Below are 139,669 nucleotides of genomic sequence, written 5' to 3'. Positions count from 1 at the left end.
GAAGGTGTCTCTCAATATCTCCTTTGCCTAGGAGAGAAGATGGTGTCTGGGTTGCTGTCTCTCTCCCGCTCCTTCTCCCTCTCCTTCTGACTGTTGGGGGACAGCGGCTCCTCTACACGCTTGTCACTCTTAAACAGGTCCCGCCCCGTCCGCAGGATCTGCTCCTCCATTCGCCGGTGGCGCTTCATGTCGGACAGAACCTTGTCCAGACGCGCCTCACGCTTCACAGAAGAGCGGGCTGAGGAGCCTGGGGGAAAACAGACCCAGGGTCAGAGGATGGAGAGGGGTCACTTTAGGTGTTAGGTTACAGGGGGGTAAGTTAGCAATGGTTAGTTAAGTTTAGGATAGAGTTAGAGAGGGGTCACTTTAGGTGTTAGGTTACAGGGGGTTAAGTTAGCGATGGTTACAGTTAAGTTTAGGATACTGTTGGAGAGGGGTCACTTTAGGTGTTGGGTTGGAGGGGGTTAAGTTTAGTATAAGGTAACATTCAGTCTAAGGTTAAAGACGGTAGGGTTAGTATTATGTTACGAGTTTGTTAACTTAAAGTACAAGGTTCGAGATGGTTATGTTTATTATGTTCGAGATGGTTAGGTTCAGTTAAGGTAGAGAAGTTTATGTTCATGCATAAGGATGGAGTTGTTCATGTTTAGGTTGGATATGGCCAGGTTCGAGACGGTTAAGTTAGCAGGTTACCTGGCGTTCTGCGTCGGTTGATGAAGGAGCTTTTCGGAGTGGCTTGCGTCTTCTCCTCGTCAAAGTCAAACTCAGTCGGAGACACAACCCTGGCGGGAGAAGGGTTACGGTTAGAACCCGTCGACAAGCAGCAGAACGAGCGCCCTGATCTCCTGTCTGTTAGGGCTAGGGTTATCACTCACTTGCTCTCTCCGCCAGCCAGCTCGCTCTCGTTGACGTCGTCGTCCTCATCGTCGTCTCTCTCGGGAGAGGGGGTGCGCTCCGGCGTGGGGGGCCGGCGAGGGAGGGGCTCGAAGCTCAGCTCCAGTGCCTCCCCCTTCGCCAGGATCTCGTACAGACGCTTGATCTCGGCAGGCGGGGGCATCCACGTGCGGGGCTGCTCCAACTCCTCGTCACTGTACGGGACCTCCCACTCTTCCTCCTCCTCCTCCTCATCCTCCGCCTCCCCAGTCTTCTCGCCTCCATCCGACCCCAGGAGGGAGTCTCCTCGCTGGGACTCCTGCCCCTCTCCTCCGCCCTCCTCCCCTCCTGGAACAACACCAACAAGCACACGTTGGAACAACAGCTCAGCCTAAAAGAGATGTGCAAAAGCCCTGTCACGGACCAATTAAGTATTATCTTAACACATAGACTTTTGGTCGACATATTAGGTTAGGGTCACAGGGGCTTTATTTTTAAAAGTAAGCACAGGAAAACTTGACCTGTATAGTAAGTAGGCAGGAGGATAGCTTGCGGTTCGTAAGGTGTTCGACTCACAGTCGATGTACCCTGGACATGATGCCCGAGCCCCTAACTGCTCCTTTAATTGCATGGGTCTGTATTCACTGTAAATATCTTTGGATAAAAAAAAGCAACCTGGGCGTCCGCCAAATAGTCATAGTAATTGCACCCTATTTGATACACTCTGTGGTTACACCCGATGGAGAAAAAAAAAGTGCATCAAAGAAACATCACTACAACGGACAAAAGTGATCGTTTATCTAACGACCAAACGCACCATTATTTGTCTTCTCATCCGGTGAAGTGGTTTCTTCAACAGTTGCTTCTACCATCTTGACGTCATTAATACCAAGGTCCCCGCTTTTCTCCTCCTTCTCTCCTGCGGTCTTGTCGCCAACCGCCAGCGCCTCGATGCCCTCCCGCAGCGAGGGCTCCATCGCCTCGGCTTGCATCCCGTCAGCAGCCGCAGTTTATCCTATCTGCCCCGCAGAATGGTAGTTAGTTACACGTTGGGGACACAAATGAAATGACTTGGGGGTTCCGACCGCATAATACTCTAATGGAGAAGGGGTTGGGGTGTTGCAACTATGGGTATAGTTAACTTTATTCACAGTGTTTATATCCCCTTAGTTCGTTTTTAACATCAAGGCCGAAAAGGATAACTTTAAAGTATTTAACCTATATGTTTTTTTAGGACTAATAAAGAGTTACTGCCTAATTTCTAAGGTTAATGATTATTATGGCTGGAGAATGTGAACGTCTAATTTACCTATTGCATACCAGTTAAGTCGCAGATGTCCCGATAGACGATATTTCCAAAGAATAAAAGCATCAGTTCACCTCATGGGGATAAATCCTGGATATTATAATGACAAATGAGGCGGTTAAACTAGAAAAAGCGTTCGGGTCCTATGCCTAAGGACAGGTAAACATAGCGCCATTTTGAACCGAACCTACTGACTTTGAGCGACCGCGCAGTGCCACTAACAGCCGTCAATGTGGATGCGCCTAAACCACAACACTTGGGCTGGTCCGTATGTCATATAGATCTGCTACAAGCGCAGCACTCAAATAGACACGGGCGGAGAAGGATTCTGTTTTTTCAACACGGCTATGCATCTCATTAATTGTCAATTTGATTTAATGAAAAATGCATTATACGTTCAAACGTTTTTAATCATGTCGAAATATGAATATATATATGAATACTAGTCGTGATTATGACGCGTTGATAAAATGCGACGCGTCGCGCGGGAGGGATTAAGCGGCTCCTGATTGGTCAGTTGGGCTTTCCGGTTTGCAGTCCTCGCATTTCAAAATTGTTTGGAGAGTATTCGAATCGCCATTGTTGCGTTCAAAACATTTTATTATTGAAACCGACCGGGAACGCAGTGTTTATTGAACAAACATCATCGAACGTGAACGTACCCAAGGTAATACTGGATAATATATAATAAAAAATGATACTTGACGCTATTAATGAACTGCGGTGTTATCTTATCGTAGGCGTTGCATACTGTTACTCGCTACGTGGTTCGGTAGAAGTTAAGATTGATAGATCGATATAGTTACTGGCTTAAAGTGTTAAAACGCAACTCATTGGCTTGTTTATGGAGTACGATATAGACGGCTATTGCTGAATGAATAGCACGACTTAAAACCGATCTCCAACGACTCGTATGATGTTTAGCAGCGTCCATCTTTTTTGTTTGCAGCCAAGATATGGCGCAACGTGTCCCTACAGCGGACACTGGGGCCAAGAAGACGTCCCGTGTGCGGGTGGCCGTCCGTCTGCGGCCCTACATGGAGAAGGAGGACGACAAGGCCGAAGGTCCATGTGTCCGCGGGCTGGACTCCCAGAACCTGGAGATAATCAACTGGAGGAACGCCACGGAGACAGTAAAATACCAGTGAGTCTTCAGAAGTCCTCACTGTGTATTCCGTAGCATTGTATGTTGTGTGTTCCGACCACTTGTAATTCACTTTAGAGTGGCTGTCTGCTAAATCGAAACTTTGTGTTTGATTCAGTTTTGACGCCTTCCACGATGAGCAGACGACCCAGCAAGGTGTGTTCCTCGCCTCCGTGAAGCCCATCCTACCACACATTCTGACTGGACAGAACGCCAGCGTGTTGGCCTACGGGCCAACAGGAGCAGGTAGGACATTTAACAGTATTGTTTGCCCAAAGGTCCACTGTTTTACCACCCGATGTGAGGTAGAGTAGCCTCTATATGAGTAGTCATTATACAAGGTGTGTTTTTCCCCCGATATGTGATGGATGGATCTACTCCGTGATGCATACAATCGCCAAATATTGCTCACCGATCATAGAGTTGATGGGTTGTTACCTTTTTTTTTTTTGATGAAAGGGCTTGCTAAGGCTTTGTCGGCATCACAATGTTAGTTATACAACGATAAAAATATTTGCCGTTGCATTAATGTTGAGACTAAAATAGGTTTGTTGGCCAAAATGTAGAGCCCGCGCCAATCATCCAACATCAAAACTGCAAGGCAAATGTATAGCTGTGGTACTGGTGTTATTAAAGACGGCTCAATACAAGTTTAGTTTGTAAGTCGTTTTTCTTCAATTGGAAGGATATTGAACAGATATCCACGCTTTAAAGAGCCCGGTACGTGTCCGGTGTGCAGTGATATATACCTGCGGAGGAGACCGGGTTTTCAAGGAAAGCTTTCAGGCAGAGTCACAGCTCTATAGAGTGATTGTTGGGTCAATATTTCTGCCCAAGAGACAAATTACAAAGTTCCCTGCCCTAAACAATAGCATTACTATAATGCCATTAAACCATAGACCACACAAGTTTCAGAATGTTTAGTGTGGAGGTAGGTATCCCACTATCGCCAACAGTGAAACAGGTCAATGAACACAGATTTACATAATGCAGGTCGAACTGACCTTTAATTTGTGTACGTCATTGGAAACTATTGGTGACTTTGCATCTCTGTATAGAGGGAAAAAACTAAAAGCACCCTCAAAACGACTACTTCCTAGGTTTAAATTTGGACACATTCAATTCAATTGGAGTTTTTACTGGGTAGTCATCAATAATGACTAATTAGCATCATACCTGGTTGTAAAGTAAGGGCCCTTTTTAATGACTCATTTACTCAGCAGCAATTAAGGTCTGACTCGTGTTTTTGTCCACAGGTAAGACGCACACCATGCTGGGCAGCCGTGAGCAACCCGGGGTCATCCCCCGCGCTGTGAAGGAGGTCTTCAACCTGGTCCGCACCCAGGAGGAGGCGCAGGACGGCTGGGGCTGCAGTTTGACCATGTCCTACCTGGAGATCTACAACGAGAAGGTACAACTGTGGTCTTAGAACTGCAACTAGATGGTGGTATTGTGTTCCGCTTGCGACGGCATAATAAACATGTTGTGGTCTCTGTTTAGGATTTTGTAGCTGGTGTTGAAATCAACCTTGGCTCTCTGCAACAATTAACGGCTGCTGCAATTCCTGCTAGGGGCTTAGATTCAAATAAATTGGCAACTAACTAGCATCTGCCTCAGGACAGTAGTTGATGGTCTCCTGCAGATGGTCCTCTTGCCGACTCTTCTCCTCCTCAGGTTCTGGACCTGCTGTCCCCGAGCACCCAGGACCTGCCCATCAGGGAAGACAAGGACCGCAACATCCTGATCCCGGGGCTGACGCAGACCCCGCTCGCCTCCTTCGCAGACTTTGACCAACACTTTGTCCCCGCCAGTCTGAACCGGACCACCGCCTCCACAAAGCTGAATCAGCGATCCAGTCGCAGCCATGCCATTCTGCTCATCAAGGTGCGCTCTCCTGTACTTCTAGGGTCTTACCCGTAGAGGACCATCATATACGGGCTCTTCTGGGCTCTGACCCGAAGAGAATTGTCCTATATATGCAATCTGTCAGTTGCTAGTTTGTTTGTGTGTAGCTAGCGTGTTGGGTTCTGTGAAGGCATCTTAAACAGGTTGTGGTCTTTGTTCAGTAGACCAGGATTTGGTAGCTGTGCCGAAATCAACTCTTTCTCTATAACACACTCACTGGCTGCTGCAAGGCTTGCTGGGATATCAGAGATAGAAATAACATCATTTAATTTGACAGAAATTTCAGTGTAATTATAGTTATGGTCTACCTCCTATTATCAGGCCCCTATTTAACCACCAGGGGACGTTGATTACCCATAACAGGCTTTCAAAATTGTCAGTGTCAATACATCTGCCATATGATGGCAAGATCGGCCTACCCAGTCGTTATGACCAACTGATCGTTATACAGCATGCCATTAGGTTTATATTTAGAAAGGACTAATCGTCACCAGCTGGTATAATGGGGGTCCTTTAAGACCACAGAACCCCAGTAGACATGAACTCAGCCCCCACGGGTGGCCTCCTCCCATGGTCTTCATCGGGGTCCCATGGTCTTCATCGGGGTCCCTGGAGCGGCAGCAGCTCAGGAGGTAGAGCGCGTTGGCCTCGACGGACGGGGACCACGTCAACCCCTTGGGGTGGACACAAGGAGGGTCCACAAGGACGTAAGGGGTGCGTAACCCCCTTGCGTTGCGTGAACGTGGGGCTGAATCAGCTCCTAGCTGCCCCAGACGAGCTGGTTGTTCGCCGTGCGTCGTTGACTCCGCTGTCGGTGTGAATGTGTGCATGAACGGCTGAATGTTTGGCGATAATGAAAAGCGCTTTTGAATAAAGCCACGTGTAAATGCAGTCTGTCTGACGTTTGTTTCCCCTCCTCCCGGCGGCCAGGTGGTGCGGACGCAGCGCGCCCCGCCCCACCGGCAGCAGACGGGGAAGCTGTACCTGGTGGACCTGGCGGGCTCGGAGGACAACCGGCGCACGGGGAACCAGGGCCTGCGGCTGAAGGAGAGCGGCGCCATCAACCTGTCCCTCTTCACCCTCAGCAAGGTGGTGGACTCCCTGAACGGCGGCACGGGCGGCCGCGTGCCGTACCGCGACAGCAAGCTGACGCGCCTGCTGCAGGACTCGCTCGGAGGCTCCTCCCACTCCGTCATGATCACCAACATCGCCCCGGAGTACAGCTACTACTTCGATACGTTCAGCGCACTGAACTTTGCCGCCAAGTCCAAACTCATCGTCAACAAGCCCTTCGTCCGCGAGACGCTCACGGTCCCCGTCCCACAGGGTGAGGCGATAGCTCGTCGCTGGCTGGGCTCATATCCGCCCACGTTGGGCTCATGGCCGGTCATGTTCATAGCTGCCAAGGTTGCTGGTCATGTTCATAGCTGCCAACGTCGCTGGTCATGTTTATAGCTGCAAATGTTATCGGCTCTAACATAGCCGCTTCAGGCTAGTCTGATTTATATCAGATAATGTTGTTGCTCATACCTAGTGAGGTTTACAGCAGCCTACTACTTGCAGCTAGTACACTTTATATAGTGGTCGGCCCTGACTCCGTCAGAAGGCAGAGTACAGAGGGTTGACTCGCTCTTCTTTCTACGCCAGTCAAACGACCCCGGGAGGAGGCTGAGGGGGACCAGCTGAGGAAGAAACACAAAGACGGCCGCAAACCAAGCACAGCCTCTCCTCCGGCCCCACCCCCCAGGTCTGACACCCTCCTCCGTCTACTCTACTCTCTGTAGGCATGCTAGTCCCCGATGCCCTAAACCCCACCTTCTTCTTAATGACATGTGTCCCTGTGTTAACTATACGTTACTTGAGATAAGTTATCTGCTAGTTTAGTAAAGTCAGTGTGTATGTATTATGCGTTAACTGTTTCTGTGTGAAGGCATTTTAAACGGGTTGTGGTCTGTGTTCAGTAGAACAGGATTTGGTAGCTGTGCCGAAATAAACTCTGCAGCACTCACTGGCTGCTTCGAGGCCTGCCGGTAGAATAGACAGAAACAGAGACGGCTTCGTCTAGATGCACAGGTGGCTTATCCCGTTTTCTATTGCTCTGCTTAACAGACCAGATAAGCTCCTACGGGTTGCTATGGTTTCCATAGCAACATGTTGCTTGCATGCCATTTCCATTTGTTTAAAAAAAGAGTTTAATCGATATCTACTGACGGCTGGTTTTTAGTTGAACAGGGATATGTTTTGTTCTATCTGCTTGTATGTTGACACTCGTCTTCTTTCTTTATGTCACTCGCTCTCCCGTCTCCTCCTTTCCACCGTGTCCCTCCTCCTCACCTCTGTCTGTCTGTCTGTCTGTCCAGCAGTACCTCAGCACCCTCTGTGCTGGACAGACTGGTAGCCCTGGAGAAGCTGATGATGGGCTGTCAGGAGAAGGACAAGCAGACCATGAAGCAGTCACGCAAAGAGATCGAGGTACACTGACTCACACGTAGGGCTGCTGTGATTCGTTGACTCCCATCGATGACTGTCACAGAATGTGTCAACGTTAATATTTGTTATCAATACGTTATTTTTCTGAAAGAAATGGTCTGCTCTTAGTTATTTCAAAATACATTTTGACTGCAATAGACGGCTGCCAAAAAGGTGGCTTGTAAAGGTTTCTCGATACCCTAAACACAAAATGAACACAAAATCCGAACATCTGTTTAACATCTGAAGGACATGAAATGTGTAGTTTACATTGCACGATTCATCAATAGATAAATTGTTAGTGGTAGCCATCATCTGAAGGCATCTTAAACAGGTTGTGGTCTCTGTTCAGTAGACCAGGATTTGGTAGCTGTGCCGAAATCAACTCTTTCTCTATAACACACTCACTGGCTGCTGCAAGGCCTGCTGGGAGATTAGAGACAGAAACATGTGTTCCTTCTCTGCTGGGGTGTGAGAACAGTTTCTCACCCCAAGATTGAGAACCATGTCAGCATGTTTCAGTTTGTTATATCTTTGTAATATCTCACAAGAAACTCTTATGTAACAAACTTGCTGGCAGATGGATTAAAGTCTGTCCTTTTCCTGTCCACTCTTCCTGTTATCCTTTTTTTCCTTTTTGTGTCTCCCTCCCTTCTGCCTTTGTCTGTTTCAATGTCCCTCTCCCCCTGCCCTCTATGTATGTCTACCTCTCTTTCCCCTTCTGTGTTTCTACCTCTCTCTCCAGGAGTTGAAGGAGAGGCAAAAGGAGTTTGAGAGCAAGTCTCGCCTCAACTGCCCGTCTGGCAGCGGTTTGTCTTGGGAGACCTCATCGTCCAATCAAGACTCTTTGTTCAGGAACAACCTGCCTCCTCTGCAGCGGAAGCTCGCCTCGGGCAACACTGCCAAGCCCAAGAAACAGCAGGCTGTGGTTCTACCTCTCCAGGGTCAGTCTGGCGCCGCACTCTATTTACATATTCATGTTGTCATTTATTGGGGTCGGCTTCGCTCAGGAGGTACTTAAAACCCGAAGGTTGCTAGTTTGAGCCAAGACTCTTCCTAAGGGGTCCCCAAGTAAAAACATTCAGCAGACGATTGTATTCAAAGAGACTTGAGGTTCATCTACTTGAGATGCACCCTTTTTGAGCGCAGTGGGCGTCTTGTGTGTAACTAGGGCAGGCGCTGTGTTCTCCAGTGAGCCAAAATCAAAACCACCCACTGCTTAAATTATTCTTTTCGACTGTGCTGCCAATCGGTCGGTCAGCGAGTTACGTCAGGTCAAAGTTTAATTAAGGTCCACATCTAAGAGATCCCTTCAGGGCAACCTACGCTTGGTTTCGTCCATGTCTTCTCCCCCCTAAACACAGATTTTGCTGTCGGAAACTCAAGTAGCTTTCGCGAGGTGTCCTAACATGTCTTAACAGTTGAGATCAGAATATACGATCGTTATTGAGGCAGAAAAAGCTTTTGTGCTTCCAAAACATAGTTTTAAAATAGGGGTCAGAACTTTAAGGCCAGTCATGTTGACTGGGTGTTATTGCAGAACCATCGTCATAGGAAACCAGCGAAACGGCACCTCCCGTGGTCGGACCGGGTACTGCGGTACTCTGCCGTGGTTTGTAATGGTGACTTTGCTCGGAGTTGGGAGAAGCTGCGGTGGTGGTCATCCACCTGTCAGCCACCTCTAGAGGGACGTGCAAGCTGAGGCGTGGGCTGTCCGGCGTGCCCTCTAGAAGGGCTGAGCCAGTGGATTCTCTATCGACCATGAAGGCCGGGATCGGATGACCCTGAGGCTGGGTTTCTTTTTACCCAACCTCAGCATCCCTCTGTCAGGCAGTAGGACATCCACACACACCCCCCCTGATGGAGCCCAAAGCCTGGGCCGTCTCTGCTCTCTGATTGGCCCCCTCGAATGGCGGGAGGGGGGTGGGGCAGTTGTTTAAGTGGTGTGAAGTGACCTTTGAAATCCAGGATGTAACCTTGCTTTTGTTTTGGAGATTGATGTGTATTGTGACCCACTGGCTCGGGGTCTGGGCCCTAAAGCCGTGCATCAGCACTCTGCTCCCTGCGACTACACCGCTCCTCCTCATGCCCATGCACCATCACTCTGTATCCTACACCACCGCAACCACCAGCCTGTGTCCTACACCACCGCAACCCTGTATCCCACACCTCCATCCTGCTTAATCTATTAAAAATATGGTCTTTTTGGTTACCTAACTTGATGATTCCCTCCTCCACTGCATCTATTCCTCCTCTCCTCCCCTCCCTCATCCTCTCAAATCCTTCTCCTCCCTCAATCCTTCTCCTCCCACCGTCCTCCTCTCCCCCTCTCCACCTCTCCTCCCTCCATCCTCTCCCTCCCTCCCTCTCCCCCTCTCCTCCCTCCCTCCCTCTCTCCTCCCTCCTCTCCCCCTCTCCTCCCTCCCTCCTCTCCCCCTCTCCTCCCTCCCTCCTCTCCCCCTCTCCTCCAGTTACCCAGCTGCAGCCTCTCAAGCAGGTGTTGGTGGTGAAGACGTCGTCTGTCTGCATGAAGAAGAAACGGCAGCAGTTGGACCAGGATGAGGTCAGTAAAGGAGGAGTAGGAGGTTCCAGCGACCCAGTCAGCCTCTCCTGACTCACAGCCCGGTCCCAGACCGCTGAGCTCAGTCTGGACGGACAGCCGGCAAACTCGCCTTGAGTACCGTGATGAGTAACTGTGTTTAAACGACCCGCTGATTCAGCGTGGGGATGAAACGGGCCCCGGTGCGCTTACATAAGCCCTACTGCCGCCTCGGCCTGGTACCACACAACCAGAGCTTTTGGGGCGTGGGACCCCATAAGTGGGGGGGAACCCAAGCAGCTGCTTCCAAAACTCTTTTGACCGCCTGGCGAGCTCAGTAGCGCGCTGGAACCACTCATTAAGCAGGGCGTCCGCGCATCCAAAAGTCTTATGCCGCGTTTGCACTGCAGGGTGCGGTACGGTTCGGTTCGCCTCAGTCCGGTAGGGAGGGGGAGGTATAGCCCAGCTCAGTTCCGAGGTTGCGTTTCCACCGCCGACAGTACCCTTTAAGGTAGGCCGGATGTCGATCGCCGCGGAAGCTACGTAAACATTGTGACATCATGGCAGCGCGACACAGTGTAGCCATTTGACCAGAAACCAGCTGGAAGACCTTCTCGTTCCTCACTGCTCCATCAAGCTCCCTCTGCACGTCTTTCTCCCCAAGAATGCAGAGGAATGTCTCCACCTCCTTGTTTGCCCAAGCAAGCGTTTTACACGACATGTTCATTGTAAAGAATAATACCTCGAGGCTGCTGTTTGTTTGTTTTTATCCCCACGTCGCCCAGAATTGACGATTCTGTCGACCAATCAACGGAGGCACCCTTTCAGGCGTCTCAGTACCCCAACGGGGGAGTACTGAAGACGAGGGCAAAACGAGTACTGCTCAGTCCGAGTCACGCCCACTTTTGGCGGTGGAAAAGTAATCCGTAACGCAGCTTTGCGAACCGTACCGCACCCTGCAGTGGAAACGCGGCATTCTAAATTGAAGGCCTTAAAAAGTCTTAAATTCGTTACAAATGTCATATGCTGGTCTTAAATTTGTCGGGCAGGACTATTTTTTTTTACTTTTTTTCTCGTGGGACTTTTCAGGAAGGACATGTAGAGAGGCTTCTTTCTTGCTAGCTGCATATATAAACGATTATCTGTGTGCTTGCTAGCTAATCTGCGACAATGCGGAGGTGCAAATTCAAGGACCGTTGGCTGGAAGACGTCAGTTTCCGAAGTTGGCTCGCGTCTGTAGCCAACCCCCACCATTGCGTGTTTTAGGTCTTAAATTTCATTCAAGGTGGTATTAAAAGGTCTTAAATTCGACCTGCTGAAACCTGCCGATACCCTGTTAAGCATAAGCGTTTTATCGACCTTCCGCTAAACATTTTGAACTTCTTCAATTGTCTTAATTAAAAGGTGGCCGTCAGGGGGCGCCCCGGTGGCCCCCCCTGGTAGTGCGCGTACCCTACAGTGCTCCACCCTGATCACAGCGGGCCGGGTTCGAGTCCCGCCCGGGGTCCTTCGCCCCATGTCCTCCCCTCTGTCTCCCAGCCCCGCCTCTCTATCGCGCTTTATAATAAAGGATGAAATGCATAAACAATTTTTAAAGGTGCATCGTTGGATTTATATTAACACAAGGTTTGGAAAAACTGCGATGAATGGACGTGGTCGTCCGTATCAAACGTTGTTTGGGTTCCAGGAGCCGAAGGGGAAGGAGAACATGGCTCCGTCGGGCTGGGAGTCCCACCTGGACCGCTCCCTGGTGGAGCAGTCCAAGCAGAAGATCCTGACGCTCCTCAACACCGGCTCCCACAAAGACCTGAAGGGCCTGCAGCTCATCGGGGACAAGAAGGCCAAGCTCATCCTCGGCTGGAGAGAGATCTACGGCAGCTTCACCAAGGTAGGCTCCGCTCCCCAGGCCACCTGTTACACCAACAGCTGTGAGTGTGATTGGCTGTCACAAGCCGTTTTGAAAATCTGCCTCTTCTGACATCACAAGTGGGCGTGTCCTCCTAGATGTGTGCTGGATAGATCTGTACCGGCCTGCCCAGCGGACTGTAGCAAACGTCGCTCGTCTTTTCGTCATACATCTAGGTGGACATGCCCACTTGTGATGTCAGAAGAAGCCGATTTTCAACACGGCTTGTAACGGCTAATCACACTCGCAACTGGTGGCATCCTATGTCCCCTTTAAACGTCCCTCACCTGGTGGGTCTATCTGGGGTATAAATACGTCGTGTGTCCACAGTTGGAGGACCTGATCCAGATAGAAGGCATCACAGAGAAGAGGTTTTCCTCCTTCATGAAGGTGAACTGCTAACGCTGTAGTGTTGATTGTACTTCCAAACTGTTTATTGTTTGTGATGCTATTCCTAGCATCATGGTAAGCTAACTGGTCTTTCCTCTCGTTGCAGGCAAACCTCCTGAGTTCCATTGGGTTATGACCTCTTCGGCGTCTGAATTGAAATGTTTTTGTACAGTTTAGTAATGTATACTTGTATCTTGCACCTCTTTTGGTGTTTTTTTTTAATGTTTTTGTTTCTTATAATGTTTTACTGTGATAATTGCCTGGTGGTAATTTATCTTTTAATAAACCTTGTATTCACATTAACTTGTACTTATTAGGAGGTAATATACCAGTCTATGTTAAATGGTCAGTTTCTAAAACCGTTTGGATGACCGGGTTACATGAGGTTAATTAACCAGTCTGGAGGACCAGGTTGTAAGAGGTGATGAAACCAGTCCTGCCAAGTTATAAGAGGGTAAATAACGAGGACTAGATAACCAGGTTATAAGAGGTTAATTAACCAGTCTGTGACCATGGGTTATATTAAAGGTTATTAAACCACTCTGTCGGACCAGGTTATTTTGGGTAATTAAACCAGTCTTGGTGACCATGGGTTATTATTGAAGGTTAAAAACCAGTCTGACCAGGTTATCATTAAAGGTTATCAAACCCTTCTGGATGAGGGAGAACCAGGGGTCCTACCCAAGCTGGCCTCATTGCCGAGCCATTGCAATAGTAGGCGGGGACCTCTGTGACTCGCTGGCTTTGCACCAACACCCTCCACCTGGTGAATAACAGCCGGACGCTCGGGTCGCTTCCACTGGATTCATCAGTCGTTCTCCGAACGGCGCACCGAGCCTCGAGGCGCGCACCACGTCTGACTTCCACACACAGACTCCTCCGGGTCTGGAGACGACACGGGACACGCTGTAGTGGACATGCAGAGTGGCTCTTTGGGACGTTGATGGGTTCCCGTGTTTTTTTCCTGGGATGACTACGGTGCCGAGGAGGAGACGGGCATGTTTTGAGTGGAACAAGACGCACCACATTTAGAAGGTCAGTTCACCGTTCTTTTGTTCCGTTGGTGAGAAAGAAAACCTCCAGCTCGTGCATCCTTGAAAATATCAAAGCAGTAGGTGTGGGAAAAACACCAGTGCCGTTGGTTTTTTTTGTTTGTCATTTCCAGTCGACATCTCGCATCATTATAATTCATGTCGCCTTTATTCACCGATTCCGACCCCCCCTCCACACACACACGCACACACACACACACACACACACACATTCCCTGTTATGGTTGCTGTTTGACTTCTTCCATTGGGTCCATATGATGTAGCCTACAGCGGATCGTGTGTCGTGGGTTCTGCAGGGGCATAGCGCGCCTCGTTATGTGCACACCTGCACGGCTATTTACCCACCAGCCGCGCTCCTATTGTTGGGATCCTGGGACGCCTGCTCGGCCTTTTGTTTGGGAGAAACCATCCTAGTTTTATTATTCCCACTCTGTTCGCCCTTGAGGCATTCTGGGTGCTGATCTCCTCAGAGCAGGCCCGTAAGCAAGGGAATTAAGGGTCTTGGCTCTTGGGGGGGGCTTTCTGATCGTGTGGACGACTACAGGCACGTCCCTCACCCTACCTCTGTCCTTGCCTAGGCGAACCGGGCACTGCTCGTTACCAACTGCTACGTGGCCGCTTTCAGTGGGGGAACACATCACAGAGGCGCCCGGAACACGAGCATCGTCCCTGCGGGGTCGTCACAGTATGTCCGTCGACACAAGCCCCCCAGCCCCGCCGCCACCGAGCGCATGGCCGGGCGAGGAGGAGCCGTCGGCGTTAGACGCGCGCGGCTGTCTGGCGGCGGGAGCGATGGTGGCTGTGCCCTGCGACGCGACCGACACGGAGGAGTCGCTCGCGGAGGAAGATGCCAAACCCGAGCCCCCCCGCAGTGCGTCCGCCGGAGAGCTGGTCATAGTCATCAACGACAAGCTGGAGAACCGTATGTAGTGTGTGTGTGTGTGTGTGTGTGTGTGTGTGTGTGTGTGTGTGTGTGTGTGTGTGTGTGTGCGAGAGAGAGACTGTGTGCGAGAGAGAGACTGTGTGCGAGAGAGAGACTATGAGAGAGTGTGTGTGTGAGAGAGATAGAGCATGTTTGTGTGAGTGAAAGCAAACGTTTGTATGCAAGAGACAATGTGTGTGTGTTTGTGTGTGAGAGAGAAAGAGATGGAGCTTTTGTGTGTCAGTGTGTGAGTGAAATAAAAACATGTGTGTGAGAGAGAAAGCGTGTCTGGTTGTGTGTGTTGGAGAGAGGGCGTTTGTGTGCGTATGTGAGAGAGATCACGTGTGTGTGTGTGTGTGTGTGTGTGTTCGAGAGAGGGCGTTTTGTGTATGTGAGAGATCACGTGTGTCTGAGTGTGTGTATGTGAGAGAGAGTATGTGTGTGTGTCGTTAAGAAGTTGAGCATCTCACTGTGTTTGTCGTGTCGCTACACGCTGTTCACCCCGGTGATCACAGGAGATGCGGAGACAGCCCATCTGCTGCGTTCACTGACAGCAAATCATCTCTGTAGGCTGCATGTCTTGACCTTGCTTTTATGCTTTTCTTCAAACGGAGGAAAGCATTGTATACATGCATACAATGCATACGAGTCTAGAGTGTGAATGCTTTAAAGTTATAATCCAGTAGGTACGGTCTGTGCCGGAGTATTATTGGTACGTTCTGTACACAGGGCAGTGCTACATCCGTTTGTTCTGAGCTGGGGGGCAGTTGGCCGGTCAGCATTAACGATCGGTTTTAATCAGTGCGTAGACAGCTGGGTCAAACACGGACTGATGCTGTGGTTCACAGGATTCATCCTGCAAGATGAGGTGCTAAAGATGTTTGAGTTTAGGTGTTCGAGATGTTTAAATTGAGGTGTTAGACTATAGATGGTGATGTTTAGGTCTAAGAGATGGTTACGCTTAGGTATAAGGCTAGAGAAGGTTAAGTTAAGCTATTAGAAAAGAGATGGTTGCGTTTATTAGGTAAGGGTTGGTTCAGTTTAGGAGTTGGATTAGAGATGGTTATGTTTCGGTGTTACAGATGGTTAAGTTTAGGTATTAGGTTGGAGATGATGAGGTTAAGGATGGGTTAGTTTAGGTAAGTAAGAGATTGTTAAGTTAACGTATTATTTGACAGATGGTTAGGTTAAAGAACGCTTAGTTTAGGTATTATGTTAGGGATGGTTAAGTTTAGGTGTTAATTTAGAAATCATTAAGTTTGGTAGGTAAGAGATGGTTAAGTTAATTAGGTAGGACATGGTTATGTTTATAAGGTTAGAGATGGGTAGGTTAGGTGTTTGGTATGAGATGGTTAAGTTAATGAGGTTATAGATGCGTAGGTTAGGTGTTTGGTAAGAGATGGTTAAGTCTTTCAGGTAGGACATGGTTGTGTTTAGGTGTCAGAGGGCTAGGCTAGGTGTCAGAGAGGGGTAGGCTAGGTGTTAGAGAGGGGTAGGCTAGGTGTCAGAGAGGGGTAGGCTAGGTGTCAGCGAGGGGTAGGCTAGGTGTCAGCGAGGGGTAGGCTAGGTGTCAGCGAGGGGTAGGCTAGGTGTCAGAGAGGGCTAGGCTAGGTGTTAGAGAGGGCTAGGCTAGGTGTCAGAGAGGGGTAGGCTAGGTGTTAGCGAGGGGTAGGCTAGGTGTCAGCGAGGGGTAGGCTAGGTGTTGGAGAGGGCTAGGCTAGGTGTCAGAGAGGGCTCGGCTAGGTGTCAGCGAGGGGTAGGCTAGGTGTCAGCGAGGGGTAGGCTAGGTGTTAGAGAGGGGTAGGCTAGGTGTTAGAGAGGGGTGGGCTAGGTGTCAGCGAGGGGTAGGCTAGGTGTTAGAGAGGGGTAGGCTAGGTGTTAGAGAGGGGTAGGCTAGGTGTTAGAGAGGGGTAGGCTAGGTGTCAGCGAGGGGTAGGCTAGGTGTTAGAGAGGGGTAGGCTAGGTGTTAGAGAGGGGTAGGCTAGGTGTTAGAGAGGGGTAGGCTAGGTGTGAGAGGGCTAGGCTAGGTGTCAGAGAGGGGTAGGCTAGGTGTCAGAGAGGGGTAGGCTAGGTGTTAGAGAGGGCTAGGCTAGGTGTTAGGTAATAAATGAGTAATGCGACAAAAGGTGTTAGGGGTCAGGCTCCGCCCCCTCTCAGGCCCCTCCCTGCCCCTCCGTGTGTCTCAGGTGAGGCGGGGTCTCCGGTGGTCTCCTCGCCCCCCCGCCGGCAGCACTCCATCTCCTACTCCCACCACCCCCACCACGCCAAGACGCGCAAGGGCAGCCGGGCCAGCTCCGTCGGCTACACCGCCTTCTCCCCGCGGCCCTCGCTCTCCCGCCACTCCAGCATCGCCGTGGCCCCGCCCATCGACAGGTCAAAGGTCAAGGACTACATGCTGCTCAGCGTGCTGGCCTGCTTCTGCCCCGTCTGGCCCATCAACATCGTGGGCTTCGTCTACTCCATCATGGTGGGTCTGGGGATGATGATGATGTCACTTCCTGTTGGCGCACGGACTGGGGTTCCCCACCGTGTCGATCGGGATGGTGTGTGTGTGTGTGTATGTGTTTAGAGCCAGTCTAACTGTGTGTGTGTGTGTAGAGCCAGTCTAAATCTGTGTGTGTGTGTCTAGAGCCAGTCTAACCGTGTGTGTGTGTGTGTGTGTGTGTGTGTGTGTGTGTGTGTGTGTGTGTGTGTGTGTGTGTGTGCGTGTGCGCGCGCGCTCTCCAGTCCCGGAACAGCCTGGAGCAGGGTAACCTGGACGGTGCGGTGCGTTTGGGCCGCGTGGCCAAGCTGCTGTCGGTGGTCTCCCTGGTGGGCGGGACCCTCATCATCATCGCCTGCATCGTCAACCTGGCCAGTGAGTGGTGGAGTCAGCCCAACACGCCTTCTGATTGGCTGAGCTTTTGGATTGGCTTAAGGAGTTTCTTAAAGGGGGCATCCTCGTACCTCGTAGTCCGCAGTAGTCCTTAGACCCAAGATGAGCGGAAAATAGGGTCCAGGTGGAAAGATCCAGTTTTCCATTATGAAGCTTGCTAAAGGTGACATATTATACCACCAGGTGCGAATGTGATTAGCCGTTACAAGCGTTTTTAGAAAATGTGTAGCTTCTGACATCACAGTGGGCGTGTCCACCTAGATGTATGACGGATAGATGAGCAACGTTTGCTACAGTCCACTGGGCAGGCTGGTAGACTGATCTATCCAGCACACATCTAGGTGCACACGCCCACCTGATATGTCAGGAGCTGCACACTCACACCTGGTGGTATAATCTGTCGCCTTTAAAGGCGACATATTATACCACCCGGTGTGAGTGTGATTAGCCGTTACAAGCCGTTTTGAAAATGTGCCTCTTCTAACTGATTCTCAAAACGGCTTCTAGTGGCAATTGACCCTCACACCTGGTGGTGTAATACGTCACCTTTAACACCGATGCTGGGACTCCTAGCCTCAATGGCGCTTGATGCAGCCTTTGTCCCCAGGCACCTCCTCATTGTAATGTAATACGTTTAAATGTTCTGCGTCGAATGCCAACTTCTGGTGTCACACCCCCAGAGCACTCTGTTGATCGCTCTCCTTCTCTTCTCTCCAGTCAACGTGAAAACCTGAAGGTGGTTCCCCCCCACAGCCAGACCTGGCCCCCCCACCCGCTCCGCACCTCGCTCCACCCTTAAACCCTCCACCACCACCACCCACAGCCAGGCCCAGCACCCGCCGCCCCCCGCCCCCTCGAGGAGACCTGCTGCTGGGGTGTGGCCGGAGAGGAGCTCCCTGGAGGGGTCACAGAAGGCACACACACACACACACACACACTCGCTCACACACACACACAGGAACAAACACACCATGTGACTTCTGGAGCTGGGTTGGGTGGTCTGGACCCGTCACACCTTTGATGTCCTTCTGTCGGTATCACTGCGCCTTGTGAACCCCTGTTAGACGGAGAATCCCCAGAACCTTGAGAGCACCTCCGCCTCCACCTCCACCTCCACCTCCGCCTCCACCTCCACCTCCGCCTCCACCTCCTCAGCAGCCAGAGGAGCACCGTCACAGAGGCAGAGCCAACAACCAGACACCATTTCCACTTCAGTCTCTGGGGGTTTGAGAGGGAGAGGCACGGCCATCCATTTTGTTCTTCGGGCAGGGGGGGGGGGGGGGGGGGGGGGGCTGACAAGGGGCGGGGGTGATGACGAAGAGAGGGCGGACGGAGGGAAAAAAGGCTTATGACAGATGAGGAGCAAGGGAGGATTTAAAACTGTCCTCACATCAAAGAGACCAAATGTGCCAAGAGCGACTTTTTATTGTCCAGTTTTGGCTCGGGCTCAGAGTAAGCGCTGAAGCGGTCAGAGTGTCCAGAGAAATGTAAATGGAGAGATGTTTCACTGGGAGAACGGTATAAGAAACCCCCTCTACAAGCTGTCACCACGGGCTACGGTCATACCAGTCTGCCATACTGCTTGCGTAGCTGTTAATATAACGTTTTGTACAATATGATTGGAAACCCAAATGGGTCTTAAACCTTAGAACTCATTTGGGTTAAACAGTGGTGGAACACGGACACTAGAATCACCAGCGTATTGACGGGCGATGTTTGATTTGCATTCCAATTTGATTAACAAATGTTTAGTTCACCTGTGGTTGAAATGCTTCTCTCTATTTCCTGAATGAGTCCTGCTCCATCAGCAACACCTGGCTACACCTACACCTGGCTACACCTCCACCAGGAGACGCAACTATACAGACGACCTTCCCATGATGCACTGCTTTCCCAAGATTCTAACCGACACCAAACCCTTAATGTAACATAACTAAGATACCTCAACGTAACCCATCTACAACTTCATGCCTACACTTAACCATATTTAACCGAATGCCTGAACATAACCATCTGTAACCAACACTTAAACTTAACCATCTCCAACCTATAATCCAATCCTAACTATCCCTTGATAAGTTACTAACATAACCCTTTTGAATGCGCCATGGGACATGTTTATTATGCTCACGCCGTCTGTATAGTTGCACCAGTCGGTCAGCCAATCAGAAGGGGAGGAGTCGTGACATAACCGTGGATCATGCGGTTGTGGTCACTGTGAGTGGGTGGAGGTCTGAGCCTGAAACAGCGATTCCATCAGAACCCTTTTCTATCTTTCTATCTGGATTCTATTGTAATCTCTCTTGTAACCCGCAGACGATCAACGAATATTAATCTGGTTGGTTTAGAAGTTATGCGTTAGATAATGTGATTATTCTTACAACGGCTAAGCTCTATTATATACTCGATATTGGTATAATATGAATATTCTTTGTGGTTGTTGGCATGTTGTGGATTCTCTTGATGAAGCATCACATTCAAATCCAAAGATAATCTGAGTTCTATCAAACTGTTGTATACTTGTTAATATCACATTCTTAATAAACACACCTTGCATGAACGCGTCTTCTTACTGTTGAAAATAAATTGGTTTCCCTTCTTCCTCTAATCTCTTACCCTCCACCTCCTCTCTTCTCTTTCTGTATTGTACGTCAATTATTCTGATGTATAATGACTATACATGTATTTGTAGGCTAACAATACCGGTATGCCCTTTGGCCCGCTAAATGTCGTCCGGAGGATAATTAAATGAGAAAAGTCTGATTGATGGTATTTCACCTCATCTGTGAGAGATGAGAAACCTTTTACTCGGCGCTGCCCTCTGCTGGCAGAAGTAGATATTGCATAAACATATAGCCAATGTCATGACATTGTTTTCCTGTTTACATAATCAGCAGTATTAATTTAGTTGATTTGCTGTGATGACGCAGATTATCCAGATGTCATCATTAATCCCAAGGGAAATGGTTTAACAGGCTGAAACTCGGGTTGCTCATTTGCATTTCCCCTAATTAAAAGAGACCTTGAAATTAATAAATCCGTATTAGTTATTACAACTGAAGGAGCTAAGCGTACAAGACGCCATATTTGCCATTTCAGCACCAAATGATAGTTCCTCATAGTAGTCTTGCACTTTTATAAAATTCCTTCGAGCCGGAGTTGAACCAGCGACCTAAGGATTTCAGACTCTTTCCACTACAGTCCTCCGCTCTACCAACTGAGCTATCGAAGGCATGATGTTAACAAGTAATTGAGAGATAGATTTTCTTTGATATGGTATTTGCCATTTCTTTCCCCATTGATAATCCTTTAAATCCGTGACCACTTATCCGTGACCACGGATTTAGAAGAAATGGCAAATATGGTGTCAGAGAAAGTTAGTTAATAATAATAATGTAGTTGCCAAAATATTTACGAGAAATTCTCTAAATTACCTTCTACGTCCATGCCTTCGATAGCTCAGTTGGTAGAGCGGAGGACTGTAGTGGAAAAAGTCTGACATCCTTAGGTCGCTGGTTCAACTCCGGCTCGAAGGAATTTTATAGAATTGCAAAACTACTATGAGGAATTATCATTCGGGGAAGTAATGGGAAAATGGCAACTGAAGAATATATAATATAAACACGCTGTAACGCCCCACCTTCTATATCTCACTCAAATCATGCGCTATTTCAGTAACGTAACCACGTATGTAATCATACGACTCTCGCACAGGCCCCGGTTAGAACCGTGCAGCGCTCTGAAATCTGAACCGTGACCGAACGCAGAGGGAGCAGAGAACCCACCAAAGCCGGGGCCGCGGTCACACCGGAGTGACTGCGGTCACGCTATCAACATTAAGGGGAAGCGCGGTCACGCCAGCCAAACATAAGGGGTAACACTGTCGTTTTTTATCCAAAAAAACATAAGGGGTAACACTGTCGTTTTTTATCGGCCGTCATCAAAAAAAACATAAGGGGTAACACTGTCGTTTTTTATCGGCCGTCATCAAAATAAACATAAGGGGTAACACTGTCGTTTTTTATCAAAAAAAACATAAGGGGTAACACTGTCGTTTTTTATCGGCCGTCATCAAAAAAAACATAAGGGGTAACACTGTCGTTTTTTATCGGCCGTCATCAAAAAAAACATAAGGGGTAACACTGTCGTTTTTTGTCGGCCGTCATCAAAAAAAACATAAGGGGTAACACTGTCGTTTTTTATCGGCCGTCATCAAAAAAAACATAAGGGGTAACACTGTCGTTTTTTATCAAAAAAAACATAAGGGGTAACACTGTCGTTTTTTGTCGGCCGTCATCAAAAAAAACATAAGGGGTAACACTGTCGTTTTTTGTCGGCCGTCATCAAAAAAAACATAAGGGGTAACACTGTCGTTTTTTATCGGCCGTCATCAAAAAAAACATAAGGGGTAACACTGTCGTTTTTTATCAAAAAAAACATAAGGGGTAACACTGTCGTTTTTTATCGGCCGTCATAAAAAAAAACATAAGGGGCAACACTGTCGTTTTTTATCAAAAAAAACATAAGGGGTAACACTGTAGTTTTTTATCAAAAAAAACATAAGGGGTAACAATGTCGTTTTTTATCGGCCGTCATCAAAAAAAACATAAGGGGTAACACTGTCGTTTTTTATCAAAAGAAATATAAGGGGTAACACTGTCGTTTTTTATCGGCCGTCATAAAAAAAAACATAAGGGGTAACACTGTCGTTTTTTATCAAAAAAAACATAAGGGGTAACACTGTCGTTTTTTATCGGCCGTCATCGAAAAAAACATAAGGGGTAACACTGTCGTTTTTTATCAAAAAAAACATAAGGGGTAACACTGTCGTTTTTTATCGGCCGTCATCAAAAAAAAAATAAGGGGTAACACTGTTGTTTTTTATCAAAAAAAACATAAGGGGTAACACTGTCGTTTTTTATCGGCCGTCATCAAAAAAAAACATAAGGGGTAACACTGTCGTTTTTTATCAAAAAAAACATAAGGGGTAACACTGTCGTTTTTTATCGGCCGTCATCAAAAAAAACATAAGGGGTAACACTGTCGTTTTTTATCGGCCGTCATCAAAAAAAACATAAGGGGTAACACTGTCGTTTTTTATCAAAAAAAACATAAGGGGTAACACTGTCGTTTTTTATCGGCCGTCATCAAAAAAAACATAAGGGGTAACACTGTCGTTTTTTATCGGCCGTCATCAAAAAAAACATAAGGGGTAACACTGTCGTTTTTTATCGGCCGTCATCAAAAAAAACATAAGGGGTAACACTGTCGTTTTTTATCAAAAAAAACATAAGGGGTAACACTGTCGTTTTTTATCGGCCGTCATCAAAAAAAACATAAGGGGTAACACTGTCGTTTTTTATCGGCCGTCATCAAAAAAAACATAAGGGGTAACACTGTCGTTTTTTATCGGCCGTCATCAAAAAAACATAAGGGGTAACACTGTCGTTTTTTATCAAAAAAAACATAAGGGGTAACACTGTCGTTTTTTGTCGGCCGTCATCAAAAAAAACATAAGGGGTAACACTGTCGTTTTTTATCGGCCGTCATCAAAAAAAACATAAGGGGTAACACTGTCTTTTTTTATCAAAAAAACATAAGGGGTAACACTGTCGTTTTTTATCGGCCGTCATCAAAAAAACGTAAGGGGTAACACTGTCGTTTTTTATCGGCCGTCATCAAAAAAAACATAAGGGGTAACACTGTCGTTTTTTATCAAAAAAAACATAAGGGGTAACACTGTCGTTTTTTATCGGCCGTCATAAAAAAAAACATAAGGGGCAACACTGTCGTTTTTTATCAAAAAAAACATAAGGGGTAACACTGTCGTTTTTTCTCAAAAAAAACATAAGGGGTAACACTGTCGTTTTTTATCAAAAAAAACATAAGGGGTAACACTGTCGTTTTTTATCGGCCGTCATCAAAAAAAACATAAGGGGTAACACTGTCGTTTTTTATCAAAAGAAATATAAGGGGTAACACTGTCGTTTTTTATCGGCCGTCATAAAAAAAAACATAAGGGGTAACACTGTCGTTTTTTATATAAAAAAACATAAGGGGTGACACTGTCGTTTTTTATCGGCCGTCATCAAAAAAAAAATAAGGGGTAACACTGTTGTTTTTTATCAAAAAAAACATAAGGGGTAACACTGTCGTTTTTTATCGGCCGTCATAAAAAAAAACATAAGGGGTAACACTGTCGTTTTTTATCGGCCGTCATCAAAAAAAACATAAGGGGTAACACTGTCGTTTTTTATCAAAAAAAACATACGGGGTAACACTGCCGTTTTTTATCGGCCGTCATCAAAAAAAACATAAGGGGTAACACTGTCGTTTTTTATCGGCCGTCATCCAAAAAAACATAAGGGGTAACACTGTCGTTTTTTATCAAAAAAAACATAAGGGGTAACACTGTCGTTTTTTATCGGCCGTCATCAAAAAAAACATAAGGGGTAACACTGTCGTTTTTTATCAAAAAAAACATAAGGGGTAACACTGTCGTTTTTTGTCGGCCGTCATCAAAAAAAACATAAGGGGTAACACTGTCGTTTTTTATCAAAAAAAACATAAGGGGTAACACTGTCGTTTTTTATCGGCCGTCATAAAAAAAAACATAAGGGGTAACACTGTCGTTTTTTATCGGCCGTCATAAAAAAAAACATAAGGGGTAACACTGTCGTTTTTTATCGGCCGTCATCAAAAAAAACATAAGGGGTAACACTGTCGTTTTTTATCAAAAAAAACATAAGGGGTAACACTGTCGTTTTTTATCGGCCGTCATCAAAAAAAACATAAGGGGTAACACTGTCGTTTTTTATCGGCCGTCATAAAAAAAAACATAAGGGGTAACACTGTCGTTTTTTATCGGCCGTCATCAAAAAAAACATAAGGGGTAACACTGTCTGTATTTTTTGGTCGTCCCGAAAAAAAACATAAGGGGTAACACTGTCGGTATTTTTTGGTCGTCCCGAAAAAAAACATAAGGGGTAACACTGTCGTTTTTTATCAAAAAAAACATAAGGGGTGACACTGTCGTTTTTTATCGGCCGTCATCAAAAAAAAAATAAGGGGTAACACTGTTGTTTTTTATCAAAAAAACATAAGGGGTAACACTGTCGTTTTTTATCGGCCGTCATCAAAAAAAACATAAGGGGTAACACTGTCGTTTTTTATCGGCCGTCATAAAAAAAAACATAAGGGGTAACACTGTCTTTTTTTATCGGCCGTCATCAAAAAAAACATAAGGGGTAACACTGTCGTTTTTTATCAAAAAAAACATAAGGGGTAACACTGTCGTTTTTTGTCGGCCGTCATAAAAAAAAACATAAGGGGTAACACTGTCGTTTTTTATCAAAAAAAACATAAGGGGTAACACTGTCGTTTTTTATCAAAAAAAACATAAGGGGTAACACTGTCGTTTTTTATCGGCCGTCATCAAAAAAAACATAAGGGGTAACACTGTCGTTTTTTATCCAAAAAAACATAAGGGGTAACACTGTCGTTTTTTATCGGCCGTCATCAAAAAAAACATAAGGGGTAACACTGTCGTTTTTTATCCAAAAAAACATAAGGGGTAACACTGTCGTTTTTTATCGGCCGTCATCAAAAAAAACATAAGGGGTAACACTGTCGTTTTTTATCGGCCGTCATCAAAAAAAACATAAGGGGTAACACTGTCGTTTTTTATCAAAAAAAACATAAGGGGTAACACTGTCGTTTTTTATCGGCCGTCATCAAAAAAAACATAAGGGGTAACACTGTCGTTTTTTATCGGCCGTCATAAAAAAAAACATAAGGGGTAACACTGTCGTTTTTTATCGGCCGTCATCAAAAAAAACATAAGGGGTAACACTGTCGTTTTTTATCAAAAAAAACATAAGGGGTAACACTGTCGTTTTTTATCGGCCGTCATCAAAAAAAACATAAGGGGTAACACTGTCGTTTTTTGTCGGCCGTCATCAAAAAAAACATAAGGGGTAACACTGTCGTTTTTTATCGGCCGTCATCAAAAAAAACATAAGGGGTAACACTGTCGTTTTTTATCAAAAAAAACATAAGGGGTGACACTGTCGTTATTTATCGGCCGTCATCAAAAAAAACATAAGGGGTAACACTGTCGTTTTTTATCGGCCGTCATCAAAAAAAACATAAGGGGTAACACTGTCGTTTTTTATCAAAAAAAACATAAGGGGTAACACTGTCGTTTTTTATCGGCCGTCATCAAAAAAAACATAAGGGGTAACACTGTCGTTTTTTATCGGCCGTCATAAAAAAAAACATAAGGGGTAACACTGTCGTTTTTTATCGGCCGTCATCAAAAAAAACATAAGGGGTAACACTGTCGTTTTTTATCAAAAAAAACATAAGGGGTAACACTGTCGTTTTTTATCGGCCATCATCAAAAAAAAAATAAGATGTGACACTGTCGTTTATTATCGGCCGTCATAAAAAAAAACATAAGGGGTAACACTGTCGTTTTTTATCGGTCGTCATCAAAAAAACATAAGGGGTAACACTGTCGTTTTTTATCAAAAAAAACATAAGGGGTAACACTGTCGTTTTTATCGGCCGTCATCAAAAAAACATAAGGGGTAACACTGTCGTTTTTTATCGGCCGTCATCAAAAAAAACATAAGGGGTAACACTGTCGTTTTTTATCGGCCGTCATCAAAAAAAACATAAGGGGTAACACTGTCGTTTTTTATCAAAAAAAACATAAGGGGTAACACTGTCGTTTTTTATCGGCCGTCATCAAAAAAACATAAGGGGTAACACTGTCGTTTTTTATCAGCCGTCATCAAAAAAAACATAAGGGGTAACACAGTAGTTTTTTATAAAAAAAAACATAAGGGGTAACACTGTCGTTTTTTATCGGCCGTCATCAAAAAAAACATAAGGGGTAACACTGTCGTTTTTTATCAAAAAAAACATAAGGGGTAACACTGTCGTTTTTTGTCGGCCGTCATCAAAAAAAACATAAGGGGTAACACTGTCGTTTTTTATCGGCCGTCATCAAAAAAAACATAAGGGGTAACACTGTCTTTTTTTATCAAAAAAAACATAAGGGGTAACACTGTCGTTTTTTATCGGCCGTCATCAAAAAAAACGTAAGGGGTAACACTGTCGTTTTTTATCGGCCGTCATAAAAAAAAACATAAGGGGTAACACTGTCGTTTTTTATCGGCCGTCATAAAAAAAAACATAAGGGGCAACACTGTCGTTTTTTATCAAAAAAAACATAAGGGGTAACACTGTCGTTTTTTCTCAAAAAAAACATAAGGGGTAACACTGTCGTTTTTTATCAAAAAAAACATAAGGGGTAACACTGTCGTTTTTTATCGGCCGTCATCAAAAAAAACATAAGGGGTAACACTGTCGTTTTTTATCAAAAGAAATATAAGGGGTAACACTGTCGTTTTTTATCGGCCGTCATAAAAAAAAACATAAGGGGTAACACTGTCGTTTTTTATCAAAAAAAACATAAGGGGTAACACTGTCGTTTTTTATCGGCCGTCATCAAAAAAAACATAAGGGGTAACACTGTCGTTTTTTATCAAAAAAAACATAAGGGGTAACACTGTCGTTTTTTATCGGCCGTCATCAAAAAAAACATAAGGGGTAACACTGTCGTTTTTTATCGGCCGTCATAAAAAAAAACATAAGGGGTAACACTGTCGTTTTTTATCGGCCGTCATCAAAAAAAACATAAGGGGTAACACTGTCGTTTTTTATCAAAAAAAACATACGGGGTAACACTGCCGTTTTTTATCGGCCGTCATCAAAAAAAACATAAGGGGTAACACTGTCGTTTTTTATCAAAAAAAACATAAGGGGTAACACTGTCGTTTTTTATCGGCCGTCATCAAAAAAAACATAAGGGGTAACACTGTCGTTTTTTATCAAAAAAAACATAAGGGGTAACACTGTCGTTTTTTATCGGCCGTCATCAAAAAAAACATAAGGGGTAACACTGTCGTTTTTTATCAAAAAAAACATAAGGGGTAACACTGTCGTTTTTTATCGGCCGTCATCAAAAAAAACATAAGGGGTAACACTGTCGTTTTTTATCCAAAAAAACATAAGGGGTAACACTGTCGTTTTTTATCGGCCGTCATCAAAAAAACATAAGGGGTAACACTGTCGTTTTTTATCGGCCGTCATCAAAAAAAACATAAGGGGTAACACTGTCGTTTTTTATCAAAAAAAGCATAAGGGGTAACACTGTCGTTTTTTATCGGCCGTCATCAAAAAAAACATAAGGGGCAACACTGTCGTTTTTTATCAAAAAAAACATAAGGGGTAACACTGTCGTTTTTTGTCGGCCGTCATCAAAAAAAACATAAGGGGTAACACTGTCGTTTTTTATCGGCCGTCATCAAAAAAAACATAAGGGGTAACACTGTCTTTTTTTATCAAAAAAAACATAAGGGGTAACACTGTCGTTTTTTATCGGCCGTCATCAAAAAAAACGTAAGGGGTAACACTGTCGTTTTTTATCGGCCGTCATCAAAAAAAACATAAGGGGTAACACTGTCGTTTTTTATCAAAAAAAACATAAGGGGTAACACTGTCGTTTTTTATCGGCCGTCATAAAAAAAAACATAAGGGGCAACACTGTCGTTTTTTATCAAAAAAAACATAAGGGGTAACACTGTCGTTTTTTATCAAAAAAAACATAAGGGGTAACACTGTCGTTTTTTATCAAAAAAAACATAAAGGGTAACACTGTCGTTTTTTATCGGCCGTCATCAAAAAAAACATAAGGGGTAACACTGTCGTTTTTTATCAAAAGAAATATAAGGGGTAACACTGTCGTTTTTTATCGGCCGTCATAAAAAAAAACATAAGGGGTAACACTGTCGTTTTTTATCAAAAAAACATAAGGGGTAACACTGTCGTTTTTTATCGGCCGTCATCAAAAAAAACATAAGGGGTAACACTGTCGTTTTTTATCAAAAAAAACATAAGGGGTGACACTGTCGTTTTTTATCGGCCGTCATCAAAAAAAAAATAAGGGGTAACACTGTTGTTTTTTATCAAAAAAAACATAAGGGGTAACACTGTCGTTTTTTATCGGCCGTCATAAAAAAAAACATAAGGGGTAACACTGTCGTTTTTTATCGGCCGTCATCAAAAAAAACATAAGGGGTAACACTGTCGTTTTTTATCAAAAAAAACATACGGGGTAACACTGCCGTTTTTTATCGGCCGTCATAAAAAAAAACATAAGGGGTAACACTGTCGTTTTTTATCGGCCGTCATCAAAAAAAACATAAGGGGTAACGCTGTCGTTTTTTATCAAAAAAACATAAGGGGTAACACTGTCGTTTTTTATCGGCCGTCATCAAAAAAAAAATAAGGGGTAACACTGTTGTTTTTTATCAAAAAAAACATAAGGGGTAACACTGTCGTTTTTTATCGGCCGTCATAAAAAAAAACATAAGGGGTAACACTGTCGTTTTTTATCGGCCGTCATCAAAAAAAACATGAGGGGTAACACTGTCGTTTTTTATCAAAAAAAACATACGGGGTAACACTGCCGTTTTTTATCGGCCGTCATCAAAAAAAACATAAGGGGTAACACTGTCGTTTTTTATCGGCTGTCATCCAAAAAAACATAAGGGGTAACACTGTCGTTTTTTATATAAAAAAAACATAAGGGGTAACACTGTCGTTTTTTATCGGCCGTCATCAAAAAAAACATAAGGGGTAACACTGTCGTTTTTTATCAAAAAAACATAAGGGGTAACACTGTCGTTTTTTGTCGGCCGTCATCAAAAAAAACATAAAGGGTAACACTGTCGTTTTTTATCAAAAAAAACATAAGGGGTAACACTGTCGTTTTTTATCGGCCGTCATCAAAAAAAACATAAGGGGTAACACTGTCGTTTTTTATCAAAAAAAACATAAGGGGTAACACTGTCGTTTTTTATCGGCCGTCATCAAAAAAAACATAAGGGGTAACACTGTCGTTTTTTATCCAAAAAAACATAAGGGGTAACACTGTCGTTTTTTATCGGCCGTCATCAAAAAAAACATAAGGGGTAACACTGTCGTTTTTTATCGGCCGTCATAAAAAAAAACATAAGGGGTAACACTGTCGTTTTTTATCGGCCGTCATCAAAAAAAACATAAGGGGTAACACTGTCGTTTTTTATCAAAAAAAACATAAGGGGTAACACTGTCGTTTTTTATCGGCCGTCATCAAAAAAAACATAAGGGGTAACACTGTCGTTTTTTATCAAAAAAAACATAAGGGGCAACACTGTCGTTTTTTATCGGCCGTCATCAAAAAAAACATAAGGGGTAACACTGTCGTTTTTTATCGGCCGTCATCAAAAAAAACATAAGGGGTAACACTGTCGTTTTTTATCAAAAAAAACATAAGGGGTGACACTGTCGTTTTTTATCGGCCGTCATCAAAAAAAAAATAAGGGGTAACACTGTTGTTTTTTATCAAAAAAAACATAAGGGGTAACACTGTCGTTTTTTATCGGCCGTCATAAAAAAAAACATAAGGGGTAACACTGTCGTTTTTTATCGGCCGTCATCAAAAAAAACATAAGGGGTAACACTGTCGTTTTTTATCAAAAAAAACATATGGGGTAACACTGCCGTTTTTTATCGGCCGTCATCAAAAAAAACATAAGGGGTAACACTGTCGTTTTTTATCGGCTGTCATCCAAAAAAACATAAGGGGTAACACTGTCGTTTTTTATCAAAAAAAACATAAGGGGTAACACTGTCGTTTTTTATCGGCCGTCATCAAAAAAAACATAAGGGGTAACACTGTCGTTTTTTATCAAAAAAAACATAAGGGGTAACACTGTCGTTTTTTGTCGGCCGTCATCAAAAAAAACATAAAGGGTAACACTGTCGTTTTTTATCAAAAAAAACATAAGGGGTAACACTGTCGTTTTTATCGGCCGTCATCAAAAAAAACATAAGGGGTAACACTGTCGTTTTTTATCAAAAAAAACATAAGGGGTAACACTGTCGTTTTTTATCGGCCGTCATCAAAAAAAACATAAGGGGTAACACTGTCGTTTTTTATCCAAAAAAACATAAGGGGTAACACTGTCGTTTTTTATCGGCCGTCATCAAAAAAAACATAAGGGGTAACACTGTCGTTTTTTATCGGCCGTCATCAAAAAAAACATAAGGGGTAACACTGTCGTTTTTTATCAAAAAAAACATAAGGGGTAACACTGTCGTTTTTATCGGCCGTCATCAAAAAAAACATAAGGGGTAACACTGTCGTTTTTTATCAAAAAAAACATAAGGGGTAACACTGTCGTTTTTTGTCGGCCGTCATCAAAAAAAACATAAGGGGTAACACTGTCGTTTTTTATCAAAAAAAACATAAGGGGTAACACTGTCGTTTTTTATCGGCCGTCATCAAAAAAAACATAAGGGGTAACACTGTCGTTTTTTATCAAAAAAAACATAAGGGGTAACACTGTCGTTTTTTATCGGCCGTCATCAAAAAAAACATAAGGGGTAACACTGTCGTTTTTTATCCAAAAAAACATAAGGGGTAACACTGTCGTTTTTTATCGGCCGTCATCAAAAAAAACATAAGGGGTAACACTGTCGTTTTTTATCGGCCGTCATAAAAAAAAACATAAGGGGTAACACTGTCGTTTTTTATCGGCCGTCATCAAAAAAAACATAAGGGGTAACACTGTCGTTTTTTATCAAAAAAAACATAGGGGGTAACACTGTCGTTTTTTATCGGCCGTCATCAAAAAAAACATAAGGGGTAACACTGTCGTTTTTTATCCAAAAAAACATAAGGGGTAACACTGTCGTTTTTTATCGGCCGTCATCAAAAAAAACATAAGGGGTAACACTGTCGTTTTTTATCGGCCGTCATCAAAAAAAACATAAGGGGTAACACTGTCGTTTTTTATCGGCCGTCATAAAAAAAAACATAAGGGGTAACACTGTCGTTTTTTATCAAAAAAAACATAAGGGGTAACACTGTCGTTTTTTATCGGCCGTCATCAAAAAAAACATAAGGGGTAACACTGTCGTTTTTTATCGGCCGTCATCAAAAAAAACATAAGGGGTAACACTGTCGTTTTTTGTCGGCCGTCATCAAAAAAAACATAAGGGGTAACACTGTCGTTTTTTATCGGCCGTCATCAAAAAAAACATAAGGGGTAACACTGTCGTTTTTTATCAAAAAAAACATAAGGGGTAACACTGTCGTTTTTTGTCGGCCGTCATCAAAAAAAACATAAGGGGTAACACTGTCGTTTTTTATCGGCCGTCATCAAAAAAAACATAAGGGGTAACACTGTCGTTTTTTATCAAAAAAAACATAAGGGGTAACACTGTCGTTTTTTATCGGCCGTCATAAAAAAAAACATAAGGGGCAACACTGTCGTTTTTTATCAAAAAAAACATAAGGGGTAACACTGTAGTTTTTTATCAAAAAAAACATAAGGGGTAACACTGTCGTTTTTTATCGGCCGTCATCAAAAAAAACATAAGGGGTAACACTGTCGTTTTTTATCAAAAGAAATATAAGGGGTAACACTGTCGTTTTTTATCGGCCGTCATAAAAAAAAACATAAGGGGTAACACTGTCGTTTTTTATCAAAAAAAACATAAGGGGTAACACTGTCGTTTTTTATCGGCCGTCATCGAAAAAAACATAAGGGGTAACACTGTCGTTTTTTATCAAAAAAAACATAAGGGGTGACACTGTCGTTTTTTATCGGCCGTCATCAAAAAAAAAATAAGGGGTAACACTGTTGTTTTTTATCAAAAAAAACATAAGGGGTAACACTGTCGTTTTTTATCGGCCGTCATCAAAAAAAACATAAGGGGTAACACTGTCGTTTTTTATCGGCCGTCATAAAAAAAAACATAAGGGGTAACACTGTCGTTTTTTATCGGCCGTCATCAAAAAAAACATAAGGGGTAACACTGTCGTTTTTTATCAAAAAAAACATACGGGGTAACACTGCCGTTTTTTATCGGCCGTCATCAAAAAAAACATAAGGGGTAACACTGTCGTTTTTTATCGGCCGTCATCCAAAAAAACATAAGGGGTAACACTGTCGTTTTTTATCAAAAAAAACATAAGGGGTAACACTGTCGTTTTTTATCGGCCGTCATCAAAAAAAACATAAGGGGTAACACTGTCGTTTTTTATCAAAAAAAACATAAGGGGTAACACTGTCGTTTTTTGTCGGCCGTCATCAAAAAATACATAAGGGGTAACACTGTCGTTTTTTATCAAAAAAAACATAAGGGGTAACACTGTCGTTTTTTATCGGCCGTCATCAAAAAAAACATAAGGGGTAACACTGTCGTTTTTTATCAAAAAAAACATAAGGGGTAACACTGTCGTTTTTTATCGGCCGTCATCAAAAAAAACATAAGGGGTAACACTGTCTTTTTTTATCGGCCGTCATCAAAAAAAACATAAGGGGTAACACTGTCGTTTTTTATCCAAAAAAATATAAGGGTAAACACTGTCGTTTTTTATCAGCCGTCATCAAAAAAAACATAAGGGGTAACACTGTTGTTTTTTATCGGCCGTCATAAAAAAAAACATAAGGGGTAACACTGTCGTTTTTTATCGGTCGTCATCAAAAAAAACATAAGGGGTAACACTGTCGTTTTTTATCAAAAAAAACATAAGGGGTAACACTGTCGTTTTTTATCGGCCGTCATCAAAAAAAACATAAGGGGTAACACTGTCGTTTTTTATCGGCCGTCATCAAAAAAAACATAAGGGGTAACACTGTCGTTTTTTATCAAAAAAAACATAAGGGGTAACACTGTCGTTTTTTATCGGCCGTCATCAAAAAAAACATAAGGGGTAACACTGTCTTTTTTTATCGGCCGTCATCAAAAAAAACATAAGGGGTAACACTGTCGTTTTTTATCCAAAAAAATATAAGGGTAAACACTGTCGTTTTTTATCAGCCGTCATCAAAAAAAACATAAGGGGTAACACTGTTGTTTTTTATCGGCCGTCATAAAAAAAAACATAAGGGGTAACACTGTCGTTTTTTATCGGCCGTCATCAAAAAAAACATAAGGGGTAACACTGTCGTTTTTATCAAAAAAAACATAAGGGGTAACACTGTCGTTTTTTATCAAAAAAAACATAAGGGGTAACACTGTCGTTTTTTATCGGCCGTCATCAAAAAAAACATAAGGGGTAACACTGTCGTTTTTTATCAAAAAAAACATAAGGGGTAACACTGTCGTTTTTTATCAAAAAAACATAAGGGGTAACACTGTCGTTTTTTATCGGCCGTCATCAAAAAAAACATAAGGGGTCCAACTGTCTTTTTTTATCGGCCGTCATCAAAAAAAACATAAGGGGTAACACTGTCGTTTTTTATCCAAAAAAATATAAGGGTAAACACTGTCGTTTTTTATCAGCCGTCATCAAAAAAAACATAAGGGGTAACAATGTCGTTTTTTATCGGCCGTCATAAAAAAAAACATAAGGGGTAACACTGTCGTTTTTTATCGGCCGTCATCAAAAAAAACATAAGGGGTAACACTGTCGTTTTTTATCAAAAAAAACATAAGGGGTAACACTGTCGTTTTTTATCGGCCGTCATCAAAAAAAACATAAGGGGTAACACTGTCGTTTTTTATCGGCCGTCATCAAAAAAAACATAACGGGTAACACTGTCGTTTTTTATCGGCCGTCATCAAAAAAAACATAAGGGGTAACACTGTCTTTTTTTATCGGCCGTCATCCAAAAAAACATAAGGGGTAAAACTGTTGTTTTTTATCAAAAAAAATATAAGGGTAAACACTGTCGTTTTTTAAGGGGTAACACTGTCGTTTTTTATCAAAAAAAACATAAGGGGTAACACTGTCGTCTTTTATTGGTCGTCCCGAAAAAAACATAAGGGGTAACCACTGTCTTCTTTGATTGGTCGTCAGCAAAAAAAACATAAGGGGTAACACTGTCGGTATTTTTTGGTCGTCCCGAAAAAAAACATAAGGGGTAACACTGTTGTTTTTTTATTGGTCGTCCCGGAAAAAAACATAAGGGGTAACACTGTCGGTATTTTTTGGTCGTCCCGAAAAAAAACATAAAGGGTAACACTGTCGTCTTTTATTGGTCGTCCCGAAAAAAAACATAAGGGGTAACACTGTCGGTATTTTTTGGTCGTCCCGAAAAAAAACATAAGGGGTAACACTGTCGTCTTTTATTGGTCGTCCCGAAAAAAACATAAGGGGTAACACTGTCGTCTTTTATTGGTCGTCCCGAAAAAAAACATAAGGGGTAACACTGTCGGTATTTTTTGGTCGTCCCGAAAAAAAACATGAGGGGTAACACTGTCGTCTTTTATCGGCCGTCATCAAAAAAAACATAAGGGGTAACACTGTCGTTTTTTATCGGCCGTCATCAAAAAAAACATAAGGGGTAACACTGTTGTCTTTTATTGGTCATCCCGAAAAAAAACATAAGGGGTAACTCTGTCGTCTTTTATCGGCCGTCAACAAAAAAAACATAAGGGGTAACACTGTCGGTATTTTTTGGTCGTCCCGAAAAAAACCATAAGGGGTAACACTGTCGTCTTTTATTGGTCGTCCCGAAAAAAAACATAATGGGTAACACTGTCGTTTTTTATCAAAAAAAACATAAGGGATAACACTGTCGTCTTTTATTGGTCGTCCCGAAAAAAACATAAGGGGTAACACTGTCTTTTTTTATTGGTCGTCAGCAAAAAAAACATAAGGGGTAACACTGTCGGTATTTTTTGGTCGTCCCGAAAAAAAACATAAGGGGTAACACTGTCGTCTTTTATTGGTCGTCCCGAAAAAAACATAAGGGGTAACACTGTCGGTATTTTTTGGTCGTCCCGGAAAAAAACATAAAGGGTAACACTGTCGTCTTTTTTTGGTCGTCCCGAAAAAAAACATAAGGGGTAACTGTCGTCTTTTATCGGCCGTCAACAAAAAAAACATAAGGGGTAACACTGTCGGTATTTTTGGGTCGTCCCGAAAAAAACCATAAGGGGTAACACTGTCGTCTTTTATTGGTCGTCCTGAAAAAAAACATAAGGGGTAACACTGTTGTCTTTTATTGGTCATCCCGAAAAAAGCATAAGGGGTAACACTGTCGGTATTTTTTGGTCATCCCGAAAAAAAACACAAGGGGTAATACTGTCGTCTTTTATTCGTCGTCCCGAAAAAAAACATAAGGGGTAACACTGTCGGTATTTTTTGGTCGTCCCGTAAAAAAACATATGGGATGACACTATTGTTTTTTTGGTCATCATTGAAAAAAGGATAAGGGTTAACACTGTCATTTTTTTACCAAATAAAACATAAGGGGTAACACTGTCGGTATGTTTTGGTCCCCCGAAAAAAAACATATGGGGTGACACTGTTGTTTTTTTGGTCATCATTGAAAAAAGGATAAGGGTTAACACTGTCTCTTTTAATAAAATAAAACATAAGGGGTAACACTGTTGTTGTTATTTTGGTTGTCATGGATTGGTCGGTAACAATGTCATTTTTTATCGGTCGTCAAAAAAACAACATAAGGGGTAACCGTGCCGTTCTTTTACCAAATTAAACACAAAGCGTTTTTTCATTGGTCGTCATGGAAAAAAGCATAAGGGTAACACTGTCGGTTTTTTGGTCATCATTGAAAAAAAGATAAAGGGTAACACTGTTATTTTTAATCATATAAAACATAACGTTGTGTAAAAAACCATAAGATCATAACACCCGTCGGTTTTCTTTGGTCGTCATGGATAAAAGATAAGGGGTAACACTGTCTTTTTTAATCAAATAAAACATAAGGGGTAACACTGCCGTTTTTTATTGGTCGTCATGAAAAAACCCATAAGGGGTAACACTGCAGTTTTTTCACCAAATAAAATATAAGGAGTTACACTGTCGTTTTTTTTGGGTCGTCATGGAATAAACAAAAGGGATAACAAGGTCGCTTTTCATTGGTCGACATGAAATAAAACATAGGTGGTAACACCGTTTTTTTTTTCGTCATCAATGAAAAAAAGATAAAGGGTAACACTGTCATTTATAATCAAATAAAACATAACATTGTATAAAAAAACATAATGGTAACACTGTCGGTTTTCTTTGGTCGTCATGGAAAAAAGATAAGGGGTAACATCATTTTTTTACCAAATAAAACATAACGTTGTATAAAAAACCATATGGATAACACTGTCGTTTTTTTATTGGTCGCCATGAAAAAATACAAAAGGGGTAACAGTGTGGTTTTTTTTGGTCGTTATAGAATGAAACATAAGGTGTACTTTCATTTTTTATTGGTCGTCATGAAAAAACCCATAAGGGGTAACACTGCAGTTTCTCACCAAATAAAACACAAGGAGTAACACTCTGTCTTTTTGGTCGTTATGGAAAAAGATAAGGGGTAACACTGTCATTTTAAATCAAATCAAATATAAGGGGTAACACTGTCGTTTTAAATCAAATCAAATATAAGGGGTAACTCCGTCGTCTTTTACCAAATAAAACATAACGTTGTATAAAAACCATAAGGGTAACACTGTTGATTTTCTTTGGTCGTCATGGAAAAAAGACAAGGGGTGATACTGTTTATTTTAATAAAATAAAACATAAGGGGTAACACTGTTTTTCTTTACCAAATAAAACATAAGGGGTAACACTGTCGTTTTTTTACCAAATTAAACATAAGGGGTAACACAGTCGTTTTTTTTACCAAATTAAACACATGTTTTTTATTGGTCGTCATGAAAAAACCCATAAGGGTTACACTGTAGTTTTTTCACCAAATAAAACATAAGGAGTAACACTGTCTTTCTTTTTGGTCGTTCTGGAAAAAGATAAGGTGCAACACTGTAATTTTAAGTCAAATCAAATACAAGGGTTAAATGTCATTTTTCATTGGTCGACATGAAAAAAAAACATATGGGGTAACACTGTCGCTATTTTTTGGTCGTCCCGAAAAAAAACATAAGGGGTAACACTGTCGTTTTTTTGGTCATCATTGAAAAAAAGATAAAGGGTAACACTGTCTTTTCTAATCAAATAAAACATAACGTTTATAAAATACCATAACGTAACACCGTCATTTTTATCAAATAAAACATAATGGATCTCACGCCGAATGCGTGGTGAGACTTGCGAACCCTGGTTATGACATGTCACAAATGAATTGAGCGGTTGTATAAAGCGGGGGGGGGGGTACAGAGGGCACAGACAGGGAGAGTGCGTGGGAGAGGTCCCCGGCGCCCCCCCTGTCCGCTGCACGCCACGCAGCAGCACAGCAGACCCAGGGCGAGTCCTGCCCGTGTTCATGGTTTGAATGTCAACCATTCTGGTTGCAGGTTTTGGTTTCAGGGTCTGGTCGATTCCACGGTTTGGGTCTTATTTTAGGGTCATGGATTAGGTTTTTCTTTGTGTTTAGCGTTTGTTTTCGGTTCCAGGGTTAGAGGTTCTTATGGGTTGAGTTTTAGGGTTTGTTTTCAGTTCTACGTTGTTTTTTTTGCAGCACCTTACATAAAGTCTCAACTAAAACCGGTCGGATGCCTCGATTCAGATCATTTGATAAAAACAGATCATTTCATTACACACACTGCTGGTATGTGTGCTTTTCACAAAAAAACAAGAGCCATTAAATGTTAGTGATATGCCTTTATTTTGGAATAGTAACAATAAATACAAGGGAGAGCAAAAAAACAAAACATCACGTTTCCCTAAAAGGAGCTGCTAAGCCTCCTCGCCCGACATAGCAACCAATCAGCACAAGGCCCAGGGTCAGCTGACTCTTCACCGACTCCTGTATGGAAGTCTCAGACATCAGGGGACCACAAGTTGTGGGTGACTGGCAGTCAAAAACCCTCATGGACCAATGTCTCAACAATGTGAAGCCGCAACCCATCAACGGTCACTAGTTGGCGCCAAACCCAACCGGATCCTCACGGTCCTCCGCGTTCTGCTACACTAAAGGGTTGTCGATGCCTATTGTAAGTACTGCTGTGTGTTAGCGCCAACGGCAGACACATGTCTATACCTAGCTTAGCATTAGTCTCGGGTTGTAATACTATTACTTTAGGAATGTCGGAGCAAAAATGTGACCTTTTTCAATAATGTAGAAATGTGTTATACAAGTACCACGTCACACACGTACAATAGCAGTCTGACAACAAATCTAATTATTTCATAATTCATAAGATGACCTCTTGAAACAACAGCGGATAGGACATCCGCGCACACTTTCACTAGTGATCACATCAGGAGAATAACAAAGCTCCATCAATTTCCACTCGGGTCCGTATCATACTGCTCTGTGGCTCCCTTAACTAACACTAGTGATCATTGCATGGCGGCTTTAAGCTCCCCCTTGAATCCCTTGAGGCACTAGCTCCTTTTTCAGGGGGCCCATTCATAATGTCCACCCCGAAAGAAACAAGAAAGAACAAAGAAAAACACGGAAAATATAAAATGATTAATCACAAAATGAAGAAATTGTAAACAAATGACAGACGCCAAATAAACCAAAAAAACTAAACAAACAGCAACCCGACAATCAAACCGCTCACAACGAGAACGCTCACCGCTTGAGACGCACCGAGGTGGAGGAGCATCCGCTACAAAAGGTGTAGCGCCACACCCCACAGGTGTAGCGCCACACCACACAGGTGTAGCGCCACACCACACAGGTGTAGCGCCACACCCGCTGCCGGGGCTCAACGGTCTGCATCATTACAGCGTCGGGGAGAACACGGGAGAGGAGGAAGCGTGAAGGAGCCCTCTGGGTCGTTTCTTAAAACACATCCGTGCCCCGCACCGTTTAGCAGACAGTCTGGCGGGGGGGGGGGGGGGGGGGGGGAGACTAGAACAGTGGGACAGTAGGCACTAGTTACCTGATCAACATGGCCGGGCGGACCCTCAACACCACTTAAGGTAAAAAGGGTTTCTAACGTTTAACTCGAAACATCGTTTGCTTGATAAGCTTGCGCTTTTATTTTTTAGACCAGGAATTCTTGGAATGATGTGTTGTTCCCCGTTTGCATCAATTGATTTAAGTCGCGCTCAGAGGGGAAAGATAGATTAAGCTCTTCCTGGTTGAGGCGACCCTACACCTAAAAAGACTCGGAACAAAACTACAACATTTTGTGTTAAAAAAGGAGAAGAAAATAAGGGATTCGTCTTGGTGCAGGAGGCCGGACCGCATTTTCTCTGCACCCCTTCCTGCTGATGTTTGGTGGTGAGGGGAGGGTAGTGTATGGGGGCGTGGCCTAACCCTGCCTGGGGGCGTGGCCTAATCCTCACGGGGCTCGGCCAGGCTGCTGTGGATGATGCTGCTGATGGACTCCACGCCCTCGCCCTCCAGGAAGGAGCGGTGGTCGCCCTCGACGACGTGCACGGATACGGTGCCGTCGCACACCTGAGGAGGGGAGAACGTCGGGGTGAGGTGTGGCACGAGAATTATCCCTGGAGGTTTACATAAGCGAGCGCAAACAGAACTACCGATAACAAGCCATGCTCACACAAGCCTTTTGATTTAAAAAGGGTTACAGGAACCCTTATCGCCCACATCCCATAATAATAGAGCTTGATTAGTAACTAATCAATAAAGTATTCATCTTGTTTGGGGGACCTTATTGTATTTGAAACTGCCATCAGGAGCAACCAAAAGTACTTCTTAGGTTCCGCTATATTTACGTTGATTCAGCGTTTTAATAGTACTGAAGAAACTCGTCGGTCCTCCCATAATGGCAGAGCATCAACAACAAACAATATCCCATGATGCACTGCGCTGACCAAGCCTGCGCGCCGCCTCACCTCGCTGAGCTTGTAGTCGCCCCCCAGGTTGTCGCCGTAGCCGCTGCTGGCCTTGGCGCGCAGCAGTGTCACGTTGCCATGGTACCTGGCGGCGGGCACGTAGCCGTCGGCAACCTTCAGCTTCTGGTAGAAGGTGGCGGCGGCGAAGTGCAGGCGCTCCCGGCTCACGTTGCGATGCCGGGAGGTGATGAGGTCCACCGTGGCCGAGACCCGGGCCTCCAGGTCAGCCAGCGGGAGGAGGAGCTCCAGCAGCTGGAGGGGGAGGGGCATAATGGAAGAGGGAGGGGCATAATGGGAGAGGGAGGGGCGGAGTGAAAGAGGGAGGGGCATAGTGAAAGAGGGAGGGGCAGAATGAAAGAGGGAGGGGCAGAGTGAAAGAGGGAGGGGCAGAGTGGAAGAGGGAGGGGCATAATGGAAGAGGGAGGGGCATAATGGAAGAGGGAGGGGCGGAGTGAAAGAGGGAGGGGCATAATGGAAGAGGGAGGGGCATAATGGTAGAGGGAGGGGCGGAGTGAAAGGATAAAAAAAATATTATAGACAAATTTGGCGAGAGGTAAGAAAAGTGTCACACATCAAATCTATTAAATATAGTACACCTTTATGCCTTGTACTAGTGTTCAACATATAAACTAGAGCTACATTAACTGTAACATTAAATGTAGTTTGTCAAACTATACAACACACAGCTAGTTAGACATAGCTGGTTGTACTACTCAACCATCAGGTGTACCTTGTTGTACTCGATGCCGGTGAACTGCTGGATGAAGGCACACAGGGCCTCCGTCTCAGCCTCCGACTCCTTGCCTGGGGTCAGCTTCGCCCGATAGCTCTGAAACACCATCGTATGATGATAAGTATGATGATAAGTATGATGATAAGTATGATGTTAAGTATGATGATAAGTATGATGATAAGTATGTATGAAGTACCGCTCTGATTAAGAGCTGGCGAAGGACAAACAATGTACTGATCAAATACAGATAAAAAAGGGTTATGTAGCTTCAACAAAGTACAGAAAAATTACTAATAAAAGTACACTGATAGAGTACTACCAAAGTGCTCTAATAACAAAAGTACGGCAAAAGCAAAATAAGAACTAACTATTAAGTACTGATAAAGTACCAACAAAGTGCTCTAATAAAAAAGTACTGATAAAGTTCCAATAAAGCGTACTGATTAAGACCTCTAATAACAGAGTATTGATAAGGTATTAATAAAGCCTTATCAGAGTTCTTAATCAGTACACTTTATTCATACTTTAGTATTACCGGTAAAGTACTTAATGAGTACAAAGGCCTGGTAGAGCCCCCCCTGCGCCCGCAGGTCGCCCCCCACCTGTGTGTAGGCCGCCACGTAGGAGTGGGACCCGTCGAAGAGGAACAGGGCCTCCACGGCGGCGCCCTGGGTCTGCAGCTGGGAGCACATCTCGAAGGCCACGCAGGCGCCGAACGAGTAGCCCGCGATGCGGTAGGGCGGGGCCGGCTGCAGCCGCCGGATGCAGTCCACGTAGAAGGAGGCCAACGCCTGGATGCTGCCCAGCGGGGCGGCTGGAGGGGGGGGGGGGGGGGGGGAGACGGGTCAGAGACCTCCGGCCAGAGACCGCGGGTCAGAGAGCTCGGGCCAGAGACCGCGGGTCAGAGACCTCCGGTCAGAGACCTCGGGTCAGAGACCTCGGGTCAGAGAGCTCGGGTCAGAGACCACCGGTCAGAGAGCTCGGGTCAGAGACCACCGGTCAGAGACCACCGGTCAGAGACCACCGGTCAGAGACCTCGGGTCAGAGACCACCGGTCAGAGACCTCCGGTCAGAGACCTCGGGTCAGAGACCTCGGGTCAGAGACCACCGGTCAGAGACCACCGGTCAGAGACCTCGGGTCAGAGACCACCGGTCAGAGACCTCGGGTCAGAGACCACCGGTCAGAGACCTCGGGTCAGAGACCTCGGGTCAGAGACCTCGGGTCAGAGAGCTCGGGTCAGAGACCACCGGTCAGAGACCTCGGGTCAGAGAGCTCGGGTCAGAGAGCTCGGGTCAGAGAGCTCGGGTCGGGGCGTGGTCTACGAGCTAGACGGCGGTAAACACTCCACAGCGGTGTCATACTGTCGATACTTACGTATACGTATTAGTTACTCTATAAATAAAGTATTACGGATTATTAAATCATGCATAATAACGTCAATAATGTTTTGTTTTAATCATGTAGCACATACCATCTATAATGTCTTAAACTATTACACAGCTACTTTTCCTACTGCGTTCCCAGATATGAATTCATCTTTACGATTATTTTATATTCTATTCAAATGTTTATTTCCATTTCTACCACTGGGCTGAACTTGAGGCACCATCCTATGATACCTAAAGAGCCTGATAACAGATTAAGACACACGACAGCTATATTGTACTACTGTTTACATTTAGCAGATTTGGCTGATGCTTTTATCCATAGCGGCTGGCGACCGTTCATTCAGTCACACGTTCACACGCCGACGGCGGAGTCGACCAGCATCTAACCCGGCAGCAGCGCAGGTTAGATGCCTCGCTCAGGGACACCACGGCACTCGAACCGGGGGTCGAACTAACAACCTCCCGGTTACCAAACAACTCGCTCTACCTCCTGAGCTTCTGCCGCCCCCCCCCCCCCCCCCCCCCCCCAGCCCCCCCGTTTAGTACGACAACCCCCTTCATACCCCCGCCCCAGCTCCATCCGGTCACATGTCCCAGCGGACAGGAAGTGGGCGTGGCCTACCCTTGGTGCACTGCAGGCCGTAGCAGGGCATGCTGAGCTTGGCGGTGAGGCTCTTGAAGGCGGCCACCGAGCCCTCGATGGGGTGCACCAGGAACAGCGCCCTCTCCTGGCTGTCCACGGCGTTGAGCCGGGCCAGGGTTGGCCCGTCGGGGTCCACCAGCAGCACGCTGAGGTCCGAGTCCAGCAGCACGCGGGCTGCAGCGTGCTTCACCGGGGACTGCCTGGACTCTGTGGGGGGGGGGGGGGTGACATTGATGTGTAAGTTGTGTCGTCATGGATACTACCGCCGTCTTTTTTACAGGCTATGATCCCGGCACTGACGTCGAAAAGGGTTCTATTTCATTCTTACTGACCGCCGGAGGCCGTGCTTCACACTGGATGTTATCCATCACGCATGCACAGGTCGAGTATTTAATAACAAAGTCCCACGTGACCGGGGATGACGTCGGGGCGCCCGTCTATATAAGACCACGTCACTCTCCAAGATGTCCCTTGTATCTTCTCGCAGTAGCGAGAAACAGGTTTGGAGTACGAAATAAGCTTCAATATAAGCAGTATTAACCGGTGACTCTTTGCTGGTAGCACGGCCTCTGGCGGTCATCCAGAATGAAATAGAACCGTCGATACATACGTGACTCTCGTTTCGACACACGGTTTCATGCGCACTGCAACAATGACTGTACCAATAAAGTATAGTGATGAAGTAATAACAAAGTGGTCTGATAAAAAAAGTACTGCTAAAGCACAAGAAATACTATCAAAGTACTGAAAATAGACTAATAACGTACCAACAAAGTGCTCTAATAACGAAGTCAACGTCTACGATTTGTAAGTCTGTGCAACCGACGCGACCAGAGTGTCGTTACACCACATGTCCACTAGTGGGAGATTTATCAACCGACCAAAAAATGATGTTTATCGGAATCTAAATTAAAGCTAGGTTAGCTTTGCTAACAAAAATATGACTTTTAAACTGCGAACAAAACAACAACAACTGGATCATCTGGGCACCCACTCTCCCGACCTGTTGGGAGGGTGGTGGGGGGGTGGGGGGTAATCCGTACCTTCGGTGGGTTTGCTATTGGACAGCTCTCGGAGCTTGTTGATGGTGAGCTGGCGGATCTCCCGCATCGCCATGACGATGTCGTAGTCGCGCTCCAGCGTCTGGCGCACCTCCACGCCCATCAGCGAGTCCAGGCCGAGGTCGGCCAGCGAGGAGTCAGCGTTCAGGGTGCCCACGTCCCTCACCCCTGGGGAGGGAAACACACACAGCTTAGCACACTTAACTCTCCTACAGCGGTACACATGCACACACACACATAAATATTATATTTCACATTTCTGCATTCCATGTGCAGTATGTCAGTTACATTTGTATTTTTGTTTATTAGAATTATTTCATGCCCGGTATTCTATTTTGTTTACAGCTATATTTATATCATGATTTTATTTATTATTTATTTCATGTCTGGTTTGTGTCATTGTTCAAAGAGCCTGAGACTCAAGAGTGACTGCTGCTGTACGTGTTGGGCTTATGACAATAAACTTGAATCTTTTGACTCTGGAGATGGTCCACGGTATCTAACCCAGTCTACAGGGAGGGTTTAAGTGTAGTTAGGAGCTGTTCTATTGCAACATTTTTATGATTTTCATTATAAATGAATTACTCGATTGATCACGTAATGGTACTCTTCATTACAGCCTGTCTGAAGAAAAGACAGTCTCCAGGACAACCCACACGTCAGTATTTGCAAGCACTATCCTAACGTGATCCTAGCCTCCATTCAGTATTCATAGTTCTTGCAGCGTGCGAAGAACAGCATTTCAAAATAACATACTCTGAATAATGAAGATTGAATCAGAATCAAAGTCGTAGTAACCCTGGGTTACCGTCTGTCCGTCCGACCAGACGCCAGTACTGGTTACAAACAGGGCTGTCTGTCTGACCAGACAGACAGCCACCCAACAACAGCTGACCGCTCTGCCTGTCTGTCTGACCAGACTGTCTGTCTGACCAGACGGACAGACAGCCAACAACAGCTGACCGTCCCGTCTGTCCGTCTGACCAGACTGTCTGTCTGACCAGACGGACAGACAGCCAACAACAGCTGACCGTCCCGCCTGTCTGTCTGACCAGCCACACCAGTACTGGCGTCCGGGCTGTCTGTCTGTCTGTCTGTCTGTCTGTCCCCCCCCCCCCCCCCCCCGGGGACCCCTTACCCAGGATGTGCGCCACGGCCTCCACCAGGTCCTTCTGGTCCCCCCCCCCGTCCCCCCGGGGACCCCTTACCCAGGATGTGCGCCACGGCCTCCACCAGGTCCTTCTGGTCCCCCCCCCCCGTCCCCCCGGGGACCCCTTACCCAGGATGTGTGCCACGGCCTCCACCAGGTCCTTCTGGTCCCCCCCCCCGTCCCCCCGGGGACCCCTTACCCAGGATGTGCGCCACGGCCTCCACCAGGTCCTTCTGGTCCGCCCCCCCGTCGCCCGTCGCCACGGCCCGCTCCGCCAGCACGAAGCTGGACACCACCGGGCGCCGCTGGCACAGGAAGCCGTCCAGCACCTCCAGGCAGGAGGCGATGCGCTGCGGCAGCGTGCCCCCGATCACCGCCTCGTTGCCCCCCATGGTCTCCAGGACCACGCCCACGTCACCGATGGCGCCCCACTGCACGGCCAGGCCGGGGAGCCCGTCGCCCCGGCGCCGCTCGCACACGCGCTCCATGGCCGAGTTGGCGTAGCCGTAGTTGCTCTGGCCGGCGTTGCCGCGGCCGCAGCTGACCGAGGAGAAGGCCACGAAGTAGCGGAGGTCACCGCACGACTTCCGGGTCGCCCTGTTTGGGGGGGGGGGGCGGATGAGGGATGTGGGTTAAAAGAGTGAAAATATTTTGCAGGAAATTGCTTCTAGGATGAAGTACTCTTAAAGCTGACGTATTATACTACCAGTGTAAGCGTGATTGGCCGTAACGAGCCATTTAAAAAATCTGCCTCTTCTGACATCACATTTCGATTCTACTAGTTATCCAACGTCCGTCTGGCATTTATTATTAACCACACGTCATATTCAATCATAAGTCTACACTTGAGCATTGCATATGACATCAAACGCTAGTGAAGTATTCTCAAACCTGCACTGTTAAAAGTTCTCGCATTAGCGGCCTCTAGTGGTTTGAGATAAAACTAGTTATAGTTTATCATTTTCAGATGACAGTAACTGATAACACAATGTTGAGCTTGTCCCACATCGGGAAAAATTGCATAGATAAAAGAAAATAATTGATTGAGAAATAATTTATTGAGAGAGTGCAGGTTTAAATGTAAAGGATAGCACCAAATTGCTAAAGTTATTTGCAAAGTGCTTTTTGCAAAGTGCTGAACAGGTGAGGTCATAGCAGCAAAGGTAAACATTACACCACCGCTAACAACCGCCGTGGTGGCAATCAATCACTTTGACAGTCCCCACAATGTACCTGTCAAGGTGAACGGTGCCGTCGTATTTTGGTTTGTTGACATCGAGGAAAAGCTGGGGAGTCAGGTTCTCCAGCATACCATCCTTCAATACCTGAGGCATGCACACGCACACGCACACACACACACACAAACACACACACTCAGTATCACTTGAAAGGAAACTGCAAAGTCAAAGCCACTAACCACCGTGGGAACTCCCTATTTTGGCCCACAAAGCAATATCAGAACATCATGACGCCGGTGGTTCAGTGCTCAATGTTCGTCTTTATGAAGCTCTACCGTGAAGCTGAACGTTAGATAAGTGGTGCGGCATTAGACTGCTTTTACAGAAGGCATTCAGAATGGATCAACCCTGATCGGTCAGCAGGTGTGTGTGGGGGGGGGGGCAGTGTACGTTACCATGGCGAGGTGGAAGACCCCCCCCAGAGGGCCCAGCCGGCGGGCCTCGGTGACCAGGGCCTCGGCCCCCTCCTCAGTGGACACGTCGCTGGTGGACACCAGGACCTCCACGCCCTGGCTCCGCCACTCCCGCACCCGCCTGGCCTGGTACCCTGGGGGGGGGGGGGGGGGGCGCACAGCGTTACGACGCACGCAGAGCTCAGCACAACCTGGACCCCTTTACCCGGTTTACATTCTATAGACATTTATGATATTCTTAATTTCTGTTAACTTTTTTATTTTATTCCATTTTTATTCTGTTGTATTTTATTTATTTTTTAAGCACAGAGAATACAGAGTGTGTCACGCAGACATTAAACTGCACATCCTGCACGAGTATGAGACAAATAAAAACCTTTGACTCTCATCATCATCATCGTCATCATCACCGTCGAGCAGTGGTCCTCAAACTATTGTCACTAACGTAAACCTCAAATAGATTGAGGTCTACATACACCCCTTTCACCAGCATACACTCTGGAGAGGGAATCAAATAAAAAAGCTTTTCCCATGACTCTGGATGCTCTGAAGTCAGAGCGTAGACCGCTAACTAGATAGAACCGGTTTAGATGCATCCTTTCTGTCGATTATCCTTGTTCACAGACCTTCCCTGAGTTTCCCCTGCAGTCTTGCAGTCCTAATGTGTGTTCCTTCTGGCATATGTACTTATTGTAAGTCCCTTTGGATAAAAGCGTCTGCTAAATTCCCTAAAGGAAAATGTATGCCCCATTTGAGAGTAGGGGAACTCATCCTGGTTTGGGACCACCCCGTGCCGTGCCCCTCGAGGCTTGACAGAGGGCCTTGGGCCCCCAGATTATCGCCTCCCTAATCTGCAGTAAAGCGAGCAGCAGGCCGAGTGGGTGGAGGTGGAGGTGGAGGTGGAGGTGTGAGCCCTCACCGTTCCTGATGCCCGACCGGGAGGTCAGCACCAACTTGCGGGCTCCTCTCTCCGTCAGCCAGTGGGCGAGCTCCAGGCCGAAGCCCCCCAGCCCCCCCGTGATGATGTAGGAGTGGGAGGCGGGGCAGAAGGTACGACAGATGGCCCTCAGGGACAGAGGGGGCGTGGCCACCGCGGGCCCCGTCTCCTCCGAGCGCACCTGGGGACGGACCGACAGACAGCTGAAGGACGGACACGATAATATGACGTTCGAGGATGTCTAGGGGGTTGTATGATGTTTGAAATAGGTGGAGTCTAGGTGCTGGTTTATCGTACAGTTACACGACAAAATAAGCAACACATGTTTAAAGTCTTGGTGAATATGAGAAAAGTTTCAGTGACTACTAATTTAAAACCATGAACTTTGTTCAGGTTTGAATGGATTCAGATCATCTAAAGCTTCTAGTGCCTGGAAGCGGCTTGTCTGTCCCTCTTGGCATAAAGAGGAAGACATGTATATTATTTTGGTTTTCTTTTACCTTACTTTAATATTGTTCTGCAATCAGTTTCGTCACGGTGTGATCTTGTCAGTATGTGGTTTTGTACGCACGTGTTTTACATCAAACAAATCCGAGCAAAAATAATAAATAAAGAGTTAGAATGCCTCCGAGGAGCCATCAACCCAGACCCCCCGAGAGCGGAGGAACGCGTGGATCCAGGAGGGGGACCCACCTGCAGCAGCACTTTGCCGATGTGCTTCCCCTGCGCCATGTAGCGGAAGGCGTCCTCCACGCGGTCCCGCGGGAACACGGTGGTCTTCAGGGGCTGCACCACGGCCGAGGCGATGCCCTCCTTCAGCAGGTCCGACACCTCCTCCCACTCCCGGTTCCCCTCCTCGAACAGCGCGTCCAGCAGGATGCCGTGGAACGCCACGTTCTTCAGGAACAGCGCCATGCCTGGACGGGGGACGGGGGACGGGGGGGAGCCGGCGTGTCACGTGACAGGATATGACGTCGCCGTCAGAGAACGACGACAAATAGAGCTATAGCGGGAACACTCTGAGACGCCATCTTGGAGTTTTTTTATCATTATCAAAGCCCTCCTATTATTGTTCACCCAACGTCTAGAATTAATTACTATAATAATACTAATAGGTGATTTCATCATTAGTATTGACTGCTTGGTAAAGAAGTACCAAGGTGGCGTCTTGGAATGTGCTTTTGGAGCTTCAGACCGCTCCTTTAACTGTAGCCTTCCTCTTCCCAGCTAGCCAAGATGGCCGCTGGGTGAAGAAGGCCAGCGGCTGCACGGACTACTGACCGAGAGGGGAGTTGTTGGACAGGTCGTACTTCCCGATCTCCAGGAAGCGTCCGTGCCGCGCCAGACACCGCAGGCTGGCCTGGAGCTTCTCCTCGGCCAGGGAGTTCAGCACCATGTCCACACCTGGTGCACGCACACACACACACACACACACACACACACACACACCATTAATATGGTTGGAAGTTTTTTTTTGATAGAGGGCAATTGACGGCATCCCAAAATAATACTGCACGGTTATTCTGCACGGGACAAGCACGAGGTAACTCTTAACCAACACTAAACCAAAAACGAGGTGGAGGAAGTGACGTAGAAGCAGTCTCCTCAGATCCTGTGTCCTTGCTGCAGAAGCCGGTAGACTAGCTGCTACATGCCCCTCGTGACTACCAGGCCTCAGATAGTCCAGCAGAGCGGGGGTCTCACCTTTCCCCCGCGTGTGGCGCAGGACGTGCTGCTCGAAGGTGGCGTCGCGGGAGTTAGCGAACGACTCGCTGGTGAGCTGAGGGAACCTCTTCTGGAGGTAGGCCCGCTTCTCCGCCGAACCTGAGAGAGAGAGAGACACACACACACACACACACACACACACACACACACACACACACACACACACACACACACACACACACACACACACACACACACACACACACACACACACACACACACACACACACACAGTTAAAAACTCCACAATAAAAGCCCCCATAATACCGTCCGTGGCGTGCTGCGGCAGCGGGGGTCCTCACCGACGGTCGTGAACACCTTGCACTTCCTGCTCAGGGCGATGGCGATGGCCGCCTGGCCGACGCCCCCGGAGCCCGAGTGGACGAGGACGCTCTCCCCGGGGCGCAGACGCCCGCGCACCACCAGGGAGTAGTAGGCCGTGGCGTACACCACGGGCACCGACGCGGCCTGCTCCAGGGTCCTGGGGGGGAGGGGGGCAGGGGGTCAACGGGGGCGCCTGACGACAGGTGACAGGCTGCCACTCAGACACCTTCGGCCTCTGACATCGTTATAGAAAAGGAGTTTTACTTTTGAAAATGCACCGAAATGGGATTATCAGCACGATGTATAAAATAGAATAAACCTACAACATTGAACTATAATGTTATTATGGTCATTAGCTTTGTTAGTGGTTCACTTAACACTCGTTAGTGCTTGGCACTGCTTGGCACTATGACCATCCTTACTCTACCTAAAGCCATATATTGCTTCTCTTTTTTGTCCCTTTGGATAAAAGCGTCTCCTAAATGCCCTCAATGTAAATGTATTACAATGTCACATGACATTGTAAACTCAGCGGTGGGATGACAGAGCTACCATGTCTGGAAACGTTACGTCAAACGTTCCCGCTCAGACGGAGCCGGTGAAGCGTCCCCCCCCCCTGCCTTCAGACCCTCCAGGCCGTGTGCGCCCCCCCGCCCCCGCCCTCCAGGCCGTGTGCGCCCCCCGCCCTCAGACCCTCCAGGCCGTGTGCGCCGGTTCCTCACCAGCTGGACGGGACGTCCCAGAGGAAGCGGCGGTCGGCGTCCACGCAGGTCGCCAGGCCCTTGGCCGGCAGCAGACCCATCACCCGCCGGCCGCTGGGGTCGCGCCCGGAGAACTCCATTCCCAGCATGCACTGCTGCAGGGCCACATCACCTGGGAGGAGAAGAGCTTGAGCTCACCTCTTGGGGACACTGAATCCTATATTTATAATCTGAATTAATCGTAAAAGGCTGATTTATACACAGTTCTGAAACACCAACTAATTGGAGTCCTGGATCTGGGATTTGTTCCTCTAAATGGATCTAATGGAATAACCTTTTTGCGGAAATGGAGTTGATGATTTTGCATATCCTCGTCAACACCATATGTACTCCCTTATATCAGTAAAATACCCAGTGTTACAACCCAATCTCTTGAGTCTATAACGTAGCACTGAAAGCAGTCTCTTTGCCTATTTTATGAACTTGTCGGTCCTCCAATAACTCTGTCACTTTTCCGGCTTTATGTTCGCTGTTGATCGCACACACAGGTCACTCTGGTCCGAAAAACATCTCTTTTGTGGCTACCTATGCATTAAGAGCAACGGTAGAGTAAAGCGGAGCTAGTGATCAGACCAGGGGGTCAGAGAACAGCCCTCCTCCCCCCACTCACCTGGGATGGCGTCGGGCGGCAGCTTGCCGGTGGCCAGCATGATGTCCCTGAAGTTGAGCGAGCTGTAGTACACGCTGCACAGCTGCACGGCGGGGCTGGTCGCCACGAAGTAGCGGAGCGGCGAGGCGATCCAGCGCAGCGAGGAAAGGTCTCCACGGGTCAGCACGTTGACGTAGGCCTGCTCCGTCAGCTCCTCGTTCAGATCTGAAGGGTGGAGGAGGAGGAGGAGGAGGAGGAGGTCAGAGTCAGTGAGACAGGATTTAATAAACACAAAATCCAGCAGAACATCACAGGTTAATAACAACCCTGTGATGAACCTTGACAAGATCAAAACTCTCCCGGATGGTCACTCCCACTCACCTTTGTATCAAATACCCACAATGCAAAAGTTTCCCTATAAGAATCTTGTTCACCCATTCTCTCACTGAATGTATCTTTGGTAACTCTACTGCCTGTACTTTCCCATGATCATGCTCTGATATTAAATCTAATATTTAGCTGGCCGACGGGTCCTAAAAATGTGTTTTTATTCATCGATAGTCAAACAGGGATTGGATGGGAGTTTGCATCCTTGACTTGGTGGTGTACGACAGACTAGAAGGCGGAGGGCTGAAGGCCGGCGGGGGGCTGAAGGCCGGCGGGCAGCGTACCCTGGTTGATGAGCTGGTGTCTGAACACGCCCCAGCGCCCGTCCCGGAACACGTTCATGGCCAGGTCGGCCTGCAGCGCCAGCCTCATGGCGTCCTGGTCCTGGGCGAGGGTGGGCGTGGCCGAGGCGTCGTCCAGGTTGGACACGAACGCACAGCTGGGGTGAAGCAGGGGGGGGGAGAACACTGGTCACGGTACCACTCTGGGGTGAAGCAGGGGGGGGGAGAACACTGGTCACGGTACCACTCTGGGGTGAGGCAGGGGGGGGGAGAACACTGGTCACGGTACCACTCTGGGGTGAAGCAGGGGGGGGAGAACACTGGTCACGGTACCACTCTGGGGTGAGGCGGGGGGGGGAGAACACTGGTCACGGTACCACTCTGGGGTGAGGCGGGGGGGTGAGAACACTGGTCACGGTACCACTCTGGGGTGAAGCAGGGGGGGGAGAACACTGGTCACGGTACCACTCTGGGGGGGGGCAGGGGGGGGAGAACACTGGTCACGGTACCACTCTGGGGTGAGGCAGCGGGGGGGGAGAACACTGGTCACGGTACCACTCTGGGGTGAGGCAGGGGGGGGGGAGAACACTGGTCACGGTACCACTCTGCAACGCCCTCAAGGCGTGAATCAAAGAAGTGCTTTCAAAATACAATGTGGGTCAAAGATTTATCTTTTTACTCACAATTGAATGCATTTCATTTGGAACATGCAAATGTTATTTCTAATATCTTATTTTGTTACATGATGACATCTTTGTAATGTGAGTGAGTGAGTGACAGAGTGAGTGAAGGAGTGAGTGAAGGAGTGAGTGAGTGAGTGAAGGAGTGAGTGAAGGAGTGAAGGAGTGAGTGAGTGAGTGAGTGAGTGAGTGAGTGAGTGAGTGAGTGAGTGAGTGAGTGAGTGAGTGAGTGAGTGAGTGAGTGAGTGAGTGAGTGAGTGAGTGAGTGAGTGAGTGAGTGAGCGAGTGAGTGAGCGAGTGAGTGAGTGGGTGGGTGAGTGAGGGTCCTACCGTATGCGGTGTCCCCCTGGCTCCTGCCGCAGACAGTTGACCATCCCCACCACCCCGCAGTGGCTCTGGGAGGCCGTCAGCCAGACGGGGCCCTCAGAGTCGGCCTCCGCCAGCCTCGCCTGGGGGGACGGCACCCAACAGTTAGTGACCTCGCTTCAGCCTACAGAATTTACATTAGGGATGCACCGAATATTCGGCCACCGAAAATTGGTTTCGGCCGATAGAGTAAAAAAAATACACCGAACATTTTTATTTTGGATTAAAAAAAAAAATATATATAATATTTTTTTTACTCATTTATTTAAAAGGTACATTGTTCTTAAATTCTAGCTATAATGTCTGCTGGAATGTTAGAAAACGTTCAGTATTAAATAAATATTTTGTATCAAATTTGTTTTACTCAAAAAGCAAGACATAAAAGTTTATAAAGGACATTTAATTGTTTGATTTATGCAATGGTGAAAAATTAAAGCAAAATGAATGAAAAACGGCAAAAGCCACATTCGGTATTCGGTTTCGGCCAAGAATTTTCATTTCGGTGCATCCCTAATTTACATTATGGGATTTTATTTTAGAATATCTCCAAATGCAACCCATAGATTTAAATGGACAGTAAAACAGTAAAGTTAATTTATCATAGCTGTTTTAATGTATGGTTGAAGTTGGTTTCACTTCCCCATGAAGCGACAGCCTGGCCGGAGTTCCCCTGTTTTAGTTTTTCCTCTGAAATTTCTACAACTTTTACCCAATGCTCTTCCTCGTTTACTTTTGGTTTCTCTTCTGGGTTACAGCTGCTGAATTATGATTGGCTAGCCTCAGTCTTTTCTTCCGCCTAACTACACCTTTCTTATTGGCTGATACAAAAGCTCTTCTTCATGACCACATGAGGGGAGACCACGCCTCACCTTGAGGGGCTCCACCCACTGGTAGTCGCCGGCGTCGACGGGAATGAAGACGGGCGTCTTGGCCGGTTGCCGCCGGCGACACAGGAAGAGCGCCGAGCCGTAGAAGGACTTCCTGTAGACGACCAGGGTGAGGGAGGCCTGGGAGAACAGCGTCTCCCACTCGGCCTGGGGCAAGAGAGAGGGAGGGGGGGAGAGAGGGAGGGGGGGCGGGTTACAGCAGGCTTAAACCGGTTGGCTGAGCCACTGCTGACTCACCGTCTCCGAGGGCATATATTTTAGCCGCGTTAGCGATAGCTTATAAACAGAGGGCCGGTTTAGCGGACAGCGTGTAAATGTCTGCTACTAAGCCATTTCTTAAAAAAACACAATTCAGACCTTAAGAATACGTAGAATACAACATTGGTGGGCCGTACTCTACAGCAGCTTTGGTGTAATACTGCCCCCCCCCGCCTGCACTGCTGCAGGGCCCCTCACCTGTGTGAGCAGCTGCTCCGGCTGGCTGTTCTGGGACGTCCCGGAGAGGAAGGCCAGCATCTCCCCCAGGGTCTCCCCCTTCAGCAGGGTGTGCAGCAGCACGAAGCCCCCCTCCTTGGCGCCCGAGGCCAGGTGGGCCAGCAGCGCCGGGGCCTCCAGCGCCCCCACAGGGCCCCAGGCGCGGTTACACAGCACCAGGTCGGCCCCCCCCAGGCCCCCGGGCACGGGGCCGGCGGCCGGGTCCCACGGGGCCCCCGCCGCGACCCCCAGCTGGTCCAGCTGGGCCCGGTGGGGCTCCAGGAGGGGGGCGGACGGGGCCGTGGCCGTGTAGTCCAGACGCAGCATGGGCTGGATGTTGAGGACGGGCACGGCGCGGGAGAAGAGCTGCCCGTCGCTGGAGAAGGCCTGGAGGGAGGGCCGGGGTCAGAGGTCAGGGGTCAGGGGTCAGGGGTCAGACCACAGGCACAGCAACGAGGACCGAAGAGGGGCTAGGTGACAAGGTCACCCCCCAAAACCAGCAGATGTCCCCAATGTGTTAGCGTCTAGTCCGAATCCCCCTTTAACGGGGGGACACGTTACACCCCCGGGTGTGAGTGTTTAGCCGTTACAAGCCGTGTTGAAATCCTGCCCCTTCTGACATCACAAGTGCCACGTGTCCACCTAGATCATTGGTTCTCAAAGTGCGGCCCGCGGGCCAATGGCGGCCCGCAATGACATACAAATGGAAGTAAAAAAAAAAAAAACATTAATCAATATTAATTTTAACAAAAATAAATAAATATAAAGAGAAAAGTCGACTCTCTAGCTTTCTATTAAATCCTGTTCCATTTGTTAGTTTTAATCCGACTGTACATCACTTTGAAAGGATGAACCTCAGTTTGGTGAATTAGACCTGAGAGGTCCACGGGGTAATGTTTCAGTACACCACTGGGATGCTGACGGCGTTTCCCGCCAGTTATTTTTTCCTGTGGCGGCCCTCAGCGGTCCCACCTCTGAGGCCCCCTGGTCTAGACGTGCGCCCCCCTCACCTCCAGGACTCTGATGCGGCCGGGGGTGCAGTTCTCCAGGGCCGTGTCCAGGCAGTGGCGGAGGGCCGGGGCCTCCAGCAGGCCCTGCAGGAGGGGGTCCTGCACCAGGCACGCCCGCTCCCGCTCCACCATCTGCTCCAGCTCCGAGCGCAGGTTGCCGTTGAGCTCCAGGCCGCAGAGCAGCGCCAGCAGACGGGCCAGGCCGGGCTCCGCCGGGGGCCCCTCCGGGTCGGCCCCGGGGCCGCCGGCCGCCTCGCCCCCCTCCAGGCCCGGGACGGCCAGCTTGATGCCGTGGGGGGCCAGCTTACCCTGCAGCTGGTGGATCAGCCCTGGAGGGGGGTGGGGGGGGGACACTCAGACGGGGAGCTACAGACTGCGCTCTCCAATGACTCGTTACGGCCCAATCCCATTTCTACCCCTTACCCCTCCCCCTTACCCCTCCCCCTTGTTTTGAAGGGGTAAGGGGTAGAAATTAGACCCAATCCCATTTCTAGAATAGACGAAAGCATTGTTTGAAGCCCTCTGCCTTCTTTAAAGTCAATCTCTCGCACCTTGACCCTCAGCAGATGGAGACAACGGCCAACCCGCTAGCCCATTAGCCCGCTAGCCCATTAGCCCGCTAGCCCATTAGCCCGCTAGCCCATTAGCCCGCTAGCCCATTAGCCCGCTAGCCCATTAGCCCGCTAGCCCATTAGCCCGCTAGCCCATTAGCCCGCTAGCCCATTAGCCCGCTAGCCCACTGGCCCGCTAGCCATTTGCCCGCAAGTCCGTTAGCAGACTAGCCAATTAGCCTGCTAGCCAATTAGCCTGCTAGCCCATTAGCCTGCTAGCCCATTAGCCCACAAGGTCATTAGCTTGCTAGCCCATTAGCCTGCTAGCCCATTAGCCTGCTAGCTTGCTAGTCGCCTACCCTTGCAGACGCGGAGCTCCTGGACCAGCCTCTCGTCGGAGGCCAGGCAGGCGGTCTCGGCGTACGGGACGAACACAAACTCCTCCAGGGTGGGCGGGCTCTGCTGGAGCTGGCGGCGCGGCGCCACCGTGGCGTGGAGCCCGCAGATCTGCACGCCGCCCGCCACGATGTTGTCCAGGCAACGGTCCACCTTCACGTCAACGGCTAACGGTCGGAAACACAAAGCATTTAGCGACGGCGGCGCCAAGAAATATGAAACAAAGAGAGGAACCGTCACACGGACCACTGGGAGCAGGCAGGGCTGAACCACTTGGGGAAGGAGGCGGATTGCGATTGTTTCTACCAATATTGCGATTGCGCTTTAGGCTCAATCCCATTTGTACCCCTTACCCTCACCCCTTCAAAACAAGGGAGGGGTAAGGGTAAGGGGTAAGGGGTAGAAATGGGATTGGGCCTTAGTATGCGATTATCTTTTTTTAAAGTTCCTTACGTTCTGTACTATTCACTAGACACAAGCAATAAGTCGTTCTATAGTCTGACCAACACAACATTGGAAGCCGTCAACATATAAACTGCTCTTTCCCTTTAGGCCAGGCCTATGTGTTGAGATGAATTGATATAACATCTTTATTGAACCCTCAAATTGTCGAAAAAGTAAATATCTAAGAATCTTACTGATCTCTTCAGTAACAAATTACAGCAAAAAGAGTAATAAAAAAATATTGATCTATCTATCTGTCTTTATTTTTTTATCGCAGCCTTTTCGATTTGCAAATCGCGTTCCATTACATCTCGCGTTCGTTTGATTGGATTATTGTTCAGCCCTAGCAACAGGACCTCGGGGGGTCTCGGGGGGGTCTCGGGGGTCGAACCCACCTTGCTGGTCCTGGCCGTAGGGGGAGACCCTCTGCAGGTGCAGGCCGGGGTCCACGCACACCGAGCGGATGCGGGTGGGCAGGCGCAGGCTGCGTCCGGGCAGCCCGGCCACCACCATCTGCAGCATGGTGTCCAGGAGGACCACCCAGCTGCCCGTCCACTGGAGCCTCCCGCTGTCGCCTGGGGACGTGGCGGGGTCATGGGTCACGTTAACACACACCCCAGGAACATACCGCCACATTAACCACACCCTGGCTCACTGGGAAGGTTCTGTGTAATGTGTCCGTCCACTGTCTGTCTGTATATGTTGTGTCTATTTGTTGTCTTTGTGTACTATTACGTTGGATGTTGTGTGGTAAGAATATAACTTGCCCCTTTGCAGAATAGGGAAACACAATTTCGAACCTCTGTAATTACTAGTTGATGGTCTGATTGACAATAAACTATGACTTTGATTCGATTAATCGAAGTTGAATCGTTGTTTTATTATTTTACTGACTTGTACCAGAATGGATCAGCTTGTATCGGCTTAAGATCATTACATAAGGTTCAAACATAACAGAGTGGAAGACGGCGTGGCATCAGAACATGGGGTGGAGTCACAGGATCATGTGCAGGGGAGTGGAAGCTGGCATGCTTGGGATCTGTGTTTTGGGCAGGACCCAGAAACGGGTCGTGATCCAGTCTGAAGGATCACCAATCCCGTTGCATGGTTGGTTGGTTGCCACGGACACGCAGTAAACTATTCTTTGGCGTCCCCGGATCAAAGCATTCAACAACCCCCATGTTAGATAGATGTTAAGATCTAACAGTTTGCAAACACACACACACACACCTGCGTTGTTGGTCTCCAGGATGCCTTGGAAAGTCTTCCCGTAGTCGTAACCACGGAGACGCAGCTCTTTGTAGATGTCGTGGGTCTTCAGCTTCAGCATGGGATCCTCGTCGTCCTTGGCAACCACCTGGCTGACCTGAGCGTGGAAGGCGTCCAGGGCAGAGTCCTCCAGAAGGCTGACCCGACCTGCAGCCGCAAGGGACACCGAGGGGAAGATTAACCACCGGAGGAGGAGGAGAAGAAGGAGAAGGAGAAGGAGAAGGAGAAGAAGAAGAAGAAGAAGAAGAAGAAGCAGCTCATACATTTATGAGGTAAGTAATAAGTGACGAGTATTGCATATGCTGAGCACTCACCACTGACGGCCAAGTTGCCATTTTCCGAAACCTCAAACTTGTTGGAGGCTGGCATGAGGCGCACCTCCAGCTGAACTGAGCCTGGAGAGGAGAACACGTTGAAGTGTTAATAAAGACTCTTAGCATCAGGAGGATATGCACATCGAGACACACACACACACACACACACACACACACACACACACACACACACACACACACACACACACACACACACACACACACACACACACACACACACACACACACACACACACACACACACACACACACACACACACACACACACACACGTCCCCACTCACCCGTCTTGGGCAAGATGGTGGCCCTGTGGATGGTCACGTCGTCGAAGGTCACGGGGGTGGTATCCATGACGACGCCCAGGCTCCTCATCAGGGTCCTCCAGGCCAGGACCAGGTAACCGGTGGCCGGGTACAGGACACGCCCATCGATGCAGTGGCCAATCAGATAGTAGTCTGGGGACTCCGGGTTTATGTCTGCGTGGAGAGACGCGACAGAAGGAAAAGGGTCACTTGCGAGGACAGAAGCCGGTTCTGTCAGGTTCCTGAGGACCGGGTTGACAGGCAGGGCAAGACAGTACCAATTTAAAAATGCATTTAGATTATGACACTCAATTACCGAACGAAGACACTCATCCTGTTTTTAAACCTGCAGTTTTTCAGTGCAGTTAGTTTCATCCTCAATCCTCTGCAAGTCATTACTTCATAATGAATCACTCGGCAGCAGTGATCTGGAAACCCTTTATTATTAAAACGGATTATGAATTATCACAGGTGAGTCTGTGCCTCCCTGTCCGCTCTCCTTTCCTACGCTGCGTGGAGGACAGCGTGTTTCTCTCTCCGGTGTTTGTCTCTCACCGATGTTATAGACGGTGGCGGACGTGGAGCCTCCCGACCCGGCGGGGAAGTCCTCTGCCTTCGGGACGTCCCAGGTCTGGGCGTGGTCCCACTTCACCAGGGGGGAGATCAGAGGGGTGCCATGGGGTACCGGGTACGTGACCGACGGACACAGGAAGTTACTGTCCACGTTGACGCTGCAGAATGAGAAGGGAGGAGAATGAGTCATCCAAAAACACAGAAGTCGGTCTAAGAAAAAACAAGATCAAGTCAGGCGTCTGCTGCTGTTGCAGGCCTGCGGTAGGCCAGTCGGGTCGCTTCATCATGCAGAAGGAATCGGTCGGACAGGATTCAGTCCACCTCCCGACCCGGCTACCTGCAAGCACTCTTCCTGGGAACACATTGTGCACCTAAGACTCTTCCACAAGGCCCATGTAGGGCATTTAGCAGACGCTTTTATCCAAAGCAACGGTTCATACACACATTCACACACCGACGGCGGAGTCAACCATGCAAGGCGACAGCCAGCTCGCCGGGATCAGTCAGGGTGAGGTGTCTATCTCACGGACACATCGACACTCGGCTATAGAGGAGCCTGGGATCGAAGTAACAGCCTTCCGGCTACAAGGCAATCCGCTCTACCTCCTAAACTAAGCCAAACCCAATAGGCAGACCTATTGCTTAACCTAGCGAGCGAGTAATGCGTTTTGGGGGAGTGGCTTTGAAGGGAGGCCTGAAGGGAGGGGGGGGGGGGGGGTTTCAGTTGGACACTCTCAAAATCAATCTCACTCTGGCTGGTCACTCCAAGGAGGCCTCCTCCAGCTTTAAAGATTCAATACACATGAGTAGTAACTCTGTAGGTACTCCGAGACAATTTCCTCTATAGCTGTAGTACGATTAGATTCTCATAATAAATGTTTTTCCCATGCCATTTGAGAGGGAGATCACACTGTAGGGGAGCCCACTGACCCGTTCATGTAGATCTTGCCGACGTGCGTGAGGAAGAACTCCAGGTTGTTGGCGTGGCCCCTCTTCATCAGCGGGAGGATGGACGTGGTTGGCTTCAGGCTGCGCTTCAGGATGGCCTGAGCCCCAGGAGACAGGAGGGAAGAGTTAACACCAGAGGAGCTCCCAGAGCCACACGGGTGTGTTCACAGACTGAAAGGCCTGTTCATGACCAACGGAGGCCGTGAACTGGATTGTGTTTCATTTGTGCTCTACTTTTACCTTGCATAATATTAACATATTTATGCAGATATGAGAGTTACGTTATCATTTGTAAATTCCCCATCCAATTTTAAAGTCAAAGATAAAGTGTGTGTGTTAAATACGCACGCATGACCTTATAATATAGGTCATGCATACGTATTTAGGTCATGTGACTAGTGTATACGGCAGGTCCACAACTAGACTATTCATAGCTCTTAATCTCCTCTTCCTCCTTATCTCAGACCAGCAGCGTCACGACCAGGCGTGACCACGGCTGTGTAAACAGCTCGCTCTTCCCCACAGTAGCCTCTTCAGCGTCCGATGACTGATCGATAGGAGGTCTGATAACCGAGTGGCTGACTATGACGCCACGGCAGGCTGATAAGACAACTATTGAGCCGAAGTTGAGTGTGTGCCGACGTAATCAGATACCAGCGCTCGTAAAGCCATTTCCTCAGGCAACCGTTTAAAGAATGTGCTTGCTTCTTTTGACAATTATCCGTGATTTACTCCACGTATGGACGTATGTTTTGCAATGTTCCGTCAGTTCTTCCACGGTACTTCCCAATACCACCAATGATATAAGGTGTGTGTGTGTGTGTGTGTGTGTGTGTGTGTGTGTGTGTGTGTGTGTGTGTGTGTGCGCGCGCGTGCGCGTTAAAGTTAGAGAGTGAGTCTATCTCCAGCACCAGTGAGTGAGTAAGTGTGTGAGTGCGTGCGGACGCGAGTGTGCACGTGCGTGCGTGCGTGCGTGCGAGTGTGCACGTGCGTGCGTGCGTGCGTGTGTTCGCCCACCTGCAGCAGGGCGTGGGGCGCTATCTCCAGCACCACGGCGTTGTCGGGCACCAGCCTCAGGCCCTCCTGGAACAGCACGGGGCTCACCAGGTTGTTGACGTGGTAGTCGGCCGAGCTGTACAGCGCCAGGGGGGTCCCCCAGTCCTCCTGGGGGATACTGGTGCTCACCCAGCGGGGAGACCGCCTCCGGGGCTCCACGATCACCTGGCCAATGGGAGGAGAGCACGCAGGGCCGTCAGGGCCATGTATGGTCCTCTAAGGAGGCGACCCCTTTACCTTCAAACGTTTCGATTTTTTATTTTTTTTATTTTATGCGTGCGTAAAATATTTTTCCTTCTATACCGAGAATGCTGTGCTTTACATGTAGAAATGCTTTCTATGGCAATACATTGATGATGTTATACAATGCTTTCTTCAATGGTTATATTATGATATGATCAATGTATTGGTGAACCCGCTGAAACTTTAGATTTGTTGTTTTTTGTGCAAACCCCCGAAAAAGAAAGGGAACCGTTGTCCCCCTTCCTGCCACAAGGGGTCAGAGTTTACCAAGATGATAAAAAGGTAAACAGAACCCCAACGTGAACATTTTTCTCTGTTGGCATTGGGTTTATATGACCGACACCAACTGGCTCATCGTTGATCAAGTTGTGGGGGAACAATGCAACACTTCCCTTCACGGGCCGGGGAGCATATCCAGTTTGACTCGGATATGAGTCACACAGACATTCACATAGCTTCTGGGCGCTTCGCTAAGCCCACTTTGCTTGCATATTCGGGAACAACTTGTACAATTGTGATTTATCTCACGGTTGGATTTGTCTGGGGATGGACACTTACATTGATTGCACTACATTATTCTTCAGCACTTAAATTAGTTATACACGTGCTGAATATTAAAAGGTATGGTAAAGGTTTCTATTGTAATGAAACCTACTTTTTTGTAATTTGTGTACATTTTGATTTAAGTTAATATCATTTAAACCTTTAATTATTGTTGGTTCATTAATATGTATGCATCTATGCATACAATATGTGTATATGTTTATATTTCTTTAATAATGGATATTTTTAGATTTTCTTTCTTTCATTTAATGTTTTTCTAACACATTTTGTGAAACATTTGTGTGCCCCTAAATGTTTTTTTGTAGCCCTAAATGTCTTTGTGGGCCCCTCAATGTCTTTGTGGGCCCCTCAATGTCTTCGTAGGCCCCTCAATGTCTTTGTGGGCCCCTCAATGTCTTTGTGGGCCCCTCAATGTCTTTGTGGGCCCCTCAATGTCTTCGTAGGCCCCTCAATGTCTTCGTAGGCCCCTCAATTTCGGTGTGTGGCCTTAAATGGTCCCTACATATCTTTTTGGGCCCCTTAACATCTTAGACTGGCCCTAAATATCTTAGTGCCCCCCCCCCCGGGCTGGAGGGCGGCCCTCTTGGGCTGCGTACCTTTCGGAGCGCGGCGAGGAGGGCGGGCGCGATGGAGGCCATGTAGTAGGAGTGGAACGCCACGCCTGCACTGCGCACCTCCTTGGCGAACACGCCGCTCTCCTTCAGCTGAGCCACAAACGTGCTCACGGCCTCCTGCAACACACACACACACACACACACACACACACACACACACACACACACACACACACACACACACACACACACACACACACACACACACACACACACACACACACACACACACACAAAGCACAGGGCGTGTGAGTGTTGCGTAACCAGAACTCAAGCTTTACAAGTCTGTAAATATGTGGAAGTGGAACGCGGTGATTTGCCTCGAGGCGAGGGTATGAGTTCAACTCCTGTGATTTAACCCGTGTAGTAGTGATGGAACCACGACAGTAACACACTGTTTGACCACAGGAATGATGCCAGAAGGCAGAAGGATGTCATCGTACAATGACCCTTTCAAGAGAGATTAAAACCACACCATATAATGTGTGCATTCTCTTCAGTGGATTGTCTTTGAGAAGGACAATGTCTGGGTGGTGGAGCAGAGAGGTGGAGCAGTGAGGTGGAGCAGTGAGGTGGAGCAGAGAGGTGGAGCAGTGAGGTGGAGCAGTGAGGTGGAGCAGTGAGGTGGAGCAGTGAGGTGCAGCAGTGAGGTGCAGCAGTGAGGTGCAGCAGTGAGGTGGAGCAGTGAGGTGGAGCAGTGAGGTGGAGCAGTGAGGTGCAGCAGTGAGGTGGAGCAGTGAGGTGGAGCAGTGAGGTGTTGGAGCAGTGAGGTGGTGGAGCAGTGAGGTGTTGGAGCAGTGAGGTGGTGGAGCAGTGAGGTGGTGGAGCAGTGAGGTGGTGCAGCAGTGAGGTGGAGCAGTGAGGTGGAGCAGTGAGGTGGTGGAGCAGTGAGGTGGAGCAGTGAGGTGCAGCAGTGAGGTGGAGCAGTGAGGTGGAGCAGTGAGGTGGTGGAGCAGTGAGGTGGTGGAGCAGTGAGGTGGAGCAGTGAGGTGGAGCAGTGAGGTGGAGCAGTGAGGTGCAGCAGTGAGGTGGTGGAGCAGTGAGGTGGAGCAGTGAGGTGGAGCAGTGAGGTGGAGCAGTGAGGTGGAGCAGTGAGGTGGTGGAGCAGTGAGGTGGAGCAGTGAGGTGCAGCAGTGAGGTGGAGCAGTGAGGTGGTGGAGCAGTGAGGTGGAGCAGTGAGGTGGAGCAGTGAGGTGCAGCAGTGAGGTGGAGCAGTGAGGTGGAGCAGTGAGGTGGAGCAGTGAGGTGGAGCAGTGAGGTGGAGCAGTGAGGTGCAGCAGTGAGGTGGAGCAGTGAGGTGGTGGAGCAGTGAGGTGGAGCAGTGAGGTGGTGGAGCAGTGAGGTGGAGCAGTGAGGTGGAGCAGTGAGGTGGTGGAGCAGTGAGGTGGAGCAGTGGAGCAGTGAGGTGGAGCAGTGAGGTGGAGCAGTGAGGTGGAGCAGTGAGGTGCAGCAGTGAGGTGGAGCAGTGAGGTGGTGGAGCAGTGAGGTGGTGGAGCAGTGAGGTGGAGCAGTGAGGTGGAGCAGTGAGGTGGACAGTGAGGTGGACAGTGAGGTGGACAGTGAGGTGGAGCAGTGAGGTGCAGCAGTGAGGTGGAGCAGTGAGGTGGAGCAGTGAGGTGGAGCAGTGAGGTAGACCATTAGGTGCAGCAGTGAGGTGCAGCAGGGTGGTGTACCTGAGGTCCAGAGATGGTGACGGTGTCCTCTGAGTTGTGGCAGGCGGGGACCACGCCCTCTGGGCACTGGGCCTTGCACTCGGCCCACGTCAGCCCTGCGGACAAAACACAATAAGTTACTCTCCATCAGATCCATAATACAAGACAAGACACTCGTTACCTCATTCCCTAAATAGTGAACACAATTTAAATCACAATTTAGGAAACAAGTAAGGCACAGAACAGGAAAAAAATTACGTCTGCTGGTCGCATGAATAAGCAGAAACCTGTGGAATGTCACTGGGTGTACTGGATCAGTTATTTTACTGCTCATTGCTGGTATTCGGTGCACTATATACTCAGTGCATGTGTATAGTCTAAACCCAGGAGAGCACAATGAAATGGTGACGCCTTAATTAGTGCACTCATTCAGATCCACAGCGTTGTGTGAGCCTAGAATTAAACAGCTGGAAGCGCACTCAAGAGAAAGAAAGAGAGGAGACAGAAGGAGACAGAAGGAGACAGAAGAAGAAGAAGAAGAAGAAGAAGAAGAAGAAGAAGAAGAAGAAGAAGAAGAAGAAGAAGAAGAAACATAGACAGAGACAGAGACAGAGACAGAAGAAGAAGAAGCAGCAGCATAGACAGAGACAGAAGAAGAAACATAGACAGGGACAGAAGAAGAAGAAGAAGAAGAAGAAGCAGAGAGAAGAAGAAACGGAGCCAGAAGCAGCAGCTAGCCCCCGGTCCTCACCGACAGCGGCCATGCCCCCCGGGGGCAGGTTGGCCTCCTTGATGCAGCGCCCCCTCCAGTAGGCGGCCAGTATGGCCTCGCTGTGGCTGAGGGAGCCGTCTGCGTAGCCGCAGGCTAGCTCGCCCACCGAGTGGCCCACGATGCCCTCTGGCTTCAGCCCCAGCTGGGTCAGCAGGTCGATCTGAGCCACCTGATTGGACCAGAGAGAAACAGAGCTGCTGATGGACTCTTGAAAGGGATTCAGAAGGCAGCATGTAGTATGTGTGCAGAGTAAGTTAAAGCGGGGGTATACTATGCCACCAGGTGTTGGTGTGGTCCACCTAGATGTGTGCTGGGTAGATCAGTCTACCACCCTACCTAGTGGACTGTAGCAAATGTTGCTTATCTATCCATCACTTACGATGTCACCAAAACACAGGAAAAGGCAGATTATGAAACGGCTTGTAATGTCACACTCATACCTGGCTGCATTATACCACCCCTTTAACATAGCACTGTCAAGGATAACACCGTGTAGGGAAAGTCATGTCATGGAAACTTCAGGAACATATTCTCCATGGGCTGTGGTCCAATCACGTGTGGATAAGAATGTGTTCCCAACGGTTCCATGAGGTGACGTGGTCACAGTCCGGCGGTCGGTACCTGAATGGCCGCCAGAGCCACGAAGGCGTGCACCGTGTCCTCGAAGGTGCTCTCGTCGGCCTGCATGAGCAGGCTGGACACACACAGGCCCGTGTCCTTCAGGGCCACGTCCGAGCGCAGGATGGACTCCCTGAACTGCGGCAGCTGCATCATGTGCTGGCCCATGCCGGCCCACTGGGTCCCCATGCCTGGGGGACAGAACAGAGCGATTAGGCTAATTAGTTCATGTTTTATTTAGAGACACTATGTTCACTCAATGACAGTCCCCCCCCCAGTGTTGCTGCTGATCAGTTTACACGACGAGTCGGGATTTAGCTTAACGAAATGTGATCTCTGCATTTAACCCACCGCTGGGAGAACTGGGCGGCAAAACGAAAACAAACAGAAGGTTATGTTCATATATTCACGTTGAAATTAGGGCTGACAAAATAAACCCGATAACATCTTATTTTAATTCAGTTAATAAAAATAACGCAAATCCTCTTTTTTTTTTTTACTGAGATTTTGTAAGGTTTAGCCCAAAGAATGTCAACATTCATATCAGAATTCATTTTAGTTCTTAGTTCCACTTACTTTACAGTAAGTTTCATAATCATCCCACACTGAGTGAGTCAATAAAACTCCCACGAGATCTCTTGGTCTAGTTCTTGCATATAAAGTACGTTTGGTATGAATGATAATGTGTCATTCCATTTGATAATCTCATTAAACTTCAATTGGAATGGATTTAAAATAGAATAAAAAAAGCTTAATCGTGAGTTAACTCACCCATACTATGCGATTAAAAGCCCATGTTAAAATATTTTAGCTGGTCGATGCGTTCAAGCAACTTCCTAGCTGTCGGATTTTAACTGAGTCAGCAGTTGTTGAACAACACTCTTCCAGTGTGTACTCATAATACACACACACACACACACACACACACACACACACACACACACACACACACACACACACACACACACACACACACACACACACACTAACCTGAGCAGATGTACCACAGGGGCCTGGGCGTGGCCGAGGCCTGCTGCACCTCCGTCACCTCGCCCGCGGAGCCCACCAGGGTGTACCCCCGGAAGGGCATGGCGGCCACGGGGAGCCCCGACACCTCGTTCAGCAGCGACAGGAAGCTGTCATCCCGTTCCCCCTGCCTCCCCGCGGCGAGCAGGGAGGCGACCGCCTCCTCCGTGCGCCCGCAGGCCTGGAGCAGCCGGGGGCCCGACGCGACCTCCGCCGCCGCCGCCGCGGGCTGGGGGGGGTCCGTGGGGGGCCGGAGGATCACGTGCACGTTGGAGCCGCCGAAGCCGAAGGAGTTGACGCCCACGATGCCGCGGCGCACGGGGATGGGCCGGTCGACCACGCGCAGCCGGCCGTCGCTCAGGGCCGGGATGTCCGTGTTGGGGCTGCTGAAGTGCAGGTTGGGGGCCCACACGCCGCGCTCCAGGGACAGCACCACCTGGTGGAGGGGAGGGGAGAGGTGAGCTCTGAAAACACGGCGGTGGTTGTGGACGAGGTGGCCAACGCCTCGTGCCCACTGCCTCCGTCCGTCGACTGACCCCCATTGACTTTGAATGGGGACGGACGTGCAATGCATTGTGGATCCGTTCGCTCCGTCAAAAAGTTAAAAAATTGTCAACTTTTTCGGCAGCGACGGATCCGTCATCCAATCAGATCGCGTATGCAAATGTGTGCAATGTCTCGGGCTCTGACGACCCCGGAAAGCTCCCCCATCCGTCAGCCAAGCCTTCCGACGTCCTTTGACTGACGGTGCAGTGGGCATGAGGCGTTAGGCGTTACTTTGACGGACTCGTGATATTCATACGATCAATTGAACATAGCAAGCTTAAACGTTAACAACTAGAAGCTTGGTGTAATACTGCATAAAAAGACTAACTAAAGTGTTAATGAAACACTGTGTGAGTCCATATTTACATCCTATCCCACGTTTAGTGCAGCTAGGTCAACACTTGGACCAGGTTCAGGACCGTGGTACCACTAAGTGACCCACTACACCACTCTTCATCTACGACAGGGCGTTTCAGGGTTTGCTCGTCACCTTGGCCAGGGCGGCCAGGCCGGACGCGGGCTCCGGGTGGCCCATGTTGGACTTGGTGGAGCCGATGAGGAGGGGCTCGCGCTCCGACTGGCAGAACACGCTGACGATGCCGTTCACCTCCTGGGGGTCGCCCACCTGCACACAACACACCACCACCACCGCGCGGGTTATTAACATGCACTCTGGGACACGTTATAAATTATACTGTTTGTCCTGTTTGCCGTGTTTGTCCTTAGTGTTTGAATATACTTGAGCTTTACATTTCATTTTCCTGTGTATTACTTTATAACTACTTAGTATTTTTATTTTATTTCATTATATATAGATATTTTTTTTGATTTTTTGATTTTAATGCTGTAGTTAGTGTTTGTGTGTCCGTGCTTGTGTGTGCGTGCTTGTGTGTGCGTGCTTGTGTGTGCGTGCGTGCGGGCCGTCTCCACCTTGGTCCCGGTGCCGTGGGCCTCGATGTACTCCACCTCCTCGGGGCGGATGTGGGCCTCCTCGTAGAGCCGGCTGACCAGCCTGCGCTGCATCTCCCCCGAGGGGAACGTCACGCCTGCCGGGCGAAGGGAGAGGGAACACGCTCAGCACGGGCGTAAAGAGAGCTGGCCTGGGAACTACAAAGATGGCTGCCACTGTGTGTAGAACTAGCCTGGCAATGAGACTGGCGTCACCGGACGAATGGCAAAGTAAATTAGCGGCAGCCATCTTTGTTGTTATTGTTGAAAATGCCTATACGTCACTCCTCTGCACAGTCATCTAATTTGTCCAGCCTCCAATGAATAAACGGTTGTGATTGGTCGGTCGGTCTGAAAGCTGAAAGCTTTTTGTATGGGAGGGGAGCCAGATATTTTCTGCAGAGCAAATGAAACAGGAGCTGGTCTGGTGTCAGGTCAGCAGAGAGTAGGGTTACCGGTCTGCGCTACGTTCGGGGCCGGAAAATATCAGGAAATAAATTGCCGGTGTAAACGGACATTTACAAGCGCGGAGCGTGGTGGGTTGACCCATGAATACGCAAACCATCTGCCAGACCGTGACTCGGGTTCCATTCAGACCTGAGGTCCGATGCTTCATGTCGCTCCCTCTATGGTCAACCTACTTCCCCGTGTCTCTCCACTCTCCTGTCCATAAAGGCATTAAAAGCCTTTATGGCTTTTAAAATTAAAATAAAAAGGGGTGTGGAGAACGGAGAAGTCGGTGTCTTTCAATGACAGCTCACGGCCTAAACCCGCCTTGGCTCCTACAGCTGCTGAACCAGTTGTTCCTCACAGCTACGACCACGTGAGGCTCAGAACGACTAACGATATGTTGTCGCTAGAAAGAACACAAACCCCCTAAACAGGTTATTGAAACCCCTTCCCCAGGCTCCTCATTGGTCAGGCTCGTCTCCAGCATCTGCGTGTGTATGCGGTAGGCGTGTGCGCACGTGCAAACTATTTCGAGCCACATGCCAGTCACTGATCCTTCCGCAAGGATGATTTATAAGCAGACGCAACAAGCGGCCAAGTGTGTGAGGGATGACTGGAGAAAAGGTCAGAGTGGGGGCACTCCCACAGGGTCACCTGTGTGAGTGTGTGGGCGCGCGTGTGCGTAGAAGACTGCATGATCCTGTCTTGGATGCATGTCCTTTGATGAACACACGACCCTTTTATGATGCTGCCAGAGTCAGGCTGTTTTAAACAGCGGAACAAGAAGGTTCCTCAGCTACAGACTCTGTCTAGCTGGGCGGCCGGCTATTGGTCACGCTATCCCGTGGAGGACTGAGTCTAGGGCTGAACGATTTGGGGAAATAATATAATTGCGATTATCTCTACCAATACTGCGATTGCGATTTTGCATGCGATTTTTATTTTTAAAGTTTCTTATGTTCGGTATTATTCACTAAACAAGCAATAAGTCTCTAGTATGACCAACAGAACATTGGAAGCAGTCGCAATATAAACAGTTCTTTCCTTTAGGCGAGGCCAATGTGTTGAGATGGATTGATGCCGAATGGATATTATAACATTTATTTAACTATTGAATTGTAAATAAAAATAAACACAAATCGTAGTGATGGCCAGTCAGTAACACATCCCCCTCCCCCAGAATACAATGTCTTTCTATTTGTTTCTCGCAGCCGCTGCACTTTGAGCGGGGTTTTGTAGGACATTGCGACGTCTGTCTGAATTCGCGTCATGGCTCGGCCCGACTCATCGGACCACGACTCCCGTCAGTAAACACACAGCCCCCACACGCCTCAGTGAACCGCGTCGACCCCCCCCCCCCCCCCCTGTCTCCGTGCGGTCGGGCCCCCTCCCTGATCCGACGCCCCGGGTGGGGTTAGGGGCGCTCACCCTGCTCCTTGTATCCGTCCGTGTTGTTCCCGGCGTTCACCACCGTGGCGTAGATCCTGCGCGCCGACGGCCTCCGGGTCAGGAACACGGCCACCGCCGCCTCTGACCGGCAGTACCCGTCACCTGGGGGGGGGGGGGGGGGGGGGGCGGGGTTTAAACCATCTCACGCCTTGATGAGGCACTTCCTCACAGTGCTCATTGTGCAACTTCCAGACAGCAACGCCAACATCGACTGCTGGAGGAGCTGCTGCTAGTCTGCTACACATATTTAGCATTTCAATTATGGATACAACTTACTTTTGGAGTTTATATTCGGAAATCCTCCTATTTAAATGATATTATTAAATACACTATTTCCATCTTGGTTAGAGCACTCACCCTTCAGACGAGTACAGTACGCATAACACGCTTAGTATTCAGTACTCAGGTACACAGTACTCTACCGCCCTATGCAGACAGCACTCTGAACCTACGCCCGGTAGTGTTACCCCGGGGGGGGGTTCGGGACCCCCCTGTGGCGGGAGCGGGCGACTCACCCGAGGCGTCGAAGGACTTGCAGGAGCCGCCCGGACTGAGCATGCCCAGCTTCATGAACTGCACCGAGGTGTTGGGCTTCAGCAGCAGGTTGACTCCGCCCACCAGCGCGTGGTCGCAGTGCCCGTGGCGGATCGCCTGGAAGGCGTTCTCCAGGGCCAGCAGGCTGGAGGAGCAGGCCGTGTCGATGGCCGTGCTCGGGCCTGGGGAGGAGGGAGGAGGGAGAGGGGGGGGGTCAGGGACCGACTGCTTATGAATAAACACAGATGGAGGTCCTCGACGCAAACGTCGGCAGAACGCATGCCGCGGTCGCTAGCGCTAGGGCGTGCAGCCAATAGCAAACGACTGCCCTGGAAAAGCGCTTTTTTAGATGTTTAATGTTTTAAGCATTTGTTATAAATAGCTCGACCAAAAGGGCTTCATGCCGTGGTGAAATGTTGCGAGAAAGCTGTGAAATTTCCCCACTTGGCAACTCAAAAAAAGCGATTGTTGCGTACAATTACCCCTACATTCAAACAACTGAGAAGGTACAAGCATGTAATTACCCCTCAGTGGCCACTCTGTTAACCCATGTGGTCCGGTCAGCATCATAACACTTTGAGCACCGGTATACAGTACGTCATCGGCCGCACAGAAGGCGGCATTACATCTCAAAGACCTTTCAGCTAACAGTTTAACCCCCGCCTGGTGCCGTCGCCCGCCTTACGCATTTCTTTCTTTTTTTATTTTAATTACATTTTATTTTCCACGAGACAGGATTCAAGATTGCGATTCCTCGAGTCATATTCATATTTTTCCTATCCTATTTCCTGGGTTCTATCCCTTACGCCCGTCTCACCGTTGAAGTCGAAGAAGTAGGAGAGTCGGTTGGCGAACATGGCCCGCTGGCAGCCCGTCATGCTGTAGCCCAGCAGCTCCTCGGGGTCCCGGCTGAACGCCTCGCCCGCCTCCGAGCCGCTCACGCCGATGTAGACCCCCGTCCGGCTGCCCCGCAGGTCCGTGGGGTTCAGACCTGTCCGACCGCACCCGACAAGACCACACCCGGTGATTAATCTACAAATCTACAATCCTTCCAAACCGAAACCTTCAACGTACTTTTAGAGGGAAATGTCTTTCAAGATTTCTTTGCAAAACCAGTTCACGTTTATAACACAACTCTATTCCGATAACGCTCTATATTCTAATAACGCTATCCATATCAAAGCATTGTGTAGCTTCTATTCCTAGATGTCTTTGTTGTTCACAGGGAATGGGTTAACCTAGCGATTGTTAGTGCTTGGGCCTTGTTTCTATGAACATCTTAACTGTACCTACAGCGATAAATTGTTTCTCTTTCTTCTGACAAAAGAGTGGTGTATCATCCTGTTTTAGCCTCAGGATTGAGCCCTGCCTCCTCCCCCCCCCCCTCCTCCTCCCCCCCCCCCCCCCCCCCCCTCCTCCTCTTACCTCCGTCCACGATGGCTTCGTAGGAGACCTCCAGCATGAGCCTGAGCTGGGGGTCCATGGTGTGGGCCTGCTTGGGGTGGACCCCGAAGAAGGCCGCGTCGAAGCGGCTGATGTCCTTCAGCTTGCCGTTCCTCTTGGGAAGGCCGTAAAGACCTGCCGACAGCCAATCAGAACAGGGTCAGCCCCACGTGCTCCCCCTTTCTCTGAAAGCTACAGCGTTCACATGGCGACGGGGATCGTCTTTAACGCTGTATTTCTTTAACTAGTCAGGGGTCACGATCCTGTCAGGGGGGGGTCACAGCCTGAAAAGGAACAGAAAACGCCAAAGGGAACCCACTGGAATGGTTGAATTGTTGGGGTGAAAGGATGATCTGGTTTCTCAGAGTTTTCCGAGTGCAGCTGGTTCACGCAAACGCATTGAAACTGTCTTCTGGGTCAAAATGAAAAAGATCCCCTGATTAATAATGCATGCATTTGGGATGGACTCATCTAGCTTGTTGTGTTGAAATTGCCGCACCCTAAAAGTTATCCAGAATATTGGTCAACATTTTTTATGAAATTAATTGTGGCCTACCAAACAAAACAATGAATCTGAAAAAGAGATTCCTAAAGCAACTTTCCCCCTTTGTGCAATGTCATTAAAATAGCAAATTCCATGCAACCCGTTTTATTTGGAACACATCCAGCTAACATACATAGATAGTTCAGCGCTTCCAACTCATAAAACATCTATCAAGGTTTAGAAATGAAGAACGCTGTTTGCGTTTGGATTCTGTTGGTTTTGTTTTAATTTTGAGCGCAACGTTAGACTGAGAATCGGAGCAATCCTCTACGCCCCGGTTGGCCAAAATGCTCGGTAGGGCTTCCAGGCTCAGCCCCGTAGGGAAGCTTTGGCCACACGGAGGCTGCGAGCTCATCGTGGGAGGGCATCCATAATGCAGCCTGGGAACCAGTCCAGTCTCGCCAGCTCATGTTTAATTTGCTCTGCAGATGAGGTCCGGCTACACCCCCATACGATAAGATTTGACCGGTACGAGATAGACCGACCAATCACAGCCGTCTATCTAATAGGAGGCGGGATAAATACGACGACGTTGCAGAGGATCGCCGTAGAGACAACAAAGATGGATGCCGCTGATGTAGAACAATCTGTTGATTATGCCATCGAGACGGTATTAAACGAACTGGACGCTATATTTATACAAAGAAGAAGAAGAACTGACTGCACTGAAAGCTCTTGTCGAGAAGAAAGATGTTATTTTGTCGCCCAGTGCTGCGTCATCCATCGCTATGATTGGTTGAGGGCCTGTCCAATTGCGTCTGGAGGCATTTGGGGAACAGAGAGCTTCTAGACTAATTAGAGTTTGCAGTTCCCCTGGCGATGCCAGCCTACTCTTCCGGACAAGCGAGCAAGTTGTCCTGCCGGGGTGTTTCGGTGCCCGACCCCCGGTTGAGTCACACGGTGCTGAGCCAGTCACACGGTGGGGAAAACAATGAGCTGGCCACCATCACGTCCCGGACCCTCCATCGCTATGCGGTGTCACCCGGCCCACACTGACCTCCACTATGTCCACTCAGACACCCTGCTCCGGCTTACTGCATTTGGCTCTCTCTTTGTCACGCTCCCCTGGTCTAGAAGTGCGTGCGTGTTCATGTGTGTACGCGCATGCATGTGTGCGCATGCGCGTGCGTGTGCTTATGTGTGTGTGCGTGCGTGCGCGTGTGCATGTGTGTGTTCCAGGCCAGAGCTCTTTCTACGAATGAAAGAGGACCTGGGATGGCTGCCAAGCGATGCAGAGAAGAGTCTGAATTCACAAGAAGGTAAAAAAAGGAGTGAGGAAGTGGGCTTAGGAAGGAGCGAGATGGGGACAAGCTAAGGACAAGTCTGATTATGTGGGCAGAAAAGAAGAAGCAAAATAGATTTCTAGTCAGGTAGCCAGGCGACAGAACATAATAGGGGTTTTGAAATAAATATCGTAGTGTGTAGAGTTACTCTTACGCAAGACTGAGTCACTCAGTCTTTCGTATTTTCATAGGGCTCATTCCGACATCAAACCATAGGTTATCTTAAAGGGGACCTATTATGCTTTTCGACTTTTATGACCTATAAACGTTGTTATAATGATTGACAGTCATGTTTAACCATACACAAAAAACGATGTAGATTTTCAGGAAACTCTTCCTCTCATCTGGGCGCTTTCAGCATTCTCTGTCAACGCTCGGTTTCGTCCTTCTCCGCCCCCTCGCCCCCCTCCTGCCAACCCAACTCCGTTGTGATTGGTTACCTTCCTTAAAGCACGTGCGCGGGCAGATTTGACCAGGCATATGGGGGCGCGGCTGGGGTGCCCCTACGTAGATGATTTCCCGGAAATGTGAACAAGTGAATCGCAAACGTTGTCCCGAGTGATTAGCGCTCTGCACAGCCACCCCAGACTGTCAGCAGGGAATACGTCGAAATGCATGTACGTCATAATTTGACACTTTGGTATGGTTAAACATGACTATCAATCATTATAACAACGTTTATAGGTCATAAAAGTCGAAAAAATATGTAAAAAAAGTTTAAATATGTAAAGAAAGTGGTACTTTAGTGGCAACTTTTTTTAATACTATATATGGGCTACTTGTTGTAACCCTGCATAATTCTACATTGCCAAACTTGTATACTACATCCCAAAGCAAATTCCCACCTCCACAATTACTATTGCAACTACTGTTTCAGTAGCGGGAAGTTCCTTCTTATGATAATTTTATGTAAAACTGGATCAACCGAAACACATCACTTGACCGACAGGTTTATGAGTCAAGTATTGAAATGCATCTTGGCATCCACATATGGACGTGCTCATGATGAATGGGTAGTATACCTTTCATACTACAGCCAGACACGGATTACATCACTAACTATGTTCCTGAGGCAAACCGTTTCATTTGACTCAAATACAGGACCAATACGCTCCAGACAGACTGCCACTCTTTCAAAAGATAAATAGAGACAGGCTTCCTATCTGCTCGGTTTCAACATCTGCCAACAATAAGAGATAAGGAACGCTGATATAGGGTCCTGGTGACTTCCCCATATGATAGCTTGTGGTCAGGTCATCTGCAGGTCATCTATATACCTTTCAGGAAACTACGCTTCACGACAGACACAACAAAGTAAACAAGAAAAAATATACACACATACAAGACCTCGCATCAGACACGCACATCATTTTCTTTGTTTTGTAATCGTTATCTCCTTCCTAATATTGGGTGTTATTGTAGAGTGCTTCTCTTACCAGGCTTCCAGCGTCTGTCGTCCTCCGTTACCATGTCAACGCCGTTGAAGAGGTTGTGCCAGAACTCCTCCAGGTTCTCCGACTCGGGCAGACGCCCGGACATCCCCGCTATGACCACCTCCTCCATGGTGGAACGCTGGGCAGGCAGAGGGCACGGCGAGGGGGGAGCAAGACAAGGTCCGGTGAGGAGTCGGATGGAGGAACACAGCTGTCCAAGAAGGCTTACGGTCAATGGTGCACACCAGAAAAAAGGCACGGTATTTTCAAAGATATTGTCGTTAAAGACACATTTGATGATGTACACCCAAGATGAATAACGAATACAATTTGAAGAAGAGAAAAAAATTAGGGCAGGGCTGTCTAGACGGACACACCCTTAGGGGGAAGTCTGCTACCCCCTCATTGGTCGAATGGGAAGATATGACTTTGTAAAGCAATGAATGAGATGCTGACTGCCAGCAGGGTAATACAAAACTATGTTAGCAGGATTACAACAGGGAAACCTTTGAGGCAGATCCCGCCCTCATATCACTAAACATAGACTTTAACAGGTATAATAAACCTTGTTATGAATGCTTTTATGTTATATCCTTTATATCTAACGATCTCCTCTGCTTGTTACTTCTCAGTCACACAACGGCAGCGACATAAACCTTTACACGGCCCATCTGTCCGATGTGTATCTTATGTACACCAAACCAAATGTGTCGTGTATGCTGGGTTTAGCAAGCTGAGCTCCTTCAGTGCATGCATGAAAGAGCACTTACAGTGCACAATGTGGGCCAACGCGGCCCTCCGTCTCTGTGTACACACATGAGAGCACATCCGCACCTCATTGTCTGCGAGATGTGTACGGCGACGGTGCGCTTGCGTGGTAAAGCAAAGTGCACATGCTCAGTCTGGATCTTTTTGTCCCTGGTTTCTGGGACAAACCCCCCGAGCCCCTCTGACCTGTCCACCAATGACCTTGCGTTACGTTGAATCGAGGCCGGCTGACTGGACGGGAGGTTAACCGGGGGTGGGGGAAGGTTTGTCCTGGGGCAGCTGGGCGACAGGCTCTACTGCCTCTTACTATGATGACGGCGGACCCAAGGCCTCCACAACAATCAGCTTCACTCCACACATCAGAGTTGTAAACTGCAGTTCGAATCCCATCACACATGGCTGCTTAAAGGGCCGAACAAAAACCGAGATAAACATTAACAAAACACAGCAGAATTACACATGGGGTTTATTGGAGGCCGTTTGTCCTTTTGTATTGCTTCCTCGTGAGCTTTCTCTAGGAGGTGTTTTGGTTTGGGGCTGCATGCATGTGTGTGTGGCTGGCCTTCTGCCAAGACGTGCAAGGGGAAGGCAGGAAACCCGATCCGGCGTCACACCACATCACGCCACCGGCAGCATGGCCGGAGGGGAATGGGAGCAGTGTGACTCAACATCACTGCCGCGGCGCTGCTAACTCCCAACACACACGCGCACACACCGGCCCGCTAAAGCTTAACAAACGGCAAACCGTTTTCATTCACTTGTAGTCTATGCCTTTCTAAACAGTATGCCATTCACAAAAACGAGTTCCTGATTTGATTGGTCAGCGTATTCCTTGAAAGAGTAAGGAGGAGCGAGTCATTAAAACAAAATCATAGAATGCAGAGTTAAGTACACTGGTTAGTACAACCGTAGCACTGTCGTTAGCTGAACATGGTGCACGGTGATGTCACTAGCAAAAGGCCTTTCTCCGAGTCCCAAGCTCCCCACTTTCCTCTCTGGGAAATGAAAAGCAAAGTCTTGAGCCAACTGTATTGATAGGAGTGTCTCCGAGCCCGAGGAGATTTGGTCACCTGCTGAGGACTCGGGCGCTGGAGGATTACCAGGTCTGAGGACACGGCACCTTGATGGAGAGAGTTGGGCTTACTCGACCCAGATCCACACGCATGCTGGTCGTTTGTCGCCGAGCCAAGGAGCTAACGTCCATCGTGGGACACAAACGTACACAGTGTGCGGTGTGTACGCAGTGTGCAGTATGTGCACTGGATACAGTGTGTACATACTGCACGTGCTTACTTCCCCTGAAGACAGCCAACACAATCCTGGAACTAGCTGTACCCTAGTCTCTATAAGAACGGTGTGCTGTGACTACCACGACATTTACATACAAACTGTCCTGACCAAAGTAGCCCCAGGCAGCAGCTCATACCTCAAACAACAGCAGCTGGCTATGGGAACGCTGGAGGTACCTCAGCGGGTTTGACGCTTTCATTCCATTGCTACAGTCTAAACAGATAAGCATAGGCTGTCCCTTTAATAACAGGTTTCCCTGGTCATGCACATCCCATCACGAATGTAATGTCAACGCACGGCACCCTACGGCACTCACTGCGAACAATCCCCCATTCTTTCAGAGTTATTCGCAGCCCGGTTGCGCTCTCAAGAGCAGTGTCTCCAATTATCCTCTGAATGTCCAGTGTGCTGTGTGTATCTTTAAGGCCCTTCCCGTGATAAAGACCTATTGAAATAAGCCTGACCGAGAAACTATATAAAACCAGATTGAGGCTCATGAAAAAAAAGCCAACGGCTGTTCACACAGCTGCTGATCCATGTTCATCCAGGCTACTGATCACCATGATTCAAATCTCAATAGCCACCGTGCGTTAACGCCGTCTCTGTCAGGTCTCCGTACTGACAGGAGGAACCAGACAGGATGGAACCTGTTCAGGCCAACACCTGTGCTTTGCTGTTCAGAGGTAACCACAGCTGGGTGTGCACTCATGACACGGATCCAGTCCAAATATGTCCGTGCTGCAGGATGGATTAATCTAGCATTGATCCTGTGATAGAGCCCATGTACTTTCGTAGTAGTATGACCCATTTGTTGTACATTTAAAGTAGAAGGGCTAGACATTGACTTTCTAACAGTGAGCGATCATAGTCATTTGAAAAAGGAAGTAAAACAAAGGATGCTGTGTCATAGAGTTCAACCTGTGAAGATCTGACAGGACAGTTTGAAAAATAGCCGGTGCCCCCCATCCAACTTGGCAAGCGACGAGGAGCTCTGCGGTCTGATTTGCCAACAAGTCACGTGTGTGAAGGCTTCTTTTGTGTCCCTCATTGGACATTCCTCAACCTGGCTTGAGGAATGGGCCCTGGTCCACGCTCACACACGAAGGCGAACTTTTTAAAAATAAGCAACACATTCATCGACTGCATTGGGTTGTAGCGTACACACCACAGACATACCTGAAAGTTTGGTTGCCCAACACTCAGTGACAGCAAACTCTTGTTTCGACTATCTCACAACCATCACTGCATCTCCAACATACTGAACATATAAACTAGTTGTTGAAGTGGCCATTTGTCAACCGGGTTTGGCTGCAACTCGTTGACCCAACTATTATCGCATCGCCTGGCCAGGGTCCAGATGCGGGGAAGAAGTGCAGCTGAATCGGATCACATCATCAATATCATACCTCGATAACACACAAACACACACACACACAGATAGAGATACGAGTTTACATGTGTGATGATAAAAATAGATTCTCAATTACAAGAAGGCGATTCAACTTAGTTAGCTACAACGATCGGCCATCAGTCACAATTATCACATCAAGAGTGATTAGAAATTACTTTTAGGTATAGACTACAACTTCAACAAATGGGAAATAATGTCAATGTACTGGGAGTGTAGGACCTACGTGCGATGAGGCTCAGCTCATGAGCAGCAGGGAGAAAGCGGTGTCGCACACGCGTGGGAGCATGGTTCTTCTCAGTACATAAACCACCACAGCTTACTTAACCAGGCCGGTTATGGCGTAAACTTAGTTAAAAGATGGCTTAATTAATGCTGAAATTGACATTTGTTATGTTTTTTTTCCCCCACCATCGTTTTATCTATACTTTAGATCTTGCTAAGTGTAAAGAACAGTGGTGACTGTTGAACATACCTGTCAGACAGGGCGATGTTTTATCGTCCTAATTGATTTTCTTTTTGGTACAAAGAAAGTCAGCACTCGATTGGCATCTATTCCCCAATATAATCCCTATTGTCCTCTGGCGATCGAGTAGGGTCCTCCCGGCAGTAGCTGGGATGGAATGGACCTCTTCGGCCGTTGTTTCGCTGGCACTCCCGATTCCTCTGGCTCCTTTGAGTCGCTGTCTCTGATGAATTTAAATGTCTCACACTGGTCCTGGCCACGACACATGGGCTGACAGGTTGGTTGCACCCCCAGTCCAATGAGAACAGAGGCAGCGCTGTCGGATTCAGCCAGTGATGGGTAGCTCGCAGCACGCCCCTCAAGTCACAGAGAGGAAACCGAACCTCCAAGACCAGCAGGGTTACTTGAGTTCAGTTGCCTCTCAAGTGTGGTCCCGCCTCCCGGGCCGGCCCCCACCAAACGCGTGGTCTCTCGTTCGGCGACGCCTCCCCATTCACTTTGTGTTGTACGCGTTATCGCGAGAACGCGGGGGATTGCATTGCGTTTGAGTTGCGGGACCAATAACTGAACTTCAGTTAACTTTATGCAAATGAGCTCGTAGTGCAGCGGGCGTTCGCCGTGGAGAAACTTTACATTTTACGCCACGATTTCGAAATGTCCAAGGCGCTTCGGAATCTGAATCAATATTTGCTGTGTTATTTATTAGACAGATGAAAAGATACAGCAGTCTATGGTACTTCTGTTTGACATTCGGACGGGAAATATTTCAAGGTAACGTTGGCTTCAGGATCAGTTGTGATTCATTCCGAGTCACTTGCATTTGTAAATAAGATCAATAAAAGTTAATGTACAAAGCCCACCTATTCCACAGCCTTTCCAATTTTCAGACAACCTTCCATTTTTCGGGGATCAAGTGTTATATGTTTTGGGACAGACATGGCCTATAACGATACATGTCTTTCAAATTTAGATATTTTCATTCTGTTTTTCTTTTTTTTTATAGAGTATAACGTCGTCTAACTTTGTTGAGCAGTGGGATTTAATATTAGTCCATAAACTGAACAAGATGAACAAAGACTATGTGGTGCCTCCGCATGAACAGAACACGTGGGTCATCTAAATAGTGTTGAATGATGTAACGAGCGGCCAATCGTAGAGCGGGAGTGTTCATGTTTGTCCAATCAAATAACTCGAAGTGCGCCACGAGGAGATGGGATGATTAAAAGGCGGAGGCTTTCAGCAGACCGGTGACGTAAGAGGGGAGGCTCGTCTGACTGTCGAGGTAACTGTAGTTCACGCGAGAGATACCGTGATGTACCCACCGACTGCACTGAGGAGCCTACTGCTTCTTGACTGCCCTGAAGCGCCAGAAGAAAGTGTCCAACGCTCCAATAGCAGTAACTAACCATGGTTTATTTATCAAGCATATATGTAACAATTTGCATATAAATACCTCCACATTTATATTCATTTTGATTCCGCCAATCAAACATTTGATTCTACAATGATTTCACATAAATACAATTGGTACGCGTACAGAGTTACAAAAATAGCATTTATTACTTTGTCCTGAAACATATTAAAAGGCAGGAATTCCCCCCCCCCCCCCCCCCCCCCCAACGCAGAACGAGCCTGCCTGGCATTCTTTTTCCTCTCCTGGACTAGAAGATGACCAGCGAGCCCCTCTTCCGCTGGTCCAAAGCTGTGTCAGATGCCTAACATGTAATGTCCATTTGGTCACGGTCAGGCCGGGTTAACCAGCTGATTAACACCAACACACACATCCAACCCCAAGCTTTCAGTCATTGACGTTGTAGTTCCTTAATCACTGGCCCTGCGCTGGTGGTGGCTCCAGACGTCTTGCTGGTCTTTGCTTGATGTGAGGTGGTTTTCCCAGGCCTGCTCCTGTCGGGAAACGGGCCCACACTCCTCACCTTGATGCCCTTCAGCTTCAACTGGGAATCTGAGCCAACAGGCCCAGCAGGAACTGCAAGGCTGGCCTGTCCAGCTCTGCTTCACCTGCAGTGGAGATCAAATGGACACGAGTGGGTGAGAAGCCTCCCCTCTCTCAAAGAGCACTTCAACATCCCTGTATGGCTGTATCCCTTCATCACAGAGACGAGACTTACCTTGCTACATAACATTCATTAAACTGAGACGTTTATCCAAAGCGACTTACAATAAGTGCCTGCAACCATGAAGATACAACCAAGAAATTACAAGAATCAAGCGAGTACATATCACAGCCCCAACCAACCCTCTATATCCTGGGCACTTCCCGAAGCAGCTCAAAGATCTCCTCCTCGTGACGCCCTAACCAGTCCAAGGTCAGCTAGTGATGCCCCAAACAGCCACGGATCACCTAGTGATGCCCCAACCAGCTCAAAGATCACCTGACAACACCCTTACAAGCCCACTATCACCTTGTCACGCCCCAACCAGCCAACAATGACCTGGTCACGCCCCAACCAGCCAACAATGACCTGGTCACGCCCCAACCAGCCAACAATGACCTGGTCACGCCCCAACCAGCCAACAATGACCTGGTCACGCCCCAACCAGCCAACAATGACCTGGTCACGCCCCAACCAGCCAACAATGACCTGGCCACGTCTCAACCAGCCAACAATGACCTGGTCACGCCCCGACCAGCCAACAATGACCTGGTCACGCCCCAACCAGCCAACAATGACCTGGTCACGTCTCAACCAGCCAACAATGACCTGGCCATGTCTCAACCAGCCAACAATGACCTGGTCACGCCCCAACCAGCCAACAATGACCTGGTCACGCCCCAACCAGCCAACAATGACCTGGTCACGCCCCAACCAGCCAACAATGACCTGGTCACGCCCCAACCAGCCAACAATGACCTGGCCACGTCTCAACCAGCCAACAATGACCTGGTCACGCCCCAACCAGCCAACAATGACCTGGCCATGTCTCAACCAGCCAACAATGACCTGGTCACGCCCCGACCAGCCAACAATGACCTGGCCACGTCTCAATTAGCCAACAATGACCTGGCCACAACCCAACCAATCAACCATCACCTAGCAATGCCCCAATTAGTCAAAGATCACCTGACACCTAACCTCCTGACCAGTCAACTATCACCTGGCGATGCTCCAACCCGCCGACCTTCTAGTTGACCTGGCAGCTTGCAGAAAGAGACCGACGGCCTTCGCTCAAACACACACTCCAACTGTAGGTTAAAACATAACTGCTCCACCTTTCCAAAGTGATCTTAGAGATAAATAAATCAAAATGATGTATCTGTAATTACGATTGAATCTCAAAACAGAAATACTGTTGCATCTTATAAATAGTAAAGTTGGGAGTTAGGGTGTCATTTCTAACTAGCTGAATGGGCCAGGCTTCCTGTAGTCATTCTGGGCTTGAGTTCCACACTTTAGCCAGACTCCGAATCCAGTCCTGCTTCTTCTAGACCAGAGGACGTTCAGCCACAAAGGCCCAACGGGCTCCTCTCTAAAGAAGTAGGTCAATAGCAGGGCTTCCTCCTTTCAGGAGTCGTGAAACGGTGGTCACTGATCCCCGTTCTGATCTGGTTGGGAAAGTGTTCCCCAGAAGGTCATCTTTTAGACCCTGACATGGTGTGTGCAACCACACACACATTAGGCAACCATCACGGGTATTTGGCATCTCAGAATAAAAAAAGCCTTGACCTTCTTCTTTACTGCATAATGTTCTGATAGGGTGTGTGGCACAAGACACACAAAACGATTGATTTCATAATATGAAAAATGTCCCTTTGAAATCGGGCTGGGGCAATGTTGAAACAAATCAGATAAATACACAAATACTAGAATTATACTCCGGTAATATATCTCTATCCAGATAAATATATATAGGCCTACAGTATATATATATATATATATATATATATATATATATATATATATATATATATATAGAGAGATATAGAGATTAGAGAGAGAGAGAGAGAGAGAGAGAGAGAGAGAGAGAGAGAGAGAGAGAGAGAGAGAGAGAGAGAGAGAGATTTATCTCTCTCTGTATATATATATATACACTATATATATGAAAAAGATAAGAAATTCATGTTTGGAATGAAAACCAGTAATTGAACAAGGATGTGGGCAGACAGGTGAGCGTCTGAGCACCAGGTGAGCGTCTGATCACCAGGTACCTTCAGTGAGAAGAGAGGGGCTGAGGTCCCGGTCCAGCATCTGCCACATCTCCTTCAGAGATCCCTCTGTCGCTACTGACGACAGCAGGGGGCAGGAGGAGCTGGAGGGCGGCTGGGATCCGGTGTCACCACCGCCGCACAGTTCCGGAGGGATGTCCATGCTACTCAACCTCTAAAAAGGAGCAGCAGACAACAAAGATGGGACAAACTCACAAAATAATGCACTTGTATACATGTATGCCTTTTATTGTACACTCAAATGTAGTTCTGGTTGATGGTTGGCTTTTTTATTTTCGTTATAACTTATGATAAACGCCCTCTGAGCGTACTGCTCTCCGGGTTGGCGCACACACGCAAGCACACCCACACTTCAGTACACAGTGCCCCCCGGTGGCCATAGAGAACAAGGACGACCCAGGAGAGTCGAGAATAATATGTGCAAGGGTGGAGGTATAGAAATACATTGTTTCATAGAAAATAACCTCGAAGCGATGTATATCTTATTTCAAATAAAAAGATTTCTTTGCAGTACAAAGTTAGGCCTTGAAGTCGGCAAAATGCAAAGTGCTGCTACACAGAATAATTTATTGTATGAAACTTAATGAAAACACTTATGAGTTTAACCAAACAATACTCTGATGAAAACACTCTTAGCAGCAGCGTAACATCATGGTGATTGGCCCCGGTGCAAATGTTGTGCCCCCGCCCCCGCCCAAAACACAAGCACCCACAAGCAAATTGCGCCCTGGACAGGACTTCCTCTTCTCCAGCTCCTCCAGGGAGGGCGGGCGGTCCAGCTCCCCCCTCTCTCTCTCTCCCCAGTTTGGGACTCCTTTGCTCTGGCAGAGCCTGGCCCCTCTGTCCCTGGAGGACCAAGCGGTACGTTACAGGTCTCATCATAGGGAAATCATTATTCCATATCAGGAGTTAAATAATACGATTCTGGCCCCTGCAATAAGTTAATCGTGAAAGGGAACAAAAATATATGAACAGTTACAACTCAGCCATTGCTTTACTAATATAGTTGTTTTATATACAGTGGGCCCCCCAGGTTATGAATTGAATCGATAATCTGTGAAAACCTGTGAATAGCAGTAAATAATAGTAATAATCCCAATGTATAATCCCAATTATCAATGTGATTATCGAGATTGTCATTATTTTGCAGACCCAAGCGTCTAGTCCAGACGTTGGAATACTGTCTAGTTGAATCCAGATGTTGGAGCAAGGTGTGTGTTGAGTATCGTACCCTCTGGTCCGGATGTTTGGAGCTTGGCACGGAGCCCGTACCCATGGCGATGGGCTGCTGCTTGACCCGGGTCAGGCTGGCGATGTCACCCACCGCCTGCTTCAGCTTGGGGCCGTCAGCCCCCGCCGACATACCCCGCCCCAGGCCCCAGACCCCCCGGAGAGACGAGCTGCCCCGGCAGGGCCAGGGTCTCCTCCCGGAGGCGGAGCTGTCCCCCCATCTCACTCTAGAAGAGGAGGACCCAGAAAGGACAGACACTGAGGCAGTGGGCAACGCAGTTGTTGTTGTATTAACTTTGACTGGCTAAAATCACTTCTTTCTTTTGGTGGAGAACCAGCGCCACATAAGCCTTGAATATGTAGCGTTTCTATAGGTGCGTTTTTGCAATGAGGGGAAAAAATCGTTTTCACACGGGCGAAAACGGCTCTGTCCATGAGTCAGAACCGGGAAAGAATGGATGGAATATTATGTTGAGGAAGGGAGAATGATAACCGGATCATGAATCGGAATATAATGAATTTAAGGGACATTATATAGAGATCTGTAGAATCCTTTCAACTTGTTCTTGAAACTAACACTATCGTGAGTCATGCATCTGTGTGCATCAACCTCTAGCTTCCAATCTATGTAGGCACAAGTAGCCTACAAGTTATGAATTATACTTTAGAGTAGACACATGACTACTAGCAATGTCCCTCCTACTAGCAATGTCGAACTTTAGGGCTGACACCTGTGGTCAAAACAAAGTAGGAGAGGAGTCTGTGGACAGTTGACACATGAATATAATTATGCGACCAAAATGATAAAATTAAGCCATAACTGGAATGGAACTCAATAAGCTACTGACCACTCTAAAGTATGAGCATGTGTGTGTTCGAAAGTAATGAATGAATCCATTTCAGTCTGCACAGCGTGCTTCTCATCCTCATCCTTTGGCACATGAAACAGAAACTGGACTTTGTCTGATAAGCCAGGGTACGCAGCATTATTTTGTAATTTGTTACCATTCAGAATATATTTGCCTATATTTTAATTCACTTAACATGAAGAATAAATATTATTTAGGCCTACCTGGTTTCTCAGAGCAACGGTCTCCAGGTTGTTAAGAATGTTTCCTTTCCTTTCTCTTCCTGCTCTTTCCTCTCCTCCTCCAGCTCCATCTCTGCTGCAGCCAGACGCTGCCATGAGACCGGACTCATGGAGGCTCATTTAGGGCCTATTCACACCAGGAAAGTCCTTAGTTCGATCCTTATGGTCCGGACCAAAACGCAACGTTTAGTTTTTGGTTTGGTGCGGTTCCTTTTCACATTCACATTGCATTGTCTCCTTTTCAACAGACCGAGACAGATATTCAACAGATATTCGGCCATTCTTTTTCTATGGAAAACAGCTTTTTGCTCAATAGCTTCCGAGTTATGGGACCCACAGGCCCAAGACCAATGTAGACCTGTCCTACTATGAGGTACTAACAACCCACACCTCACTAATAATTAATAGTTTGCACCTCCTATTTTATTAAAATATTTTTATTTTTATAAAACGAAGCATCAACAACTTAGTGAGCGTACCGGGAGTTTATTAAAAAAATACTGTTTTCAGTCTTTTTCTATCCGAGTCAATAACCGGGAGAACAAAGTTATTTTCTATTCGATTGCTAAACACAGTTTTCTAAACTTCGTCCGAAGATCTCAAAGGGCTACAGGTTAAAAGCAAAAATAAAAATTAAAAGGGGGTTTAAAAACATCTATGAGTGGGAGCCAACGTTTTTTTTTTAAAAAGACATGTTTAAGACATAAGACTTTTTTTAAAGCAATCAGGTAATTCTCATTCACCGACAAATAGGACTTCTCCATGTTGGTTGTGATTTTGATGATAACAAGAGCCGTCATAACATATGGTTTGGAACAACAACGATCAGTTAGCCATTATAACATGATATGGTTTAGAACAACAACGATCATTGATATCCAATCAGTCAGAGCCATTTAGAGACGAGCAACAGCAGCAGCAGGTCGACGCTAAGTTAAAACCTTCATGTTATGATTAATATGCATTCTGTGCTTATTAATGGACATTGATGATACTTATTAGATATTCAAATTCAAAACGACTCTGCAAGTTTAGATTTTGTTTTCATGTCATAAGGCGTTATTTCATGCGTGGATTATACTGGTAAGACATACTTTTCATCATGTTAACTAGTTGCGTTCTGTCGCCCGCTGTAATGCTGTAAATCCCCACTAGGTGAAACTGTCCCCCAGGATTTGTGTTTCAGAGAAACAGAACGTGTGCTACCTTTCCAATCAGTCACGCGGAAGCAACAATGTTAGTTTCTCTTTCATTTTTGTGGTCATCGGTCCCAACAGCTAAATCTAAACAAGCCAAAACAAAAACCATAGTCGTCCTCCTCACGGAGTTCGAGCGTTAACTTCAGCAACTTGTAACACTTCGTGTGTGTTTTTAAGACAGTGTGTTTAAAAGAAAAAGGGGGGGAGGGGGGAAAGGCAATATTGGAAAGGCTATATTTGAGTCAGGAGATGGATGGAGGTCGGTGTGTGTTCACGGCTGCTCGCCGAGGGGACAGAGATCTCCTCCGGACGTTACTCCTCAATCGCTCCGTAAAGGAAAGGAGCGACCACGGCCTCACGCCGCTGCACGAGGCCGCGCGGGCCGGCGAGACGGGCTGCGTCCGGGAGGTCCTCAGCATGGCAGGCAAGTACTGAGTACTGTCTGTCTCTGTGTGTGTGTGTGTGTGTGTGTGTGTGTGTGTGTGTGTGTGTGTGTGTGTGTGTGTGTGTGTGTGTGTGTGTGTGTGTGTGTGTGTGTGTGTGTGTGTGTGTGTGTGTGTGTGTGTGTGTGTGTGTGTGTGTGTGTGTGTGTGTGTGTGTGTGTTATATAGGGGATGAAATAAAGTTCTTATGTATCTATCGCCTTTCCTTAATTAAAGTTGTCATCATGCCTTTACAGCCGCCTCTGGCGTCTTCATCAAGTATGTGAACACACGGGCAACCAACGGCCAGACAGCGGTGTTCATGGCCGCAGCCGAGGGCCACACGGACATCGTGAAGCTCCTGGCGACCGCCGGCGCCGAAACATAAACGTCAAGGACGCATCAGGCCTCACGCCGCTCCTCGCCGGTGAGGACCTAGCCTGCGCTCCTACAGTTAAACACTTGGCTTGTTGCTGCGGGAGGGTGTTGATGTGATGGTTTTGTTTTTCTCTGTGTACAGCCGTTTCAAACGATAAACCAGCGACGGCCATGGCGCTCATTAGAAAGGGGGGAAGCAGTCCATGTAACAGATGCCTCTGGGCAGTCTTGCATTCACTTGCCTCCGCTCAGGTTAGAACCTCACCACCCTTACTGCCCTCTTGTTTCTAATCACCAGCTAGGGGCTGGAAGTTTGTTTAAGCTTGTCTAAAAGCAAATTCTACTTCTTGCAAAGAAGTTGTAGAATAACCAAGCCACCAGTTTATAAAAGGTCTCTCTCTCTCTCTCTCCTCTCTCTATCTCTCCTCTCTCATCTCTCTCTCTCTCCTCTCTCATCTCTCTCATCTCCTCTCCTCTCCTCTCTCATCTCTCTCATCTCCTCTCCTCTCTCTCTCTCTCTCTCTCTCTCTCTCTCTCCTCTCTCTCTCTCTCTCTCTCTCTCTCTCTCTCTCTCCCCCATTACCATCTCAGGGTTCTAGTGAGCTAGTTCCATGCTGTTACGCTTTGGTGCGCTCAACCTTCGCAACGTGGAACAGAAGACGGCCTATTATTCTAGCAGCCTGAGCACGGTCACCACGAATGTCTGGAGATGTTGGCCGATGCAGGTGAGCTCACATCTCCCCTATGGCCAGAAGTACCATCAAGGCCAGACCACTCTTGTCACCCTCTAAGGTGCAAATTGCCTCCGATAACTCCCAACAGCAACTACAGAATGGTAGCCAACACCAATTCTATACGTTCGGCAAGCAAAAGTAATCTGACCACTGCTAACCACCATCACCAGGTAGAGCACGCTGACCGTTGGTTGGTCGTAGGACGTTTTCTTGTTGGCCGACTATATACAGCTATTGGTTAGAATTTGGGGGTCACTTCGGGCTGCGTGCTAAAGTTGGATGTGGAGTTAATTGGTGCAGTGTGAGAGCTTCTAGATACTATTTTGTAAATACTTCTAATATCCATTAGCGTCTCAGTAGCACCTGGAGAGAGTTCCCTAAACTTTGGATTGAAACTTTGTTAACAAAAGGCGCAAACGTTGAGATCCAAGCGATGGACGGGGGCACTCCCCTGTTTGGCCGCCACGGAGGCTCAGTCGGAGCCATGCGTCGATGCGCTGCTGAAACACGGAGCAGATCCAAATGTTGGAGTGCCGCGAATACTGGCCTCCGCTCGCCATCCATGCTGCCGCTGGGGGGGACAACGTCAAGTGAGTCCACGTCAGTAACCCAGAGATTCCAATGTCCACTGAATATGAAACCCAGGTAGGGGTGCTAACACAGTGCTGGAGTACACCAGTCGTTTGTGGTCATTTTTCCGTCATGCGTGATATATATTCTGTTATAGATTTTGGCAATGTTTAGAGCAGGATATTGAAACATTCCAAGATGTAGCCAAATGAAAACTTTATACATTGTTGTGCATGATTCTGGATATTCCCACTCCGATATGAACCATGGTGATCACTGGGTGTGTACTCACTGGTACGGCCCCTGACCGACCTTTATCCGTCTCCCTCCGTCCAATCAGCATCCTGCGGCGGCTGGCGGCGGTGACGCGGCGGGGGCTGGGCAGCGGGGAGGGGGAGGTTGAGCCCCGTGTTCTTTGTGCTGGAGAAGCCCGAGATGCTGGAGGTCCTGCTGAAGGAGGGCTTCAGCCCCGAGCCCCAGGCCGGCTGGGAAAACTGGGAATACGAGCATGATTACGACGCAGATTCCCCGCTGGGCCTGGTCCTGTACTACATGGTGGCCGAGCCAGGGTTGAATCATAGGTAAAAAACTAGAATACACCTTGAAAACTTAGAGTTAACACCTGTCATCACTGTTGAGGACACGTTTTTCAAGGTAAGGCGAAAAGAAACAGTGTTTTGTTATTAATTATTTGAGAAGCCAGCCTTCTCCCCACTCCACTCCGGTGGTGTACGGTGCATTTCAACCGGTCTACGGTGTCGGTAGACACATCTTTCAAACTTTTATACCCCCCCCCCCCCCCCCACCAGTCGGTGCATGAGCCTCCTGATGCAGGCGGGGGCGCCCCTGACAGAGGAGTGCTGGCGGTTGAGTCTATCGGACCGTGCGTGCTGGACCTGCTGCTGGCCCAGAGGTGTGAGGACCAGGGGAAGGGCCCCGGGGCCCCGCCCCCTGCTGTCCGGCGAGGAGCTGGAGGCGCTCGTGAGCGTGGCAGAGGAGGACGCCACGGAGGCGGCTCCTGGCTCCCGGCCTTGCTGGAGAGTGGGCTGGACCCCAACGCTCTGCTGGTGCCCGCCTTGTAAGACTTCCTCCCCTCTCTCCACCAGCGTACCAGAGGCTCGTCTTACAAGGGGCTTTTTTGATCCTTTCCAGGGCAGTTTTATTACATGATGGGAAACACCTTTTTTCTTTGGGACCTGACGGACCAATCTTCAATGACTCCAATGATTCTTATTCAGTCAAACTTTATTTAAAAAAAATTCACAACAAAGGACAACTAAAGCCACAGCTTGTACTCAACCTAGAGCAGGAACAGGGAGCCCATTTTCTTCCACACAGAGACGGGTGGAGTAGTTTGCGATGCAAGGCTAGTTCTACATCAGCGGCAGCCATCTTTGTTGTTGAAAATGCCTACAAGGCAACCTTCTGCATTGTCATCGCACTATCCCGCCTCATATTAGATAAACGGTTGTGATTGGTTGGTCTATCTTGTACCGGGCAGAAAACATTTTTTATGGGAGGGGAGCCAGAACGTATCTGCAGAGAAACATGAGCTTGCAGGATTCGTCTGGTCTCCAGGCTATAGAGAGGGAGTCATCAGATCTAATGTAAACCAGTCTGCTAGTGGTGCTGGGTTTAGGATAGTTATGACATTAGCTGTGTTCGAAATCGTTCCCTATCATGGATGTAGTGCACTAAATAGGGTGCACGCCATTTTGTAGGGTGTTCGAAATCTCAGTGGTCCACTATATAGGGCACTATATAGTAGACTTAAAATAGGGTACATACGATGTTCCCTATGTTACTCCCGTATACCACAATGCAATGCGGCTGTTTTTTCCGGAGGAGAAGAAGAAGCTGAATAACCGCGAGAAAACTAATACATTTAATGATGGAGTCTCCGGCTTTCGTTTAGAAATGTCAACAATTTATTTGGGATTTAACATAGAATATTTAACATTCAACATCAATACAACCTCCAGCTTTCCTCGTGAGTGCCTGGTATGTTTACAGGATGTGGGCGCATCTGTCTGCGTCACACAAATACCCGGCGCATTTACTGACGCAAATGACGTTTAGAAATATTCAGCGTAGTGTCCGAATTCTCGTTCCCTATTCCCTATATAGTGCACTAAATCATATACACTATATAGGGAATAGGGAACGAGTGTATAGGGAACGATTTCGAACACAGCTATAGTGTCTAATCGGGATCGACCGATATGGATTTTTTAGGTCCGATACGATACCGTTTTTTTTCCATCAGCCTTAGCCGATGACCGAAACGCCGATACCGATTTTCTTGAGCCGATATTTGGATACTGCTTTTGCTCCCTCAATTTACATCATAAAGATTACACAATAATGATGATGTAACAAATGTTACAAGTCTCAATTTAAAACAGGAACATTTATTGAATCATCTGTAGATCTTGCCGTGAAAAAATCGGTCAAAATAAAATCGGCCGATGCCGATACACGTTAAAAACGCAGATATCGGCCGTACACTAGTGTCTAATATCTCCAGGCTCTGGTGATAGTTTATACCCCTCTGCTTTGCCCCCCCCAGTCTGGAGGAAGCCCCCAGCGAGGCGCTCACCTACCTCCTAGAGATGGTGGACCGGTCCACTCTGGGCCGGCTGCTGAGAGACGTCCTGGAGCAGCGGCAGAAGATGAAGACCTGGACGCCTCCCGCTCACCTCGGTCAGCACCGCAACACACGCACCGCACACGCACACGCACACGCACACCACACACACACACACACACACACACACACACACACACACACACACACACACACACACACACACACACACACACACACACGCACACACACACAGTATTATTTAGCAATTTTGTCCAATTCAAATTGATTTCCTTGTGTGTTTAACCTTCCTCATCACAACCGCTCCTCCGCACCACTTCTCTCTCTCAGTGTATCGCTGCTTTGTGGAGTTCAAACCGTGTGTGTGTTCTTGTAGAGTGGGTGCCCCCGCTCTTCCACCTGTGTCGGCTGCGGCTGCGGGCCCCACCTGGGTCCAGACGTGCTGATGAGGAGCCTGGCGGTGACCCAGCTGCCCGTTCCTCTTCTTCTCCACGACCACCTGCTGTTTGCAGACATCAAAGCACCAGGGGACCCCCACTCAGGATCACCGTCCGACTAAAAACTGGTTCGGTCCGGTTTGGTTATCCGATCGAAGTGTTCTTATCTTATAATATAGTGTAATCTGTTGGGTTTGTGTATATAATGTTAAAAAGGGCTTTTGGTTCATCTTGTGTGTTAATAATAAATGTGATAATTATTTATAAAAAAGAAAACGTTCTGCCTCAAGAAAAATGTAATGTTAAAATGTAAACGATAAACAGGACTGTATTTCTATCGATCCAGAGTATACTTTGCACTGCTGATTCACTTTCAATAAATAATCTGTTCAGTAAAACTCGTTCATCATCTTTAAGGCAGAAAACGCTTTGCTGCGTTGTTTGTGTTTGGGTCGCTTTCAGACGGATTCCGTCAGAAAGCATATTTGTTTTTAGTCCTGCATACAAGATGCTGATTGGCTGTGGAAATTCACACCGAGCCACCCAGTCACTCAAGTATCACGCAGAACTCGAACTTGGGGGGAACTCGCTGTAGAAAAAACTAATAAATGCATATATACATAAATATTACATTTCAAAGTAAATCCGGGGCTGCATTGGTTCCATTGGCTCCGCCCGCCTAAGTACTTCTGCTCAATTTTAATTTCCCTTCAGTACTGGGTCTGGGTCTGCGGTATAGAGGGACGAAGTAACGCCCCTTCCGGTAGAGCCCATGGGACCTATGAGATAGAAAAATATGAGTGGGTTTCAATGGAGACAAAGTAGCCCATCTTGGAGCCCTCTCATCCACGATTAGTACGATGTCTCCCTCTCCCACATTACTCCTCTTCTCCAGACACTTCTGCCTTTCTTGAAGTAGGGGCAATTATTCTCTGGATCAGCGCTTCCAGAAGCTGTCAGAGATATACTGCACCTGCCTCCCTCTTTGTTTTGAATATAGATCCTGCTCCTCATGGAAGGTGTGACTTTGGCTGAACTCAATGATCACAGTTTATGCTCTTCTGAGATCCTTGGCAGACAAACGGGTTCCTTTCAAGGTAGATCTCCATTTCTGCATATGGTTCTCAACTGTCTTGATTTTCATATCTTGACTTTCTGAAGACTGGGCTTGAGACTCAAACGTCTTCCTTGTTACGCTCAGACTTCGAAGCAGCTCCTTCAGCCTCAACATCCAGGCGACCGCCTTCTACAGACTGTGCCAGTCGGAGTAGTGAAGAGTGAGCTTGAAGGGGGTCTGTGCTTGAGTCGACAGTCTTTATAATGTTCACACTGGTCGTACGCTTCACATCAGTGTCGTCTTCACTTATCTCTCTTGAGAACTCTGATAGGACAGGCCAGTGAGACTCACTCTTGGCTAGGAAGTCAGGACCTTCAATCCAGTTCTGACACTTGATGAAGTGCTCTGCATTCAATCCTCTTGATGCGTGATCAGCTGGGTAAGAAGCCGTGTTGACATACTTAATGGTGCTGGCCTTGTGTTCTCTCTGATTGTCGACACACGTGGTGGTTTCTGTCGATAGCACAGACTCTTTAAGGTCCATCCCAAGCTCTCGCTTGATGAGTGTATCCACTTTCACCGCAATGGTTGCCGCGGTGAGCTTGAAGCGTGTGACTGTGAATGATTTAAGCGGCGTCACTCTGGCTTTTCCTAGAAGAAACGAGCAATGAACTCGACCGTGGCTGTTCTCGACGTGGAGGCAAGTGACGACGCCGTAGCCCTTCTCGCTAGCGTCGGAGAAATGATGAAGTTGTGCTGACGTTACTGGACCAAAACACTCTGGCTTGATGCACGTCCTGACAGAAAAGCTAGCAAACTGGCTCAGATCAGACAGCCAGGCGAACCATCTGTTTGCCACATCTTCTGGAAACTCTTCATCCCAGGTAAGTTTAAGAGAAGAATGAACAAAGACAGGAATCCAAAAGGTTCGTATACCGAGCTTAAGACCGAGAGGATACCTGGTGATTTTCACGTGAGCATGGAACTTTAAGGAATCTGAATCTATGCACCAGTCCATTCCAAGGGCCCTTTCCATGGGTGGTTCATCCCGGTCCAGGTCTAGATTTTTGGGCTCAGTCTCATTCCATTGCTCACTGTCTCAACCCTACATCTCAACCCTAACCCTAACCCTTACCCTCATAGCTCATGCTCATTGCTACCCCTAACCGATCCCCTACATATGGGACAACCCTACCCTGTGACGTCATCAAACCCTACCCTGTGACGTCGTATATACAGACGCGACGAGTTTGACGCTGGTTCATTTCACAATGCCTTCTTCAGCTGCAGTGTTTTCTCTAGCTTGGGTGTTAAACATCTTTCTGAGGTTGAACGCCAATCGGAGCAATCCAAGAAGAAGAAGAGTTTACCAAGGATGTCTTCGACACATGGGAATGCTTGTGGATCGGTTTGAGGAATGTAGAACAGACGTTCTACATGCGTTTAGTTGTAGTTATCCTAGCCACAACATGCCAAATACTGACGTAAATTTCTTGGCTCAACCCCGTTTTAATACATCATGCAATTTAAAGAAAAAAGACTGTCTGAATAGCGACACATGCATTGTATGTAACTACTAATGCATTTTTGGTTCACCCCCCCCCCCCCCCCCAAACGATCTCCAAACAATTTGGATCGTTTGGGGATGGGGAAGGAAACGCCATGTATATCTGGAATTGTTTTCCCCGCAGTTGCAAGTCATAAAAACTCATTTTCAGAGTAAATGATGTGAACTTATTTCCTTTTCCAGACCGAGGGTCCGCACTCCGCAGTACTGCAAGCTGAATCAGAACGTGCCCATACTGCGGTTGTGGTTCAACGTCGAGCTTGAGCTGAAGCGGGACTTCCGCCTCAGCAGACGAGCCATGCATGTCTGCAGAGGCTTCTACGGAGGGACATGGACCATGGTTGGGGTCAGGACCTCGAAGTCCTCATCTATGTGTACTGGCTGGCTCATGGACTTTCGTATCGGGTTGTATCCAGCGTGTTCAATGTGCCAAGATCCACAGTCCATCGGATCGTCCTCAGAGTGGCACACAGCATATGGGTCAACCTGAAGCGAGCCATCTGTTTCCCACACGCAGGAGAGCTTCAGGCAATTGGGCAAGGATTTGCCCAGATTTCAGGGAGCCCTGCCTTCGGCAATGTTGTGGGCGCGATAGATGGCTGCCACGTCAGGATCACGCCCCCTCTACTGCACAGAATCGACTATTTGAATTACAAAGGGTTCTTTTCGTTAAATATGCAGGACATTTGTAATTCTGATGGTCGCTTTCCTGATATATTTGTTGGCTACCCAGGGTCAGTTCATGACACAAGAATAATGAAAAACAGCAGTTTTTACACGGAAAAACGGTCCCCTCCCCCTAGTTACATTCTTCTGGGTGATGGCGGTTATCCCTGTTTAAATACGCCCATCTGCCTAATAACCCCGTACAAAGAGCCCATTCGTGGAGAGGTACAGGGGCCATTCAAGGGGGCGCAGCATCATTGAACGGGCGTTGGGAATGATGAAGACCCGATGGAGGTCGACCCTTTTCCGTGCCCTGGAGGTTCGGCCGTCTTTTGCCCCACTTGTTATTGCGTCCTGTGCCTTTCTCCACAATGTGTGCCTTGAAAATGGCGACATGCTAGAGCCAGATGCGGATGCTGAACTAGAAATGCTTGACCCCCAACCTCCCCGTGGCCCCCTAGCAGATAACCAGACCCTTGGTAATGTTACAAGAGAAACACTGGCTGCCATTGTCTCGGGCAACGAGCAAGACCCATTGTAAAGATGTTTAACCTGAAATGGTATGTATATTTTGTAATTGGCATGTTTAAATAAAGGATTTTTTTAATAGTATTTGTCCCTCGTAATATACCTTTATTTTGAATGTCACTTAGCTACATGTTAAAGGTGGTATTAGATAATAATCGGTTAAAGGTTGGGTATGCGATTTGCGAAACGGCAGCAGATTTTGAAAATACACAACTCAAATAGTCCTACCCCCTCTCCTTCAACGCTGACTCTGACTCCACCCATTCCAAGTACCTGGACGCGCAATCATGCACGAGCGCGAACAGAGATGCGCGAGAGCGAGCCAGGCTAGCGTAGATTTTCGTTTAACAACATGGCACTACATTCAGCTGTAAATTGCACCCAGTACCGCGGAAAGTAGGGGTGCTGGGGGTGCTGCAACACCCCCTGTCCGAGGCCCTGTCTTATCACAGAAAACGATCATTGCTAAAAACTCCGGCCAAAGTGGAGATTTCTGAAAACGCCGGTTATGTGTTGTCGTGTCAACGGGGAGAAACGGGATTTTAGGTTCTGAAGCGTCACATTATGCACCAGGAAGTGCTTAACGTCATGTGAGCGCCCGCTGTACCGTATTGGTCCGAATATAAACACAAACCCCATTGTAAGACGACCTATATTTGGAAAAAAGATTTGAAGACCAGATCTTGTTTTTATGAATAAATAAATTGTATTCATTGAAATAATATACGAAAATAAAAAGGCATAGAATAAAACACTGCATTGCCACTAAACAGTAGCGCAAATAGGCCGTACTGATGTGTACACCAAAGACTATTCCTGACACTCCTCTGCCCCGCTGTGTTCGCTCTGGCTGTGGTCGCTCCGAACTGTTTCGGCCCGTGGCAAAGCGAGTCATCCTCGCTGCTGTCCAAGGCATTTTGAGACGCAGCATTTATTTAATGCTCATATGACCTAGTGCTGAAAAAAGGTTATATGAAAAAGTGTGAGGGTAGCGGTGGTGCGCTAAACTTGTTCTGTGAGCAGCTGGATTTGAACCATGGTGTGAAGGAAGTGAACACAACGATCGATTTTCAACTGTGCGCGCATGCACTGGTGTAATTGAGCTGCGCTGCTATATATCTTTTTTATCAATGTAACGAGTTGCGAGTCTAGTGCAGGCTGAGTTTTTTTTTTCCAGCACCCCCTGCTGAGAATACGTTCTCGCGGCTATGGTTGCACGGTGCACCAGATGTTATAAACATTAAACGGTCACATAAATCATTGCTATTTTTAGAAAATGTATGTTTGTTTCATATAATTGTATTGGAAGTCCTGGTTTCACTAGGGTTGCCGCGGTGTGGAGATTTTCACAACGAGTAATAAACTCGTCTCAACACCGGCATTACCGAGTATAAACAGTATAAACTTTGAAACTAGGTCAACCGCCACACAAGCATCGTTTTTTAGACCCTTCTCGTCCTTCAGTTGCCGCCAACGTTCGAAAGCAGCGCCTTGGATTATTCTTGATTACAGTTTTTCTCTTTCAGCGTTTTTATTATCAATTACTCTCTGAAAAAGAGTTTTCCTTCTCTTTGCTGGTGGCGGTGGTGGTGGTGGTGGGGATGGTGGCATCTTGTCTGCCATGGAAATTGTCTTCTACTGCTAGGTCCAAATGTGGATTAACTAGTTCCAGTAGCTACCGCAGGATAACAACAAACAGGAGCTTGCTCTGGGTCACGAGCTCTGGGTCACGAGTACTGCACGAAGGGGTCGCGCGCGGGGCGCGGGGGAGGGGGAGTGCAGTACGACCGTTTGATTGACGACTGTCCAATGCAACTCGGTGGCAATGCAAATGATTGGCTGCAGTTTTTCGAGCCCTGCCCGTTCCACAGATGATTGACTTGTTTAATTTTCATGTCAGTACTTCTAACTCAGTGGCTGTAAGTGGGTTATGATAAGGATTTCAAGTAATTTTGCAAAAATGGCCAAAAAAGCGAATTCCATACCCAACCTTTAAGAACAATAACACTTTAGAAGAAACACTGAAACACACATCTAAAAATATACACACACGCATCTAAAAATACACACACACGCATCTAAAAATACACACACACACACACTCTCAGCTTTTTGAGAGAATGGTGGAGAATCACATCTTCTCCACCATTCTCTCAAAAAGTGCGATGAAGCGGTCTGTATATTCCCACAATCTAATATTCCAATATGAGCGGTCGAGAAGGACTAGGTTTGAAATGACCAGTTGTATAAAGTAACAAAACCTGAGTTGTGTGCAAAGAACCAATGGGCCTCGATACCGGACACCTCTTGTGTTTCCCACTACCGTTCCACATTTACTTAGCATACACTTATCTTCCTGCCCTGTATTGCCAGTTTATTACAATTAAATGACGTTAACATTACAATAAATGAGGCACCCGCAGGAGGGGCCTTTTGTCTTTCACAAAGCCCTCCTCGTCCCACACTCTCTGGAGCCATATGCCCCTGTTAAGTGGCCCCTTAAATGTACGTTCAGTTCGCGTTCACCTTTTGAAAGGCAAATGATGTGACCGAGAGACATGTAAATGAACCTCAGGATGTACGCAATCGTTGACCGTGCCTTCAAGGAGGCCAGATAAGTGTTTAACGTTTGGCTCTATTGCAACAATACTTACCTTATATACTTTACTTTTATATCTTAGTAAACTGAGAAGTAGACTGAGGTCATTGAACATTGAGGGATAACTGTCTCTTTGGTATCCTGTCACCCTAGTGATGTCTGACGTAATCAATAAATAAGGGGTTATGAATGACAAAGGGAATCCCTGTGAACAGAGCCCTTTGTCAACAAGGCTTCTTTCCACGCTGGTATCAAACATCTGGGCAAGATGTTATTTAAAGGCTCAATAATTTTCTCCCATGATATCCATTATCATACAATTTCATGCTTCATTTTGCATTACTTGGCAAATGTGATTGTAGCTAATATGATAACGTACCATTGTTGTGGGATCCTCACTGAATGAGGCCACTACCACCACAGGGTCTATGGAGGGCCTGGACCCCAACACCTCATGCATATCCCCGTAAAACTGCCATGAGGCAGCAGTCACCTCGCCCCCACCTGTCCCGGATCCCGTTTTGGGACTCTTCAGGTCCTGCAACAAAGATAAACCACCTCCAGTTAATTGTGATTGGAAAAAAAGGTTTAGATCATGGTCAAATTAACTTATGCATCTCCTCAAAACAATTAGACAATTACCTTGTAGCGTTTCTTCAGGTTCTCCCACTTCTTTGAGGCCTGCTGTAGGGTTACATGTCCCTCCAAACCCAGTTCTTTTACCAATTGCCTGTGTCATAAAAAAAAGTTAAGGGTTAGTTATATTAATAGAATGAAAAAGACAAAAAAGACTGTTGTATGCGGTAAAGCAACTTTACTCACTCCCAAAGTGATTTCGACGCACTTTTGCACCGGAGAAACTTTGCGTTGTTGGTGGTCCTGAAGGTTATCAATGTCCTCACTTCCTGAGGAGACCCTGGTAGGATAAATGGATATCACGCTAAACATGCAATCGAATGGGCGAAATGGGACATGAAAATAGGGCAAGTGTTGACATGGAACTATCCATGTTGCGGAGATCGCAAGCTAATTCGCTAACTAGCGATTAGTGCATGACAATTCAACCCGCGGTGGTTATGTATCTGGTTATAACGAATGTCTATAATGCATTGAAACTACATTATGATAATGCAATGGTTATCAGAATTGTATTATCTTATTAACGAAGGAATTACTTACATTTGTGGCTCGGTGCCTTCCCGCTTGCTGCCATCTCGCCGAGAATGTTTCTCAAATGGTTTATACCGGTTAACACCGGTTTATAAAAAGAACACACATTCTCACATTGAACTCACATTGATCCACCATTCTCTAAGCATTTTTAAAACAAATTATTACATTACTTGGCAGGGGATATATATAACATTACTTATATAATATTACTAATATAATATAATATATGAATATAAAGCTTATTTTTAACATGGAGTCACACTAACATGGGCGGCCCGCGGTCGGGGAGCTGCCGGGCTCATGTCGTATGATATCCAGATCTTACGAGAGTCCGCGGCCGGGCTGCAGACTATAATTAATAAAATAATTAATAGTTAATTACAGAGAAAACACTTACATTTGTGTTTTTCCAATCCTGTCGCATCTTTTCGCCCTACATCTTGTCTAGGATATTTCTTGATTTTCCGTTTTCTCGCAAGGTATTGTGGGAGCAAGTCAGAACTGAAGCGCTTGTGTGCCCATCGAAAATCTCAATTTTGAGGGGATGTTAGCCCTGCCCCTTACGTTCACGCGCCGGCTTCACGGCGCGTGAACGCGCAACAGCGAGGGGTAGGGCTGAGATTTTCCTTGGAGCAAAGGAATGAGATTCGGAATCGGCCTTAGTGCCTGTCTAATCAGTCACGCGGAGGCAGCAATGTTAGTTTCTCATCCATTTTAGTGGAGATCGGTCCCAACAGCTAAATCTAAACAAGCCAAAACAAAAACCATAGTCGTCCTCCTCACGGAGTTCGTAGCGTTAACTTCAGGAACTTTTTACACTAACGCCTCGTGCCCACTGCCTCCGTCCGTTGACTGATCCCCATTGCATTCCCCATTGCATTGTGGATCCGTGCGAGGCGTAGTGTGTGTTTTTAACACAGTGTGTTAATGAGAAAAAAGGAAAAAATAAGGCAATTTAGGCTATATTTGAGTCAGGAGATGGATGAAGGTCGGTGTGTGTTCACGGCTGCTCGCCGAGGGGACAGAGATCTCCTCCGGACGTTACTCCTCCATCGCTCCGTAGAGGAAAGGAGCGACCGCGGCCTCACGCCGCTGCACGAGGCCGCGCGGGCCGGCGAGACGGGCTGCGTCCGGGAGGTCCTCAGCATGGCAGGCAAGTACTGAGTGTGTGTGTGTGTGTGTGTGTGTGTGTGTGTGTGTGTGTGTGTGTGTGTGTGTGTGTGTGTGTGTGTGTGTGTGTGTGTGTGTGTGTGTGTGTGTGTGTGTGTGTGTGTGTGTGTGTGTGTGTGTGTGTTATAACTAATGAATTCCAAAAATAGGGGATGAAATAAAGTTCTTATGTATCTATCGCCTTTCCTTATTTAAAGTTGTCATCATGCCTTTTACAGCCGCCTCTGGCGTCTACATCGAGTATGTGAACACACGGGCAACCAACGGCCAGACCGCGGTGTTCATGGCCGCAGCCGAGGGCCACACGGACATCGTGAAGCTCCTGGCGACCGCCGGCGCGAACATAAACGACAAGGACGCATCAGGCCTCACGCCGCTCCTCGCCGGTGAGGACCTAGCCTGCGCTCCTACAGTTAAACACTTGGCTTGTTGCTGTGAGAGGGTGTTGATGTGATGGGTTTGTTTTTCTCTGTGTACAGCCGTTTCAAACGATAAACCAGCGACGGCCATGGCGCTCATTAGAAATGGGGGAGCAGTCCATGTAACAGATGCCTCTGGGCAGTCTTGCCTTCACCTTGCCTCCGCTCAGGTAGAACCTCACACCCTTACTGACCTCTTGGTTCTAAACACCAGCTAGGGGCTGGAAGTTTGTTTAAGTTTGCCTAAAAGCAAATTCTACTTCTTGCATAGAAGTTGTAGAATAACCAAGCCACCAGTTTATAAAAGGTCTCTCTCTCTCTCTCTCTCTCTCTCTCTCTCTCTCTCTCTCTCTCTCTCTCTCTCTCTCTCTCTCTCTCTCTCTCTCTCTCTCTCTCTCTCTCTCTCTCTCTCTCTCTCTCTCTCTCTCTCTCTCTCTCTCTCTCTCTCTCTCTCTCCATTACCTTCTCAGGGTTCTAGTGAGCTAGTTTCCATGCTGTTACGCTTTGGTGCGCTCAACCTTCGCAACGTGGAACAGAAGACGGCCTTATATCTAGCAGCTGAGCACGGTCACCACGAATGTCTGGAGATGTTGGCCGCTGCAGGTGAGCTCACATCTCCCTATGGCAGCAGTCGATCAAGGCCAGACCACCCTTGTCACCCTTAAGGTGCAAATTGCCTCCGAAAACTCCCAACATGCAACTACAGAATGTTGGCCAACACCAATTCTATAAATTTGGCAACAAAAGTAATCTGACCACTGCTAACCACCATCACCAGGTAGAGCACGCTGACCGTTGGTTGGTCGTAGGACGTTTCTTGTTGGCGACTATATACGCTATTGGTAGAATTTGGGGGTCACTTCAGTCTGCGTGCTAAAGTTGGATGTTGGAGTTAATTGGGGCAGTGTGAGAGCTTCTAGGTGCTATTTTGTAAATATTCTAATATCCATTAAGAGTCCCAGTAGCGCCTTGGAGAAGTTCCCTAAACTTTGGAGTGAAACTTTGTCTTATCTTAACAAAAGGCGCAAACGTTGAGATCCAAGCGACGGACGGCGGCACTCCCCTGATGGCCGCCACGGAGGCTCAGTCGGAGCCATGCGTCGATGCGCTGCTGAAACACGGAGCAGATCCAAATGTGGAGTCCCGCGAATACGGGCCTCAGCTCGCCATCCATTCTGCCGCTTTAGGGGACAACGTCAAGTGAGTCCACGTCAGTAACCCAGAGATTCCAATGTTCACTGAATATGAAACCCAGGTAGGGGTGCTAACAAGTGCTGGAGTACACCAGTCGTTTGTGGTCATTTTTCCGTCATGCGTGATATATATTCTTTTATAGATTTTGGCAATGTTTAGAGCAGGATATTTGAAACATTCCAAGATGTAGCCAAAATGAAAACTTTATACATTGTTGTGCATGATTCTGGATATTCCCACTCCGAATGAAGCATGGTGATCACTGGTGTGTACTCACTGGTACGGCCCTGACCGACCTTTATCCGTCTCCCTCCGTCCAATCAGCATCCTGCGGCGGCTGGCGGCGGTGACGCGGCGGGGGCTGGGCAGCGGGGAGGGGGAGGTGAGCCCCGTGTTCTTTGTGCTGGAGAATCCCGAGATGCTGGAGGTCCTGCTGAAGGAGGGCTTCAGCCCCGAGCTCCAGGCCGGCTGGGAAAACACGGAATACGAGTATGATTACGACGCAGATTCCCCGCTGGGCCTGGTCCTGTACCACATGGTGGACGACCCAGAGTTGAATCATAGGTAAAACTAGAATACACCTTGAAAACTTAGAGTTAACACCTGTCATCACTGTTGAGGACACGTTTTTCAAGGTAAGGTGAAAAGAAACAGTGTTTTGTTATTAATTATTTGAGCAGCCAGCCTTCTCCCCACTCCACTCCGGTGGTGTACGGTGCATTTCAACGGGTCTACGGTGTCGGTAGACACATCTTTCAAACTTTTATACCCCCCCCCCCCCCCACCAGTCGGTGCATGAGCCTCCTGATGCGGGCGGGGGCGCCCCTGACGGAGGAGTGCTGGAGGCTGAGTCTATCGGACCCGTGCGTGCTGGACCTGCTGCTGGCCCAGAGGTGTGAGGACCAGGGGAAGGGCCCCGGGGCCCGCCCCCTGCTGTCCGGCGAGGAGCTGGAGGCGCTCGTGAGCGTGGCAGAGGAGGACGCCACGGAGGCGGGCTCCTGGCTCCCGGCCCTGCTGGAGAGCGGGCTGGACCCCAACGCTCTGCTGGTGCCCGCCTTGTAAGACTTCCTCCACCTCTCTCCACCAGCGTACCAGAGGCTCGTCTTTACAATTTTTTTTTTATCCTTTCCAGGGCAGTTTATTACATGATGGGAAACACCTTTTTTCTTTGGGACCTGATGGACCAATCTTCAATGACTCCAATGATTCTTATTCAGTCAAACTTTATTTGAAGAAATTCACAAACAAAGGACAACTAAAGCCACAGCTTGTACTCAACCTAGAGCAGGAACAGGGAGCCCATTTTCTTCCACACAGAGACGGGTGGTGTAGTTTGCGATGCAAGGCTAGTTCTACATCAGCGGCAGCCATCTTTGTTGTTGTTGAAAATGCCTACAAGGCAACCTTCTGCATCGTCATCTTACTATCCCGCCTCATATTAGATAAACGGTTGTGATTGGTTGGTCTATCTTGTACCGGGCAGAAAACATTTTTTATGGGAGGGGAGCCAGAACGTATCTGCAGAGAAACATGAGCTTGCAGGATTCGTCTGGTCTCCAGGCTATAGAGAGGGAGTCATCAGATCTAATGTAAACCAGTCTGCTAGTGGTGCTGGGTTTAGGATAGTTATGACATAGTGTCTAATCGGGATCGACCGATATGGATTTTTTAGGTCTGATACCGATACCGTTTTTTTTCCATCAGCCTTAGACAATGACCGAAACGCTGATACCGACTTTCTTGAGCCGATATTTGGATACTGCTTTTGCTCCCTCAATTTACATCATAAAGATTACACAATGATGAATGTAACAAATGTTACAAGTCTCAATTTAAAACGGGAACATTTATTCATCTGTAGATCTTGCCGTGAAAAAATCGGTCAAAATAAAATCGGTCGATGCCGATACACGTTAAAAACGCAAATATCGGCCGTCCACTAGTGTCTAATGTCTCCAGGCTCTGGTGATAGTTTATACCCCTCTGCTTTGCCCCCCCGTCCACTAGTGTCTAATGTCTCCAGGCTCTGGTGATAGTTTATACCCCTCTGCTTTGCCCCCCCGTCCACTAGTGTCTAATATCTCCAGGCTCTGGTGATAGTTTATACCCCTCTGCTTTGCCCCCCCCAGTCTGGAGGAAGCCCCCAGCGAGGCGCTCACCTACCTCCTAGAGACGGTGGACCGGTCCACTCTGGGCCGGCCGCTGAGAGACGTCCTGGAGCAGCGGCAGAAGATGAAGACCTGGACGCCTCCCGCTCACCTCGGTCAGCACCGCAACACACGCACACACACACACACGCACACGCGCACACACACACACACACACACACACACACACACACACACACAGACACACAGACACACACACACGCACACACACACACAGACACACACACACGCACACACACACACAGTATTATTTAGCGATTTTGTCCAATTCAAATTGATTTCCTTGTGTGTTTAACCTTCCTCATCACAACCGCTCCTCCGCACCACTTCTCTCTCTCAGTGTATCGCTGCTTTGTGGAGTTCAAACCGTGTGTGTGTTCTTGTAGAGTGGGTGCCCCCGCTCTTCCACCTGTGTCGGCTGCGGCTGCGGGCCCACCTGGGTCCAGACGTGCTGATGAGGAGCCCGGCGGTGACCCAGCTGCCCGTTCCTCTTCTTCTCCACGACCACCTGCTGTTTGCAGACATCAAAGCACCAGGGGACCCCCACTCAGGATCACCGTCCCACTAAAAACTGGTTCGGTTTGGTCATCCGATCGATGGACAATTTGCAAGTGTTCTTATCTTATATTATAGTATAATCTGTTTGGTTTGTGTATATAATGTTAAAAAGGGCTTTTGGTTCATCTTGTGTGTTAATAATAAATGTGATAATTATTTATAAAAAAGAAAACGTTCTGCCTCAAGAAAAATGTAATGTTAAAATGTAAACGGTAAACAAGACTGTATTTGTATCGATCCAGAGTATACTTTGCACTGCTGATTCACTTTCAATAAATAATCTGTTCAGTAAAACTCGTTCATCATCTTTAAGGCAGAAAACGCTTTGCTGCGTTGTTTGTGTTTGGGTCGCTTTCAGACGAATCCCGTCAGAAAGCATATTTGTTTTTAGTCCTGCATACAAGATGCTGATTGGCTGTGGAAATTCACACCGAGCCCCCCAGCAATCAGTCACTCAAGTATCATGCAGAACTCGAACTTGGGGGGAACTCGCTGTAGAAAAAACGAATAAATGCATATATACATAAATATTACATTTCAAAGTAAATCCGGGGCTGCATTGGCCTGGCTCCGCCCGCCTAAGTACTTCTGCTCAATTTTAATTTCCCTTCAGTGCTGGGTCTGGGTCTGCGGTATAGAGGGGCGAAGTAACGCCCCTTCCGGTAGAGCCCATGGGACCTATGAGATAGAAAAATATGAGTGGGTTTCAATGGAGAGAAAGTAGCCCATCTTGGAGCCCTCTCATCCACGATTAGTACGATGTCTCCCTCTCCCACATTACTCCTCTTCTCCAGACACTTCTGCCTTTCTTGAAGTAGGGGCAAGTATTCTCTGGACCAGCGCTTGCAGAAGCTGTCAGAGATATACTGCACCTGCCTCCCTCTTCGTTTTGAACATAGATCCTGCTTCTGAAACACACCTGGAGGGAGTGCTGGTTTTCCCTTGAGCAGAAGAAGATGATTCGGCGTCAGTGGCTCGAGGTCATCCACGTCATCAGATGAATGGTAAGGGCTCTGCTGTTGATCACTGCTTCTACTTCACACATCACAGTTCATCATTCAGTGACTGGAGCTTCAGAAGGTTGGTAAGTATCTTCCGACTGTTCTTATCTGCCGCTCCCAGATACCACCGTGGTGCCACCCGGCAGGCGGGTTGAAGATCCAAGTGACTCCTCTTTGCAATAGAGCCTCAGAGATCTGAGACTGGTTCTATTCTCTCATCGCCCGGCGAATCTCGTGTTGTGTATCTACCAGGTTCGTTCCGTTATCGGTTCTCATCACCTCCCCTTGTCCTCTTCTGGCTATGAAACGCCCCACTGCGTTTACACACGAGTCGGTGTCGAGAGAGTGTGCGATTTCTATGTCGACTGCTCTGACTGTAAGGCATGTAAACAAGACTCCATAACGCTCGACTTGCACGGGTCCACGCAAAGGGCCGAAAGGGGCCGAAATAGTGTACACCGACGTTAGTGAACGGTGGATGGTCAGGCAGTAGACGATCAGGTGGTAGACTCGCTATTTTCTGTTCACTCACAGCAGCTTGACACAGCTTGACACAGTCAGCCGAGCAAGGGTATGGGTTCTCCCTCCATGTCCGATTTCCTCATGAGCGTTCCTGATGATCAGGGTCGTGATGCGGTGATCCTTGGCCAGGATAGCTGGATGCTTTGTGTGTTCTGGCAAGGCTGCCTGGTGCAATCTTCCACCAACCCGGAGAACCCTATCTTGGAGGAAGGGATCCAGTTTCATGATAGAACTGCTTCTCTTGATCATTTCCCCTTTCTGCAGAGCGCGAAGCTCCTCATGGAAGGTGTGACTTTGGCTGAACTGAATGATCACAGTTTCTGCGCTTCTGACGTCCTTGACAGTCAAACGGGTTCCTTTCAAGGTAGATCTCCATTTCTGCATATGGTTCTCAACCGTCTTGATTTTCATATCTTGACTTTCTGAAGACTGGGCTTGAGACTCAAACGTCTTCCTTGTTACGCTCAGACTTCGAAGCAGCTCCTTCAGCCTCAACATCCAGGCGACCGCCTTCTACAGACTGTGCCAGTCGGAGTAGTGATGAGTGAGCTTGAAGGGGGGGGGTCTGTGCTTGAGTCAACAGTCTTTATAATGTTCACACTGGTCGTACGCTTCACATCAGTGTCGTCTTCACTTATCTCTCTTGAGAACTCTGATAGGACAGGCCAGTGAGACTCACTCTTGGCTAGGAAGTCAGGACCTTCAATCCAGTTCTGACACTTTATGAAGTGCTCTGCATTCAATCCTCTTGACGCGTGATCAGCTGGGTAAGAAGCCGTGTTGACATACTTAATGGTGCTGGCCTTGTGTTCTCTCTGATTGTCGACACACGTGGTGGTTTCTGTCCATAGCACAGACTCTTTAAGGTCCATCCCAAGCTCTCGGTTGATGAGTGTATCCATTTTCACCGCAATGGTAGCCGCGGTGAGCTTGAAGCGTGTGACTGTGAATGATTTAAGCGGCGTCACTCTGGCTTTTCCTAGAAGAAACGAGCAATGAACTCGACCGTGGCTGTTCTCGACGTGGAGGCAAGTGACGACGCCGCAGCCCTTCTCGCTAGCGTCTGAGAAATTATGAAGTTGTGCTGACGTTACTGGACCAAAACACTCTGGCTTGATGCACCTCCTGACAGAAAAGCTAGCAAACTGGCTCAGATCAGACAGCCAGGCGAACCATCTGTTTGCCACATCTTCTGGAAACTCTTCATCCCAGGTAAGTTTAAGAGAAGAATGAACAAAGACAGGAATCCAAAAGGTTTGTATACCGAGCTTAAGACCGAGAGGATACCTGGTGATTTTCACGTGAGCATGGAACTTTAAGGAATCTGAATCTATGGACCAGTCCATTCCAAGGGCCCTTTCCATGGGTGGTTCATCCCGGTCCAGGTCTAGATTTTTGGGCTCAGTCTCATTCCATTACTCACTGTCTCAACCCTACATCTCAACCCTAACCCTAACCCTTACCCTCATAGCTCATGCTCATTGCTACCCCTAACCGATCCCCTACAAATGGGACAACCCTACCCTGTGACGTCATCAAACCCTACCCTGTGACGTCATCATTAGTCGTCGACGGCGTGTATATACCAGAGATGGAAATTAACTTTTTTGCCCACCAGCCACTGTGGCAGGTAGATTTAAAAATCTACCAGCCACTCATCTTTTTTACCAGCCACTTTTTATGCGCTATATATTTTTTTAATATGTGCGTACATTTTAAACAATATAATAGTAACAATAGATAAGAAAAATGTTTTTCATGCACATCATTTTTTCCATCAGAAGTGATTCTTACTGTAAGTAGGTGCTACCAAGGAACTGAGTTGAAAATGTTACACTCTTACCGCATATGATAAACAATACACAGGTATCTGCCATGTTAATGTCAAAGGTGTTACGATGACAAGTTTGGGGATAATGCATCTATACAAAGTATTTTCAATAAAAAACAAATTGAAATATTAACAATAAAACAACATGCTTGGCTACACCATCATAAGTCAATCTAATTAGTGCCTGAATACAAATGTGTCCACAGACATGGTAACTAACGTATGATAGTAAGCATTATTGGCCCTTAACACTAATATTCAGAAAAAACATTGCCTCAAAAGGCTATTGGCTTAAGCAATACAAGTAGAGGCATATACTTGAACTTTATACCCTGAACTTTTAAACGTTGCAAACGTGCAAAAACATAATTATATATTTATGTGTCATTCAGTCCAATGCTGGAAATATATCTATGTCATTCAGTAGGCCAATGCTGTGATAAAATATGTAAAGTATGACCAAGTGTTTCTTTCTGTTCAATAGATAGAACGTTATCAATCCCCTGTGGGAGAAATTTGTTAATGTTTGTCCCTATAAAACAATAATGGTAATAAAATAAATACACAACGGTAACTGCGTAAGTCAAACCGTCCAATCTGAAGGCTCTACTTAACCACGCCCCCTACTCACTTCCACCAATGCAAAGCGAACAGAACTGAGTAGGGGAGGGCGTAGCCTAACTACTTTGCGAACGACCCAAAGAAACGCAACGCAAATTCAATGAGAACATGTATGAGGCTTTAATAAAATCCCGGACGATTTTTAAATTCCGCCACACATTTTTTAAATGTGGCTCAAAAAGTGGGCATGTCCGGTCAAAAGACGACGTCTGGTTACCCTATGTAAGGGAAACCTACCTGATTCCTACCTGTTTAATAGCGGCCCAAATTGGTGGGCGCTATCCTGGTAATTTCTCTGCGTGAGAAATACCAAGTGTGGCGTGTGAGCGTGTGCATGGGTTGAATTGCGTGTGTCAAACGCCGAATGCGTGAGACTTGAGAGCAAGCCCACAGGAACACTGCATACTTCCGCAATCCACCAGTGCTCAGCGCCATATAACGAATGTATTAAATATGCAAATTTGATCGGACCTTACTGGAAAGTATTACCCGACACAGTGGCGGGTGAAGTGACACAATTCACCCGCCAGCATACAAATCCACCCGCAAATGGCGGGTGGCGGGTGTTAATTTCCATCCCTGGTATATACAGACGCGACGAGTTTGACGCCGGTTCATTTCACAATGCCTTCTTCAGCTGCAGTGTTTTCTCTAGCTTGGGTGTTAAACATCTTTCTGAGGTTGAACGCCAATCGGAGCAATCCAAGAAGAAGAAGAGTTTACCAAGGATGTCTTCGACGCATGGGAATGCTTGTGGATCGGTTTGAGGAATGTAGAACAGACGTTCTACATGCGTTTAGTTGTAGTTATCCTAGCCACAACATGCCAAATACTGACGTAAATTTCTTGGCTCAACCCCGTTGTAATACATCATGCAATTTAAAAGAAAAAAGACTGTCTGAATAGCGACACATGCATTGTATGTAACTACTAATGCGTTTTTGGTTCACCCCCCCCCCCCCCCCCCCCCCCCAAACGATCTCCAAACAATTTGGATCGTTTGGGGATGGGGAAGGAAACGCCATGTATATCTGGAATTGTTTTCCCCGCAGTTGCAAGTCGTAAAAACTCATTTTCAGAGTAAATGATGTGAACTTATTTCCTTTTCCAGACCGAGGGTCCGCACTCCGCAGTACTGCAAGCCGAATCAGAACGTGCCCATACTGCGGTTGTGGTTCAACGTCGAGCTTGACCTGAAGCGGGACTTCCGCCTCAGCAGACGAGCCATGCATGGTCTGCAGAGGCTTCTACGGAGGGACCAGGACCATGGTTGGGGTCAGGACCTCGAAGTCCTCATCTATGTGTACTGGCTGGCTCATGGACTTTCGTATCGGGTTGTATCCAGCGTGTTCAATGTGCCAAGATCCACAGTCCATCGGATCGTCCTCAGAGTGGCACACAGCATATGGGTCAACCTGAAGCGAGCCATCTGTTTCCCACACGCAGGAGAGCTTCAGGCAATTGGGCAAGGATTTGCCCAGATTTCAGGGAGCCCTGCCTTCGGCAATGTTGTGGGCGCGATAGATGGCTGCCACGTCAGGATCACGCCCCCTCTACTGCACAGAATCGACTATTTGAATTACAAAGGGTTCTTTTCGTTAAATATGCAGGACATTTGTAATTCTGATGGTCGCTTTCCTGATATATTTGTTGGCTACCCAGGGTCAGTTCATGACACAAGAATAATGAAAAAAAGCAGTTTTTACACAGCAAAACGGTCCCCTCCCCCTGGTTATATTCTTCTGGGTGATGGCGGTTATCCCTGTTTAAATACGCCCATCTGCCTAATAACCCCGTACAAGGAGCCCGTTCGTGGAGAGGTACAGGGGCGTTTTAACTACTACCATTCAAGGGGGCGCAGCATCATTGAACGGGCGTTGGGAATGATGAAGACCCGATGGAGGTCGACCCTTTTCCGTGCCCTGGAGGTTCGGCCGTCTTTTGCCCCACTTGTTATTGCGTCCTGTGCCTTTCTCCACAATGTGTGCCTTGAAAATGGCGACATGCTAGAGCCAGATGCGGATGCTGAACTAGAAATGCTTGACCCCCAACCTCCCCGTGGCCCCCTAGCAGATAACCAGACCCCTGGTAATGTTACAAGAGACACACCGGCTGCCATTGTCTCGGGCAACGAGCAAGACCCATTGTAAAGATGTTTAACCTGAAATGGTATGTATATTTTGTAATTGGCATGTTTAAATAAAGGATTTTTTTAATAGTATTTGTCCCTCTTAATATATCTTTATTTTGAATGTCACTTAGCTACATGTTAAAGGTGGTATTAGATCATAATCGGTTAAGAACAATAACACTTTAGAAGAAACACTGAAACACACATCTAAAAATATACACACACGACTAAGGGCCCTTACATAGTCGACGCATCGCTACGCTTAGGGCCCTTACATAGTCGACGGAACGCTACGCTTACGCCCCGTGCCCACTACCTCCGTCAGTTGTCCGTTGCCCATTGACTTTCAATGGGGACGGTCGCGCAATGCATTGTGGATCCGTCAGTTGACTTGGAGCGTTCGCCACCGTCAAAAAGTTGAAAAATGTTCAACTTTTGACGGTGGCGACGGCAGCGACGGATCCGTCATCCAATCAGATCGCGTATGCAAATGTAAGCACTGTGACGCGACTCGGGCTCTGACGATACTGGAAAGGGGGATAGCGGGTCTTCTTGCCTCGCAACAAGCAGGAAGAAGCGGGAAGAACCCGGCGAAGCGATTTGATTGGGTGACGGTTGCCTCTGCAAAGACTACTCCCCCATCCGTCAGCCACGCCTTCCCACGTCCGTTGACTGACGGTGCAGTGGGCACGAGGCGTTACGCGTCCAAAAGGCTACGCGACGCGACGCTTCGGCCACCATTAAGCGTCGAAGCGTAGCAAATTTTTGATACGCGACGCGCCGATCCATGCAATACCAAGCGTTGTCGGTGGGGGCGATACTGCAAATATTTTACATTATTGCCACTATAGGTTATATTTACAGAAGAACATATGAGAGGATGCGGGAACGTGATAAGAATGACTTGACGTCTCTTTTACTAATTATCTGTGCCAATTTATGCGAACCCTTCCACAGGGGCAAAGTGCTATTTTGATGCGCGACATCAAACAGCTGATGCGGGATTGTGAGCCATTTTAATGATCTTGTCACCCGATATTCGTTCTATTACTGGCCTTATTTGTTTTAGTGTTAGCCTATTTGAATTAATTACGTAATGTTTTGTGTTCACGTTCTATGTGAAACATGAGTGTTCATGTTCTGTGTGAAACATAAGTTCAGTAGCCTCTTTGAGTGAATGAAATTTGAAAGCGTGAGTGTGTAGTGAATGGAAAATGTGTGCGTGTATGGTGGGACTATTTTCTGTATTTGATAAATAAACCCCTTTTCTCTAATAATGTTGCCTACCATATCATTTCTGTGGACATTATGCGCTATAGCTTAAAGCCTTTGGCTATAGGCCTACACTTAAATAATTCATTCATCTGTCAAGGTAATAGCTCGTTGTATAAACATTTTATATGGATATGAATTAATGAGTTTGACTTAAACCAAATTAGGTAACTTGTGTATCATGATAACTAATGAATCAAAAGTCATGCTTCCAAGTGACCAATGTATATACATTTATTGGTCAGTGCGCATACCCAATCGTAGCACATTGTACTGGTGGGGAAACACGCCAGCATCTGACAAAAAATAATCTGCCAGCTGCTCCCTGACAAGGGCCGGTATTGGTGAGAGTCGGGAAGATATCGGATGACTCGCGAAAGGAGATTATCAAACTTTGGCGCCGTCATCCGAAAATACTGGAAATGCCTCTCCTCGTCCATGCTTCGCATTGGAAGCACCAGAGAAACAAATTCCCCATCCTGATCACGTGTGGTATTTAAAGGGCGCACATACCACCGCCTATCTCTGCGCTTCATCACTCTTCTTCCGTAGCCACTTTGATCGGAACGTCCCCCAGCGAAAACACCAGTGACTCTGCTGCCACCCATGGCGTGAGTGGTGTATTGCATGTCATGCATTGCCCGCGACGTTCGCGTATGCTGTGTAGACTATGAAAGGAAGCGCGTCGCTCGCGTCACTTGCGTCGTTTACGCGCGTTGCTCGCGTCGACTATGTAACGGCCCTAAAAATACACACACACGCATCTAAAAATACACACACACGCATCTAAAAATACACACACACACACACACTCAGCTTTTTGAGAGAATGGTGGAGAATCACATCTTCTCCACCATTCTCTCAAAAAGTGCGAGGAAGCGGTCTGTTTTGGCCTCGGTTTCTTTGTGGCGCTCCGCCAACTTTGCCTCACTCTCCTCATGCCTCGCCTGCTCTCTGGCACTCTCCTCTTGAAAGAACTCCATGAGGGGATTGCAACGGCACCTTTTCACGTGGGTTTCGGGGCTTGGGGGGCATGCTGCAGTGGTGGAAGATGTGCCTGGGTTGGTGAAAGAGGTGTCGGGGGTGGTAGAAGAGGTCCCTGGGGTGGAGGAGCCTGAGGGAGAGGTAGGGGGGCTGGTGGCAGTGGACTCAACGATGTCCTGAAAGAAAAAACGAATAAGAAGGAATTAGGAATTATATGCCAGAACTGGGTGATATGGCCATATGTTATGTACAATATATAATAGCTATGTACACAATATAGTACTGCCAAAAAATACATTGATTAACCATGTATTGGTGTGGATAAAAACCCACAATCTAATATTCCAATATGAGCGGTCGAGAAGGACTAGGTTTGAAATGACCAGTTGTATAAAGTAACAAAACCTGAGTTGTGTGCAAAGAACCAATGGGCCTCGATACCGGACACCTCTTGTGTGTCCCACTACCGTTCCACATTTACTTAGCATACACTTATCTTCCTGCCCTGTATTGCCAGTTTATTACAATTAAATGACGTTAACATTACAATAAATGAGGCACCCGCAGGAGGGGCCTTTTGTCTTTCACAAAGCCCTCCTCGTCCCACACTCTCTGGAGCCATATGCCCCTGTTAAGTGGCCCCTTAAATGTACGTTCAGTTCGCGTTCACCTTTTGAAAGGCAAATGATGTGACCGAGAGACATGTAAATGAACCTCAGGATGTACGCAATCGTTGACCGTGCCTTCAAGGAGGCCAGATAAGTGTTTAAAGTTTGGCTCTATTGCAACAATATTTACCTTATCTACTTTACTTTTATATCTTGGTAAACTGAGAAGTAGACTGAGGTCATTGAACATTGAGGGATAACTGTCTCTTTGGTCTCCTGTCACCCTAGTGATGTCTGACGTAATCAATAAATAAGGGGTTATGAATGACAAAGGGAATCCCTGTGAACAGAGCCCTTTGTCAACAAGGCTTCTTTCCACGCTGGTATCAAACATCTGGGCAAGATGTTATTTAAAGGCTCAATAATTTTCTCCCATGATATCCATTATCATACAATTTCATGCTTCATTTTGCATTACTTGGCAAATGTGATTGTAGCTAATATGATAACGTACCATTGTTGTGGGATCCTCACTGAATGAGGCCACTACCACCACAGGGTCTATGGAGGGCCTGGACCCCAACACCTCATGCATATCCCCGTAAAACTGCCATGAGGCAGCAGTCACCTCGCCCCCACCTGTCCCGGATCCCGTTTTGGGACTCTTCAGGTCCTGCAACAAAGATAAACCACCTCCAGTTAATTGTGATTGGAAAAAAAGGTTTAGATCATGGTCAAATTAACAAATTAATATAAAGCTTATTTTTAACATGGAGTCACTAGAACATGGGCGGCCAGCGGTCGGGGAGCTGCCGGGCTCATGTCGTATGATATCCAGATCTTACGAGAGTCCGCGGCCGGGCTGCAGACTATAATTAATAAAATAATTAATAGTTAATTACAGAGAAAACACTTACATTTGTGTTTTTCCAATCCTGTTGCATCTTTTCGCCCTCCATCTTGTCTAGGATATTTCTTGATTTTCCGTTTTCTCGCAAGGTATTGTGGGAGCAAGTCAGAACTGAAGCGCTTGTGTGCCCATCGAAAATCTCAATTTTGAGGGGATGTTAGCCCTCCCCCTTACGTTCACGCGCCGGCTTCACGGCGCGTGAACGCGCAACAGCGAGGGGTAGGGCTGAGATTTTCCTTGGAGCAAAGGAATGAGATTCGGAATCGGCCTTAGTGCCTGTCTAATCAGTCACGCGGAGGCAGCAATGTTAGTTTCTCATCCATTTTAGTGGAGATCGGTCCCAACAGCTAAATCTAAACAAGCCAAAACAAAAACCATAGTCGTCCTCCTCACGGAGTTCGTAGCGTTAACTTTAGGAACTTTTTACACTAACGCCTCGTGCCCACTGCCTCCGTCCGTTGACTGATCCCCATTGCATTCCACATTGCATTGTGGATCCGTGCGAGGCGTAGTGTGTGAGAAAAAAAGGAACAAATAAGGCAATTTAGGCTATATTTGAGTCAGGAGATGGATGAAGGTCGGTGTGTGTTCACGGCTGCTCGCCGAGGGGACAGAGATCTCCTCCGGACGTTACTCCTCCATCGCTCCGTAGAGGAAAGGAGCGACCGCGGCCTCACGCCGCTGCACGAGGCCGCGCGGGCCGGCGAGACGGGCTGCGTCCGGGAGGTCCTCAGCATGGCAGGCAAGTACTGAGTGTGTGTGTGTGTGTGTGTGTGTGTGTGTGTGTGTGTGTGTGTGTGTGTGTGTGTGTGTGTGTGTGTGTGTGTGTGTGTGTGTGTGTGTGTGTGTGTGTGTGTGTGTGTGTGTGTGTGTGTGTGTGTGTGTGTGTGTGTGTGTGTGTTATAACTAATGAATTCCAAAAATAGGGGATGAATTAAAGTTCGTATGTATCTATCGCCTTTCCTTATTTAAAGTTGTCATCATGCCTTTACAGCCGCCTCCGGCGTCTTCATCGAGTATGTGAACACACGGGCAACCAACGGCCAGACAGCGGTGTTCATGGCCGCAGCCGAGGGCCACACGGACATCGTGAAGCTCCTGGCGACCGCCGGCGCGAACATAAACGTCAAGGACGCATCAGGCCTCACGCCGCTCCTCGCCGGTGAGGACCTAGCCTGCGCTCCTACAGTTAAACACTTGGCTTGTTGCTGTGGGAGGGTGTTGATGTGATGGGTTTGTTTTTCTCTGTGTACAGCCGTTTCAAACGATAAACCAGCGACGGCCATGGCGCTCATTAGAAAGGGGGGAGCAGTCCATGTAACAGATGCCTCTGGGCAGTCTTGCCTTCACCTTGCCTCCGCTCAGGTAGCACCTCACACCCTTACTGCCCTCTTGGTTCTAAACACCAGCTAGGGGCTGGAAGTTTGTTTAAGTTTGCCTAAAAGCAAATTCTACTTCTTGCATAGAAGTTGTAGAATAACCAAGCCACCAGTTTATAAAAGGTCTCTCTCTCTCTCTCTCTCTCTCTCTCTCTCTCTCTCTCTCTCTCTCTCTCTCTCTCTCTCTCTCTCTCTCTCTCTCTCTCTCTCTCTCTCTCTCTCTCTCTCTCTCTCTCTCTCTCTCTCTCTCTCTCTCTCTCTCTCTCTCTCTCTCTCCCCCCCCATTACCATCTCAGGGTTCTAGTGAGCTAGTTTCCATGCTGTTACGCTTTGGTGCGCTCAACCTTCGCAACGTGGAACAGAAGACGGCCTTATATCTAGCAGCTGAGCACGGTCACCACGAATGTCTGGAGATGTTGGCCGATGCAGGTGAGCTCACATCTCCCTATGGCAGCAGTCGATCAAGGCCAGACCACTCTTGTCACCCTTAAGGTGCAAATTGCCTCCGATAACTCCCAACATGCAACTACAGAATGGTAGCCAACACCAATTCTATACGTTCGGCAACAAAAGTAATCTGACCACTGCTAACCACCATCACCAGGTAGAGCACGCTGACCGTTGGTTGGTCGTAGGACGTTTCTTGTTGGCGACTATATACGCTATTGGTAGAATTTGGGGGTCACTTCGGGCTGCGTTCTAAAGTTGGATGTTGGAGTTAATTGGGGCAGTGTGAGAGCTTCTAGATACTATTTTGTAAATATTCTAATATCCATTAAGAGTCTCAGTAGCACCTTGGAGAAGTTCCCTAAACTTTGGATTGAAACTTTGTTAACAAAAGGCGCAAACGTTGAGATCCAAGCGATGGACGGGGGCACTCCCCTGTTGGCCGCCACGGAGGCTCAGTCGGAGCCATGCGTCGATGCGCTGCTGAAACACGGAGCAGATCCAAATGTGGAGTGCCGCGAATACTGGCCTCCGCTCGCCATCCATGCTGCCGCTGTGGGGGACAACGTCAAGTGAGTCCACGTCAGTAACCCAGAGATTCCAATGTTCACTGAATATGAAACCCAGGTAGGGGTGCTAACAAGTGCTGGAGTACACCAGTCGTTTGTGGTCATTTTTCCGTCATGCGTGATTTATATTCTGTTATAGATTTTGGCAATGTTTAGAGCAGGATATTTGAAACATTCCAAGATGTAGCCAAAATGAAAACTTTAAGCGTTGTTGTGCATGATTCTGGATATTCCCACTCCGAATGAAGCATGGTGATCACTGGTGTGTACTCACTGGTACGGCCCTGACCGACCTTTATCCGTCTCCCTCCGTCCAATCAGCATCCTGCGGCGGCTGGCGGCGGTGACGCGACGGGGGCTGGGCAGCGGGGAGGGGGAGGTGAGCCCCGTGTTCTTTGTGCTGGAGAAGCCCGAGATGCTGGAGGTCCTGCTGAAGGAGGGCTTCAGCCCCGAGCCCCAGGCCGGCTGGGAAAACACGGGACACGAGCATGATTACGACGCAGATTCCCCGCTGGGCCTGGTCCTGTACTACATGGTGGCCGAGCCAGGGTTGAATCATAGGTAAAAAACTAGAATACACCTTGAAAACTTAGAGTTAACACCTGTCATCACTCTTGAGGACACGTTTTTCAAGGTAAGGCGAAAAGAAACAGTGTTTTGTTATTAATTATTTGAGCAGCCAGCCTTCTCCCCACTCCACTCCGGTGGTGTACGGTGCATTTCAACGGGTCTACGGTGTCGGGAGACACATCTTTCAAACTTTTATACCCCCCCCCCCCACCAGTCGGTGCATGAGCCTCCTGATGCAGGCGGGGGCGCCCCTGACGGAGGATTGCTGGAGGCTGAGTCTATCGGTCCCCTGCGTGCTGGACCTGCTGCTGGCCCAGAGGTGTGAGGACCAGGGGAAGGGCCCCGGGGCCCGCCCCCTGCTGTCCGGCGAGGAGCTGGAGGCGCTCGTGAGCGTGGCAGAGGAGGACGCCACGGAGGCGGGCTCCTGGCTCCCGGCCTTGCTGGAGAGCGGGCTGGACCCCAACGCTCTGCTGGTGCCCGCCTTGTAAGACTTCCTCCACCTCTCTCCACCAGCGTACCAGAGGCTCGTCTTTACAAAGGGGCTTTTTGATCCTTTCCAGGGCAGTTTTATTACATGATGGGAAACACCTTTTTTCTTTGGGACCTGACGGACCAATCTTCAATGACTCCAATGAATCTTATTCAGTCAAACTTTATTTAAAGAAATTCACAAACAAAGGACAACTAAAGCCGCAGCTTGTACTCAACCTAGAGCAGGGAGCCCATTTTCTTCCACACAGAGACGGGTGGTGTAGTTTGCGATGCAAGGCTAGTTCTACATCAGCGGCAGCCATCTTTGTTGTTGTTGAAAATGCCTACAAGGCAACCTTCTGCATTGTCATCGTACTATCCCGCCTCATATTAGATAAACGGTTGTGATTGGTTGGTCTAGTACCGGGCAGAAAACATTTTTTATGGGAGGGGAGCCAGAACGTATCTGCAGAGAAACATGAGCTTGCAGGATTCGTCTGGTCTCCAGGCTATAGAGAGGGAGTCATCAGATCTAATGTAAACCAGTCTGCTAGTGGTGCTGGGTTTAGGATAGTTATGACATAGTTTCTAATCGGGATCGACCGATATGGATTTTTTAGGTCTGATACCGATACCTTTTTTTTTCCATCAGCCTTAGACAATGACCGAAACGCTGATACCGACTTTCTTGAGCCGATATTTGGATACTGCTTTTGCTCCCTCAGTTTACATCATAAAGATTACACAATGATGATGATGTAACAAATGTTACAAGTCTCAATTTAAAACGGGAACATTTATTCATCTGTAGATCTTGCCGTGAAAAAATCTGTCAAAATAAAATCGGCCGATGCCGATACACGTTAAAAACGCAAATATCGGCCGTCCACTAGTGTCTAATGTCTCCAGGCTCTGGTGATAGTTTATACCCCTCTGCTTTGCCCCCCCGTCCACTAGTGTCTAATATCTCCAGGCTCTGGTGATAGTTTATACCCCTCTGCTTTGCCCCCCCGTACACTAGTGTCTAATGTCTCCAGGCTCTGGTGATAGTTTATACCCCTCTGCTTTGCCCCCCCCAGTCTGGAGGAAGCCCCCAGTGAGGCGCTCACCTACCTCCTAGAGACGGTGGACCGGTCCACTCTGGGCCGGCCGCTGAGAGACGTCCTGGAGCAGCGGCAGAAGATGAAGACCTGGACGCCTCCCGCTCACCTCGGTCAGCACCGCAACACACGCACACACACACGCACACACACACAGTATTATTTAGCGATTTTGTCCAATTCAAATTGATTTCCTTGTGTGTTTAACCTTCCTCATCACAACCGCTCCTCCGCACCACTTCTCTCTCTCAGTGTATCGCTGCTTTGTGGAGTTCAAACCGTGTGTGTGTTCTTGTAGAGTGGGTGCCCCCGCTCTTCCACCTGTGTCGGCTGCGGCTGCGGGCCCACCTGGGTCCAGACGTGCTGATGAGGAGCCTGGCGGTGACCCAGCTGCCCGTTCCTCTTCTTCTCCACGACCACCTGCTGTTTGCAGACATCAAAGCACCAGGGGACCCCCACTCAGGATCACCGTCCGACTAAAAACTGGTTCGGTCCGGTTTGGTTATCCGATCGATGGACATTTTGCAAGTGTACTTATTGTGTAGTTTGGTTTGTGTATACAGTGTTAAAATGGCTTCTTGTTCATCTTGTATCTTAAGAAGTGTTTGATAATTATTTATTAAAAAGAAAACGTTCTGCCTCAAGAAAATGTAAAAGTGAATTCCGGCGGAAATCGAACCCATGGGTCTTTATCGACTCGAAACCCCATAAAATAAGCCCTCCAGACACTTTTTCTTTGTTGATAATCGAATATACAGCTTGCCCAAAGTTGCCCGGAGCAATGTAACCGCCGGCAATAGAGGGCGCTAGGGCGCCGCCCCTCCGTGAAACATTCACTGGAATATATCTGCCAACTATGAATCAACTATTATAAATACGAAATAAACCAACAAAAATACATAGCGTTTATCCTCGTTTAATTGTGTGATAGACCGTACTTGCCACTGCCAGCAACCATTTATATGCGTCTGAACGTCAATGATTTGGGCTAGGCTAGCTATTGGTCATTCAAAATAAAGCCCTCCTCCAAGTCAGGGCGTCGGCCACGTTGAGGTCAATGTAAGCTCAGAAATGTTTTGCTCTCTATCAAGCAGAGACAGCTATTCATTGGCGCAAGAAAATTCGCCCTCGGGTCGCACCAGTGTGCGCCCCAGGCCAATGGTATCTGTAAGTGCCATTTTGCCATATTGTAATTTAGACTTAGATATTATTAGGATTTAGATATTATATATTTAGATTAATATTTATTTATTGTTTATTATATTGATTAACTAATTGTTTTGCATAGTTTTGCATTTTAGTTTAATAACTGTTTAGTGCACTTGTTTTCATCGCTTATAATTATTAGAGATGCATAGGACATTGGTTGCTATAGAGGGTTCTGTTATGCCGTAGCATTGAGGGAGAGTAAAACTGCGGGTTTTGTATCATTTTGTGGCATTTAGTAAAGACGGAGCGAACGCACTGTTTTTCTACCGTCGTTTCAACAGTAAACACGCGTAGACCTCGTTCTTTCTGTCAAAGAGTGGTTAATCGACTGAATATGTTTAGAGCTATTTACGTATGCACAACAAGGGAGTTTTAGCCACTACAGTATCACTTACCTTTTTTGTTATCACCACATGATTGGACGATTCAGCGAATCAATCAAATAGGCTACCTTCCTCAGCAGCATTCACGCAACACAACTACATGTAGAGAGGAGATAGATCGCTAACTAGCAGAGAGTTATAAGCAGTTTCCAACCTTTTCAGTTGAGGAATTGGACTCCCCAAGCAATGTTATACTTAAAAGGAGCAAGTAAGTTACATATTAATTCAGTTATTCGGCCTGTAGCATGTAAACAAAATGAAGCAACTGTCCCATATTTCTAACTGCATTTGAAGTAGACATGGAGACTCACAAAAAATGGACGCTATAGGACAGTGATCATGATTTGTCTCAATATCAGAATAACAACAATGGGTCAAATAGCAATGGCTGGTGGAAGGGCCATAAAGCAGGTCTGTATATTGTAAGCTTGTCCAGGCCCTGCAAGTCAGGCTGTAGGCTGTGAATCTCAATGAATAGTAGGTCATAGGTAATGGGTAGCCCTCGGGTCGCACCATAGTAGGTCATAGGTAATGGGTAGCCCTCGGGTCGCACCATAGTAGGTCATAGGTAATGGGTAGCCCTCGGGTCGCACCATAGTAGGTCATAGGTAATGGGTAGCCCTCGGGTCGCACCATAGTAGGTCATAGGTAATGGGTAGCCCTCGGGTCGCACCATAGTAGGTCATAGGTAATGGGTAGCCCTCGGGTCGCACCATAGTAGGTCATAGGTAATGGGTAGCCCTCGGGTCGCACCATAGTAGGTCATAGGTAATGGGTAGCCCTCGGGTCGCACCATAGTAGGTCATAGGTAATGGGTAGCCCTCGGGTCGCACCATAGTAGGTCATAGGTAATGGGTAGCCCTCGGGTCGCACCATAGTAGGTCATAGGTAATGGGTAGCCCTCGGGTCGCACCATAGTAGGTCATAGGTAATGGGTAGCCCTCGGGTCGCACCATAGTAGGTCATAGGTAATGGGTAGCGGGCGGCCATCCCCAAAATGCACCAGAATACAGGAAATCTAATTGACCAAATTAATTTTTTTCTGGGGGAGGGACCCCCGGACGGCCGGAGCCCCGTCTTTTACCGCGCACCACCAACATTTATCACCAGCTGCCACTGGTAACAGCCCAAATTACTTCCATGTTTTTGGCTAGGGGCACAGTGAACGCTTCCAAATTGGCCTTTTTTTTTACCTCTAATATTGCTCAAAATAGCACCAAACCTCTGCAGTAGCATTATTAGGGTCACTATGACGAAGCATCAACAACTTAGTTAGTGTACTGGGAGTTTATTAAAAAAGACTTTTTTACCTGAGTCAATAACCTGCAGAGTCAAAGTTATTTTCTATTCGATTGCCGAACACAGTTTTCCAAACTTTCCAGGGAATAACTAGTATAGTATCTATAATAGTGACTTTTACTTTCACTTTAGAGAAGGGTACTTTCTGAGAAGGTCATTCTCATTCACCGACACATAAGACTTCTCCATGTTGGTTGTGGTTTTGATGATAACAAGAGCCATAATTTATAACATGATATGGTTTAGAACAACAACGATCAGTGATATCCAATCAGTGAGAGCAATTTAGAGACGGGCAACAGCAGCAGCAGGACGACGTTAAGTTAAATCCCTCATGTTATAATTAATATGCACTCTGTGCTTATTAATGTGGACATTGGTGATAGGCCTACGGATATTCAAATTCAAAACGACTCGACAAGTTTATATTTAGTTTTCATGTCCTTAAACGTTATTTCACGCTCGATTTTTTAAACACGTGTCAGTAATACTGGTAAGTAAGTCATACTCCATACTTTTCATCATGTTAACTAGTTGCGTTTTGTCGGCCGCTGTAATGCTGTAAATCCCCACTAGGCGACACTGTCCCGCAGGATTTGTGTTTCAGTAGAGGAACAGAAAGTGCCTGTCTATCAGTCACGCGGAGGCAGCAATGTTAGTTTCTCTTTCATTTTAGTGGAGATCGGTCCCAACAGCTAAATCTAAAAAAGCCAAAACTAAAACCATAGTCGTCCTCCTCACGGAGTTCGTAGCGTTAACTTCAGGAACATTTTACACGAACGCCTCGTGCCCAAGGAAAAAATAAGGCAATTTAGGCTATATTTGAGTCAGGAGATGGATGAAGGTCGGTGTGTGTTCACGGCTGCTCGCCGAGGGGACAGAGATCTCCTCCGGACGTTACTCCTCCATCGCTCCGTAGAGGAAAGGAGCGACCACGGCCTCACGCCGCTGCACGAGGCCGCGCGGGCCGGCGAGACGGGCTGCGTCCGGGAGGTCCTCAGCATGGCAGGCAAGTACTGAGTGAGTGAGTGAGTGAGTGAGTGTTGTAACTAATGAATTCCACATATAGGGGATTAAATAAAGTTCTTATGTATCTATCGCCTTTCCTTATTTAAAGTTGTCATCATGCCTTTTACAGCCGCCTCAGGCGTCTTCATCGAGTATGTGAACACACGGGCAACCAACGGCCAGACAGCGGTGTTCATGGCCGCAGCCGAGGGCCACACGGACGTCGTGAAGCTCCTGGTGGCCGCCGGAGCGAATTTAAACGTCAAGGACGCATCAGGCCTCACGCCGCTCCTCGCCGGTGAGGACCTAGCCTGCGCTCCTACAGTTAAACACTTGGCTTGTTGCTGTGGGAGGGTGTTGATGTGATGGGTTTGTTTTTCTCTGTGTACAGCCGTTTCAAACGATAAACCAGCGACGGCCATGGCGCTCATTAGAAAGGGGGGAGCAGTCCATGTAACAGATGCCTCTGGGCAGTCTTGCCTTCACCTTGCCTCCGCTCAGGTAGAACCTCACACCCTTACTGCCCTCTTGGTTCTAAACACCAGCTAGGGGCTGGAAGTTTGTTTAAGTTTGCCTAAAAGCAAATTCTACTTCTTGCATAGAAGTTGTAGAATAACCAAGCCACCAGTTTATAAAAGGTCTCTACCTTCTCAGGATTCTAGTGAGCTAGTTTCCATGCTGTTACGCTTTGGTGCGCTCAACCTTCGCAACGTGGAACAGAAGACGGCCTTATATCTAGCAGCTGAGCACGGTCACCACGAATGTCTGGAGATGTTGGCCGCTGCAGGTGAGCCCACATCTCCCTATGGCAGCAGTTGATCAAGGCCAGACCACTCTTGTCACCCTTAAGGTGCAAATTGCCTCCGAAAACTCCCAACATGCAACTACAGAATGTTGGCCAACACCAATTCTATAAATTTGGCAACAAAAGTAATCTGACCACTGCTAACCACCATCACCAGGTAGAGCACGCTGACCGTTGGTTGGTCGTAGGACGTTTCTTGTTGGCGACTATATACGCTATTGGTAGAATTTGGGGGTCACTTCGGGCTGCGTGCTAAAGTTGGCTGTTGGAGTTAATTGGGGCAGTGTGAGAGCTTCTAGATACTATTTTGTAAATATTCTAATATCCATTAAGAGTCTCAGTAGCACCTTGGAGAAGTTCCCTAAACTTTGGATTGAAACTTTGTTAACAAAAGGCGCAAACGTTGAGATCCAAGCGACGGACGGGGGCACTCCCCTGTTGGCCGCCACGGAGGCTCAGTCGGAGCCATGCGTCGATGCGCTGCTGAAACACGGAGCAGATCCAAATGTGGAGTGCCGCGAATACTGGCCTCCGCTCGCCATCCATGCTGCCGCTGTGGGGGACAACGTCAAGTGAGTCCACGTCAGTAACCCAGAGATTCCAATGTTCACTGAATATGAAACCCAGGTAGGGGTGCTAACAAGTGCTGGAGTACACCGGTCGTTTGTGGTCATTTTTCCGTCATGCGTGATATATATTCTGTTATAGATTTTGGCAATGTTTAGAGCAGGATATTTGAAACATTCCAAGATGTAGCCAAAATGAAAACTTTAAGCGTTGTTGTGCATGATTCTGGATATTCCCACTCCGAATGAACCATGGTGATCACTGGTGTGTACTCACTGGTACGGCCCTGACCGACCTTTATCCGTCTCCCTCCGTCCAATCAGCATCCTGCGGCGGCTGGCGGCGGTGACGCGGCGGGGGCTGGGCAGCGGGGAGGGGGAGGTGAGCCCCGTGTTCTTAGCGTTGGAGAAGCCCGAGATGCTGGAGGTCCTGCTGAAGGAGGGCTTCAGCTTCAAGGCCGGCTGGGAAAACTGGGAATACGAGGAACATTGCGACTCAGAATCCCCGCTGGGCCTGGTCCTGTCCCACATGGTGGACGACCCAGCGTTGAATCATAGGTAAAACTAGAATACACCTTGAAAACATGGAGTTAACACCTGTCATCACTGTTGAGGACACGTTTGTCAAGGTAAGGCGAAAAGAAACAGTGTTTTCTCCCCACTCCACTCCGGTGGTGTACGGTGCATTTCAACCGGTCTACGTGTCGGTAGACACATCTTTCAAACTTTTATACCCCCCCCCCCCCACCAGTCGGTGCATGAGCCTCCTGATGCAGGCGGGGGCGCCCCTGACGGAGGATTGCTGGAGGCTGAGTCTATCGGACCCGTGCGTGCTGGACCTGCTGCTGGCCCAGAGGTGTGAGGACCAGGGGAAGGGCCCCGGGGCCCGCCCCCTGCTGTCCGGCGAGGAGCTGGAGGCGCTGGTGAGCGTGGCAGAGGAGGACGCCACGGAGGCGGGCTCCTGGCTCCCGGCCTTGCTGGAGAGCGGGCTGGACCCCAACGCTCTGCTGGTGCCCGCCTTGTAAGACTTCCTCCACCTCTCTCCACCAGCGTACCAGAGGCTCGTCTTTACAAAGGGGCTTTTTGATCCTTTCCAGGGCAGTTTTATTACATGATGGGAAACGCCTTTTTTCTTTGGGACCTGACGGACCAATCTTCAATGACTCCAATGATTCTTATTCAGTCAAACTTTATTTAAAGAAATTCACAAACAAAGGACAACTAAAGCCACAGCTTGTACTCAACCTAGAGCAGGAACAGGGAGCCCATTTTCTTCCACACAGAGACGGGTGGTGTAGTTTGCGATGCAAGGCGAGTTCTACATCAGCGGCAGCCATCTTTGTTGTTGTTGAAAATGCCTACAAGGCAACCTTCTGCATTGTCATCGTACTATCCCGCCTCATATTAGATAAACGGTTGTGATTGGTTGGTCTATCTTGTACCCGGCAGAAAACATTTTTTATGGGAGGGGAGCCAGAACGCATCTGCAGAGAAACATGAGCTTGCAGGATTGGTCTGGTCTCCAGGCTATAGAGAGGGAGTCATCAGATCTAATGTAAACCAGTCTGCTAGTGGTGCTGGGTTTAGGATAGTTATGACATATTGTCTAATCGGGATCGACCGATATGGATTTCTTAGGTCTGATACCGATACCGTTTTTTTTCCATCAGCCTTAGACAATGACCGAAACGCTGATACCGACTTTCTTGAGCCGATATTTGGATACTGCTTTTGCTCCCTCAATTTACATCATAAAGATTACACAATGATGAATGTAACAAATGTTACAAGTCTCAATTTAAAATGGGAACATTTATTGAATAATCTGTAGATCTTGCCGTGAAAAAATCTGTCAAAATAAAATCGGCCGATGCCGATACACGTTAAAAACGCAAATATCGGCTGTCCAGTAGTGTCTAATGTCTCCAGGCTCTGGTGATAGTTTATACCCCTCTGCTTTGCCCCCCTGTACATTAGTGTCTAATGTTTCCAGGCTCTGGTGATAGTTTATACCCCTCTGCTTTGCCCCCCCCCCAGTCTGGAGGAAGCCCCCAGCGAGGCGCTCACCTACCTCCTAGAGATGGTGGACCGGTCCACTCTGGGCCGGCTGCTGAGAGACGTCCTGGAGCAGCGGCAGAAGATGAAGACCTGGACGCCTCCCGCTCACCTCGGTCAGCACCGCAACACACGCACACACACACACACACATGCACACACACACGCACACGCACACGCACACACAGACACAGACACAGACACACACGCACACACGCACAGTATTATTTAGCGATTTTGTCCAATTCAAATTGATTTCCTTGTGTGTTTAACCTTCCTCATCACAACCGCTCCTCCGCACCACTTCTCTCTCTCAGTGTATCGCTGCTTTGTGGAGTTCAAACCGTGTGTGTGTTCTTGTAGAGTGGGTGCCCCCGCTCTTCCACCTGTGTCGGCTGCGGCTGCGGGCCCACCTGGGTCCAGACGTGCTGATGAGGAGCCCGGCGGTGACCCAGCTGCCCGTTCCTCTTCTTCTCCACGACCACATGCTGTTTGCAGACATCAAAGCACCAGGGGACCCCCACTCAGGATCACCGTCCGACTAAAAACTGGTTCGGTCCGGTTTGGTTGTCCGATCGAAGTGTTCTTATCTTATAATATAGTGTAATCTGTTGGGTTTGTGTATATAATGTTAAAAAGGGCTTTTGGTTCATCTTGTGTGTTAATAATAAATGTGATAATTATTTATAAAAAAGAAAACGTTCTGCCTCAAGAAAAATGTAATGTTAAAATTTAAACGGTAAACAAGACTGTATTTCTATCGATCCAGAGTATACTTTGCACTGCTGATTCACTTTCAATAAATAATCTGTTCAGTAAAACTCGTTCATCATCTTTAAGGCAGAAAACGCTTTGCTGCGTTGTTTGTGTTTGGGTCGCTTTCAGACAAATCCCGTCAGAAAGCATATTTGTTTTTAGTCCTGCATACAAGATGCTGATTGGCTGTGGAAATTCACACCGAGCCACCCAGCAATCAGTCACTCAAGTATCACGCAGAACTCGAACTTGGGGGGAACTCGCTGTAGAAAAAACTAATAAATGCATATATACATTAATATTACATTTCAAAGTAAATCCGGGGCTGCATTGGCCTGGCTCTTCTGCTCAATTTTAATTTCCCTTCAGTACTGGGTCTGGGTCTGCGGTATAGAGGGACGAAGTAACGCCCCTTCCGGTAGAGCCCATGGGACCTATGAGATAGAAAAATATGAGTGGGTTTCAATGGAGAGAAAGTAGCCCATCTTGGAGCCCTCTCATCCACGATTAGTACGATGTCTCCCTCTCCCACATTACTCCTCTTCTCCAGACACTTCTGCCTTTCTTGAAGTAGGGGCAAGTATTCTCTGGACCAGCGCTTCCAGAAGCCGTCAGAGATATACTGCACCTGCCTCCCTCTTTGTTTTGAATATAGATCCCGCTTCTGAAACACACCTGGAGGGAGTGCTGGTTTTCCCTTGAGCAGGAGAAGGTGATTCGGCGTCAGTGGCTCGAGGTCATCCACGTCATCAGATGAATGGTAAGGGCTCTGCTGTTGATCACTGCTTCTACTTCACACATCACAGTTTGCAGACATTCATCATTCAGTGACTGGAGCTTCAGAAGGTTGGTAAGTATCTTCCGACTGTTCTTATCTGCCGCTCCCAGATGCCACCGTGGTGCCACCCGGCAGGCGGGTTGAAGATCCAAGTGACTCCTCTTTGCAATAGAGCCTCAGAGATCTGAGACTGGTTCTATTCTCTCATCGCCCGGCGAATCTCGTGTCTGTAGCTACCAGGTTTGTTCCGTTATCGGTTCTCATCACCTCCCCTTGTCCTCTTCTGGCTATGAAACGCCCCACTGCATTTATACACGAGTCGGTGTCGAGAGAGTGCGCGATTTCTATGTGGACTGCTCTGACTGTAAGGCAAGTAGACAAAACTCCATAACGCTTGACTTGCACGGGTCCACGCTTTGCTTCAAAGGGGCCGAAATAGTGTTCACTGACGTTAGTGAACGGTGGATGGTCAGGCAGTAGACAATCAGGTGGTAGACTCGCCATTTTCTGTTCACTCACAGCAGCTTGACACAGCTTGACACACTCAGCCGAGCAAGGGTATGGGTTCTCCCTCCGTGTCCGATTTCCTCATGAGCGTTCCTGATGATCAGGGTCGTGATGTGGTGATTCTTGGCCAGGATAAACAAAATATGTGTAATCCAGGGCATATAAAGACAGGGACCAGAAAATAATTACTTTCTCTCCATTGTCCCATGGGCCCTACCGGAAGGGGCGTGACTTCGCCACTCTATTGAGTAGGTCCAGACTCTCTGTGCAAATGAAATGAAGTACGAGAGTCTGGTAGGACTGGGCTAACGCCTCTTTTCCACATACGTATGTTTTTCGTATCCGTGCTTCCGTAAATTTACGGAAGGAGTCGCTAGTGTTTTACGTACGGGCATGAATTTATTTACGGACAAAAGATGTTAGGAGGAAACCGATGGATTGCTTACTCCGGGTAGGAAATGAGTCCTTAGCCCAAATGAAGGAGTTCAAGTACCTCGGGGTCTTGTTCGCGAGTGAGGGTACTATGGAGCGTGAGATTGGCCGGAGAATCGGAGCAGCGGGGGCGGTATTGCGTTGTAACGAAAAGAGAGCTGAGCCGCAAGGCAAAGCTCTCGATCTACCGGTCGATCTTCGTTCCTATCCTCACCTATGGTCATGAGGGCTGGGTGATGACCGAAAGGACGAGATCGCGGGTACAAGCGGCCGAGATGAGTTTTCTGCTCCTTTACTTAGAAAGGAGTCAGCTTAGGTGGTTCGGGCATCTGGTAAGGATGCCCACTGGGCGCCTTCCTTGGGAGGTGTTTCAGGCACGTCCAGTGGGGAGGAGACCTCGGGGAAGACCCAGGACTAGGTGGAGAGATTATATCTCAACACTGGCCTGGGAACGCCTCGGGATCCCCCCGTCAGAGTTGGTAAATGTGGCCGGGGAAAGGGAAGTCTGGGGCCCCCTGCTTGAGCTGCTCCCCCCGCGACCCGACCCCGGATAAGCGGACGAAAATGTAGACAAAAGATGTGGGAGCGTATGATAATGGCAGTTTTTAGGAGACCGGTACTTTGGAACATGAGGATCGACATATACAGAGATAAAAACAAAACCAACCAGGCTTGGAAAGAGATCGGTGAGGAGTTTGGCCTGCCAGGTACTTACAAGTTTTGTGAAAAACATAAAAACGTTCATACAGTATCTCCGTAAAACGACGGCGAAAGTTAAATTTTTTGAACGTATATTACATACCGGACAGAAATTTTACGGAGGGGAGGAGTCTCGGAGGAAAAACGGACATTACGGAGAATCACATAGGAATGAATGGACTTTCGGTCGGAGACGGTTGAATCGCATACGAGAATGTACGTATGTGGAAACGAGGCGTAAGGCTGCATCTGGATGCTACTCGCACCATGCATTACCTCTCGCGCATGTGAGCTCAGCTGAACATAAGTATTTTCGAGTGTTAAAGAGATGGTCCAAATGTACAAGTGTGTAACATGTACTTGGTAAATAATCACTGAACCGTTTAAATAAGTGACAGATCGCAGCCAAGTCATTTTACATTTATTTTATTCATGACAGGATATGATAGAAACCACAAAGATAAAACCATCAACATCATCTTAATATTAAGGCTAGAGAAAGAAGCAAAATTACAGCACACTGCTAAACTACAATCTTTAAAAAATAAAAATCAGTGTAGAGATAATCTTACAAAGATTGCATAATATACAGAACCATTATAAAACATTTCCCAGAAATAGTGCAATTGTACCTCCACCAAGGAAAAACAACTACTCAAATTGAAATACCTATCGCCCTTTAATGCCGTTGTTGTATGGAGGCAAGGAGTGTTTTTCTGGATGCGTTTTCTTGTGGATCTGGTAGCAGGCATTCGAGAAGTGCAAAGAAAGTCGATGTTACTTGTCTGGCTACATCTTATTCAAAAGGACGCAGAAATCGTCAAGTTGGACAGAGACAAGAATCGCAAAGTTACAGAATGTTTGACGCAAAAGGAACACACTAGCATTGCAAAAGAGGGTAAAGAGAACCATTCCATCCTATGTTCTCTCAGTTGTATTGTACAATATGGCAAAAGGCTGGCTTCCTGGGAAGGATGAGACTGGGAAAATATTACAGGATCTAAAAGATCTTAATATCAAAAATGATTTGCGAGTTGAGATTCTAGGGGCAAGAGCAAGAGCCACTCATGTACTGCAAATATATATTTTTTCGTTTTTTCCAGCTGTATGCATTAAAGAATTAAATAATCCTTGAATATGATCCAAATCGCTTTTGTTATCGTTTCTATCCCCCTGCATAATATTTGTTCCATACTTTCATGTGACAAATCAATTTTGAATTATGCGAGAGCCTACTGATACGTCAGCTGGAAATTGTAATTATGATTCGACATAATAAACTAATTATTGATTATTATCTAAACAAAACATTTTTACTCCATAGCCTTTAATACCCCAAAATTAAGTGTAAAGAATTATGGTTATGGCTAACCAAAAACCACACCTGGCCAGGAATGCCTTGAAACGCCTGATGTTAATGTGATAGCTAGCCCAATACAAACTAGTGATGGCTGTTGCCAGTGCTTTCCATATCAACGATGGCTAGCACCTCTAGCATGGCCTGTCCCTTTCCATATCAACGATGGCTAGCACCTCTAGCATGGCCTGTCCCTTTCGCTAACTTTCTCCACGTCAAGAAGGAGACATGAACGGGACGAACAAATGAGAACGATATAATATAAACTCCAAAAGGTGACGCTCATACCCCAAGCTCTCTGAAACAGTCAAGTAGAAATAAACGTGACATTGAGTATCGGATTCGAACAGAGACGGACTGCAGCCAGCTGGAGAAGTGCTCGGAGTGCGGTAACGTTTGAACAAGCCAGCCGCCATTAGTATCATGCTGTTATCCAGAGTTGCTCATTTCAGGTTTTAATTTTTTTAAAAAGGAGTCAATCACAACAGAAGCAGGCAATGCCTCAGTAGATTTGGAAGTGCGTTGTGTAAAGACGGCTCCTGCATGGGTCATCTGAACCCCGTTAGACAACATTACATCAGATCTAAACTCGTGTGCAGGCTAGATACACACCCAAAGTGGATTAATCTTACACACACACACACACATATTTACATGTTTATAGCATTAGGACACACACACCATTCCCGTTAGATAAATGTACCAAAACGTATCGGTGTGTTTAAAAGTGGCACCAAAGTGAAACTGTGACGACAAGCTACACATAGTACTTTGATCTGCCCCCCACACACACACACACACACACACACACACACACACACACACACACACACACACACACACACACACACACACACACACACACACACTCCACAACTGAGGATGGCATTCGAGACAAATGTCGCGTGTGTGCTACATGTACTGTTGTGCATATTCTGTGGTGTTCTGCCCACGGTAGCTCTGCCGCGTTGAAGGAGGAGAGGTGACACAACGCCTTCTTTAATAGGTCCATGCAACAGGCATAGAACCCCAAGACCATCCTTTGCCAAACGAAAACTAAGCAAATAATCACAATAATACAGCCTTCTCTCTGGCTTGCATGCTGTTGCGAAGAAGAAGAGAACCGCGTCTTCTACTATTGTCTGGATTTGCGCTCATCTGCAATCAGTGCGAGGAACCACTAGAGGTCACTGCAGACCGACCTGCACTGCAACAAGTGGCCTCTCTTGGAACTGTTCTTCAATTTATAAACATTTATTCACATGCTACTGAGCGTGTAGAAACTCCTCCCCGTGTTACAGCAGGGTGTTTAGGTGTGTGCACAATCTGTGTGAAGTGGTTTAAAGACGCGCTGCTTTGGTACTTGGAGGTTGGATCGGGACGGACCAGTGTTAAATGACACACAAACAGAAAGACACAGACAACCACACACAGACAGTTTCACAAAGAAACTTCCCAACGGGCCACGATTTGAGGAGCAGAGCGAGAACAGGTGGAACTACTGATTCCCCGCCTTCAACAGACACAATTAGAAAAGCATACGCATCATATTTAGTCTTATAATTCTTCTTTTTTTTTTTTTTTGACCGACCCATTTCAAACAATAATAATACAAAAGAGCATAATACAAACACACGCACACACACCTGGATGCTCTACCTCCAAACCAGGGTCCATCCAATCACAGAGTCCCTGTGGTCCCTGTGTCTGTGGGGGGCAGGTGGGGGGGGGGGGACCTTACCACCTCCACCACCACCGCCAGTGCCACGCTTTAGTCCTGTCCTTCCTCCCCTGGCCTGTAGGGGGCGGTGGTGTCCTGGCCTGCAGGGGGCGGCGGTGCTCAGAGCTGCTGCACCATGCTGTCCGGCTGGTTGGGTGGAGCGGCGCCGTCCGGGTGGAGGCGCTGCCACTGGAAGGTGGTGCTGAGGGAGCCCCCCTCGTCCTCCTCCTTCTCCTGCTCCTTGGCGAACTCCATGAACACCTGGAGGAGGAGACCAGGAGAGGAGGTCAGAGCGGGAGACCTGTGCCGTGTTCCAATACCCGTACTGTCCGTACTTACTAGCCACATTTTTAGTACGCAGTACGTTCCAATTCAGATCAGGCGAAAAGAAGTATACTTCAAGGACCCGGCTGTCGTACTCAAAACGGGCTAATCGTGAAGTTTGGATCGAAGGACACTCTCCGTACTCAACGGCAGCCATCTTAGCTACGTAGCGGAAGAGGCGGAGCCAGGCTGAGCCAAAGTCGGCGCATTTTCCACATAGCCTGCATTAATAGAGTCATTTTGTAGTTTTTATAGTTTTTATAGCTGCTAGGCGTAAAGAGTTCACCGTTCAAGGCGGGAAGTTTATTGCGGGGGAGGAGCCACGGCGGCAGTCGTGATCGTTATTTCCGGTTAGTGCACCACGGAGTACTCGATTTGGAACAGCACTCACACCTGAAAAATTAACGTAGTAGATAGTGCGGATTCCAAGTATACTCATGGAAGTACGGGTATTGGAACACGCCACAGGACGGACCACAGAAGGTGGTTTAGAGGACACTGAGGCTGAGCCGGGACCCATACCTGCTCCAACGTCGACTGGGAGAAGTTGTAGCCCTCGAAGTTGAAGGATTGTTTCGCTGGAGGTGATAAAGAAGGATAAAGAATAAAAGATCATATAAAAGAATAAAAGATTTAACGGAAGGAGAGAATTAGCGTCAGAAGGGGCGAGGTCATGTTGAGTAGGGTGGCGCGTGTGTGTGTGTGTGTGCGTGTGTGACTCACCACGCTCCAAGCAGGAGAATGCATTGGACAGCGACTGGACGTCCTCCATGGGGATCTTATAAACCATTAGAGTGGTGAAGCTGGAACACAGAGACTCACATCAGCACCTCCTGGCAGACACATATAAATGCAGTCCATTTACACATCAACAACACCTCACAGACACATCAGCACCTCCTCAGACACACATCAGCACCTCCTCAGACACACATCAGCACCTCCTCAGAGACTCAAATCAGCACCTCCTCAGACACACATCAGCACCTCCTCAGACACACATCAGCACCTCCTCAGAGACTCACATCAGCACCTCCTCAGAGACTCACATCAGCACCTCCTCAGAGACTCACATCAGCACCTCCTCAGAGACGCACCTCCTCAGAGACTCACATCAGCACCTCCTCAGAGACTCACATCAGCACCACCTCAGACACACATCAGCACCTCCTCAGAGACTCACATCAGCACCTCCTCAGAGACTCACATCAGCACCTCCTCAGAGACACATCAGCACCTCCTCACAGACTCACATCAGCACCTCCTCAGAGACTCACATCAGCACCTCCTCAGAGAGACTCACATCAGCACCTCCTCAGAGACTCACATCAGCACCTCCTCGCAGACACACACACACACACACACACATGACAGTACAAGCCCCAATATCCTTCCAACAATCATCCAACAATCATGGCTGGTAGCATGTCATTAGAACACGCCAAATCCCGTTTGTGATTGGACGTTCATTTTAGGCCCTGATCCGGGAGCATGTGCACACACACACACACACACACACACACACACACACACACACACACACACACACACACACACACACACACACACACACACACACACACACACACACACACACACACACACACACACACACACACACCTCTCCTGTCTGACGGCGTGCGGGAAGATGCGCAGGATCTCGTGGTGCAGGAGTGCGGCGGGCTGCAGCCCGGCCGGCCCCTCCTTCAGCGTCACCTCCAGGCTGTAGCCCCGGCCGTAGCGCGCCTTCAGGTGCTGGATGGACCCGATGCACCTGGGGGGGGGAGGGGGGAGTCACGCCTCGTAGCGCAAACACAGCAGACTCCTCTTCTATGGACGGTGGAGCGACGCGGCTTAGCCAGCATCACATTTACATTAAAGGAGCATTTCACCGGTGGAGGCGTGAATATGTATTGAAATTGGGTCCTATATGTAGTCGAATAATAAGATACAATTCTAATTTGGTGCCGTCTTGACCAAGAAAAGGCAGAAAGGGAGTTTTTGGCGCTTGTGGATTGAAGACAGCAACTCCCACCATGCACCACGATGCACAGCTTCGCTGGCCACTCCCGCTGATCTAGATCCCCGCCTATCGGACACCTCGCTGTTCCATCTACCAAGCTGATACCGCAAGACTGCTTGAAAATCATTTCACACAACATTTCTAGCGAAGAGTATTTGTTGGTGAACTCAGGGAATTAGTCCTCGTTTGTATTTCTTTCGAAATGGTGAACTTTTGCATGGTGCCATCTTCTTTGTCAGATCCAGTACCCTCCGCCATTGTACTTCAGTTTTATCAACAGCCTCTGTTAGCTTAGCTTCAGACGCTGTGGATGTTAGTTTCTGCTGGTGAAGTCCCACCCACTGGCACTGCTCTAATAGGTCTGTAGCGTCAGTGGGTCCCGCCCCCTATAGAGGGGTGGGACTAGTGCTTGTAGTCTTACGAGAATCCTCCCCTCTTACACAAAAATCGTCATATTGCGTCATCTTAAACAGGAAGTGTTGGAGATCGATACGGATCTCTCCAGTCTACCCAGAAAATAAGGGAGTGATGCACGACCATTCAAAAATATGAGTGTGTTTCTAACGATACAAAGCTTAATGGAAATGGGTGAAGTTTCCCTTTAACATTCAGGACGTTTATCAGACGCTTTTATCCGAAGCACATTTGTCAGAAGAAGGACAAACAACAATATATGGCTGTCGGTACAGTTAGGATGTTCATAGAACCAAGTGCCAAGCACTAGCCATCACTAGGTTAACCCATTCCCCGCTTACAACAAGGATAGCTAGGGTGGAATGCTACATGTTGCTAAGTACTATTCTTAAGTGCCAGGACGAACAGCATACAATCAGTGCGTAAAGGGTGTGTGGGGGTTTGGGGGGGTGAGGGGGGAGGCTACGCAGAGTCCAGGTGACCTCTGACCCAGTGGGCCGTGACCTCTGAACCAGTGGGCCGTGAGTCCAGGTGACCTCTGACCCAGTGGGCCGTGACCTCTGAACCAGTGGGCCGTGAGTCCAGGTGACCTCTGACCCATTGGGCCGTGACCTCTGAACCAGTGGGCCGTGAGTCCAGCTGACCTCTGAACCAGTGGACCGTGAGTCCAGCTGACCTCTGAACCAGTGGGCCGTGACCTCTGAACCAGTGGGCCGTGAGTCCAGCTGACCTCTGAACCAGTGGGCCGTGACCTCTGAACCAGTGGGCCGGGAGTCAAGCTGACCTCTGACCCAGTGGGCCGTGACCTCTGAACCAGTGGACCGTGAGTCCAGCTGACCTCTGAACCAGTGGGCCGTGACCTCTGAACCAGTGGGCCGTGAGTCCAGCTGACCTCTGAACCAGTGGGCCGTGACCTCTGAACCAGTGGGCCGGGAGTCAAGCTGACCTCTGACCCAGTGGGCCGTGAGTCCAGCTGACCTCTGACCCAGTGGGCCGTGACCTCTGAACCAGTGGACCGTGAGTCCAGCTGACCTCTGAACTAGTGGACCGTGAGTCCAGCTGACCTCTGACCCAGTGGGCCGTGAGTCCAGGTGACCTCTGACCCAGTGGGCCGGGAGTCCAGGTGACCTCTGACCCAGTTGGCCGGGAGTCTTCTGAAGCACCTCTCCATCACAACCTATCCTCACGCAGACTGCTGCTTGGGCTCGCTTTGGGGTGACCACTGTTAGGGTGGGGTTAGGGTGAGGGGGTGACCACTGTTAGGGTGGGGTTAGGGTGAGGGGGTGACCACTGTTAGGGTGGGGCTAGGGTGAGGGGGTGACCACTGTTAGGGTGGGGCTAGGGTGAGACCACTGTTAGGGTGGGGCTAGGGTGAGGGGGTGACCACTGTTAGGGTGGGGCTAGGGTGAGGGGGTGACCACTGTTAGGGTGGGGTTAGGGTGGGGGGGTGACCACCGTTAGGGTGGGGTTAGGGTGAGGGGGTGACCACTGTTAGGGTGGGGCTAGGGTGAGGGGGTGACCACTGTTAGGGTGGGGTTAGGGTGGGGGGGTGACCACCGTTAGGGTGGGGTTAGGGTGAGGGGGTGACCACTGTTAGGGTGGGGCTAGGGTGAGGGGGTGACCACTGTTAGGGTGGGGTTAGGGTGGGGGGGTGACCACCGTTAGGGTGGGGTTAGGGTGAGGGGGTGACCACTGTTAGGGTGGGGTTAGGGTGAGGGGGTGACCACTGTTAGGGTGGGGTTAGGGTGAGGGGGTGACCACTGTTAGGGTGGGGCTAGGGTGAGACCACTGTTAGGGTGGGGCTAGGGTGAGGGGGTGACCACTGTTAGGGTGGGGCTAGGGTGAGGGGGTGACCACTGTTAGGGTGGGGTTAGGGGGGGGGGGTGACCACCGTTAGGGTGGGGTTAGGGTGAGGGGGTGACCACTGTTAGGGTGGGGCTAGGGTGAGGGGGTGACCACTGTTAGGGTGGGGTTAGGGTGGGGGGGTGACCACCGTTAGGGTGGGGTTAGGGTGAGGGGGTGACCACTGTTAGGGTGGGGTTAGGGTGAGGGGGTGACCACTGTTAGGGTGGGGTTAGGGTGAGGGGGTGACCACTGTTAGGGTGGGGCTAGGGTGAGGGGGTGACCACTGTTAGGGTGGGGTTAGGGTGAGGGGGTGACCACCGTTAGGGTGGGGTTAGGGTGAGGGGGTGACCACTGTTAGGGTGGGGTTAGGGTGAGGGGGTGACCACTGTTAGGGTGGGGCTAGGGTGAGGGGGTGACCACTGTTAGGGTGGGGTTAGGGTGGGGGGGTGACCACCGTTAGGGTGGGGTTAGGGTGAGGGGGTGACCACTGTTAGGGTGGGGTTAGGGTGAGGGGGTGACCACTGTTAGGGTGGGGTTAGGGTGAGGGGGTGACCACTGTTAGGGTGGGGTTAGGGTGAGGGGGTGACCACTGTTAGGGTGGGGTTAGGGTGGGGGGGTGACCACTGTTAGGGTGGGGTTAGGGTGAGGGGGTGACCACTGTTAGGGTGGGGTTAGGGTGAGGGGGTGACCACTGTTAGGGTGGGGTTAGGGTGAGGGGGTGACCACTGTTAGGGTGGGGCTAGGGTGAGGGGGTGACCACTGTTAGGGTGGGGTTAGGGTGAGGGGGTGACCACCGTTAGGGTGGGGTTAGGGTGAGGGGGTGACCACTGTTAGGGTGGGGTTAGGGTGAGGGGGTGACCACTGTTAGGGTGGGGCTAGGGTGAGGGGGTGACCACTGTTAGGGTGGGGTTAGGGTGGGGGGGTGACCACCGTTAGGGTGGGGTTAGGGTGAGGGGGTGACCACTGTTAGGGTGGGGTTAGGGTGAGGGGGTGACCACTGTTAGGGTGGGGTTAGGGTGAGGGGGTGACCACTGTTAGGGTGGGGTTAGGGTGAGGGGGTGACCACTGTTAGGGTGGGGTTAGGGTGGGGGGGTGACCACTGTTAGGGTGGGGTTAGGGTGAGGGGGTGACCACTGTTAGGTTGGGGTTAGGGTGAGGGGGTGACCACTGTTAGGGTGGGGCTAGGGTGAGGGGGGGTGACCACTGTTAGGGTGGGGTTAGGGTGAGGGGGTGACCACTGTTAGGGTGGGGCTAGGGTGAGGGGGGGTGACCACTGTTAGGGTGGGGTTAGGGTGAGGGGGTGACCACTGTTAGGGTGGGGTTAGGGTGGGGGGGTGACCACTGTTAGGGTGGGGTTAGGGTGAGGGGGTGACCACTGTTAGGGTGGGGCTAGGGTGAGGGGGGGTGACCACTGTTAGGGTGGGGTTAGGGTGAGGGGGGGTGACCACTGTTAGGGTGGGGTTAGGGTGAGGGGGTGACCACTGTTAGGGTGGGGTTAGGGTGAGGGGGTGACCACTGTTAGGGTGAGGGTGAGACCACTGTTAGGGTGGGGTTAGGGTGAGGGGGGGTGACCACTGTTAGGGTGGGGTAAGGGTGGGGTTAGGGTGACCCCAGTTAGGGTTAGGTAAGGGTGGGGTTAGGGTGAGGGGGTGAACACTGTTAGGGTGGGGTTAGGGTGACCCCAGTTAGGGTTGGGTAAGGGTGGGGGGTGACCCCTGTTCCCCACCTCAGCTGTCCCGACACCACGATGGCCACGCGGTCGCACACGGCCTCCGCCTCCTCCATGTAGTGGGTCGTGATGACGGCCCCCCGCTGGCGGTCCCGGAAGGCCGAGCGGATGGCCCGCCTGGAACACACACACACACACACACACACACACACACACACACACACACACACACACACACACACACACACACACACACACACACACACACACACACACACACACACACACACACACAGCTT

At 48.0% G+C, this 139,669-nt stretch overlaps 9 protein-coding genes and 2 non-coding genes across 15 annotated transcripts in view; 7 read left to right on the top strand and 4 right to left on the bottom strand.

Annotated features, from left to right (window-relative positions):
* The window catches only part of pagr1 (PAXIP1 associated glutamate-rich protein 1), a 3,366-nt gene extending 950 nt beyond the window's left edge, over positions 1 to 2,416 (bottom strand). The window contains exons 1-5 of one of the 4 annotated variants that reach the window (XM_056577380.1): positions 2,183 to 2,416; positions 1,691 to 1,888; positions 876 to 1,221; positions 694 to 782; positions 1 to 247 (exon numbers count right to left, since the gene is read on the bottom strand). The exon at positions 1 to 247 is cut by the window's left edge and continues 950 nt beyond it. In XM_056577380.1, coding sequence (XP_056433355.1) covers positions 12 to 247; positions 694 to 782; positions 876 to 1,221; positions 1,691 to 1,865 — 846 coding nt within the window. In that variant the 5' untranslated portion in view covers positions 1,866 to 1,888; positions 2,183 to 2,416 and the 3' untranslated portion in view covers positions 1 to 11. Of the gene's footprint in view, positions 248 to 693; positions 783 to 875; positions 1,222 to 1,690; positions 1,893 to 2,182 lie in introns of all 4 variants that reach the window. The other 3 variants (XM_056577381.1, XM_056577378.1, XM_056577379.1) reach the window with 3 other exon arrangements.
* On the top strand, positions 2,408 to 12,839 carry kif22 (kinesin family member 22). Of its 2 annotated transcripts, none has more exons than XM_056577377.1 (13): positions 2,408 to 2,846; positions 3,129 to 3,323; positions 3,442 to 3,569; positions 4,580 to 4,734; positions 4,998 to 5,207; positions 6,159 to 6,555; positions 6,876 to 6,975; positions 7,592 to 7,700; positions 8,443 to 8,641; positions 10,169 to 10,260; positions 11,924 to 12,124; positions 12,473 to 12,532; positions 12,639 to 12,839. In XM_056577377.1, the coding sequence occupies exons 2-13, from the start codon at positions 3,136 to 3,138 to the stop codon at positions 12,666 to 12,668; spliced, it is 1,869 nt and encodes a 622-aa protein (XP_056433352.1). In that variant the 5' UTR covers positions 2,408 to 2,846; positions 3,129 to 3,135; the 3' UTR covers positions 12,669 to 12,839. The 2 variants fall into 2 exon arrangements, with proteins under 2 accessions (XP_056433352.1, XP_056433351.1); XM_056577376.1 differs by having other exon boundaries at positions 2,632 to 2,846; positions 7,589 to 7,700.
* A 1,432-nt stretch (positions 12,840 to 14,271) lies between these two features.
* Positions 14,272 to 18,115, top strand: LOC130371712 (trafficking regulator of GLUT4 1-like). Its single transcript, XM_056577571.1, has 4 exons — positions 14,272 to 14,506; positions 16,693 to 16,973; positions 17,234 to 17,363; positions 18,099 to 18,115. The coding sequence occupies exons 1-4, from the start codon at positions 14,272 to 14,274 to the stop codon at positions 18,113 to 18,115; spliced, it is 663 nt and encodes a 220-aa protein (XP_056433546.1).
* A 2,410-nt stretch (positions 18,116 to 20,525) lies between these two features.
* On the bottom strand, positions 20,526 to 20,613 carry trnay-gua (transfer RNA tyrosine (anticodon GUA)). The gene is given in 2 exon segments: positions 20,526 to 20,561; positions 20,577 to 20,613. It is a non-coding gene; the product is annotated as a tRNA-Tyr (tRNA).
* Positions 20,614 to 20,829: 216 nt separating this feature from the next.
* trnay-gua (transfer RNA tyrosine (anticodon GUA)) lies at positions 20,830 to 20,917 on the top strand. The gene is given in 2 exon segments: positions 20,830 to 20,866; positions 20,882 to 20,917. It is a non-coding gene; the product is annotated as a tRNA-Tyr (tRNA).
* A 17,093-nt stretch (positions 20,918 to 38,010) lies between these two features.
* On the bottom strand, positions 38,011 to 79,541 carry fasn (fatty acid synthase). Its single transcript, XM_056576598.1, has 42 exons — positions 79,162 to 79,541; positions 75,224 to 75,359; positions 71,943 to 72,095; positions 71,335 to 71,508; positions 70,499 to 70,699; positions 69,963 to 70,085; positions 68,067 to 68,182; positions 67,627 to 67,761; positions 66,555 to 67,026; positions 65,568 to 65,755; positions 64,926 to 65,115; positions 64,196 to 64,290; positions 62,505 to 62,639; positions 61,063 to 61,266; positions 60,028 to 60,143; positions 59,080 to 59,255; positions 58,507 to 58,698; positions 58,202 to 58,282; positions 57,849 to 58,034; positions 57,014 to 57,193; positions 56,138 to 56,341; positions 55,228 to 55,556; positions 54,200 to 54,604; positions 53,726 to 53,890; positions 52,821 to 52,939; positions 51,814 to 51,968; positions 51,164 to 51,367; positions 50,515 to 50,665; positions 49,771 to 49,949; positions 49,448 to 49,567; positions 49,025 to 49,147; positions 48,437 to 48,660; positions 47,726 to 47,924; positions 46,789 to 46,940; positions 46,389 to 46,480; positions 45,355 to 45,752; positions 43,988 to 44,173; positions 42,924 to 43,151; positions 41,515 to 41,726; positions 40,910 to 41,008; positions 40,180 to 40,431; positions 38,011 to 39,781 (listed from the first exon to the last, which is right to left on the bottom strand). Exons 2-42 carry the CDS (start codon positions 75,348 to 75,350, stop codon positions 39,656 to 39,658), a joined length of 7,566 nt encoding a protein of 2,521 aa, XP_056432573.1. The 5' UTR covers positions 75,351 to 75,359; positions 79,162 to 79,541; the 3' UTR covers positions 38,011 to 39,655.
* Positions 79,542 to 89,373: 9,832 nt separating this feature from the next.
* On the top strand, positions 89,374 to 92,403 carry LOC130371711 (uncharacterized). Its single transcript, XM_056577570.1, has 5 exons — positions 89,374 to 89,542; positions 89,771 to 89,902; positions 89,956 to 90,039; positions 91,531 to 91,664; positions 91,946 to 92,403. The coding sequence occupies exons 1-5, from the start codon at positions 89,397 to 89,399 to the stop codon at positions 92,188 to 92,190; spliced, it is 741 nt and encodes a 246-aa protein (XP_056433545.1). The 5' UTR covers positions 89,374 to 89,396; the 3' UTR covers positions 92,191 to 92,403.
* Positions 92,404 to 100,545: 8,142 nt separating this feature from the next.
* On the top strand, positions 100,546 to 105,534 carry LOC130371710 (ankyrin repeat and SOCS box protein 3-like). Its single transcript, XM_056577568.1, has 9 exons — positions 100,546 to 100,749; positions 100,985 to 101,152; positions 101,246 to 101,355; positions 101,656 to 101,788; positions 102,208 to 102,385; positions 102,704 to 102,943; positions 103,168 to 103,437; positions 104,509 to 104,642; positions 104,934 to 105,534. Exons 1-9 carry the CDS (start codon positions 100,575 to 100,577, stop codon positions 105,113 to 105,115), a joined length of 1,590 nt encoding a protein of 529 aa, XP_056433543.1. The 5' UTR covers positions 100,546 to 100,574; the 3' UTR covers positions 105,116 to 105,534.
* A 3,733-nt stretch (positions 105,535 to 109,267) lies between these two features.
* On the top strand, positions 109,268 to 120,619 carry LOC130371709 (ankyrin repeat and SOCS box protein 3-like). The gene is made up of 11 exons (XM_056577567.1): positions 109,268 to 109,302; positions 110,192 to 110,349; positions 115,638 to 115,727; positions 115,980 to 116,147; positions 116,241 to 116,350; positions 116,661 to 116,793; positions 117,206 to 117,383; positions 117,702 to 117,941; positions 118,165 to 118,434; positions 119,501 to 119,634; positions 119,820 to 120,619. The coding sequence occupies exons 1-11, from the start codon at positions 109,268 to 109,270 to the stop codon at positions 119,999 to 120,001; spliced, it is 1,698 nt and encodes a 565-aa protein (XP_056433542.1). The 3' UTR covers positions 120,002 to 120,619.
* A 2,359-nt stretch (positions 120,620 to 122,978) lies between these two features.
* LOC130371030 (ankyrin repeat and SOCS box protein 3-like) lies at positions 122,979 to 127,732 on the top strand. Its single transcript, XM_056576639.1, has 9 exons — positions 122,979 to 123,421; positions 123,551 to 123,718; positions 123,812 to 123,921; positions 124,075 to 124,207; positions 124,620 to 124,797; positions 125,116 to 125,349; positions 125,543 to 125,812; positions 126,829 to 126,962; positions 127,210 to 127,732. Exons 1-9 carry the CDS (start codon positions 123,247 to 123,249, stop codon positions 127,389 to 127,391), a joined length of 1,584 nt encoding a protein of 527 aa, XP_056432614.1. The 5' UTR covers positions 122,979 to 123,246; the 3' UTR covers positions 127,392 to 127,732.
* A 1,683-nt stretch (positions 127,733 to 129,415) lies between these two features.
* Positions 129,416 to 139,669, bottom strand: part of abca5 (ATP-binding cassette, sub-family A (ABC1), member 5) — a 48,739-nt gene continuing 38,485 nt past the window's right edge. The window contains 5 exon segments of the mRNA XM_056576638.1: positions 129,416 to 133,356; positions 133,942 to 133,997; positions 134,143 to 134,222; positions 135,041 to 135,193; positions 139,428 to 139,547. Of these exon segments, the coding sequence (XP_056432613.1) occupies positions 133,216 to 133,356; positions 133,942 to 133,997; positions 134,143 to 134,222; positions 135,041 to 135,193; positions 139,428 to 139,547 (550 nt within the window). The 3' untranslated portion in view covers positions 129,416 to 133,215.

This window comes from Gadus chalcogrammus, chromosome 18 (assembly GCF_026213295.1).
Source record: "Gadus chalcogrammus isolate NIFS_2021 chromosome 18, NIFS_Gcha_1.0, whole genome shotgun sequence".
In the NCBI taxonomy this organism is placed as follows: Eukaryota; Metazoa; Chordata; class Actinopteri; order Gadiformes; family Gadidae; genus Gadus; species Gadus chalcogrammus.
The sequence above is the reverse complement of the archived record's forward strand: the minus strand, read 5'-3'. Positions and strand labels throughout refer to the sequence as shown.

What these genes read in the sequence shown, in the direction of transcription:
- LOC130371710 (XM_056577568.1), top strand. Translation starts at nt 100,575, where the DNA reads ATGGATGAAGGTCGGTGTGTGTTCACGGCTGCTCGCCGAGGGGACAGA. An exon ending in TTCACCTTGCCTCCGCTCAG is followed by an intron (nt 101,356 to 101,655) that starts GTAGAACCTCAC and finishes TTACCTTCTCAG; the next exon opens with GGTTCTAGTGAGCTAGTTTC. An exon ending in GCTTTAGGGGACAACGTCAA is followed by an intron (nt 102,386 to 102,703) that starts GTGAGTCCACGT and finishes CCGTCCAATCAG; the next exon opens with CATCCTGCGGCGGCTGGCGG.
- LOC130371712 (XM_056577571.1), top strand. Translation starts at nt 14,272, where the DNA reads ATGTCCGTCGACACAAGCCCCCCAGCCCCGCCGCCACCGAGCGCATGG. An exon ending in CAACGACAAGCTGGAGAACC is followed by an intron (nt 14,507 to 16,692) that starts GTATGTAGTGTG and finishes CGTGTGTCTCAG; the next exon opens with GTGAGGCGGGGTCTCCGGTG. An exon ending in GCTTCGTCTACTCCATCATG is followed by an intron (nt 16,974 to 17,233) that starts GTGGGTCTGGGG and finishes CGCGCTCTCCAG; the next exon opens with TCCCGGAACAGCCTGGAGCA.
- fasn (XM_056576598.1), bottom strand. Translation starts at nt 75,350, where the DNA reads ATGGAGGAGGTGGTCATAGCGGGGATGTCCGGGCGTCTGCCCGAGTCG. An exon ending in CTACTTCTTCGACTTCAACG is followed by an intron (nt 70,700 to 71,334) that starts GTGAGACGGGCG and finishes CCTCCTCCCCAG; the next exon opens with GCCCGAGCACGGCCATCGAC. An exon ending in GGCCGTGGCGCACATCCTGG is followed by an intron (nt 44,174 to 45,354) that starts GTAAGGGGTCCC and finishes TTCCCTCCCCAG; the next exon opens with GGGTGAGGGACGTGGGCACC.
- LOC130371711 (XM_056577570.1), top strand. Translation starts at nt 89,397, where the DNA reads ATGCTGGAGGTCCTGCTGAAGGAGGGCTTCAGCCCCGAGCCCCAGGCC. An exon ending in GAGCCAGGGTTGAATCATAG is followed by an intron (nt 89,543 to 89,770) that starts GTAAAAAACTAG and finishes CCCCCCCACCAG; the next exon opens with TCGGTGCATGAGCCTCCTGA. An exon ending in GACGCCTCCCGCTCACCTCG is followed by an intron (nt 91,665 to 91,945) that starts GTCAGCACCGCA and finishes GTGTTCTTGTAG; the next exon opens with AGTGGGTGCCCCCGCTCTTC.
- kif22 (XM_056577376.1), top strand. Translation starts at nt 3,136, where the DNA reads ATGGCGCAACGTGTCCCTACAGCGGACACTGGGGCCAAGAAGACGTCC. An exon ending in TGGAGATCTACAACGAGAAG is followed by an intron (nt 4,735 to 4,997) that starts GTACAACTGTGG and finishes TCTCCTCCTCAG; the next exon opens with GTTCTGGACCTGCTGTCCCC. An exon ending in ATGCCATTCTGCTCATCAAG is followed by an intron (nt 5,208 to 6,158) that starts GTGCGCTCTCCT and finishes CCCGGCGGCCAG; the next exon opens with GTGGTGCGGACGCAGCGCGC.
- LOC130371030 (XM_056576639.1), top strand. Translation starts at nt 123,247, where the DNA reads ATGGATGAAGGTCGGTGTGTGTTCACGGCTGCTCGCCGAGGGGACAGA. An exon ending in GGAGATGTTGGCCGCTGCAG is followed by an intron (nt 124,208 to 124,619) that starts GTGAGCCCACAT and finishes TGTTAACAAAAG; the next exon opens with GCGCAAACGTTGAGATCCAA. An exon ending in GACGCCTCCCGCTCACCTCG is followed by an intron (nt 126,963 to 127,209) that starts GTCAGCACCGCA and finishes GTGTTCTTGTAG; the next exon opens with AGTGGGTGCCCCCGCTCTTC.
- LOC130371709 (XM_056577567.1), top strand. Translation starts at nt 109,268, where the DNA reads ATGTCCGGTCAAAAGACGACGTCTGGTTACCCTAT. An exon ending in GCTGTGGGGGACAACGTCAA is followed by an intron (nt 117,384 to 117,701) that starts GTGAGTCCACGT and finishes CCGTCCAATCAG; the next exon opens with CATCCTGCGGCGGCTGGCGG. An exon ending in GAGCCAGGGTTGAATCATAG is followed by an intron (nt 117,942 to 118,164) that starts GTAAAAAACTAG and finishes CCCCCCCACCAG; the next exon opens with TCGGTGCATGAGCCTCCTGA.